At 39.8% G+C, this 121,896-nt stretch overlaps 5 protein-coding genes across 5 annotated transcripts in view; 3 read left to right on the top strand and 2 right to left on the bottom strand.

Annotated features, from left to right (window-relative positions):
- Positions 1-1,527: 1,527 nt before the first annotated feature.
- TRAPPC10 (trafficking protein particle complex subunit 10) lies at positions 1,528-45,462 on the top strand. Its single transcript, XM_054078254.1, has 23 exons — positions 1,528-1,712; positions 10,902-10,983; positions 11,695-11,830; positions 12,932-13,128; positions 14,775-14,970; positions 16,044-16,155; positions 17,187-17,434; positions 19,690-19,836; positions 21,775-21,889; positions 22,987-23,063; positions 26,517-26,608; positions 27,790-27,930; positions 29,897-30,009; positions 31,030-31,544; positions 35,141-35,282; positions 36,381-36,539; positions 37,655-37,884; positions 38,914-39,014; positions 39,472-39,598; positions 40,429-40,599; positions 41,807-41,984; positions 42,379-42,573; positions 43,388-45,462. The coding sequence occupies exons 1-23, from the start codon at positions 1,637-1,639 to the stop codon at positions 43,624-43,626; spliced, it is 3,789 nt and encodes a 1,262-aa protein (XP_053934229.1). The 5' UTR covers positions 1,528-1,636; the 3' UTR covers positions 43,627-45,462.
- An 883-nt stretch (positions 45,463-46,345) lies between these two features.
- On the top strand, positions 46,346-64,003 carry PWP2 (PWP2 small subunit processome component). Its single transcript, XM_054079087.1, has 21 exons — positions 46,346-46,474; positions 46,570-46,682; positions 47,356-47,450; positions 47,814-47,913; positions 48,980-49,123; positions 49,532-49,667; positions 50,193-50,410; positions 51,629-51,772; positions 52,492-52,562; positions 52,665-52,801; positions 53,340-53,488; positions 54,125-54,272; positions 55,399-55,549; positions 55,898-56,078; positions 57,535-57,682; positions 58,820-58,928; positions 59,248-59,313; positions 59,668-59,886; positions 61,294-61,444; positions 62,502-62,576; positions 62,747-64,003. The coding sequence occupies exons 1-21, from the start codon at positions 46,457-46,459 to the stop codon at positions 62,904-62,906; spliced, it is 2,733 nt and encodes a 910-aa protein (XP_053935062.1). The 5' UTR covers positions 46,346-46,456; the 3' UTR covers positions 62,907-64,003.
- A 947-nt stretch (positions 64,004-64,950) lies between these two features.
- GATD3 (glutamine amidotransferase class 1 domain containing 3) lies at positions 64,951-72,672 on the top strand. The gene is made up of 7 exons (XM_054079106.1): positions 64,951-65,090; positions 68,395-68,447; positions 69,201-69,314; positions 69,672-69,791; positions 70,626-70,718; positions 71,027-71,183; positions 71,771-72,672. Exons 1-7 carry the CDS (start codon positions 64,977-64,979, stop codon positions 71,897-71,899), a joined length of 780 nt encoding a protein of 259 aa, XP_053935081.1. The 5' UTR covers positions 64,951-64,976; the 3' UTR covers positions 71,900-72,672.
- Positions 72,673-79,136: 6,464 nt separating this feature from the next.
- LOC128853525 (programmed cell death 1 ligand 1-like) lies at positions 79,137-112,399 on the bottom strand. Its single transcript, XM_054079114.1, has 6 exons — positions 112,295-112,399; positions 88,797-88,880; positions 88,354-88,406; positions 83,381-83,725; positions 82,167-82,202; positions 79,137-79,364 (listed from the first exon to the last, which is right to left on the bottom strand). The coding sequence occupies exons 2-6, from the start codon at positions 88,832-88,834 to the stop codon at positions 79,261-79,263; spliced, it is 576 nt and encodes a 191-aa protein (XP_053935089.1). The 5' UTR covers positions 88,835-88,880; positions 112,295-112,399; the 3' UTR covers positions 79,137-79,260.
- Positions 112,400-121,835: 9,436 nt separating this feature from the next.
- ICOSLG (inducible T cell costimulator ligand) overlaps positions 121,836-121,896 on the bottom strand; it is an 18,922-nt gene continuing 18,861 nt past the window's right edge. The window contains exon 7 of the mRNA XM_054079096.1: positions 121,836-121,896. This exon is cut by the window's right edge and continues 4,349 nt beyond it. The gene's annotated coding sequence lies outside the window, so the exon portion shown is untranslated.

Below are 121,896 nucleotides of genomic sequence, written 5' to 3'. Positions count from 1 at the left end.
GTTTTTTTACCCCTTGTGATAGATGACTTTCAGAATGGTCTCCTGAAACTTATTTACTTATATTCGAGCTAATAAGTCTTAATCTTCCAAGTTTAAGATTCTTGATTGTGAAGAAACTGCAGATAACCACAGTGAATAGTAGATTTATTAAAACCAAATGAAAATGATCTCAGTCTACCATAAAGCAACGGTCAATTTTATGAGTACTGAAGTCTAGTACAACTAATCAGACCCAACAGAATTGTAGTATTTATTATTTCTATACATTTTAAAAACCTACAGTATAAAGCCTTAAACTTTAAAGGCCACATTCACTGGTATACTCCACTGTGCATCGCTTTGGAATGGAAATATGATTGTCCCTCCCTTGTGTGAGCCAGTTTTGCACTAACACGTCATTCAACTTCACTTGCTCACCTGCCTACACTGTGCGCTCTTTTCTGTTCCCTATAATCTTCCCTCTGAGCTCACATTCCATGCACACAATTCCTCACTCTTTCCTCTTCATAGTTCCCATGCTCCAAGAATGCAAACAGCAAATTGTAAGGCCAGCCATCTGTTGCCTAATTCACTACGATCTGCAAAGCCCATCTTCAAGATGTCCTGCAAACAAAACTGCTTGAAGTATTTGAGGTCAGTGGAAAATATGATCCCTAATGCACTTACTCCCATTAAACAAACAGAGTTGTAGGCTCTAACAGCCATAGCAATGACCTAGGCTCTGAAGCATGTGCCAGAGTCCTGTGAGTCTGTTTTGTTTTCCCTACCTGGGCAGAAAAAAGAGCAGTAGCTCTCCATGCTGCTACAAGGGATTATTTGAAGAGCATGAGAAGAGGCTTAAATCCACTTTTGAAAATTGGCAATGCATCTGTCACACATCTCCCCTAGTTTCTTCTAGGCCCAGAACCACCACCTCTTTGTCCTTGGGCACAGGGAGAGCACAGCCTGGCAGGCCCTTCTCACTGCCCCCGTCCACAAAGTCCAACACAGCCTTACAGAAGTCCTGGAATGAATTTTTAACAAGATTCACGTTGTTCAGGCTGGGTATCAGTAAACTAGGCAGGCTGGGGGGACTCTCTTCCACAGTCACCTCAGAGCACCCAGCGGTGAACTGGGCAGACCGGGGGCACTGTTTCCCACACAGTCACCTCAGAGCACCCAGCAATAAACTGGGCAGACTGGGGGGGGCTCTCTCCCACAGTGCCCCCAAAACACCCAGCAGTAAACTGGGCATACACGGGGGGGGCTTCTCTCCCACTGTACCTCAGAGCACCCAGCAGTGAATTGGGCAGACTGGGGGTGCTCTCCCCCCGTTGTTCCGGGGTCGTTAACCCCTGCGCCGCCGCGGCGCGGCGCCCGGCCGGCGTGGCCTCGTCGCTCCCCGGAAGCGGTAATTGCTCAGCCGGTGATCCAGGAAGCGGATGAACTCGCCCGCCCGCCAGCCTTCCCCTCCGGAGCGGCGCTGGGGGTGGGGGGGTGGGGGGGGGAAAGGAAGGGGTCACGCCGGCAGAAGGACCCGAGGCAGAGCGGAGCGGCCCGGCCCGGCCCGACCCCCCCCGGCGCGGGGAGCGGCGTGGTTGTTGTTTCCATGGCGTCGAGCGGGCGGGGGAGCCGGGGCTGAGGACCCCGCCCGCTCATGGACCCCGCCGAGGAGGAGGGCAGGGAGAAGCCCCCTGTGGTCTACACCATGGAGAACAAGCCCATCGTCACCTGTGAGTGCGGGCGGGCGGGAGCGGCGAGCCCGGGGCGGGCGTTAACGGCCGCTCCCTCAGTGCCGGGCGGGCGTTAACGGCCGCTCCCCCGGCTTCCAGGCGGGCGTTAACGGAGGCTTGTGGCGGGGGGCTGCCCGCTGCCCCTCAGCGCTGTCACCGCCAGGGGTGGCCCCGGGGCTGGCCTCGCCGCTGGCTCCTGCCCCGGGCAGAGCAGGGGGCAAATGGGCTTGTTGCTGTGTGTTCCAGGGCTGTAGTAAACAGCAAACCCGAGTGTCGCGCTTACAGGTGCTCGGGGAGAGGGGGTATTCAAATACAACAATAATCTTAAACCCCAGACTTGTTGCCAGCGAGCTCTGTGTAAGAGAAGTCATGGGAAGAAAGGCATCCTCTGTGGGGATATTCCCAATGGTGGATTCCCACTGCCTCTTTAATTTAATCTTTAACTACTGTGCTTTGGAGCCATCTCTGAGACACCTTATTTAACAAACTGTATTGCGTGGTTACAGCAATGGATTAGTTCTTTCAGGTGCCATAAGCAGGCAGACAGGATGTGTGCTTGCTGGTCCTGGTCTAAAGCCATGAGCTTGCACTAGTCCTGGTCTAAAACCATCAGCTCGTGCTGGTCCTGGTCTAAAGCTATCAGCTGCTGTTCTCTTGCAGGAATAGAGGTTGGCACACAAAGTTCGCTTAAAACAAGCACATGAACTACGTTTGCTTTTCTGCTGGCTTCTGCCCTTTGAAGGGCAGGGTTGAAACTTGCGTTTCTTTCTGTGTGTTCCAGAGTTGTAGTAAATAGCAAACCTGTGTCATGCTTACAAGTGCTCGGGGGGGGGGGGGGGGGGGGGGGGGCTATTCAAATGCAACAATAATCTTTAAACCCCAGACTTCTTGCCAGCGAGCTCCATGTAAGAGAAGTCATGGGAAGAAAGGCATCTTCTGTGGGGAGATTTCCTCTGATGTTAGAATTTAATCTTAAACTACTGCACTTTGGATCCATCTCTGAGACACCTTATTTAACAAACTGGATTGCATGGTCGCAGCAATTAATTAGTTCTTTGATGTGCCGGAAGCAGGCAGCCAGGGTGTGCACACACTGGTCCTGGTGAAACCATGGGCTTGCGCTGGTCCTGGTCTAAAATCATCAGCTCCTGTGCTCTTGCAGATACAGAGGTTGGGACACAAAGTTTGCTTAAAACAAGCGCATGAACTACATTTACTTCTCTGCTGGCTTCTGCCTTTTGTAGGGCAGGGTTGAAACTTGGGCTTTTTCTGTGTGTTCCAGGGCTGTAGTAAACAACCAACCTGGATGTTGCGCTTACCGGTGCTGAGGGGGAGATATTAAAATACAACAATAATCTTAAACCCCAGACTTCTTGCCAGTGAGCTCTCTCTAAGAGAAGTCACAGGAAGAAAGGCATTCTCTGTGGGGTGATTCCCAATGGTGGATTCCCACTGACATTAATCTTTACTGCGCTTTGGATCCATCTCTGAGACACCTTATTTAACAAGCCGGATCGTGTGGCTGCAGCTATGAAATAGTTCTTTCAGGTGTCAGAAGCAGGCAGCCAGGATGTGCGCACACTGGTCCTTGTCTAGAACCTTCGGCTCCTGTGCTCTTACAGGTATAGAGGTTGGCACACAAAGTTCACTTAAAGCAAGCCATGAAGAATATGCTGGATTCTGCCCTTTGCAGGGCAAGGGAGAATCAGGCTTGTTTCTCTGTGTTCCAGGGCTGTAGTAAATAACAAACCTGGATGTCATGCTTACAGGTGCTCAGGGGAAGATATTCAAATACAACAATAAATCTTAAACCCTAAACTTCTTGCCAACAAGCTCTGTGTAGTTTTGCACTGGGTAAGAGAAGAAACTGGAAGTAAGACATCCTCTGTGGCGAGGAGACATTCCCCACTGATGTATTTCCACTGGCATTATAACTTAATCTTTAACTATTGCACTTTGGTTTCATTTCTGAGACAGCTTATTTATCACACCAGATCACATGGTTGCAGCAATGAATTAGTTCTTTCAGGTGTCAGAAGCAGGCAGTCCAGATGTGTACATGCTGGTCTTGGTCTAAAACCACGAGCTCCTGTGCTCTTTCTTACTGGTATAGAGGTTGGCACACGAAGTTCACTTAGAGCAAGCATATGAGCTACATCTATAATGCTCTTAATAAAAAAGTAAGGTGAATGAGATCAGCATAGAGGACTCTGCTTTTTTTCTTTTAACAAAGTGTAACCAGTGGCTGTTAGTTCCTAGTCAAGTTCCTGTGTCGATGACATAACTAACTACATATTTGCACTTTGTCAGTAAAACACCGGGAATGCTTTATGTGCCTATGAAGTAGAAACGTTTTACAGGTGTGTCGTGTCTTATTGTGAAGTAAACACCTACTGATGATTAAGGTCTTAGACTGATATTGGTATTTAGAAAAAATATCCCAACTGTAATCTCATATCTATAAAATTATGGAGCTCTGTGTATATATGATGTTTTCTTCAGACTTTTATAAATGTGGCTTCTTTTCTTTCTTACACTTTTTGGATGCAATTCATAAACTGAAGTCAATGGTACCTGTATTGAATCTTCTGTACTCACCTACTTCAAGACTTCTGAAATCCATTTCACTTCAAGTTTAAAATCGGAAAAATGTACATATCTGAAACATCCAAGGGATATAATTGCCTTCCTTCTTGATGTTATGTTCAGGCTGTAGCAAATTGTTTTTCAGATTTGCTGGCTTTATCCTGTATTCAGAATTGGAGAATCTGTATGTTTTGGTGGTGGTGATGATGGTACATGTCAATCCTTACTGTGTGATTTCAGTAGGTAACGTATTTTTCAGCCTGTTGAAGTACATACAGTTTTATGTCAGGCTTGCTTTTTTTGTTGGTAAGTCCAGAAGAGGACTGTGGCCTCTTTATGCAAGGATATTTTCAAAATTCCAAACATCAGATTTCAGTCAAGCCCAATTATCTGATACTGAAAACGGTATTAATTTCATATAGCGAGTGTGTGTACTTTATGGTTGCAAAATGTTTTGGACTTTAAACCATACAGTATAGTAGCAGCGTACTTACAAATCAGATATGAGGTGAACGTTAGTTATCATTTGTATTCCTGGCTCCTGGACTAAAGGAATTATTTCTGGGGCTGTGGGCAAGCATGACAATTGTGTCTTTACCTGTTATGGACTAGAATGGCTTGGTCTGAGACAACGTAATTTGGAAAATAAAGCTAATTGAGCAAAAGTGCTCAATTAGATGACCTCTCTGGCGAATGTGGTAAGGGTAACTTGCTACCATTTTTAAACTAAAACATTGATTTTACTTTAGCTGTGGTAGTTTTCTTTTTCCTCTGTCCAGAGAATTGGAGTACTTAGATAATGTATTTCAAACAAATGCATTCAACAAAAAATACCTACTTGAAGAAAACTCTTCTAAGCATTATATTGCTGCTGATTTATGAGGAGGTGAAGCTTGGTCTTCCAGGAAAATAATTGTTGGCTTGGTATTGGTTTGTTGGAAAACACATTCAAAACAACGGTATTAGAAGCTGTTCAACAAGTACAGTTTATATTTTGTTTTGTGGTTCCAGGCATTTGGAATTGTCTGGGTTAACTGCCCCACCTAGCATGTGCACATGAGGAGAAGATAGACCTGCAGAGAGAGGGTTAGATTTTGATTATATGAAGGTAGGGTAAGGGTTAAGTGAGGTTGTATCTCAGAACATAGATGTTTCCTCTTGCTATGGGGTTGAGATTAAATGCTGTCGGGTAAACACTTATATCATGAAATACTTCTGTTGACACAGGCTTCATTCTTAAGAAGGGAATACTGAAGAGAGAGTTTTGTTTGGAATGAAACTTTCAACACTGTGCATACTAGTGATGTTTTGTAAACAAATGTTTTTATCTACTTGAAATAAATTTGACAGTACTCTGAAAGGAATGCCTCTTCGGTAGAGAGACTTACGGTTTTAAATCTGCGAGTTAGTCTCTATTTTAAGGGTAGTTATTGGCTATATTGGTGCAATCCGGAACTCAGCACTCTATGTCCAGGCTGTGGACTGCAGAATGAAAATTGCTGCTCCCATGTGGCTTGTGTATTTGATGCTGATTGCAAATGCAGTTATCACCACCCTTTTCATATCAGTACTGTAATTTAATAATATTGTCCTCAAGATTTGTGTGTAGATGCAGTAGTTTTCTATTTATGGTATTTGCAATACTTGCAAAACCGGTGTAGTTTTAATAGAGAGTTTAGATTAACAGAATTCAGCTAGGTGAACTGTCTGAACAAAAAATTCAAAACACATTTCATCATAAAAGTACAGAAAAAGTAGTTTATTCATGGAAAGATGCTGTTCCTTTATGTGTTTTCCCCTTTTCTCAAGAAGGTAGCACACTGTTTGGTATTAAATGTTTCTTGTCAGGTAGGACTGAATGCTGTGACAACTCCTTTCCAAATTAGTTTGAATCGCTTTTTTATACTGTCAGTCCTACTGATTTTAAACCCCCTGGGGAGTTGCCCTGTCCAGCTCTGGTTATGCCTGCTCTGGAGCATTACCTTGCAAACTCTCAGTTCAAGTTTGTAGCAATCTATCTTATTGCTAGCAGACCTTGTATGTTTACAAAGTATTTTCAGTCAGCTTCTAGCTTTCTCAGGGCTACAGAAATATATGTTTTAGCATCATTGTTTTTTATTTGAAGAGGCAAGTTGTTTGCATCAGACATCTTGAACTTGCAATGTTGACTTGACATAATCTTTAAGACAAGGGAGATCGCTTTCCTAGGAAACCTAAATAATGTTGCTTCTATGAGACCTATGTGAAACTATAGTTTGAGAAAGTCTTTGGAACTTCATTGTAACGTTCTTACACGTATGTATCAAAAAAATATGCTGATGAAAGAACTTCTGTAGCAGTTTTGCATTTAAATAATTATCTCTGTCTGTCTACATGAAGAGGAAGCTGAAGTCTGAAGACAGTCCTGCTAAGTGAGGTAACTAATAGGTTTTTCAGAGCTTTCCTACCAAGCTGCTTTTGTAATTATCTTCATGCAGTCCTTGACTATTGTTTATCAGTTTGTCGTATATGTTTCTATGTAGTGAGTGTGCATATTTGTTCTCACTGCAAATACTCTGTGTTAGTGCTATGAATTTTATATATAATCTTTGGAGAGAATGGGGTGCATTACTTTCATCTGATCCCTATTAAGAATATGCTGTGATACAGCAAGAGTAAAACCACTGGCAAAATCATTGTAGGCCCAAGAATGGAAAACGTTCTCAATATCAACAAGAGTAGCATGGACAGGACAGAAAAGGTTAATAGAAGTAAAAGGGGAATAGGAAGAATTTTATGTCTTTTTGGAGTGAAAATCAATGCTTGCAGTTAGTAATATTGTCCTGGGACTGGAAGAGCTTGATTCAAGAGGAGTTCTTCTACTAGTAGGTAGATGTAATAAAAAAATGTGCTGATGAGAAGTGGTGTGTAGCCCAAGTGATTTAAATGATTTGCTGCTAGTGACAGCCTTTAAACAATTGTATCCTGTAAATGCATTTTCCCTGTTCTTGAACAGGACTCCCGTCTAAATTGTAAGTCATCACTATCTTATACTTGATCCAATATTATTCTGTACTTAAATATCTGAGTACATATGTCATGTAGAAGCAGCAGCATATTCCTGTTAGTGTTAACACCTGTTGTAGAGATTTAGTAGTGCAGCAGTAAGTAAAGGTGTAAAGCTTTACTAAGAGGATTTTGTTCTTCAAGCTGTCTTGTGTTTTTGTTTTTGTACCTCTTTTTAAAATGAATCTGTGTTGAGGGGAGGAGGATCTTTAAAAAAACTAATAGGAAAAAAACACCAACCTTCCAAAACTTCCAAGTGGATTCACTTATAATAGGCTAATGAATTATAAAAGAAGATTCACAGCAGAACTCTTTGCTGGTAGAAAAAGTAAGTAGGTTCAGAAAGGTTAGCCATGTCAGATATTTGGGCATAAAAGCTGAACAAACCCAAACTAAACTGTAGTTTTGGCACTGAGCTCTTTTAAAGGTATTTGAAGCCTTTCATCTCAGTTGACTGGGTTTGTCATTGGTATCAAAGAAAAATATTTGCCTGCTTTAGTCATCTGACCTCAGGAGTTTTCTTTTTACGCTGCTTGTGTAGTTAGTGAGTTGGAGTAATTTCCTCTAGAGGAAAAAATTAATTGTGGGATGTACAAATACTGCAGTGACAAAGCCTGTAAGCAGCTAAAACATATGGAAAGTGTTAGAAAAAAATAATAGATTTTTAGAGGCTTGAGAGCAGGCATCAATTTAAGAAAAAGTCAGTATTTTATGGTTATTTTGTATCAGTCAGCTGCCTCAAAGAGTGCATGTTCCTCTGCAGAGTCTCCTTACCCTGAGGTGGTCCGCTTCCTCCGCACAGTCCAGTAGCAAGCAGTGAACAATTTAGTGTGCATCTTGTCAGTCTGGTGATCCTTACAAGTCCTTACTATTACCTAGTCTTGGTGTTTTTCGTATGTCAGTGCTGATAACCTCATTTTTGGTGTTTTTTTGCTTGAACTGCTCAAACATGCTGATTCCAGTAGATGCAGGGTATAGCTGAGCAAAATCTGAAAAGTTATAGCCCTTTGGGTATTTGTACTATGTGGTAACAGTGTTTGGTCTGTGTTAAAAAAAAAAGCTGATGTATTTTGCATTGAAGATCCGTTCTCCGTTTTCTTCTAATCCTAGAGGATAGTCTTACATCTGTCATAAAACACATTCATATGTGTACTTTATATGCCCTCAAAACCAATGCAGGAGGAAAAATTGACTGGTTTTAGAATAAATATATCTTTCTTAAGCTGATAATGTGATATGGTTGTCTGGAATAGCAGGGTGCTTAAACATTATCATTTACTAGTTCTTCTGTATTCTGGAATAATCTTTTTTACTGAAGATGCTGTATTCAGAAGTGATTTTTTTGGCATACATTGGATTTTTAGGTGCAGTACAGTAAGAGCACTTTGTTGAGGTAAAAGACATGGTTCATTCTTTCAGTCAGGCTCCTAGCTTCATGGTCTATCATTTTGATGTTGCTAAATCACTAAGCTTTCATTTCCTTTTCTGTAGGCAGCAGAGTTGCAAATCAATAGACTGTTCTCCATGGCCCAGCTCACAGAGGTGGTGTAACCTGGTATAAGACAGCATTAACAACATGACTAATGTTTGCTTCGGTATTTGTTTTAGATATTTGTTTATGGTCTTAAAGAAGATCTGATATGGTACACTTAATTCAGACAGAACAGAGTGCAAGTGAAGAATCAAGAGTGAAGTGCTTGATTAGTAGCTTTCTGGAGACCTAAAGCTAAAACATTACTAGTAGAGTGGGGGTTTTGTTTGTGTTTTGCATTTAACTCTTCTAGGAAATTCTGTCATTGAATAATAGCTATTGTAGTCAGACATCAGAAAAGCTGGTTTTGCTTATTCTGGCATTTAATCAGTCTTTTAATTAAATTTTTTTTAATTGTGTGGTGATAGAATTATGCTAGTGGCTGATAATCAAAATAATACATATGAGAAAATTGGGAAAAGGTGTGTAAACTAGAAAAGGGTTTCCAAGATAAACTAAAGCATGCTCATCTACTGTGGAATTCCTGGCTATGTGCCAGGAAGTGAGATTGCATGGTGAGAAGGAGAAGCAGTGATGTCAGATGCTTCTTCAGCCTTAGCTCCCAATTCCATGGCAAGGTAAGAAGATCTTTCTGTTCAGATTAGGCTGTACAATGGCAGATGACTGTAAAAAGGAAAGAAGTGGAAAACTACTGGGAATTAGCAGAATCGCCTTATATATGTATTAAAATCTTAACTGGAAAATGTAGCTCTTCAGCTCAAGAGCCTGAGAAGTGGCAGGGAGGGAGTAGAGTCTCTGTAGGAGAGAGGAGAATGTAGCCTGCCGAAGATGAGGCAGTAAGGAGGAAGTACAGGGAAGAGAGCAATAGCTGTGATAACTCAGGGCAACATGCAAATAAGAGATTTGATAAGTTTAATGGAACAAGTATGGGCCAGGTCATTCTCCCAAATTTATGGAGTGCAGATGACATAACAGATTTTAGAACTGTGATCAAGTGCAATGGCAAATATATTTTTTTACCTTACTCCCTCCTCATTTGATTGTGTCTGTTTGCCAGAGATCAAATGGCATGTCTTTTGTTTAAGTGTGAGGAAATTCATGACTATTTGGGCACTGTCCGTTGGCTGATATGGTCAGCTGCTCAGTTTGAATTCATACAAGGTCCGACAAAGTACTTTGTTGCAGAGTTTACCATCTCTTTGCTCAAATATGCTGATTTCGATCAGAAGTTGGAAGAACTTACTTTGAGCCTCTCTCTTTCTTTTCCTTGTCTTGTCCTCCCTGCACCTGAAGGAACAGAATTTAAGAATTGATATTCATAGACTGCTAATAGTATCTTTGTTGTATGATGGACTCTACGTTTTGTTCTGTGTTGTATATAAGTGGCTACTCCAATGGTGTTGGCATTTCATGCAGTTATTGAAAGCTGAAGTGATTAAAGCCTAGACACAGATCTGTGTGTTTGTGTAGGGCCAGCTCCAACAGTCCTTTACTGATATTTCTGAAGGCATCCAGAACAGCGTGGTGGGCACGGAGCTGCTTTGAATTAACAGCAGCCCCAAAAAACAGGGAAAGAGGAATCAAACCCAGTAAAGCACAGAACATGTGCTGATGCTCATTTTCTCATGGTAGGCCTAGCTGCAAAACGGATGTGAACCACCACCCAAACCAGTCTTCTGTTTTGTGAAGGCTAAAGTCTTGAGGTTTTAAAATACACTTTGTTTAGCTAGTAACTCCAGCTGAGGAATGGCTTGTTTCATTTTTTGAGTTGGGCCAGCTGTATGGATGATACTTTTTACAGTATATGAATTAGGCAGCTATGTGGAAAGTCATAATAGGAAGTAACAGTATGCGTATCATGTGCCTTGTGAAAGTGTTCTGTTAGGTTGTGAGAGCATGTGGTTTTTTTTTAAAAAAAAAAGTCTAGCTCAGTGCTAGATTCCAGTTTCCAGATAGCAGACAGAATTAAACCTTTTTATTGAAACAACAAACCATTAGTAGCGTAGCTTATTAATCTCTTTTCTGTAATTTGCATATGATAATAGATAAATGCCTTTCACTTTTAGGTGCCGGAGATCAGAATTTGTTTTCGTCCTTATATCCTACACTTTCTCAGCAGCTTCCTAGGGAACCCATGGAATGGAGGAGGTAAACTTATATTTTATTCTCTGATACTGTTTCAGTGTGTGTTTTTAGATGTGGGGGGAAAGTGTGTATTCGTTGTGCTCCAAGAAGCTTTTACTGTAAATTGAGTTGAATATAGTAACTGACTCAGGGGAAGGAGAACATAGGTAATCAAGGTAAATGTGCACTTGAGGATGATCATTGCCACACTTCAGCTATGTTTAACTTTACCTAAAGAAAAGTGGTAATAGTGCTGTGTTTCTCTCTTTTTTTTTTTTTTTGTGGTTTGTGGGTTTATCTTGATGTGTGCTTTGATGTGCTCTGGCATCCACATTGTGAAAGTGACACACTTTCTTCTTAATGATAATCTAGTTCCACATAAGTTCTACGTATATGTGCTTTCCTGCAAAAAGTTTGGTATTGCACACTGTTTTCTGATAGGAAAAAGTATTTTTTGAATTTTCTTATTTGGATTTTGCTACTTTTAGAGGTCCTAGAGATACATAAAATCTTTTAATGAAAATGTCTAGCCCCTGTTCTTGCAAAAAGGAGCGTGTGTCTAATTTCAAATGATACAAAATTTTAGCTAACTTTATACAAACTGAAGTAAGTGTAGTTTGTGAGTTTCCAGTACCTGAGTATTTCAGTTTATTCCTCTTCCCAAAAGTACACATTCAATTTTGTATTCTACTATGTATATCTCATCCACTAATTTAAGTTTTTAACCTTTGGTAGGTCTTACGGCCGTGCTCCGAAGATGATTCATCTAGAATCTAGCTTTGTTCAGTTTAAAGAAGAGCTGCTACCCAAAGAGGGGAATAAGGCTCTTTTGACCTTTCCCTTTCTTCATATTTACTGGACAGAATGTTGTGTGAGTATTAGGAAAACATCGTGAAAAATGGATTACTCTGATTTAAAAATGAAATTGTTTTGAGTTTCTGCATGTGGTCTCCGGTACTTTTCATTTGCTTTTCATGCTTATTTGAACTATTAACTCTATGTTCTGTAAGCATGTGTACCCAATATATTGAAAAGGAGACTCGGTCAGCTCGAGTCCTTTTTACCATACGCAGTATCTCTTTGTAATGTTGCTTGACACTAAGAGAACAGGTTTTTGAATAGCATTTTTTCAGTACTTCGTCACAAAACTGCCCAAGATCTAACAGTGTTACTGCAGTAGCACAGCACGCTTGCTTTATGATACAGAAGTGTGGCTAGATTATTTCAATTATGAATTATCTGTTTACAAGCTTGATGCTGCAGATTTTTTTTTTTAATGTAGTTCATCTTCCATGTGTTGAATATTAGTACATGTTAGCAGCCTAAACTGGGCAAGACTTGGAATGTCTTAATCCTTTTTATCTACAGTTCACTGCTTTTTGGTTGGCCCCTGTTGTGAATTAATTATCCAGTTGAAGGACAAAGGTGACATCTGATCCATGACCACTCAAAAAGTATCCAGAATAGTCTTTAGAATTGTCTGAATTGATCTGTTTAAAACCAGTCCAGAAGCCAAAAAAGTGCCAAACAGCAGACTTCTGTGGCTTTTGGTTTCTATGAAAAACTTTTGAACAGTTTAAGATTTGAGCAGTGTTAGAAGGCACAAATGTCATGCTTCTGTTACTATGTGAAAATAAAACAGCTCAGCTGTGTAATTTCAAATATGTTTTTGTTGTAAAGTTCAAGAATGTGTAAAATAAGAGTTTAAATTATGTTTAAAAATCTAAATTTCAGTAATCTAAATATGATAATATACTGAATAATATCTTATAGTTACTCTTACCCAAATACTAGAAATAAATTCAGTTCAAAGACCAAAACCTTACTATACTTTGCCTCGTTTGATTTCTTTCAGCAAGTGAACTAATTGTCAATATGCTCCTCTGTTTGTCTTTTATTGGAAAAAAAATTTGCTTTATGAAACTGTTGAGAATGACTGTTTGATTTGGTGATTCACCACTTCTCATCCCAGGACACAGAAGTGTACAAAACTACAGTCAAGGATGATATCACAAAGTGGCAGAATGTTCTCAGAGCTCACAACTCAGTGGACTGGCTGATTGTGGTAGTTGAGAGTGATGCCAAGAAAAAGAACAAAACAAATATCCTTCCCCGAACCTCTATAGTAGATAAAATAAGAAATGATTTTTGTAACAAACAAAGTGACAGGTAAGCATTCTTTTCCTTGCAAACATTTTAACCTTTGACTAGTGTGTTGATCTAAAAATTGAACTCCCTATGTAGCAGGTTCATTGCTCATTCAAGGACTTACCTTGATGTCCAGCATTCAAAATGATAGTACCAAAAGACTTACACTTTGCAATAAAGCAATAAAGGGAGAAGTTTATTTTCAGTTCTTCCTGGAGTCGTGGTGGCTTTGAATTGTGTTTCAAAAAACTTTCAAGTATCTCCGCCTGTGTGAGAGAGGTCTAAGGGGAACGGTGTGGGAGTAATCAGTTTTCAGAACTCCAGGACTTTTTGTTTGCTTAGGTGCTTGCAAAAATTTTACGAGAATGATAGGTAGTGGGAGTGAGGTGAGAGGGGAGTATGAAGCCAGTAGGGCTTGTTTTTTACCATTATACTTTCTGCCTTTCTTGTAATCACCTTTCTGCTATGAAATAATTGACTTAAAGACAGTTTCTTCAGATGTTTTATTCTAAGGAAAATAATAATGAATATATGAAAGTTTCTGCTTTCATTAAAGTCAACAAAATACACAAATCTTAGTTTGGAAACAACTTGAATACATGCTGTCTTCCTTATTCTGAAACATTACAGTGAATCTATTATAAATAACGTTTTGTTTCTTTTAACCTTAAGAGTTAACTCTAAATGGGAGATTTTACCCTTAAGATTGAGTGACAAGATGAACATCTGAAGTTTTAAAGGCTATATGAAGGCACTTATTGTACTTTGCTGTGAGCTGAGGGTGGCTGGCAGGTCAGCATGTTATAACACACTGTATGTTGACAGCACTTTCTTTGTGCCCAGGCAGTGTTTGGTATGTTACAGGATTACTTCAAACGTATAGTTTGAACAACTCTGATTCAGTTTGCTTTTGGTTTCTAACTGATTAATTGGCTTGGTTTAATCTTTTTGCCGTAGGACAAGATGACTCTTCTAACCAGAAATGGTGGTTTACTTGGATGAGTGATTTTTCAGCCTTTAGACAAATTGGTAGTTTTGTGAATGTTACTAAACTGTGGTAGAAAAAATGAGGAAGGAAGATTAAAAAAGGCTTATTTATTTGTGAATTAACAGGATCTCTTCCATTATTCCGCCTCTGTCCTGGAGAAAAGCAATGGAAGTTTTAGCACTTAGGACATGTAAAACTGAATCGAGATACTGTAAGAATATAGTAGGAAGGATTATTTTAAGTGACTTAGGAAAAAGACTGACTATATGTAATCTAATGGATCTTGATTTATATCTTTCATAAACCTTGCCAGGAGTAATTACTTTTGTTTATGTAATTGGGATAATGGATCCATTATTTGCTTTAAAAAAAGTAAAGCTTTGTAGTGCTCGTTTTGTGGAAAACGCTTTACTCTTCTCAATAAATGATATTGTATACTTAAACATAGACAGAAAAGTTTTTTAAAAGCCACCAAAAGACAATGAAACAAAAAACCCCTAGACCTTAACATACTCCTCCAAACAAACCAACCCTCAACCTTGTTTTCCTTTGAGTAGTGTTCAATGAAAAACTAAATCCTGTTTGCTTAGAGTCTGTCCGTTATGTGCAGTATTCGACTGTGCATTTGTGTGTGATCATGTTTACCTCCTCAAAAATAATTTTCATCATCTCTTTACAGATGTGTGGTACTTTCTGATCCTTTGAAAGATTCTTCCCGTTCTCAGGAATCTTGGAATGCCTTCCTGACCAAACTCAGGACATTGCTTCTCATGTCTTTTACCAAAAACTTAGGCAAGTTTGAAGATGACATGAGAACTTTAAGAGAGAAAAGGACTGAGCCAGGGTGGAGCTTCTGTGAGTATTTCATGGTCCAGGTAAGAGTCTCTTTCTATAGAAGAAAGTACTTGAGTCCTAGCTTTAATAATGGCTTCTTTTTGTTGCAGTTAGCTTTCTAGTACTTCTAATGTCCTGCTTATTCTTTGAGGGTTGGGGTATTGAAATATGAAGGTGTATAAAAGCAGCATTTTTAGATCTTGTTTGTAGTAGGTTTTTGTTACGTGTCTATACAGAAGCAGAATCTTTTCAGGCTTCTCAGAGTTTTATGAACTGTAACTGAAGCACACAAATTAGATCTGGAAAGTGTTCTAGTAGTTGCTCTTGTTTTTTGGGTAGATGTCCCATTACTGTCCTTGTGCAAAGACACTCAAACTTCTAATTGCGGTTTAATATGAATGTTACTGTGCTTTCTTTGTTTAGGTTATTATCAATACACATGGAGATGATTTTTAGATAAATATCTATTTTGAAATAATCCATATAGAGAATGCCTTCAGTTAAATTTTTTTAATATTTCTAAGTATGTATTTGTTTTAGCTGGTATAAAGAAAAGCAAGAAACTCTAGTTTGGTAGAATTAACAGTACTATTCTACACACCAGTCTGCCTCCTATTCATATCTTCTTTGGCATAATGTTCTACCTCTTGCATATGAGAATTAATTCTCAGACTTTTTCTGCTTAACTCCTTGGCTGTCTTCTCTGTGTACAACTGAACCTGTATTGATACTATGGTTGCTGCCTTCACAGTGTAAACAGAGGAGAAAAAATATCACAATTACAGGAGAAGAGTTTTCAGCTTTTTTTTCTTTTTTAAACTTGAACTTGTAATAGATGTATGAACAATATCTTGTAGTGAGTCAGGATCTGGATACACAGCAGAATTTACTAGCATGGCTATATGACTTAATCTTCCTTTGTGAACCTCCCTGTTTTAGGAAGATATGGTGCATCTGCTAAAATGGCAGGCTTTCATGTATGCATAAATACTGGCAAGGGAAAAATGATGGAGAAAGTGGTTCCTGAAGTTCTGTGTGTGGATGAGGGCAGGCTGTAATACCAGACATGATTAATATCAGTAACATGCTTGTTGTATTGCTTGTGTGTCAAAAGGAAGAACTGGCCTTTGTCTTTGAGATGCTGCAGCAATTTGAAGATGCGCTAGTGCAGTATGATGAACTGGATGCCTTGTTTTCTCAATATGTTGTCAACTTTGGAGCTGGTGGTAAGTGTCTTACACTTAACATTTATTTAACATTTTATTAATTTCTTCACTGTGTTTCTGCTAAAACAACCCAGTGCATTGAGTACCATATGTGTACATGGGAGGAAAAGATGGACATTGCAGTGAAGATGTACTAGGCAGTTGGTGCTCTTGTTGTATGCTGTATGCTCAGGATTACATCATTTATAGTCTATTATTGTTTTTCATCTCTGAGGCTTAGAAGTAATTTTTAATGAAAAGCTACGTTTTGCTCTTATTCAGGGATCATTACAAATGGAGCCCTGAAACTCTGTAATTACCCTAGTATCGACCTGGCTGGAATGCATTTGCTGTTTTCACAACTCACTGCAAATTTACTCGATAAAGAGCTTCCTGGAAAAAATGTTTTCAGTTTTGCCTCAAATTACTGGAGACATTTGGTAATCACTAAAAACCTGGATAGAGATATGTGCTTAATTTGCACTACATACAGTTTAATGTTCTTTTCAAGAAAAATTACTGTACAAGAAGGGTGACTCTAAACTGTTATAATGAACTAAAGGAAATGTTGTTATATAACAGCAGCTTTTAAGCAGGTATGTGTTATGAATCTGGAAGAAATATAATGCAGGAGTGATTGCAGTGAAATAGATTTATCCTGACTCAATTTGATGTTGTACCTGAAAGCTGCAGGCACATCTAGCAATGATGGCTAAGAAAAACTTCTGTAGATAAAGCTTTTTTGTTTTGAACTTCAGGTGGGCTTAATTGCTGAGAAAGAAATAGCAAACTGATTGCCACTATGCTAATAACAAATATACAAATAAGGCAAAATGACTATGGGGTTTAAATGCTGAAAATTAGTTATCAACTTAGCTGTGGAAGTTCTGCTGGTTTTTTTTTGTTTTGTTTTTAAAGTTAAGACTTTAAGTCATTTATCCATATGATAAACTTTAGAAAGAATCAGCCAGCTCACAACCTCTGGAGAGAGGAAGAAGAGGCTTTGATAGAAAGCAGTAGTTGATTCTTGGCTATTAACTTTATTTACTTAGATGGTGCAAACTGGCTGACATTTTTTTGCCAGCCAGTGAGGAGCTGGAATGGTTTGATTCTCCGAAAACCAATAGACATGGAAAAGAGAGAGCTAATTCAGAACCAAGAAGCTACTCTACTGGACTTGCGTAGTTACCTGTTTTCTCGCCAGTGCACATTATTAATCTTCCTGCAAAGGCCGTGGGAGGTTTCCCAGCGAGCATTGGAACTTCTTCACAACTGCGTGCAAGAACTCAAGCTACTAGAAGTGAGTCAGTGTAATCTATTCCATTATGTAAATGATTTTATGTAATGAAGTCAGTGACCAGAATACAGTAAACACTGGCTGTGCGTTTTCAGAATGATGCTATAGTAACAGATTGTAACAGTGCTACAGTTGACTATTTCATCATGAGGATGTTTTTGTAAAGAAATTTGGAGATTACATCCAAACCTGAATTTAGTTAAACTGTTCTAGTCTTCAACTGGAAAGTTAACGTCTTAAGATGGAAAGTATTTTGTCTCCTTTCCTGGATTTCTTGCCAGTCTCTTGAAGTATAGTTCCCATCATTTAAATCTCTTAAAAGTGATATATTGAAGAAAATAAGGCAGAGTTGTTAATAGATTGATATGCAGGCTAGTCGTCTGCAAAAAAGGAGTTTTGAGCTAGAAATGGTATCTACAGTAGGGCTTCTTACTGCCCTGCATGTTAGATGCCGCTTTGATTGCCTTTTGTGGTTCTTACTTTGTAACTGCTTTTGGTGCCCGGTCATCCTCTTCTGTGTTAAACATTAAGCATGTGTCTGTGGGTATCTCATTCAGTGACAGAAGGAAGAGACAGAAACAAATGACGGTGCTCAAAGCGTTTTGTCATATTGCATGTTTCCGTACTTTAAACCTCCTCTTTGCACACTTCAGTTTCTGCTGGTACTATTTAATCCTCTAGAGAGGCTTTGTCAGGGTTGTTGTACACTGATCACACTGTATGGCCACAGATGTCTATGAGTTGAAATATATCTTTAAGAACAGTGTAGTGTACTTCAGAATGTTTCTGGATTTCATCTTGTGACTCATCCAATGCCTTAATCCCGTAGGTGTCTGGTTCTCTGTTAGTTCTCTGTGCTATTATAACTGTAGCTACTAACTTGTCTGTCTGACATTGTGGTAGTAAGTACCATGAATTCCATCTGTTCATCTGCATTTAAAAGCAGAAATCTACTTCAGATACATTGCCAACACCTTCATATATTCTAAAACTACCATGTAGTTCAGATACATAGTTTTTTGGGTTTGTGTTTTGTAGCTTTTTTCCCATTCTAAAATAAATACATCCAGCCTTCAAAATCTCTGAAGGGACTTCCTGCAGTCCCTTTTTTCCTCCGCCCCTAATCTATCCTGTGCCTTCGGTGTTTGGGGCTCTGCTCTGCATCATCTCTTGTTTCTGCTTTTATGTCTTGTTGTGGTGATTCAAACTGAGTGCAGGTGTTCAGGCTGTGAGAGTGTAACACTTACTTGTGCATACATTTTGTTATCCCTGTTGTGATCCTTTTTTTTAATACAGGCAAACCTCTTAACGTGGTTTGACACCACTGAACACATAGTGTAAATCTGAACTACTCTGTTATTATGATCCTTCTCTTCTTGAAAATTCTTTCAGAATTCAGATCTTTATTATTTTTTCAGACGCATTGAGCTTGCATGTTGAAATTCCCTATCACATTAGTCGATTACCTAGTTTGTTATGGATTTCAGCACTTTCATAATCTTTATAGAAGGATTATTTTTGCACTGCTTATGAACAGGACTTTGAGACACCATTGTTGTGATTATATTCCAGATCTTTACTTATGCTCATCTTTGTCTTGGTTCTTGAAATATTCTGGTATCAAACTCTCCGATATCCTGACTGATATTCCCTTCTTGGTCTTCTTTTTTCTTCTTTTTCTTTCTGTGTGGGGTTTTTTTGTTTGATTTTTGTCTTCATTCTTTATTTAATTGTCCATGACAGATGTCTCAATCTTTGATTAACAAACTTCTTGCTGTGAAGGAATCTTAAGATTAATTTCTTTTTTTTTGCAGTTTTTTAAATCTACTATTGTACCTATTTAAATCTATCTATTGTACCTTTAATTTCAGTCCCAGTTAGATTCGATGTCTCCTTTGGAAAATATTAGTATATTCACAGAACTTTTTCTTAACTCTGCTTTCCTTAGTCTCAGTTTCCAAATTTTTGGATTTTTTCCAAGTACTAGTACCTATGAGTCATCTTTTTCTTCTTTTTCATCTTGGTGAATGTATCAAATCTAGTTAATTTAATCACTGTTCAGTTGCTTAGCTGTCCTTGTTTCATGAGCAAATATATATAAATTATTCAGGAAGTAGTGAGAGTTGGCTTGGTTTTTGTGTATTCTTAGAGTAAGCTATTCCAAGAGGCTCTGCTACATTGTACCAAGTGTTTTGCTGAAGTATTTTCTCATCTAACTAATGTTTTTTTCGCAGTTACTTTTACCTGTTCATTTTCAGGTCTCTGTTCCTCCTGGAGCTTTGGATTGTTGGGTATTTTTGAGTTGTTTGGAAGTCTTACAAAGAATAGAGGGCTGCTGCGATAGGGCTCAAATAGATGCTAATGTTTCCCACACAGTTGGCTTATGGAGCTATGCCACTGAGAAGGTGAGCAAATGATGTGTTGTAGTTGTGGTATTGCAATTTTGAAGTAGACCCTTTTTTTCTATGGAACAGATTTTGTGCTTTTTATTGTGGAATATAACATGGGGTTCCGTATATCGAGTCTAGTTTAATTAAGATGTCCAGGTTTATATCCACTTTTTCCACTGTTGTATGAAGCCTGGGAATAACTAGGGTTTGTTCACCTCTTTGTCTGTCTCCTCTCCATCACCATTAGTTTGATAATGACTGGCTAATTAAACTCCAGCATGAACTCGGTCCATGTCAACTGAGAGAAAGAGCATGAATTTTGGTTATCACAGGAGAAGCTGCCCAGGTGTGAATGCATCAACCATTATAAATAGAGAAGACAGCAATCTATGTAGACAGTTCATTATTTCTTCAGTATGCTAGTATGTTAGTAATTAAACCCGTAATTTCACTGAAGATGTTAGGCTTGGTGGCTTGTGAAAGAAGTAAATAAATAACAACAGTTTGAAATCTTTCAGTTACCAGCCCTTACTATAAAGTAAAAGTTGTGCAGTGGCCTTCTAAGTTTGGTCAAGTCCCTTCCCTACTTATGTGAATATGTTTGAAAGTCCAAAATACTCCACTTCTATGAAAGCATTGTTGTCTAAGGTTGCTACTGCTTTACACTGTTGAAAAACAGTTTGGAAAGATGACACGCTCCAGAAACTACTGAAATAGCATAATGTGATCTTTGTGGATGTTTTTGGAAGACCAGCGTAAGCTCATTCTCTTGTTTGTATAGCCTGTAGAATATTTTCCTGTTTGTTTTAATTGTAGTTTGTTCATAATTCAGTAAACTTCAGAATTGTCTAACTGACTCTAGGAGGTCCTTGTCTTATTACAAAAGCGTAAAAAGACAATTTCACCTCAAAGAGCTTTTTTTTTTTTTTTTTCCTTTTTAAATAAGGAGAGTGGGTGTCAGAATAAAGGAACCGAAGAACTGTTTAAAGTAGTGATGAGTGCATCGGATTGCTCTTATGATCTTTGCATATCTTCTGGAAGGTGTATTTCTAGACTGGAAACATTCCTCCCATTCAGAGCTCTTTTAACACAAAGAGTAAAGGAAAAATTGTAAAATAATGCGTATCAATACAGTGAAGCAGACTGAATGAAAGAAACTTAGCAACTAGTGACAAAATTAAGTGAAATTTAAAAAAAAAATAAAGTTGATGGCAAGCCCCATTTTATATGGTGTGTTGTAATATGACAAGCTGAGGCCCTTTTTTCTTTGGTTGGCTTACCTTTGTAGTTGATTGAGTTATATTGAATGAATTAACCAAATATCCAACAGAACTGAACTTCAGGACAGTATCCTCTGACTTCCGTGTGTCAAGCGTACCAGCTGCTGTCTAGAAGGGATTTTATGGTGGTCGTGTGGCACTGTTTTAACACTCTAAGCTATGCAATCATCTCTTTTTTAAAAAGATTTTCACCTGAATACTATACTTGAATTTGCAAGCTTGTCTAGTCAGTGTATTGGAGACTGCCTGCGTTTCTTGATCACATAGTTTTCAAAAGTACAGATGCAGTTGCTAGGAATTATTTTTGGAGGTTACTGCCGAATATTTCAAGCTATGTCCATACTTGTATGCAAAACTAGAAGGATTTATTTCATCAGGTGTAATGCACATAGGGGCATGTGTATACGCATGTGTTCCAATGTTATTTGAGTCAGTAACTTATGTGCCACTTATTTCTTAAAAAAATTAATTTCTACTCTAAGAATAACATTACTTTTTAAAGATTCTCTATTTTTTTTTCATGAAGCGACTTTAATACAGATCCTATAAGCAGTATAATATGACAACAATGGAAATAACTTTAATTATAGGAATGATGTAATATAACAAAAAGAAAAGAGTCTATATTGTATTTTGTAGCATACTGAAAACAAGCATCTGTTTTCTCTTACAGTTAAAATCTCTGGGTTATCTGTGTGGACTTGTGTCAGAAAAGGGACCCAATTCAGAAGACCTTAACAGAACTGTCGATCTGTTGGCAGGGTTGGGAGCAGAACGCCCTGAAACAGGTATTATGAGGAATGTAATGCAATCTTTCTAATAACTGACATCTTAAATATGTAGCATATAAATACATCAGTCACAATAATTTCCAGGTATCCCTCCACATATGTGAACATTGCTAGAGCTCTGTTATCTCTTACCGAGTTCTTTTAATGTGTGTCTAGTACTTTAAATTATCAGCATATTTACTTACTGTTGCAAGCATAGTTTTTCTCATTAAAGCTGCATTTATCAGCATCTAGGTAAATAGTCTTGAACAGTACTGGTTTTGAATAAAGTTTTTTAATACTTTCAGACAAGTATTAAAAATAAAATTATTTGAAAAATGAAACAGAGCATCCTTGATCTGATGCAAATAGATAACCTGCCACTGAAGCTACAAAGTGATATTATTTGAGTGGCTGAACAATCAAATTTATTTATTGCTGGTGGATTTTATCACTCACAAAGGTATTTCTGATGGGAAGATTTCAGATGTTAAATATGTTAAAGTAATTAGTATCTTTGAAGCATTAGCTGACAGGCTGACACTTTGCTTGCTCTTGCAGGTATGATAATGTATGATTCTTAATTCAGTTCTGTGGTGCCTGTTGCATTTATGGTGCCTGGACTATTCAGAAAAAAAATTGATCTTGTTAGCCATTTTCCTATGAAGTGCATTGTTTGAGGTAGTAAAATGTCTTCAAATTACAGTAGGCTTATGTCATACTGATTTATAAATCCAGCAGTGTGGGGAGTTGTGGAAATAATACTCCTGCCACAGTATGGCATTTAAGTACGATTGTGTGTGTTTCTACATTGAATAACTGTTATAAAATACTGTGTGAAGAAGTTAGTAAGTTACTGTTTTGCTGCTTGCCTTTACCCTGCTACCCTGAAAATCACTCACATGCATGCATACGCAGAGTTGTGAAACAGCCTTTCAGATCTTAATTTAAAGCCTGGCGTAGAAATTTGTGATCTGTCTCTAAGTGTTAGTGACATTTCCCACATAAAATTAGTTTTAATATTTCTCTCCACTTTCTACAGCAGGAAAAAGATGCTGGGGTGTTATTCAAGTAGGAATGTATTTGTGATACCTTGTTCTGCTTTTTTTCTAAAGCCAATGCATTACAGAGCCCTTATAAGAAACTTAAAGAGGCCTTATCATCTGTAGAAGCCTTTGAAAAACACTACTTAGTAAGTATGAGTTTGGATTTTTTATATTATTTTTGGGTGTTTATGTTAAAGATCGAATAGGAACAAAATTATCAAACCCAAGAAGATAATGTTGAGACCATAAATCTATTTTTGTGGTTTTGTATCAAAGGTTATTACTTGCACACTGAATGCTACGAGGCTGATTTATTTTACAACTGGAACTCTGTATGGATTCCACGTTTTGAACATTTGGATTAACTTTAATATTAAAGTTATGGGTTAGAGGTTATTATCTATAAGTATATACACTTACTTAGTAAAAAATTCTGCAGTCCTCAGTACAGGAAGGACATGGATCTGTTTGAGTGATTCCAGAGGAGGGCCACGAAGATGGTCAGAGGGCTGGAGGGCCACCCAAGAGAGGACAGGCTGAGAGTTGGGCTTGTTCAGCCTAGAGAAGAGAAGGCTCCAGAGAGACCTTCTAGCGGCCTTCTGGTGCTTGAAGGGGCTACAGGAAAGGTGGAGAGGGACTCTATCTGAGAGTGCAGTGAAAGGATGAGGGATAACAGTTTGAAGATGAAAGAGAGCAGATTTAGATTAGATATTAGGAAGACATTTTATCCTGTGAGGGTAGTGAGGCACTGGCACAGGTTGCCCAGAGAAGCTGTGGATGTCCCATCCCTGGAGGTGTTTAAGGTCAGGTTGGATGAGGCTTTGAGCAACCTGACCTAGTGGGATGTGGGGTTGGAACTGGTGATCTTGAAAATCCCATCCAGCCCAAACCATTCCATGAACCTATGAGCCAAAAAAAGCCAGAGTAATGGCTATCATATTCTCTGATTCCAAACTCAGAATTAATTGGGTCTTCCTCAGAAGAATATTGATGTGAATTCAGCTTATTTTTGAATGATTTAGACTTGCATCTTGCAATAGGTGTTAAGTGGTATAAGTTACAGTGTTGAGTTCTTTATATAAACTGTGGGACATCTGAAGATAATACAGTTGCAGCTGGCACAAACGGAAATAATGGAATTCTCATTGTGCTATCGTGACAGCTCCCTTATCAAGGAGCCTTTGTAATGATCTTATGATTATTTTTATAAAAGATTGTTAAAGGAAAAATGCTTCTGACTTTCACAAGGATATGCTTGGTTTTGGGGGGATTGGTTGAGTTAGGGGAAAATTGGGTGTTTTTTATAAATCTGAAAACTAGATGGTAGTTATTTTTCCAAAGTTGTTATTGAAAGAAAAATTCTTGAAAGACTTTTGTCTCAAGATGCCATCTTTAATTTTTATGTTTAATTTCTTAATAAGACTAGTTGGATGGCTGGACCAAAACTAAAATCTTCAGCACTGCTAGCTGCTTTTACGTCTTCAGTTCCAACTTGCACCTGAAGATCTCTGCTAAAATCAGCAGTATCTTCATAAATACAAGAAACTAAGTGGGATCTGCAGAGTTTTCCAATGAAAGTCTTGCCATTGCTGTTTGTATTTCTGACTGTACTTTTATGCAACAGAAATTCAGATATCAGATACACTATAAAAGACAGTTTTCTAAGTAGTTGTCACATAAATACTATTTATATATACACACCCGTATTTTAGCCATGTATTCAGTGGAGAAGAACATAGAAGTAATTAAAATGTCCAGACACAGCAAAGATAATTTATTTGCCTTACAAATTTTAATGAGTCTGGAAAGTAAAATGCAGCTTTTAAAACATGTTGAAAGCAAGAAATGTTGAGCTTTTATTACCAGAAAAGGCTTTGTTCTCATTGAGTGGTTAGTCTCGTGCAATAACTTCAGAATCTTTTGTAAGTGTGTCAGATCTTCTACAAGCATGTTGTCTTGTACTTTAATTTGAGGGGAATGTAGCTTTTTATTTGTATTTATAGGTGGTGTCTAAGACCTTTCTGGTTTTACTATCTGTTAAACATTGGTCACTTAGTCTTTTGTAGGGTTTTGTTGAAAATTCTTAAATAAGAAGTGATTTTTCCAGGCTTTCCATAAGATACATAAAAAGCTGCCTAAGAAAAGCTTTCTTTAGTTCATTTCCCTGCCCTGTAGGAATAGATGCTTTCTGACAGATACTCTGCAGAATATTTAGGCAGTTGGAAGCCCCTACGCAATTTGTTTGGAAAGCTGAGTAGTTCTTAAGACACTAAGTGAAACAGGGTGAGCTTCTGTGGAAGGTTGCTGACAGTCAGAAGAGGCTGTGGGTTTGTAAATATGATGTGAAATGTTTTTATGTATCTGGCCAGAGATTATTATGTACTTGAGAGAAAAAGTGTAGTGGTGGTATATAGTGTGTGTTCTAACTGCTGATTGTGTAAGAAAAATTTGATGCTGTTATTAAAACTTAGGGCAAGGTAAGGAAAATGTTGTGTAGACAATGTGGCTGCACTGGAAGTTAAGCTTGAAGATAACTGAGAAACTTCAGTTTGGGATTGCATTGCTTCAAGCAAAATTCTTTTATGGCACACTTGTGAAAAGGGTCTGTAGCGCAAATCTTATGAGCAGCAGCTGAGGGAACTGGAGTTGTTTAGCCTGGAGAAGAGGAGGCTGAGGGGAGACCGTATCACTGTCTACAACTGCCTGAAAGGAGGTTGTAGTGAGATGTATGCTGATCTCCCAAGTAACAAGTGATAGGAGGAGAGGAAATGGCCTCGAGTTGTGTGAGGGGAGGACAAGATTGGATATTAGGAAACATTTCTTTTCAGTAAAGAGTGGTGAAGCATTGCAAGAAGCTGCCCAAGGAAGTGGTGGAGTCGCCATCCCTGGAGGCGTTTGAAAAACGTGTAGATGTGGCACTTTGAGACATGCTTTAGTGGCACGGTGACGGTGGGCTGATGGTTGGATTTGATGATCTTGGAGGTTTTTTCCAACCTTTATGATTCCATGAAAAACTTATTCTGATTGTAACTTTACACTTTCTGCTTAACTGTATGTTTATATACTGCAAACTTTTGTATACTTAATTATATATGATGTACTATGTTCTGTATGTGTTTTTGAAGTTATTAGTTGTGAGTCTCTGGGGCAAGCTCTAATTTTGTTCTAAATACATTACGCTGTCGTGTATCCTGGAATGACGGACTACACAATCCTGCAATGATAGTCTAATGGGATATAGTCACTGAGAAATAGATGCTTTCAAAAAAATACAGGAGGATTCAAGTGTAATGAAGTTCTTAAAGCTGCATCTCATCTATTGTTTTGGTGTGTTTGAGTTGTCTCATCTATTTTTAATAATTTTTTTCATCTGCTATGTATAACGCAGATATGGGATCATGACCAATTGTAGAAGAATTGAAGATGACCTGTTGCAAACTGCTCTGTATTGTGTGCTGGGGCAAGGAGAAATCTAAAGAGTACCTCATTCTGGTCATTTTGTTGCAGTAACTGAATTATTGCGTTTGTGTGAAATACCATATAGATACTAATATATATATTTTTATAAAGCTTACAATAGTTTCTTTTCTTTTAAACAGGATCTGTCCCATGCCACCATTGAAATGTACACTAATATTGGAAGAATTCGCTCAGCTAACCTTGTGGGGAAGGACTTGGCAGAGTTTTACATGTAAATGAATGTTTAAAATGTGTTAAATGCATTACCCTTGAAAAGTTTGAATATAATCCTTGAGGAAATTACGCTTTATTTAAAAAAGATTTTAAAAAACTAATTTAAAACATGTAAATGTACCCTAAGTTTCAGTCTGTTTTACAACAAACAAAAGCAAAACCACCAGGAATCTCTTTATATCGAACTATAATTCATGATTTAGTGACTTTACTTCTAACTGTCCTATATTTTTTAGCTTGATCCTCTCTTCTCTTAGGGAGAAAAGGATAATGGGCTGTGGGAAGGGAAGAGGTGGCTTTACTTTTACTCTAGCCTGGTTTGTAACAGTTTCTGACTTGTTTCAAAGTCTATAGTATTCATAACTACATATGTGTATATAAATGCCTAAGAAAAGCCAGAAAACATGTACTTTGGAGAGTAATCAGTTTCATGTTTGAAGTTATGATTGCAAAATGGTTGTTTCCTCCCCTGTGAACCTTACAGTGATTTTATTCCTAATTTCCAAGTATGGAGTTTTTTTGTTTATCCCTGCTGTTGTATTCCGCTGAAGGAACCTCCTGCATTGTTTTTCTATTTCATTTTATTTTTCCTATTTAGAAGAATTTGGGAGTCCTAAGTGTTTTTTGGGGAAAACATTTTTGGGCCTGCTTTTCACCTGTTTTCACTAAAGCAATCTGATCTTCTAACCGCAACAAATTCTCATAAATTAACTTAATTTTTTATCTGAGAGAATAATATTAGGCTTAAAGACTATCATGGAACCGCTGTGTAGCGATAAAATAATATTTTCATTGAAGCATTTCGCTGCTATAATGAAAATTTCCTTTAAAATTGTTGAGTGAGCATGTTTTTAGTTAAGTGTCAGAAGCTTGAAATGGCTTTTTTTGCATTTGTTGGAGGTAGCTTCACCTCACTTGCTCTGACTTGGGATAAATCTGTAAATGAAGTAATTTCCTGACACTTAATTGCAGTTCTGCTTGCTTAAGTGAATCACATAAAGAAAAGCCAGTATGTTGATCTGTTACCAGGAAAATTAATAGCATAATGGTTGACTGCATCCTGTTCTGCATTCATATGCAGTGTTCCTCTCCCATCACCACTGTTTGAAAATGTGTAGAGAGTTTTCATGGCTGCAAAGGTTCGTATATCACTGTGTACTCATTTCTTTATTCTTAAAGGAGGAAGAAAGGTCCACAGAAGGCAGAAGTCTATCTTCAAGGAGCACTGAAAACTTACCTTGCTGAGGGCTGGGCATTGCTCGTCACACATACCAGAAAACAGCTAGCTGAATGTCAGAAACACCTTGGGCAAATAGAAAAGTATCCTCTAAAAGGCAGAGCCAAAAAAATCAAGATTGGAGAAAATGATACTGTTGATTATTTTTCTGATGGAGCTCTAACTTTTATTTAAAGTAGAGACTGACAAACATCAGACAGCTGAGTTATTTCTTGTTTCCATTGTGGCTGCTCTTTTGGGGACGGTTGGGTTATTTAGTTTTTAAGTTTTATTCTTTTAACATCTGGTTAATTTAAAACATTTTGCCTGTGGTTTACTCTCTTTATTTTAAATATGTTTAGGCTCTAGAGAGTGGTGCAACATGGACTGTGTGAAGTTTGTCATTAGATCAGCAGATACTATAGAGTTTTTTTACAATTCTGTTTGTACTTCATCATTATTGAAGTTATTATGTGGTACTGTTTTTTTCATTTGATTAATATGGCCTTATAGTGTCTTCCTATATTATGGAGGTTAATTTCTGGGCTTTCTTTCTCTAACTGTTACCAATATTTTCCTTTATCTGACTTGGCAAGGACTTTTCTGGCATTTGTAATGCTGACTTTTTCCAAAAGTTAAAACAGAGGCTTGGAAGATGAAAATCTTGTGGCTTTGGTGTGGTGTTTTAATATTTTTTGCTATTATTTATTTTTTATTTCTGGCTTTGATCTCTCCTTCCTAGGGGAGGTGGGGGTTATTTGCTATCAAGTTATAGAAAAGCTCAGTCTTTAATGTGTGAATGAAATCTTCTCTGTAAATGCTGCATAAACACTAAGTAATATTTTGACAGAATCATTTGCCCCAGTCCCAATGTTTGACGGGCTTCAAATTCTTCACTTGTGTTATTTTCACTTGTTGTCTCTATCTGCTACAGCTGTATCTGTTTAAATATTAAATCTGTGTTACAGTACTGTTGCTGCTTTCAAGATGAGAGGTGTGTGGCAGGGAAAAAGCCTTAGATGTTTCGTTCTATTCGTTTTGGCATTAGAAACGAAGCAATTTGAATTCTGCTGTTCATTTTAGCCTTTTATATTGTTGCCTAAATTTGGTAGATAATTAAAGTAACTTCGTTCTAATCTGAACTGTGGTGCTGTGTGCAGGATGTTATTATATTTTATAGTAAAATGGCACACTTCCATTATTTTTTGCTGTTTTGGCGGAAAGGTACTGTTTTAATTGGTCCTGTATTTATAAATGGAATTCCTCTAGGAGTTCCAAACTGGAATGGTCGGCTAAACAGAGTACTTTCTGCAGCACAGTTCTTGTGAAAATTGCTGGGAAAGACAGGTTTTTTTGGGGTTTTTTGAATGATCTTTCTAGCATTTTTAAAGTTGTTGGGATTTTGGTTTGGGTTTGTGTTTGTGATTTTTATTCTTTGTCCAAGAAGCTCATATTTTAGTCTCTATGTGGCAGTGCTAGAAATCTTACTGTAGTTGAAAATCAATTGAGCTAAATTCAAATTTGTAGTGTATTTTTTGTTTTGTTCTTTTTTTGTTGTTTTGTTTGTTTTTTCTTTTAGAACTAGACTTAGACATTGTAAATATAGGCCTCCTTTGAAAATTCTTACATCGCTTTTAAGCACTCCTAATTTTTTCCTTCAGTGCAAATGCTTTTAAAGAATGTGAGCTAGTAATACTGCACTCTTAGCTAAATACTTAAATAAGGTATTTAGTTCTAATGTTGGGCAGTATAATCCGACACACTGGGTCTTTAAATTACATGCTGCATTTATCATCAAATAATGAATTTTCTATGCTCACTAATCTGTTTAGATGGGGAAGATTGCACAGGTTAATAACAGATGATATTTTAGTAGGTCTGCTAAAAGTAGCAATTCTGCAGTATTCTCAGATGATAGTTCCATTGTTTCTCTTCTAATGGAAGAGCGTGGTGGTGATAAAGGCAGATCTTGCATTAAAAGATTAGAAAACTGGTACTTGAACTGTCTCATTTCCAGTCAGATTTCTGAATGTTGTAGATTTCTACCTCGTGTTTCCTTAACTTTGTTAGTTATCTTCAAACAAGCAGCCTGTTAGCTGGTGATATTCACTTAACAGAAGATGAACGCAAAAGGTTTTGCCAAGAAATACTAGATTTTGCCAATCAGCAGGCAGAGAACCAAGGTAAGTCAGGTTCTTTACCTGCTCTGGCCTGATCCTTCCCTAAAAGTAGACTGGAAAGCTTTTTGTGATTGGTTTCATTACCTTGTCTGTAACTTCCAAACCAACATGGTTCTTGTCATCTCCAAAACACTTATAAAACTTATGCAATAATTAAGAATAGTCAAAGATAAAGGGGTAATTAACATTTTCATCCTGAATACAGGAAAGTGTCTGTTCTCCTTCTCTGCTTTCACAGCTCAATTTATTTTATGTTGGTTTTTTTTCCAAATCCTAACTTACCTTTGTCTCTGTATTGTGATGTGCAGATGGCAGCTCTGTGATGACACTTCTTTTGATGTTAGATTTGTTACCATCCACTTCCAGCTTATTGTTTCAACCATCTCTTCTTATTATTCTTCCTGCTTACCATGTCCCTAGATATTATAATATATGATATATAATTCAAGTTCATACAGAACACTTCCTGTGGATCTGAAGATTGTTCATTTTTATGCAGTAGTTTTTCTTGATGAATGAATGTACCATATATAATATGTTATTTTAGATTTCTCAATTAAGTTTTGGTACTGCCTCCGTGTTTGGTTTTGGAATCTAGAGAAGAGAATGAAAAACCCTTGCTTGGTAAAGCTGATGGATCAAGGCACGGGTCCAGTGATTAATTAAACTTGTACTTGCTTTTAATTTGGGAAGTTTGTCATTTGTGCTACCATGTTTGTGTGGAACACTTTATGTAGTACTGATATGTTAAACTTCTGCTTAGGTGCTGTCTCCTAGTTTAGTTGTCTTTAAGCACTAAAATTGTAGTAGATGTAACTGTTAGAAAACAAATCTCGTTTTATTTAAGTCTCATTTCTATGCAGATAAAACTAAAATACGGAAGTGTTATTTTGTTGTGTGTGTGAAAGAATTAATTGTGAAAAGTTATTGTTTAATCCTAGGGGTTACATTTTTGAGAGAAAAGATTTGCTGATCTCCAGCAGCACTACAGAAGAGTAAAATCCCTGTTTTTTGTCTTTCCAGGTCAAAAGGTTATATTGCCTATGCATTCCTTTGCGCAGCTGAAAACTCTACATTTTGACCCTCCAAATGCTGTTGTCCATGTGGGTGGAAAGTTATCTATTGAGTTGACTTTGCTGAGCCAAATGCCCATCCCTGTCCAAGTGGATCAGGTTGCCATACATGTTCACTTCAGCATTGAAAAAAATAGTTACAGAAAAACAGCTGAGTGGCTTACTAAGCACAAAACTTCCAACGGTGTTATCAACTTTCCAAATGAAGTTTCAGGCTTTCCTTTGTCAAGAAACAACTTGCCAGCGCTGGAGCTATATGAAATGTATGAACGGAGTCCCTCAGATAACTCTTTGAATACAGCAGGAATTATCTGCAAAAATGTGCACATGCTACTACGAAGGCAAGAGAGCAGCAGTTCACTGGATATAACTTCAGGGGTGACGTTAGAAGATGGGGCTCATGTGTTGAAATGCAACAACATAATACTGGAACCAGGGGTCAATAAATTAACGTTCAATACTCAGGTATGTCTTTATAGTTGAGAGGTTGTAGCACTCATGAAAGGAGAACCGAAAGCACTGGTTGAGAAAGAGCATAGTGCTGTCAAGTGGTACCTGTATTGCTTCCTGTTACAGCTTGGTTGATGCCATTCCCCTTGTGGCTTTCTTTGCGTTGTTCTAGACCATCCTTTCCATTGAAAAAAGGCTGTTGTGTTTGTGCCAAAATGTATAGGTGACTCTCTTTGCAGTCATTTGAGTCAGTCTTCCAAAACTTACTTTATAACATCTTAGTTATTGCTGCCAAAAATTGAACTGATAAATTCATATACAAGGTCATGTACTGCTCATGAAATCTGCCTTTGCTGTTGAGCTCGTAGAGAATAATATTTCATAATTCTGATGGGAATGCATTTTCTAGCCCTTAGTAAGTGACTGTGTGGTTCAGTTTGGTTGGTAGCCTTTTCTTCACTGTGGAAGGTGGTACAATGTTTTTTCACTTGATGGATGTAGTAAACCTACTTGCAAGCAGTATGACGAAGTTAAGCCCTGCTTCAAATACTTGAATTTAAAATATGTCAGAATTAAAATTGCCCCTATTATTGGTCTTAATTGCATAAGGAATGAGATGACAAGAGCATGAGGATTCTCTGCTACAGGAAAACTAAATTTGTGTGTCCTGCTTCTGACATATAGTATTATATATGAAACTTCCTCAGTTCCCTTCTTACACGTGCACTCTAATTCAGATGAATACTTGAAGTAATTTTTTCTTCCCTCACATTCTTCCCCCAGTAGGCTCCCAGTAGTTGCTGAAATATTTAAGGACAGTAGTGCTCATCACTTCTGTTTACATTGCATTCCTACTAGGTGCATTGTAACTGGAAATCAGCAAGCCTTGAGTATCAATCTCAGTGCCTGGTTGTGGCATTAGAGTTTTGATTTGTTTGTGGGTTGGGTTTTTTGCTTGTTCGTTGTTTTTAAACTGCTGCTGCTCGTTCTGTGGCCTTTTACTTCACTGATGTGTGGTTTGTTTGCTTGTTTTAATGAAATGGAGGAAGGCATTTACCTGCTGTCTTAGTCCTAGGAAGTGAAATGCCAAGCATTTGCAAAAGCGAGGCTTTACCATCTGTTAGGAATTCCAGGAGTAGGATCTTCTGGCCTGAATTATCATGTTGTTCTGTTCTTTGGGTTTTCTTTAAATATTTTTCTAGCTCCCTCCCCACCTCTGTAACCTTTCATAGGGAAGTACTTAGTAGAGTTCGGTGCTACAGTAATGAACATCAGTGTAGGGAAAACTTGAGTGAGAAGATGTTAAATCCAGTGTAGTAGCTGCATGATTAACATGAGATGGTGCATAATGAGGAAAACAGCAGGTTTCTCATAGTTGCTTAATTTTCTGAGCATTATCCAGCCCCTGTATTGCAAAGAGAATGAATGCTGTGAAGAGACATAGTATTTTGTAGTCACGTGTGGTATATAGGTCTACTAGCTTTGATATTTTCTGATTGGTTTAAGTTAGCTTTGGTCGCTTTTTAAACTAATCTTGATATAAGAATCTATGTATCGGCTTTTGATGACTAAAAATTGATAGCTAGACAAAGCTGGCCAGGTTTCTTTAGCATTTTTAGCATATTTTAAATGTTCCATACCTGAGACTTTAACTTTTTCCCTTTTTTTTTTTTTTTAATTATTAATTTCTGTCTTGTTATAGAACTTTCTGTAGAGGGAAGCTTTCTGTAGGCTTAGCTATTATGCCTTTGCATTCCTCCAGTGCTAGCGCAAAAAGTACTAGAGAGATGTGCTTGGCACGTGTGCACATGCACATTGTGGAACCTATGTGGATAGCAGGTATCTCAAGATGGAAGTTGAGTTCAAGTCCCTGATGGTGCAGTGTGAAATGGCAGTAATGTCATTTGAACTACCTACTGATATAATTTTTAGGTTTCTTATTTTTTCAAATATTTGGGACAAGTTAATGGGATTTGGAGATGTCAGAGATCTTGATGTCTGCAAATTTTTTTTGTAAAATAAATTAATATGTATGTAGAACTGGATTTCAGGTGAAGGAGCCTTACTAGAAGCAAGCTGTTAGAGACTGTTCTGAGCAGTCATTTTGGCTTAGTGGGATCAGGGTGCAATCTAAAACCACGGAAAAAAGTATACAGATGAAAAGCTTTGCATGGAAAGACTGCTCAGTGTGAATCCTGCTTATGGTTTGAACAACTGTATAAAGGTGACTTATCTGTCCTTAAAGGGAAAATCTGAAAATATTATTATTTTTGATAGCGTATTACTCTCTAACATGATGAAAGCTTCTCTAGATTTGAGCTGCAGTATTCACAAAATATTTACTAAAAATCCATTATCACTGTAGTAGCATTCTGTGTCACCTCTACTAGATTACATAGGTGACCAGAGGACAGAAACTGCTGACAACTTCTGAATTTTCTTACAGTAATGCTTAATTGCAGTATTTTAAGAGAAAGAGGAATGACTGTGCTTCTAAAATGCAGAGGGAGTTTGATTCTTTCTTTAGATCTTAGACTGATGACTTGCATTGTTTACGCTGATAGCGATCTTTCAGTGTATTTTTTCAAGCTTTAAAAGGGATCAGAAAGCATTATCTAAATACCAATAGACCAATCTTCTACCCCACATTGAGGTTTAAATTATGTATGTATTATGAAAAACTCACTCATGCTTTTCTGTTTATAAAGTGTTCAAGAGATAAAATTTAGTGACTTTAATGTCAAAATGCATAATACTGAATTTTAGTCAGCATTTGCTTTGGAAATCTGTGTAAGTGAAGTTTGAATGTTAAGGTGCTACAGCTTTTCTCCATAACTTCTAATGTTTTCTTTAGATTTAATTATACCCAAAATTAATATTTATGTATTACTCTTGGTAAAATGACACATTGGAAACAGAAAGCATTTCCCATTCCCTAGCAGTAATAGCTAAGAGCAGATAGAATAAAGAATTAATACACTAGCAGATATTTCAAATTTGCTTTTTATAATGTTATTTGAAGAACATCAAGAATCCTATTATTCAGGGTAAGGGAAAAGTTTAAAATTAAGTGTGTAGATATTATTTTTTTTTGTAAGCACACAGGGTGTGGTGTGGGCAGCGTGTGAAGTCGATACCTTGAGCTGAAAGTTGTGCTTTGTGTAAACGTTGTAGAATTTTATGAATGTTAGACAAATAAGCACATTGTTGCTTACTAAATATCATTTCAGTATTTAATAAATTTATATTTATTTTATATTTTAATGTATGTGGCACCTGGGGGTGGGAGGGCCAACAAACAAGACAAAAATCACCCAAAAATAATGGCTTGACAGCATAGCTACTCTTTTAGTTATTCTGCTTATTGGTACTTGTTACTTATAATGTTTTTCTCTTGAATCAACCAGGACTCTAGAGCTTCTGTCTTAATGGGGCAGAAGGTGTTCCTTTGTGAAGATCTTGTCACTTACTCAGAGATCAAGTCTGTCATTTTAATTTACAAATGCAAACTATGTGATAAAAATGAGCTGAGAAATTTTGCACTTTAGTAGAGGCTTTGAGTTTAGTAGAGGTCCTGAGCTGAAAAATCCATTAAAATGTTTTCTTCAAAGGCCAAAGAACCTGGGACGTACACACTCAGGCAACTGTGCACTTCAGTGGGAAAAGTACAGTTTGTCCTTCTTCATATTTACCCAATTGTGCAGTACGATGTGTATTCTCAGGAGCCTCAGCTAAAAGTGGAACCGATGACTGGTAGGTACAATTAATATGCTGAAGTTGCTTTGATGATTTCTGTTGTCTCTCATGAGATTAGATAAAATGTTTTCTGGTTTAAATACTACTCAGATTTTTTTTACATTACTCTTAATTTTCAGTCTAAAATAAATTCTCACTTTTCAAATTATCCATCAAGTGTGCTCTGTCAATGATAGCTTGTTTTCAGCAACTAATTCCAGTGCTTGGCTCTGAAATGTGTAGTGTTGCTTCTGAACATGAATTTGAACATGTATTTTCACTTAAATGTCAGGTATAATTTGAGCCACTACACTGATTAGGAAAAGTAAATATTTAATTTGTAATTGACTGAGCTCCGTATTAGTTAGTTCTGTGATGCTGCAGTCCTTTTTGGTATTTACTAGGCATGTGCAAGAACTGGGATTCTCTGCTAGAGGTAATAACAAACTTATTAAAATCTAATACTGAATAAGTCCATTGTTTTTACAGACAGCTGAACATTACTTGTAGAGTTTAATTACTAAAGTTCGAAAATGGAAGTTAATAGTGATTTTGTTTTCAGGCAGTTGAGGCAGTTGAGGAGTTAATATGCATTTAGTGCTGTCTTTGCAGTTATAGGGGTTGCAGTCGGCCAAAGGAAGGACAGGCATATTGGGCATTAGTCAAATAAGCTGCCCGTATGAAACCGATGAGTCTGTGTGTGTACTGGCATTCTTGTTATTGTGATTATGTAAATGACTAGATCTAAAGTGAAAAAATATAAAGCTGTCTACAACCTAGAGAACTCAACAAAAAGCTTAGTAAATTCTTAGGGATTGTTGTGTTTCACTGAACTCTTTGCTGCCAGATTTACATGATATGTGAGCCAGGAACATAATCTAAGCCATCCGAGGAACAATGGTTTTGGTCAGTCAATTTGAAACAACCGGTTTCTCCACAACGATGTATCTGAGCTAGATTTAATGTGTTGAATAGCACCAAACCTTCACACTTCTTAGTCACCTTAATATGTGTGACAAGTTGTCTGGGAATATTGTTAACAAGCCTTAGCAGGGCATTGTGACCATCAGCTAAGGAGTACTGGAATGTCTTGACAATTTCTGCTTTCTTTTTCAGATAGTCTTTTGGCTGGCATTCCCCAGAAGGTAAAATTCACAGTGACTACCGGTCACTACACCATGAAGAATGGGGATACATTGCAGCTCAGTAATGCAGATGCCATGCCTATTCTGTACCATCTGGAGAGCAAGGCAGTCATCTATTCTAACACCAGGGGTAAACATTGAAGTTAAAATTAATATTCTTTAAATGGCTGAAAAAACAGTAATCCTGATGCAAACCTGTACTTACAGTATTAAGAACACTGATGCTGTCTTTTTCAATAGTCATTACTAAGAACAATTCTAGGGACTTACAACTGAGTACTTCAGTGCAAGAAGGGCCTTAAACTTTTACCTTCAAAGTAGTCGTATGAACTTTTCAGCAAACGTACATCTGGACAACTTTTACTTTCAGTGATGAAATTCAGCAGGCGTGGTGAAGCTGCTGCTGAGCTGGGTATCTGTCATGATTTCCAAGTGAATCACAGTGATCTTTTATTATTCTGTGGGCTCTATTTTAACTAGACCATTTTTATTGTGAAGTAGTTGTAAGTGGGTTTTTACGTAATGCTTTATGTAAATGGAGCAGGATGATATCCTGTTTCTTCCTTTTCCAAGCATAAGTACTGCATAGTCTCCTTGGTTGCTCCAACACAAGCAACTTCTATATATAAATGGGAAGAACAGTCTGAACAGACTTGATGAAATTAAGATTAAAATAGAGAATACAGAGGCACCCAATGTGTAGGATTTTGTAGACAGATGATAAATAGTTACTCAGAATGCTGATGCATGTGTGTTCAATAAGTTGCAAGTTTGCATGAAGTGAAATTAGGACAATAAGGAGGTGTAGGACATTGTAAAAACTTCAGTAGGTATCATATGAAGGTCTAAAGTAGCTCTTCAGCTAATTTTAAGCTTGTTATCAAATTGTTCTCTTTTTTTTTTCTTGAATATTGGAAGAGACTGTTAGATGGAATTTGATGGTTCCCTTCCTGCAGTTTAAGAAGGATAGAGTGTTACTATGGGAAGATGTGAACAGCAGTGGTATTTAAGATGTGCGGATTATAGCTCATTTGAAGAGGTTACTATGGAGTTATATAACATGGTTTCTTGTTGCTGGTTTTGCAGACATGGAAATGGCAAGGCACCATGTATTTTTCTATGACACTTAGCTTTTTAATCTTGTTTCATTATGTAGTTGCAGATTGAAGTGAAAATTTGGAAGGGGTGGATGGGTTTTTAAATTTACTTTCCCCCCTTCCCCTCCTCCATTCTACATGACTACAGAAAAGATCTCAGAATCGTCATTGAGAATTCAGTCTTCTGAGAAGATCACAAGCATCAGTTTGCCAGTGGCTCCTGCATATCACGTGATTGAGTTTGAACTAGAAGTCATGTATTTGCCATCAGCCACAGAATCTGCAGCAGAGAAAGAAACTACTACAAATAAAGAAGTTCACAGTAAAAACAAAGAGAAGCAGAAACAGGACAACTGTATGGCTACTGTTGACCAAAAAGTAAGATGTAATTTAACGTTTTTATTATGAAATCTATTTGATCACAGGAACACCTCACAAAATAGAAGTGGTGGTGATGTGGGGAAACAACCTGCTTGTACTGAACTTATTTTCCCTTAAAGGATGTGCATGCAAAAATCATAGCACATGTTATAGATGTAAAGAAAGCATAAATATAAGCAGAAATATACACTGTGTTTACTCTATTGCCAACTGTTCCACTGGCTAGCAACTTTTCCTCTTATTTTCATTATGAAGGGTGAATAAAATAAGTAGTATGGAAAGATGCTCTACAGCTGACAGCAAAATGACCTTGAAACCATCACCTTTTACAGTTTTACTCCTTGTTAAAATTAACCAAGTGTGCTGCCATGTATCCTTGTGTGTGAAAAGTTGGTTAAAATGGAATAGCTGTAGACCAGCATTGCTAAAATGTGATGTGAAGAAAGATTTTTTTTTTTTTTTCTCCCTCCGTATAAAGATATTTTGTTAAATATACATGCTATACAATTGGAAGAATGGCAGCATTCACTTCAGGAGAAATTCTTCAGCTAAGTGTACTGCCTCAATGAAGTTCAAGGAAATATACATTAGATAAGCTTTAAAAATATTGTATTTAATATATTAAAGTGTTATAAAAGCATTTCAGTAATAGATTTTATAGCAATTTAGTTGACATTGACCTTTTACCAGATTATTGTCCTAACATGCTATTGGTATTGCTAGTGTCCTTTTATCTTTTCTTTCTTGTATTCCCTTCCTTTATTTCCAGTCTTTGGAATTGGGACTGTCAGTCTGTTAGGAAAATCTTATTCAAGATTTCATATCGTGCTGACAGGAAAACAAAAACCGAGTATTTCATCACATTAGTTTTTGAGATACTGTCTTTTTTTGTTTTCTTCTTCCCTTTCTGGATGCATTAGATGCAGACACTTGCCGAGAAAAGTTTTGTGTAGAAATAAGAAGAAAAGCAAAATCACTATGCCAAAGACCATTATGGATAAGAATTTTGTTCCCTTTTTCCTTTAGGTAACCATTGATTGTCCTTGGTCGATTTACTCCACTATTATTGCATTAACATTCTGCATACCTTTTAATGCCAAGCATTCCTTATTGTCAGCTGGCAAACGGTAATGTACTCATTAAGTATTTATTGTTTGTTTCTTCTTACAAAATATGGAGCTGGAGTTTCCTAAGTAATATTTATAGCAGACCTTTTTTGTTTTTTTTTTTTAAATAGAACTTTTTTTATCTTACACAGCTTCCTACTGGAAGCTTGTGTGTTTTCTCTAGTGTTCCTTCAAAACAATGAAACATCTGTGGTTTCAATAATCTTGGAAATAAGACCACAAGATAAACTTGGACTAGACTATTTCTGTGTAGTTATTTGGTTTTGTTTAATATGAAAGAGAACTTTTTACAGCCTTGTTTTTACAGATTCATAAGTATTGAGGCAAAAATTGAAAGAAACAAGGACCTGCCTTTCTGGTTTTTCTTGTGCTGTGCTCTTTTAAAAAAATACTTTAGACATATACTCTTTCAGTACAACTGCTCAGCTTTTGTTGAAGAAACTGTCATGTTTTTCAGGAAATATGTGCAAGTCTGTGTACAGAATTTGTCAGATCTCTGTTTCCAGCTTTCAGACAACAGCCTAAAAAATTCTGCTGACTCTTCAGACTTGCAACTGGTACCTCTGAACCCTGAGTCTCAACAGGTAAATATTCACTTGGTGGTTTATGAGGTTGTTGACAGGACAGCTAGATGAATGTTCTTGCTAGGAAAATTATTAGCAATTCTGCACATAGTTTTTGTAGTAAGTAAGGCTGGTAGCTGATGTTAGCTCAGGCCTTTGTAGTCCTCTGAGCAACTTTGATGCTCAAAGATGCTTTAGAAGGCATTTACGCCCATAGATCTCATATTAAATTCTAAAACTTGCAAAGATTATTTAATGAATTTTCAAACTTGTCCATTTGCCTCATGCAAAGCATTGCATACCTGCTTGAACAGTAGCTGTACGAATGAAATGTTTAATGTTTAATTTGTTGATCTTACAACTGATGGTTTGTCTGTAGGTTTTAGGAGAAAAATCACGTGGAGACTGGTTTTTCAATTAAATACAGCTGTAAACTAGTTAACCTGCAAAACAGTCCCATTGAAGTTTCTTTCAGCCTTGTCCGACCATGATATTAGATTGGTCTTTCTTGGTGCCTAAGAAAAGTATATAAAGACATTATTAATATCTTTATTAAATTTGACTTTTGAATAAGATATTTTCCACTTGTACTCGAGTGTGAAGTGTTCCCTTCTGAAACATTGATTCTGACAGTGAAATTTATCCCTTCTTTTAATTGGATGTGCATTGTTAAAAAAATTGACTATTGGTTATTTTCGTTGCATATTTTTCCCTTATGATTTATTTAACACTAAGCAGATAATTTGTTTTTATGCACTATATTAGTGGCAGAACAGACAAACATATGTATGTGCATTTCCACTTTTGTTTCAGAGGAAGGAAGGAACTAATACTATGACATTCTTTTTCAGGTCATATATAGTAATCAATCAATATTCTTTGTATGGGAACTGAAGTGGACAAAAGAGCTTCCTCTCTCCTTGCAGTGCCTGTTTTCAGTCAGCTTTTGTCCAGCTACCTCTGAAGAACAGTCTTTTACTCTGAAGCCGTTCACTTATGAATTCCAAGTGGAAAATTTTTTTGTAAGTACTCTTGTTCAGGTAGTGTATGTTAACCAAATGTGATTTCCTAATACATGGAAAGGGAAGGTTAAGAAATATATTACAAAACCTTCTGTTTACATAATTAATTGATACCTACTTAGAGATATTGGAAAGCCACTTTGTTGAACAATAGAACTAAAGCCTGATATGATATAGTGGAATAATATACTTGCCACTGGAATGGGGCAGAGGTGGGGTGAACATGACACTGGGGCAAGTGTCCTTAATTTTGTTTTGGTTTCTTTTCCTGTGTTTTTGCCTTCCTGGGATTGTGCCATGGAGACTGTCCTTGGATTACTGATCTGCTTTTTCTCTGCTGCCTTAAGACTGCGCTCTCCAAAGCAAATTGCAATTTCAAAAAAATCTTTGCTGTTGAAAGCATTTGAGTTGTTTCTTGTAGTACTTGAGATAAGCTCCTCTAATGAAATATTTAGGGTTTTTTAGGCCATTATCTTAAACGTTTTCTTCTTTCCCTTTATGGACAAATGTTTTTTTCCTTTGATCAGCTAGGAAGCTTATAGGCTAGATATAACTTCCTGTTCAAGGAATTCGATCAACACTAATTAATCTCATTTCTAAACTCAGCCTAGTGTTACCCTCTTTGATGCTTTTTAATTATTTGTTTACCTACTGGCACATAACTAAGCATTTGTTGGCACCTGTATAAGCATTTTATGGAGTTTTTAAAGAGAACTAACTGCGTTACACAGTATGTGTGTGTGTGTGTTTGATAGAAATTTAGTTTTGTAGTATTTAAAATTTAGTTCTTTGATAATGTGGACACCGTTACTCTGGGGACTGTGGTGGTAAAAGTGATGAAGTAGTTCTCCTATAATAATCAGAATTTGAGGAATGTGTCTGGAATTGATGAGGCAAGAAACTAATAAAATTTTGTTTAAATACTAATAAGATGGCATGCTCGCTGATAGTACAAAAAATGCAGTAAATCAAATTTGGGTTGATTACTTTTTCAAACTAAGCAAGACAATAAAGTGAATGTAACTTATAACTGAATCTTGCATTAGAAAGATTTAGTAGGATGTGGATGTCAGATGTGTGTGTCAAATGATGTAGATGTCATATGTGCGTGTCAAATGTTTGTGCCGTATCCATTGTCCAATTCAGTTTAAACACAAGTAAAATGCCACTTTTTTTCTTGATAACAGCACTGTTTTCTTCCTAACAGACATTGTATCATGTGAAAACTGAAATTTTTCCACCGTTGGGGGCAGAGTATTGTAAAACAGGCTCACTCTGCTCTTTAGAGGTGTCAATCACCCGACTTGTTGACCTCTCAGAGGTTGACAGGGATGAAGCATTAACAGAATCAGAAGGATATTGTACAACAAAGCTTATGTATGAAGGTAAGAATATATTTCTTAAGCGTCGTGACAAAACTCTGCAGTATTATTGTCTTGATAATGACATCTGCCAGATCTTCTATGGCATATGTTTTGCATTGCTCGGTAACGCAGTTTTCATTTTGCTAGACTGATAATGTTTTTATTTTTTCCTCATTAATCTGTCTTCAAGTGGAATATAAATGCTGTTCATACTAGATGGATACTTGGTTGAGGCTCATCTATAGTTCCTTTTGTGTAGGGCTGTTTTCTTACCTTGCGCAGCTCTCCACACATAGATGCTGGTGGGCTTTTAGGTCTTGCTGAAATACTGATTTTAAAAGTGTTCCAAAACTGTACTGAGGCTTCTCCATTTTTCAGAAAAGATATTTATAGTGTTTGCTCTTTATTCTTGCAGTTGTTGACAACAGTAGTAACTGGGCAGTCTGTGGAAAAAGTTCTGGAATGATATCTATGCCTGTAGCCGCTCAAGCAACTCACAAAGTCCACATGGAAGTTATGCCGTTGTTTGCTGGATATCTACCTTTTCCTGATGTCAAATTGTTTAAATACCTCCCTCACCATTCTGCTCACTCCATGCAACTCGATGCTGGTAAAGCTGTCTTGACTACATGGCTACTTACAGAAATGATTCTGCTTCTCCTGTGTCCTTGTGTAAAGAGAAAAGCAAGGCGACGAAGTATATTGGCCCAGTACTCATAAGTGTCTTTGTTACTTACCTTCACTCAGGGTTCCGATTTGAACTGTACAAATCTTGCTCTAATGGGAACTTTGAATTCAGATTGCAGCCTTACTCTGTGAGGAGGAAAAATAAATTATGCATTGTTTTCTTATATATCCTTTAAAGATCATTGTGTAAACACCAGATTCATAATCAAGTGAAAACTATTTGATAACCCTCTAATCCTGTGGTTTCGTTGTCTGTAAACTGCACATCTACTGTGTCTTCATTAGCTTTGAGTTTTTGTCCCAGTTTTTGAAAGGATTAAGTATGAAATAAAAACTGCTTAAAATTTGTGCCATATAAAGCAAATTAAATGAAGATTTTAGATTACCACAGCCACCTAGAGTATTTATCTGTACTGTTGAGTAGTCCTAGAGCTGTAGTGAGAATTCACTCGTACAAGCAACTTACCGTTTGTCAGCAGAGCTCCAGGAATTGCCAGTATGCACCCTTCTAGCCTGTGACAAATGTGAGGTAATGCTACCTAAATTTTCCTTAGAAACCAATATCATTCACTCTGTTACATCTGCTGCTGGCCAAAACTGTGCACAGATTGTTACCTTAGCAGAGATGATCAATAACTGTTAACATGTGGTAATTTGACTGTGCATCTGAGCTCTGAAATAATTTTTAATTTGTCTAATCACTCCATGGACTAAAACTGGGTTTTTGTTTTAAACAGATAGCTGGATTGAAAATGATAACCTGTCTGTGGACAAGAACGTGGATGATCAAACTGACAGCAGCAGCATAAGGAGCAGAGGTAGCTTGCATTCTGCTGCTAGTGGGGAACACAAAGGTTTGCCGATGCCCCGTCTGCAATCCTTTTCATCTGGTCAGGTCTTCAACTGCAGCACGGGTATGCAAGTACTTGTCATTCCCAGCAAGGATGACCATGTTCTGGAAGTCAATATTATGTGACAACTCGGTATGGAAACAAGGAAAACAAAACCCCTTAGAAACTGGATACGAAAGCACTTTAAAGGATTATGACCTAATTAGTCTTTGTTGTAACATTCTAACTCTAAGGAGACCTATGGCACTCAACATGTACCAGCCATGGAAGCACCAGACAATTGTATCAATTTAAATGTACAGTGAAGCTTGTGTCAGCTAGTTTATATTGCCACTTTAGTATGTTTTGTGTAAGCTATGGGGGTTTTCTCCCTTAGGTCACATCCTGCATCACAACACAGGGCAACAAAAAAGAAAAAAAATCCAAATATTTGGACCACTTTATTTTTGTCTGGCAGCTCAGAGATTTGTTTCATGCTTCCTACATATTTTAGAATTTAGGGTTGGATTAAATAATTATCCAAATCTTGGATTTTTATATAATAATTTACAGTCTTTTCCACACGTGCCAGAAACACAACAAAGCATATAACAACACATTCACTGGTGTAATAGTTGCTTTTCTGTTTTTTTGTTTTGGTTTTGTTTTTTGTTTTGTTTGTCTGTTGTATCATCGTTAATTCCTGCCATTGCAGTTTTGTATTAAACTTCCATCATTTGCATACTTAGATGCATGGAAGAGTTACTGCTATAAACAACCTTAACTGAACAAAATTCCTTAATTTTTTGAGGCTTTCTCCTTCACAGAGTAGACACTGTGATGTCACATATTATATGATTTTTTGGGGGTGGGGGTTGGGTCATCCTCTTGCATAGTTCTTACCAAAGAAAGATATTGATAGAATTTAATAATAAATTATTTGGCTCATTGAGTTCCCAGATTAATTTCTTTTATTACCATTTCTAAGTGGCTTGGTTTGCTGTCCCCAATTTTTAAATTGGGGTAAAAATTTCAATATGATGTGATACTTGAACAGTCAACCTTTCATCATAAAGGCTTAGTGTAATTGTTACTGATTAGAGGCCAGACTTCGGCATTCATGATGGAAGAAAAGAGGTTGGTTTGATATAGGAAAGCTTGCAGATGTAGAATAATTGTGAAGCAAAGTTAAACCATGTAACTTAAAGAATTTCATTATTTATATCTGAAATGTAAATACAAAAAAATGTAAAAAAAAAGTGTAATTTTTGTGAATGTTGCAAATCCACCTGTGACTGGAAAAATTACAACTTCTAATGTCCTGCTTCTGATATTGAAATGTGTGCATTTAATGTGAGAATGACCTTTTCTGCTTGCAGATCTGTAATGGTGCGTTGTCACAGACTCCACAGAGGAAAACTGTCCCGTATCAAATACTTGTCAGTAAAGCTAAAGTGAGGAACTACTCATTAGACAAGTTCATTGTTGTTTATTTTTTTCTAAACTCAGGTTCTGCTAAATTCTTGAGGGGAAGGGAAAACCAAGCTCTCCTTCCAAAAAGAGTCGCTATTAAGTTGAAAAATGAATAGGCACCCTGCACTGGTCTAAACATTTTTTAAATTATTGTTATTTTTTATTTAAAAAAAACCAATATCCCTAAATAGATGTATAAAGTAGACCCGCTAGCTAAAAATGTTCTTGTTATGCATCTTCTTTCTGTGAAGGAATGCCCTTTCTCTGTGGAAATCATCCCATTTTATTCTGGATAAAACCCAAAGCATCATTTAGTGTGAGTGGCTGCTGGGATACTTTGACTGGAAAAGGTAACGAGTTTAGTGACTTTGACATTGCAGGTATTACGATTAATTCCATTTTCATGGTTTGCTATTAAATCATTTTTCACATCATTCTGTAATATACTGTTAGATTAAACACATTGTACTAAGATTGATTAATGAAATTGTAAGCATTACAGTTCTAAATATACATGTTTTAAAAAGAAATCAGCTTGTCTGCTGCTCTGTGACTTCTCCCATTCCTTTTGTTTGAAGGAGCGACCGTTTCATGTTTCAGCCAAACCTACTTTAACAGATGTTTTCTGAACAGATTTAGGACATTGGTGTAAATCACAGAATGCCAGGTTGGAAGGGACCTCAAGGATCATCTCACAAACCTTTTTAGGTGATCCATAGTTTAAATGAAATGCCCAGCACCCTGTCAAGCTGAGCCTTTAAAGTGTCCCGCTTCCCTGGGGAGCCGATTCCAATGTTCTCATGGGGAAAAATTTTCTTCTGGAATGCAATCGGAATCTCCCCAGGAGCAACTTCTACCGGTTACCCCTCGCCTTTCCATGTGACTCCTGGTAAAAAGGGAGTCTCCATCCTCTTGGCCGACAGCCTTCACGTACCGCTCCACGGTGATACGGTCTCCCCCAAGCCTTCTCCTCTCCAGGCCAAACAACACACCACTTCTCCCAGCCTTCCTTCCTACGGCAGGTTTCCCTTCCCTTTACTGTGGAGAGGGAACCCCGCCTGGCCGCGACGCTGCATTCGTTCCTGCCCCGCAGCCGCACGGACGGCGCCTCCCGCTGGGGCTTCCGAGGGAGGGACGCCGGTAACGTCCCTCCGGTAGCGCCAGCTCCGCGCCGGCAGCAGCCGCTCCGCCCTCCGCCCCGACCCCAGCGGCGGCTCCGCCCCCAGGACCGGCAGCTCCAGCCCCCCGGCGGGGGAGCAGTGGCCCCACCTGCCGCCCCGCCCCCGCATAGGCTCCGTCCCCCCGCAGCAACGTCTCCGCCCACCGCCCCAGCAGTGGCTCCTCCCCCACGCAGAGGCCCCGCCCACTGCCTCTGCCCCAGCAGCGGTTCAACCCCTCGCCCCGCCTCCTCTGCGTGCGCATGCGTGGAGGCGCGGCGCGACCGCCCCTGCCCCGCGTGCCGGCCCTGTCTACGAGCGCCGCTCGCGTGTGGCCGCCGCCGCCATGAAGTTCGCGTACCGGGTGAGTGCCCGGCACGGCGGGCCCTGCTACTCCCTCCCCCTGCCTCCCCCTCTCCCTGCCCCTCTAACCCGGCGTGTGCTTCCCTCCCGCCGCAGTTCTCCGGGCTGCTGGGAACCGTTTACCGCCGCGGGAACCTCAGCTTCACCCGCGACGGCAGCTCCCTGGTCAGCCCCGTGGGCAACAGGATCTCCGTCTTCGACCTGAAAAAGTAAGTGAGACCCCGGGGCCGGGAGCGGTTACTGCGGCAAAAAGTGCGATAGCCGTGACTTAAGCTAAAGCGGAGTGAAGTTTCAGCTCAGTAATAGTATTTTTTGAAAGTTAGATAGAATATCCCTCTGAGAGCACGATTTCTTTCAGTGTTTCCAGACACTGCTCGTTCTCAGGAGAGATCACACCCTGAGCACAGTGTGATCTGTGCTGAGCAGAGGTGCCTCCTGCCGTCTTCTCTGTCTGTAGCCTCTCCCCATCCCCAAGGCAGGGTCAGAGCTGGCTCCAAACCAGCAGGAGCCTTGACTGCTGTGAAGCTCATCATCCCATTAAAATGAGCCCTCGGGAAGTCACGGAACGCGCACAGGATCTCTGGGAGGATTTTTCCGTGTGCGTGGGCAATACACGCTGCCCGAGCTCTTGTCTCCCTGCCCAGGACCGATGGGGATCGCTCCCTCATGTTGCCTTGCCCTGACAGAGAATGCTCGCTTCCTAAAGCTCCAAAACGAGTCCTAGAGAGTTTTTGCCAGCATTTTCGCTATAACAGCACCTTCCCATCTGCCTCACCATCCTTCTGCAGGTTTCACTCTGCCAGCCCCTGCCGGTGGGTGGGTGGAGAGCCACAGATGAATACATCTTTGTATTCATTCTACTGTTTTATCTTTTTCTTCCAGTAATAAGTGTGAGACTTACCCATTGGCTACACGGCTTAATATTGTCTGCGTGGGGCTCTCACCAGATGGAAGTCTTGCCATACTAATTGACGAAGGTACTTTCATAAAGGAGACAGTTGTTTAATAAAAGAATGAAATAAACTGAAGAGGAAAGTCTGTATTGCTCAATATTCAACTTTAGTACAAATTAGAAGTGCTTATCTTTAAAAGTTATGTTAGAATATCAGGGTAAAGTGTCTTTATTGACAGAATTTTAATAGAACTTATTTACAGAATTTAGAAAGTGACTTGTAATCTTCATTGTATTTTCTTTCTTAATAATAGTAAGCAAGCTGCCTTGAAAAGTTTGAGGATGCAATTCCCCACCTGCTTTTAAGGAAAGAAACTAAGCTTGCTAGGTTTATGGTTTCTTTGGAAATTGCATTATTTCCATGATCCTTCTTTTTCTGCCCTTACAGAGGGAGCTGCGTTGCTTGTCAGTTTGATTGGTAAATGTGTGATACATCGCTTTTATTTTCACAAGCCAGTTCACAGTGTCAGCTTTTCCCCTGATGGCAAGTAAGTAAAATGTGCATGCTTTGGAACAAAACAATAGAAAGTACCCCATAAACTAGCTCTAATTATTAAGATATTCTGACCGCTCTGGGGATGATACTTATTGATTAATGTAGGAGAAATTTTGAGCTGATCATAGTCACTTTATTTGTAAAGTTGAGTGGGCAAAGAAAGAGGAAAGCAAAGCCTTGGAAACAGCTATTATAGCTGGAAAGTTGCCTGACACAGATATTGTCTGTCTGTGGTAGAACTCTTGGAACCACAGAAGATTTTCTGTGAGTTGTAACTGTTCCTAAGTATTGTAGGTAAAATAAAAAAGCCCACGCGATGGACAGTCAGTGCTGCAAAGGTGCATGATAGCACTCTAGCGGTGTGCTTTTGCTGCTGACTTGGATTAGTCTAAGACCACTGCTCTTCTGAATGAGACAGTTCTCTGAATTGAGTGATTTTCACATCCTTTGTGTTTTAACTGCATGGTCACAGGTACAAAGTGTGGTGACATAAATGTTAGAAGTGTCAGAAGGGTGGGAGGAAAAGGTGTGGAGCTCCCCTTTTGGCAGCATTCCTCAGTTGGATTGACCTAAAGTGATTGCGACTGAGTTCTTGTTTGAAAGTTGGAGTCACAGTTCTGTGTTAGGGAATTACAACAACAATTGCACCAGATTAGAAGATATATGTAACAGGGATGCAGATGTTTTGTGTTTGTGAAAGTGAACGATGTATGGTGTTGAAGAGGGGTTGAAATGGGATAGCGTGTTTTGAATGTTTGAAGTTTTCCTTCCTTTGTAAGAATTAAGAGAATACATATTTCATTTTTCAACTTAAGTGATTTTTACTGAAGATTCTCTGTCTTGTAATTACTGAGATATGCCTGTATTCATGAAGTTGGATAGTATCAATCTACAAATGATTTTTTTGTTTCTAATTTGGAAACCATCCATATTTATTGGTTCAGTAATGCAAAAAACTTTTTAACATTGTTTTGTTGTTTTGTATTGCAGACCATACTGAACAATTGTTTGCTTTAACAGCTTTCTGTACAGTTATGCTTTTTTCTCCTCTATGTCAGGAAATTTGTGATTACAAAAGACAACGTAGCTCTTATGTATCATGCTCCTGGAAAGAAACGAGAATTTAATGCATTTGTTCTGGACAAAACTTACTATGGTCCCTATGATGAAACAACTTGTATCGACTGGACTGATGATTCCAAGTGAGTCGTTCAACTAAAGCACTGCCTACCTGCTTACATCGTTAATTCTCTGCTCTGAAGAATTGTACTAGTTCTAAAAATTTTTTTGTCTCTTCTTTTTTCATGCTATTTTGAGTTAAAAAAAGTTATAATTAGGAAGAATAGAAAGTATAAGATCTGCATGTATTAGAGATCAACAGTGCATTCATACTTGAAAATAGTTATTCGTAAAAGGAACATATGAATGTGAGCATGGTTTTGAATGTATTTAATCCTATCTACCTTTGCTAGAGTTGTCAGCCTCAGTTTACAGCTCTGTTGTCTGTAAAATTACTTTTCAAGTAGTGACTGGTGTCTTCTTGTTTAGAATGTTCTCCACCCAATGAAGAGTTTTGCTGATAAGTGTTCATATTGCCTTTTCTTCTGTAGATGTTTTGCAGTGGGGAGCAAGGACATGTCTACATGGGTGTTTGGAGCGGAACGATGGGCAAACTTGATCTACTACTCACTTGGAGGGCATAAGGATGTAATAGTAGCCTGCTTCTTTGAAGAGAACAGTCTAGACGTATGTATAAGCACACAGCATTCTTGAATTTTAACATTAAAAGGTTTGATGCACAATCTTATTTTTAGGTGAGGGTGCTGACTGTTTAGTTAATATCTCTGAATATAGAAAATACTGAAGTAATATGTCTCTCAACTCCTTGGCCGTGGTTGGGACTTTACAGTTCTGTGAACATTTGAAAATGTAAACTTTAGAAGGATAGGAAATTATTTGAAATTGCTCCCCCAGAAAAGTTATGAATTTAAATATAAAATATTAATTAGTTGTTAATGCCAACTGAAAATCAGATTGCTTTCAGTCTTTTAGAAAAACATCAGAGCAGGTAGAGTAAATTACCAGTTCTTAGGGCAAGTGAACCTTCCAGATGAAAGTGTCTTGAATTCTAGAGGACTAAGTAGTATATTATCCTAATAACAGAGACCAGACTTGCTTAACCCTTCCACAATTCTAGACTGATATCACGACTGCAGGGTACAAAACATAGGTATTGCATCATGATCATATGTTCATGTGTTTGTATTCTAGCTGTACACAGTTAGCCAGGATGCAGCTCTCTGTGTGTGGCAGTGTGATACAGAGCTCGATGGTTTGAAGCCCATGCCTCCTAAAGATGTAGCTAGTGAAAATAATGCAGAAAAAGATGAAGAGCTTCTTGAAGAGCCAAAAGGTGAAGAAATTCGTGGAAAAGCCAATCCAAGTGAAAAAGAGTCTAGAAATAAGGTTAAATATTCACGTGTTGCAAAGTAAGTGATTTTCAGTTTTCCAGAGATAAGAGTTTTTATGGGGATTTACTTTATTGGGGTTTTTTTCACCATTTATCACTCATTCAGAGCAGTACAAACTCTGCCCAGGGTTTAGTAAGTTACTATAGATGCCATTTTAAGTAGTTTTGGTAGAATGCCTGTTTGTCTTAGCTTGACTGTATGAAGGTTGTTTCCCTTCACTTTCAGAATGTCCTACAAGTCAGTGTAATTTTAATAATATAAGAAATACTGACTTATGGTGTATGTTTTAGTGTTTGAAACTCAGACAAGTCTAAGGAGATGATTGGTACAATATCCTCTAAGTACAGAGACTTTCAGCTCTTGCTAGAGAGATTGGATGACTTCAAGAGGTCACAGCAATGTTTGGTAAAGATTGCTCATCAGCCTCTTTGCTAAACTACTTGGAGAGACGCCTTCCTGCCTGATCTCCCTAGCTGTCCACATCAAAGGAGAAGTGCCTTACAAAGAATAATCTGGTTTTAAGATGCTTGAAGCATTTGGCTTTGCTTTGGATAGTGTTCATAGGCGATCTCTTTGGTTAGTGAAGTGAGGAAGAAGTGGGATGCATGTAGGGACCAATGGGAACACCTGACATCAGGTTTTCTCGGTTTCTGTGACTGTAAAGGAAGTATAAAGAGAGTACCCTACAGCAACCCAGGTTGGAATTAGGGGAACGTCACTTCTGAACTGAAGGAATTTGGAGTATACAACTGTTGTATAATATCCAGATATGGAACTTACCTATTTAGTTCCAGTAAAGGCTATAGCTACAAAGAAACTGAGGAAACCACCTTCACCAGGTGTATAATATTTATGAATATTGCTTCGGTTCCTTTCTCTTTAAGAGAACTCATATATAGAAGGATAACCAGTGAATTCATGAGTCACTTACTGACCTTAGATGATCAAAAGGATGCAATTCTGCTGAGGTTAACATTTGGTCTCTTTCATTGCATGTAATCAAGTGTCACTTCTGATGATCAGATCACCGTAGCAGCTGTAAACATTGAAGAAAAGAAAGGAAAAGAATTGGCTTTCACTAGCTGTATAAAGTACATGTATTTAGCAATTCCTGGAGCTACTGATTTTTAGTTTTATTGTGGGATACCTTGATCAAAATACTTGACTTATAATGAAATACAGCTATAATAGCATACTTTCATGTTGTTTGCTTTTTTCTTATTTCTTTGATACCAGGTATTTTTTCAATAAAGAGGGAGATTTTAATAACCTGACATCTGCAGCTTATCACAAGAAAACTCATCTTTTAGTCACTGGTTTTGCTTCTGGAATCTTTCACCTCCATGAACTTCCAGATTTCAATCTGATCCATTCATTGAGGTGAGTTATGGGATTGTGGTTTTTTTTGTTTGGTTTTGTGCATGTGGAACTTTTTTGGAGTGAAGGGTGTTTTTTATTTTTTGAGAGCACACCATGTTTAGTAGTGCAGGATGAATAATCAGAGCACAAAAATCTTAAACATGAGTATCTGTTTAGATTTGTAGTTTCTGGAAAGAGAGAACCGTAGACTTAAAACACCACACAACTCCGTCCCATAGCTTATTGTGCACAAGTGAGATCTGAATGTGTAGCTCCTGAGTAGTTAGTTGTTGTCCATAGATTTCTTTAATGGTTTGGACTTCATATCATCAGTTTCCTTGTAGGAAATAAAGATAGTATTTGAAAAAAAAGTTCAGCATGTGTAAAATTATTTGTAGATTGTCTCTAAGTTGAAAAAATAGAACTGTAGTTCTTTTCCATTGCTGCGTGATGCTGGCTAAAGAATGCATAATTTCCCTGTGCAAAGAGTTGTTTTTTCTTGAGTGTGAGGAGTTTTACTATGTACTAGCAAGTATGTCTTTGGGATATAGATACTCTTATCGTCATTCCAAATAAGGCAGTATTGTCTGCCTGAAGTTTTTGACGTGACAGTGATGCAGAAATTCAGTAAAGTAAGCGAAGCACCTGCTTGAACAGAGGAAAGAAACTCTAGATTTGAAGTTCTGTTACATGAGACATGCAAACACAAATTCGTTTATTGCATAATTTTCGTATTTCAGTATTTCAGACCAAAGGATAGCTTCTATTTCTATCAACTGTACTGGTGACTGGATAGCTTTTGGATGTTCAGGTTTGTAAATTGTTTTGATCTGTGTGTGTTTTTGTGGCTTGCATTTGCAGAGCCTCATAGTTGTATTCATAATTCTGGTTAATTCTTTTCATGTGTTTATAGGTTTGGGTCAGCTCCTGGTGTGGGAATGGCAAAGCGAGTCCTATGTGCTGAAGCAGCAGGGACATTTCAACAGCATGGTTTCGTTAGCATATTCTCCAGATGGACAGTACATAGTGACTGGAGGGGAGGATGGGAAAGTAAGTGGTGCAGTGTCACTGAAACTTTCCTTGAAAATTAGAATCATAGAATAGTTTGGGTTGGAAGGGACCGTAAAGATCATCCAGTTCCAACCTCCCTGTCATGGGCAGGGACACCTCCCACCAAATCCGGCTGCTCAAAGCCCCGTCCAACTTGGCCTTGAACACCTCCAGGGATGGGGCAGCCACAGCTTCTCTGGGCAGTCTGTGCCAGTGCCTTACCACTCTCCATGTGTCTAGTCTAAATCTGCCCCTCCAGTTTACAGCTATTAGCTTGGTTTTATTTTTTTTTTTGTCTGTCTCCATTTAGATTTTCATGTTGTATGTATGGCTTCAGTGTTTTAATGATAAGCTGTGCTCCTGTTTCTCACCTGCACAGAATTCGTTACTGGTAGTACTGAAAGTCCTTTATGCTATTGCAGAGTTTTAGGACTAACTTTTTTCTACTCTTCCTTATGTTGTAAGGGAAAGCCTTCCCCTAACATTGTCTCTGAAATGATGGTGAAGGTGCTAAGAAGGCTTTTCTTGTCTCTTGCAGGTGAAAGTGTGGAACACCTCAAGCAGTTTTTGTTTTGTCACTTTTACAGAACATAACAGTGGCGTAACTGCTGTAACTTTTACTTCCACTGGCTATGTCATTTTGAGTGCTTCTCTAGATGGAACAGTGCGTGCATTTGATCTACACAGGTAACTCTATAAAAGCTTGTGTGTCTCATTTAGTATTCTGCTTTCACCCCTGAAAACACAGCAAACTGTTGATTGCTTGTTTCAAGTTGACGCTTCCCAAATGTGAGTTCTACTTTATTGATTTTTGGTTCAGGGTTTCATTCAGATTTAGATAGTTATTAGGAATCCTGTCACTTCACCAGTTCCTGTGAAGTAAATTCTGGAAGAACTTTTCCAGAGAAGCTGGAAATCTAGCAAGATCATTGTCTGGCTCTACTATTCCAATGGGGAGAATGTTCTGTCTAACAGAATGTTTCCTGTACTTTCAGTGATTGAGCCATTATAATACAACTGTTTACAGAACTGGCTGCGTAAACAAGCCTCTGTTTTCCAAAGAATGAACATAAGCTGTGTAATAGAAGAAAGCTCTTCTGTTCGTGTATTTTTGGCTGTTACTTCTGCGGAGTTAATAATACCTATTTTGAATCTTGGAATCATGCTGAGGCATTGTATTTGATTTTATACAAAAAATGTTTTTTCTTAAGTAGCTTAAAAGACTTCACAAGTATGAAATTAAATCCTTTTAAATACCTTCATAAAACACATGTTTAAATTGACCTAAAATATTCTCGTAATTTATTTTCACATTTACAACAGATACCGCAATTTCCGCACCTTTACATCTCCACGACCAACTCAGTTCTCTTGTTTAGCTGTGGACTCCAGTGGTGAGATTGTGTCAGCTGGTTCCCAGGATTCCTTTGAAATATTCATCTGGTCAATGCAGAGTGGAAGGCTGCTGGATGTAAGGACCCACAGTGTTGGAGGGCTTGAATGTAACACTAATATAGATTGTGATGATACTAAGTAACTTTAGGATTAGTTGGAGGGTTTTAATACAAAATGAAGTGTTTTGTTGAATTTAAGCTACACTATTTTAAGCTGAGCAATTTTTTTATTCATTGCATGGAGGCTACACTGGATTTGTGTGAGAAATAGTTTCTGTAGTTTTTGAGTAATGAGCTTTTTCTGGCTGATGCTAACACATGGGCTTGAGAGTCTCCTCTGTTAGTTGTTCAGAGATGTTCTTATCTACATACTTTCTGCAGATAAAGAAGAAATTGTAGATGCTGCCCTAAGATTGATACAGAGTTCTTAGACAGTTTTGCTGGAGCAGTGCAGAGGCATGATTTGTTGTGTAGAAGATTTTTATTGTGTAGGCCAATTGTCCCAATTAAGTTAAATCCCTACTGTCTCACTGCTAGTTTGAAATGTATTCTCTTGCAAGTGGATATAAGAAGGGAGAGACAATACTTCTGAGCAAGTGAAGCTCACTTTGTGTTTTCAGTTCTTAAGCATTATGTACCTCTTGTACGAGTAGGTGAACTCAGTGATTCATGTATTTAATTTGGTATAGCTGTTGCATACGGATCACTAATAGTAGCTCATATACTTGAGTGGATCTCCAGAGTTTTGAGATTAGTTTCTTTCCTTGATTCCTTTTGAAAGGTGTAGGAATTCCCTGCTGTAAAAATGTGTATTATTCACAGTTATTATTAATGTTTTTTTCTTAAATATTTTGAGCTGCAGGACATACTGAATGCTTAGAGCAATGACTTGCATTTTCACAGTTGGTCTGATTGTTCTGATTAGAGGAGGGACGGACAAAGTGCACTGTATTCCCAAGTCATGGTCTCCAAAGAGACTATATGTAAGAGTGGCTGGCACTTCTGTGATTTTTTTCTTTAACTTCTGAAAATAAAAAGTTGAGAATCTTTGCTACGTATCGTGCTACATATGCAAAAGTGAACTCAGGCATGTGTGGACAAGTTAGGCATGGTTTTGTTGTTATGTTTAGATACTGAATGCAGACTGCGTGTATTCCAGTTTCTTTCACCTAATTCCGTTTTACCTTTTCTTCTTTTACTTAGATCTTATCAGGCCATGAGGGCCCCATCAGCAGTTTGTCCTTTAACCCAACAAAGTGTGTTCTAGCTAGTGCCTCTTGGGATAAAACTGTAAAGTTATGGGATATGTTAGACAGCTGGAGAACTAAGGAGACGCTAATATTGAACTCAGACGGTAATTTTTATTTCATCTTATATCAAATATATAAATACTACCAAAAATATTTCAAGAATGACAGAACATGTGAAACAGAGAGTCACTCATTCTTGGTAATGAAAACCAAAAATTGAGATAGTTCTCTGTAGTACTTTGTTAACAGTGCAAGAAATAATTTTCTATTTAATACTAGCTTTATCTTTGTAATTAGCTTAAAATTTGTAGGTTGTCCAAGTAAAATGTGCAGTCATACTTCTTACTCTTAAGCTTTTTATGGTAGTTGAGATAAGATCCTAGAAAAATACAGGGTATTTTCTTTTAAAAACATCTGACTGCATTTTTAACTGTTAATTAAATTCTTTGCAGTTCTTGTTGTTGCTTTCCGTCCTGATGGAAAGGAGCTTGCAGTTGCTGCTTTGAATGGACAGATAACATTTTGGGATCATGAAAATGCAGTGCAGACTGGCTCAATTGAGGGAAGACATGATCTTCAGATGGGCAGAAAGGAGCTTGATAAAATTACTGCGAAACAAGCGGCCAAGGGAAAGTAAGTAAATGCGCTTGCTGTGAAAAGAGGGTGCCACGATGGCATTTGCTTCTGAATTGTTTCTTTCCGTTTGTTTTTTATGTGAAGATTTCAGAGTGCTGTCCAAATATTTTGGTTCTGATGTTGAATTTTAAGACTGCCTGGCTTGACATCTGCATGGATTCTTTTTGTCTTTTGCTGTGACCAATGTCTTTCTGAGCATCTGTTGTTGTTCGTCCATTATAAATGTGGCTTGGAGCATAGAATCATGGAATGGGTTGGGTTGGAAAGGACCTTAAAGAACATCCAGTTCCAACCTCCCTGTCATGGGCAGGGACACCTCCCACCAGGTTGCTCAAACCCCTGTCCAACCTGGCCTTGAACACTTTTAGGGATGGGGCATTCACAACTTCTCTGGGCAAGCAGTGCCAGTGCCTCACCCACCCTCATTAGGAAGAAATTCTTCATGATGTCTAATCTAAATTTTCCCCACTCCAATTTAAAGCCATTCTCCCTTGTCCTATCACTACACGCCTTTGTAAAAATTCTCTCCCAAGCTTTCCTGTAGCCCTCTTTAAGTACTGGAAGGGCACTGTAAGGTGTCCCTGCAGCCTTCTCCACGTTGAACAACCCAACTCTCTCAGCCTGTCCTCCTATATGGGAGGTGCTCCAACCCTCTGGTCATCTTTGTGGCCCCCCTCTGGACTTGCTTTAACAGATCCATATCCTTCCTGAGCTGAGGAATCCAGAACTGAACGCAGTACTCCAGGTGGAGTCTCGTGACCACATGATATTAAGCATCTCATGAGAAGTAGTTCATTGGACAACTGTTGTAGATATTTGAGTGGATATCTTGTTATGTAGATGTAGCTACTAGTGTGTAGAAGCTGTTAAATTAAAAGAAAAAAACTAAATACACTGTGGGTTTATTAAACATCACTAATGCATGTGAAGTGATGTTTAAAGAGAAGTTGAATTAGTATACTGTCAAAAAGCATAACATAGAAGTAACGTGTTTCATTCTCTTTTGCCCTTGAGCCTCTCTTATTTCTTCAAGTTGCTCCCCTTTAAAACAAAATGAAAGAAGAAATAACTTTTTTTTGGGGGAAAAAAGTATGTTTTTGGTGATGAGCTCTCAACTGTTTTTAAAACATGCCATGATATTTGTTTTTCTCTAGCTCTTCTGACTGTTCTTGGTGTGCTGTGTAGGGTGTAGTCAAGAGCTCATTCATTGAGCTGTGACTCAGAATCAGAAGTACGGAAGTACTTCAAAAAGCTGTTAGGTTCTAAATTGTTTGTGATTCGTAGTAAAGCACTAAGTATTTGTTTGTGGTAAACATTTTTGTGTATTAAGTACATCCTGTGTGAATGAACACCTCATCTATCTCTGTGGTGTGGTCTGTGTCTTCACACCGTACCCTGTCTTTTAGTTTGGATGTGGCAGTGAAATTAACTACTTTCTCTATTTCTTTTCTAGGTCTTTTACTACTCTGTGTTACTCGGCAGATGGTCAGTCTATTTTGGCAGGTGGATTGTCAAAATTTGTCTGTATATATAACATCAAGGAACAGATTCTTATGAAAAAATTCGAAATCTCATGCAACTTTTCTTTAGATGCAATGGAGGTATGTGATCCCAGGAGTCAGTTTTTCTCATTTCCTCTCCTGACCCCCAAGACTTTGGTTTTGGTATAACATCTCATTTAAGTGGGATTCATGAATGTTCTGTTAAGCATGGTTTCATTTTCCTGGTTTTGTGCAGGAGAGGGATAAGGAAATACTACTCATAAAACAAAATTAATTCCTAATATTCAGCTAAGTAAAGTCTTGCCAGATTGCAATGTGTCTGTATTGAATGAACCGACCTCTTAGGCGTAGTTAGACCATTTGGCACTTAATGTAAAATTGAAGAGCGTATATGAAAATTTAAATTATCAGTATTTTGTACTAAGCTAACTTCCCCTGGGTGTCAGTTCCTTGTGTTAGCAGAGAAATGAAGGATTCTATTGTGGGCACAGAAGAACGTTACTGACCTTAACAAACTTGAATTCTGAATATTGCCAAATGCAAGATTAAGTTTGTTTTAAAAGTAAACAGAATGATGACAAGCATCAGAAGGAATAACGCCTAGTAACCCTTCTAACATTCCTTTACCTGGAAAAATGATGATTGTTCCAGTGTTCATACCAGCCTATGTTTGACGTGGTTCCAAATATATTTCGTTGAGGACAGTGGTTTGTGAAGCAGCCTTCATTCCTCTGCTGCCCTCTTTTGTGCTACTGTAGCTCAACACATGGCTTAAAAGGATACTAAGAGTGAGCTAGCTGGAAAAGAATCCTGGGTTTTAAAAACTGGGGTTGGAGAGGTCCTTAAACCATCATTTGCATAGCTCTTTTGCTCCTAAGGCCTTACATTGGCACAGTGCGGTTATGGAACCTGAAGGGGAAGGAAGAGTAGGGCTGTATCTGAGAAAATAGTACATCTCTTAAGTATAACAACAATATAATAATGCGAAAATGCAGTCCAAACTGAGTTCTGCTTTTCTGAGGTCTTAAGGCTGAAGCAGCCCGATTCTTACCTGCAGTCAGACACTGTTGCCCTCTATAGCAAAATTGTCAGTTTTCTCCATTATTTTGGAGATACCCTTGGAAGAAAATGCACAGAAGTACTATCACTAGCTAACTCCTGAATATTATGGAGAATTTAATAGAGGTGTTTATGAGGAGATTCAGTTCAATTAATGGAATTTATATGTTTTTCTAGGAGTACTTAGATCGGAGAAAAATGACGGAATTTGGCAGCATGGCTCTAATTGATGAAGGAGCTGGAGGTGAAGATGGTGTTGCCATTCCTCTTCCTGGAGTAAAAAGAGGTGTGGCTTCTGGCTTTGCTGTCTTGATGCTAGTTTTATATGGATCAAAACCTTTGATGTAAAGTCAACGCTAGATAAGGAGGTCTCCTGTGTATGGAACCCAGCAGTCCTGATTTCATTTTCAAAGAGCAAAATCTGTCCTATCACTTATTTTAGCTGTAAGATCTCTTGGACGTGGACTGTCCCTTACTTATCCTGTCTAACTCTGCCAGGTTTTGGCATGTTTCTCATTATTTTTCAGCATAATGGTAACAGTGTAGTTAGAATTGATAGCCAGACTCTGAACTTCTGGTAAATCACTTCTTAACTTCTCCTTTAGGTGACATGAGTTACCGACACTTTAAACCAGAAATAAGAGTGACTTGCCTGCAATTCTCTCCTACAGGTGAGTATTGACAATTTATGTAGGGTTTTTTTTCCATATAATACAAGCAAAAGAGTAAAGCATTGGAGGAGTAAGGAATTACAAATGCCTTGGATATGGTCTCTCCGGGTGTTACACAGTGCTGCTAGGTTTGTAGTCTAGTTTCCTGTGCAGTGGATAATTAGGAAACAGTGCTGGCTGATAGTGATGTACATTTTTTTACTTTGTCGTTGCGGACAGGTCCATCAACGATTCATGGTTGTCAGTCTTATCCACTTCTTGTAAGCAATGAAGAGCCATCTGTTTATCATTAATCTTCTGTTTCCACCCTAGAAAACCCAGATTTGTTCTGAAATACTGTTACTTCTGTTCTAGGACGAAGCTGGGCAGCCACTACCACAGAGGGTCTTCTTATCTATTCACTGGATGCTGGGCTAATTTTTGATCCTTTTGAGCTGGATATTGATATCACACCCAGCAATATACGCAAAACACTGCGTCAGAAGGAATACACTGTGGCTATTGTTATGGCTTTCAAGCTGAATGAAAAGAGATTAATTCAGGAGGTCATAGAGTCTGTACCTAGCAATGAAGGTAAGTGGATCTTCCTTGAAATGTAGCTGTTAGCAGAGATGTGTAAGCCAAATAAGTTAAAGTGTAAAGGGAAGAGTTTAGCTTGGGGCGAAGGTGGCAGAGTTGTAACACTGATATTTCAGGACTTTTTACTGTATCTGAGGACTAAAAAGGAAGGGATGGTCTTTTGTAAAAAAAATAGACTCTGAGGTGTTAGTTTATATTTTAATTTTGCTGCATGCTCATCTAGTGACGTTTCAACATGGAATTTGGTCAGGTCTGGATATGCAGATAAAATTTTTGGATGTCAGTTCTCAGAAGTAGCTGATGCTAAGAGGGGCACAGCCAGTTTAACAGTTAGTTCTACTTAACCTCATAACTTCATTAACAGTTCCATCATAGTAACTCTAAAGTATATTTTCGTACCTTTACCGCAGTGGTGTCGTCCCAGTAAAAAGTATTTATTTCCTTCCAGTGTTTCACATGTAACAAATAAAAATTGCTCTGGTCAAAACATGTTCGAGTCTTGCAAGCCATCCACTTTGTAAGATTTTCTTACCCTATTCCCTAGGTAGCAAACCTGATAATTATGCATGTCAGGGTAAATCACCTTTTGCATACCTGTGTTTGCCTAATGGTGTTTGTCTCTGTCCGGAAAAACTTAATTCTCTTTTACTGAAATTAACCAAAACTCCATTTACACAGGCAACCACTGGATAAGTAGGGAGGTGCCAAAATCTCAGAAGCAGAGGATGAGGCTTGGAAATTTCAGGCATTGTAATCCACTGTTAACAGAATGAATGTGTGCCTGTTTCTTTAAAAGCGGAAAACTTTTTTTCACTGTCGAGTGTTACATAGGCCAGTTGAGGTGGCTGCAGAGAACAGGAGTAGGTTATTTTTGAGAGAAGTTTATATATAATGAGGTTATCATATTTACATGTGAGATTATTTGAATGCTTAGAAGTCGTGCTTCTTTGTGCTGTGCAGTGGTTAACAGCATTCAGGCACTTCTGTGAGTAGGCAACTTTGCTGTCCTTTATTACCTCTGATTATTATGCCTGACTTGTTACACTGAATACAGAAATTTCTATGAAGTCAGTAGAAATAAGACTTCAATAAAGACTAGTTACACTGAAAGGACTGAAGGAAAGATGGTGGGCAGAGTTTTCTGGTAGGAGGAAGAACTTGGGGAGGAGAGGGGAGTTAGGTTCGTACTTTTAAATGCAGTAGTGATTGGAAGGCCTAAAGAGGAAAGACTTGCCTCATGAGAGACTGGTACTGTACTTTGAAATACAATATTAAATATAAAATAGTTGCCAAGATGATGCCTTCCTCTCTTTCCCAATGTGCTTTACTATGGTCTCTTTCGTGCTATTCAGAGTAGTAATTAAACTATGATATCTATGGGCATTTTTTCTTTTTGCACAGTTGACGTCGTCTGCACATCACTTCCAGACCTGTATGTGGAGAAAGTATTAGAGTTCCTGGCCTCTGCTTTTGAGACATCTTGTCATTTAGAGTTCTATCTTATTTGGGCTCATAAGTTACTCATGCTGCACGGGCAGAAACTGAAAACAAGGTGAAATCTTGTGAAAATCAAAAAGCTGAGAAGCATTTTAAAATACCTGTCAGTTTGAGGTTTTTAATTAAGTTACATTCTAGATAGATGCATATACAGCAATTAAAACTGCATTATTTACATTTATCACACGTACATTTAATAAATCTTACTTAAATATTTACATTTATTCATAAAATTTACATGTTAATTTAATAAAACTAACATGATAAAATTGGAATGCATTGTAGGAATTGTAAGGGTAAATTGCAAAAACGTTTTTCATATATAACAGGTAAAATGGCATGGCTTGCTTATCCTATAAATGTACAATTCTTAGAGAGAGAATTTTGGCAGTGGTTTTTAAAACCAATTAGGTATATTAAATATAACTGAGAGATAAAGTGCGGGTACTGACTACATTTTGTAGACTTAGCTTGTGAATAGAGCATGCACTTTTTAGCTTGTTAGTATTCTGCTTTCCTACCTAGTTCTTTACACGTGCCTGCCATGTGAACTATATTCATCCCACGCATTGTATTGAGTTTATAAACTTCTGGGAACAAAAATAGGCAAATTTACAAATCTAAAACAGACTAAGTGAGAGGTGTTTTGAGAGGAAGTCTTGCAGGTTAAACCAATAGTGTGCTGTATGGCTATTTCCTTACTTCAGCGTGGGTATTGATGTTCTAGTTGTGACTAGAAATGAATGGAACAAATTTTCTCCTTTTGTTGCTGATAAAGTAGAAGAGGACAACTTCAACTCATCCTTGTTCAGAAAGTATTGTAGTAGCAGGAGGGAACTGTCATCATTGCACCAAGCAGCATTAGTTCATCAAGCTGCAGTTTGACATTCGAAATAAAATATTCTCTGGCAGTAATATTTACTTGTATTGAGTATAATCATTGAGGGCAGAGTCAAAAGCAAAAGGTTTTTGTTTATTTAGTGTTATCCTAAAATGTTCATGTTTAAAAGTTAACATGTATGCTTGTTAAAATTTTGAGACTATAGAAAAGTTCTAGATTACCATATGCAAATACAAAGTGTGCTGCAAGTTACATGTTTTCTGTGTTCAAGGTCAGTGAAGCTGCTCCCTGTGATTCAGTTCCTTCAGAAAAGCATTCAACGTCATTTTGAAGATGTTTCCAAACTGTATGTATTGTTACATTTAAAAGTTTAAATCAAAACCCTGCACAAAAGTGTGCAGTAATTTGAGGGATGATAGTGTGGTATTAGAACTTTGGAGACCATCTTTTAGAGATGTTCCTACTGTAAGAAAAAATGAAATCTTGTTTGTAACATCTTGCTATTTATTTTTACAGTTGTGAATGGAATATCTACAATATTAAATATGCATTGGCCATTTCACAGCAGCGAGGCATGAAACGTCTGGCAGAAGAAACATCAGTAGATGAAGACGACTTGGATTCTGACAGCGATTATCTTATGCAAGAAGTTCATAAAGACAATCTTAGTTCCTAGTTACTCTTCGTGGGAGGGAGAAAACCTAAGCAAAGTAATTCTATGCAGTGGTATTCACTGAGAATGAGTGGCCCTCATAGTGGCATATTTTAACTCTTTTTAATAACATGGATGGAGTTACATGTGAGTTATAGAAGTGGGGGGGGTAAATGTAGTCTAGACAAAGAACCATCCATGGTGTATTTGGTGTACCCTTTGGCCCTAAGAGCTTGACAGCATTGTTTTCTTGACTAATTTCTTTCTTTTTTATATTTTTCCTGATTTCAAGTAAGAAAAAATGTTTTCTTGTTAGAACTATGACTGGAAGAATTGTGTTCTGTATTAAAAATGCATTGTACATAGACTGAGTATTTTGAGTTATTTGTAATGCAGTCATGTCATACTTCATGATGGACCTTTTTTTATCCTTTTTTAAATCATTCTTAGTTGGAGGTCTACATATTGTTCTTAACTTGTTTTAAACATTGTTTGAATATGTACATATTACTGGAATATTATTAGGAGTAAGTGGACCCATTATTTTTAGTTCTGTAGCTTCCAAGCCTGATGAAGTTTCAATAATGAGGATAAATTATATACTCATAGCAGTGAATATGGGAGAAAAATCACTGTGCTATGTAACTTCTGCGAATTTTTAATTAATTAATCTCGGACACTGTAGGAAGTATTTGTTTGGAAACTGCCAACTCAATCTAACTTAAACTGTAAGGTAAAATGTTAAAAATGTTTCTTTTTCTAGTGAAAGCCCTTTTCTGGCTTGTTCTTTTAAAAAGTTTTTATTAACATATGAACGTCAGGAACTTTGGGTTTCCTTGCTTTTTGAATTGGCATGAGAATTGTTTAATAACAGCAGGGAGGTCCTGAACACAAAAGCTATACTCATGGTTGTGATGCTTTCAAGCCACATGTTGAAAGGGCTTTGTTAATGAAGATAACTGCAGATATTAGTAACGAGCCAGAATTGATTTTTTTTTTACAGTGTATTCTGTTGTTTTGGGTTTGCTTTCTGATATGAATATTAAAAACTGTTGAATTAAAAACCAAGTCTAAATTATACAGCAGACACACAGTCAGTTTGTAGAATTTCAGTGTACAAAAGAAAGATGCACTTGCTACTTAAATAAAACATAGCAAAGTGATTTGTTTTTCTTACAGTAAAATGTTTAAAAAATATCCCCAGTTGCTGTTGCTCCCTTGCCTCCCAGCATTTTTGTGGTCATGCCAATGTTTCAGGGTCTCAGAGGTGTGAAGGAGGAGCTGGGCTGGAGCGATGCTTACAGAAGATGCTCTGTGGTGCTGTGTTGGAATTGCTTGTCATTCTCTACCACTCTGCTTCCTCCTACCAGCATAAAAAGTAGGCTTTCTTCCTTAAGTGGAAGGTGTCTGCAAACTTAGTGAGGCAGCACTCGATCCCTCATCCAAATCATTGGTAAAGATATTAAACAGGACCAGCCCGAACACTGTTCCGCCAGCAGCCCAGGAGTGAACCCAGCTGTTGAGCTGCCTCCCCCCAACCCCTTCGGTAACACCATCACTATGAGCATCACCACCTCCTTCCTGCTGGAAAGCATAATGCAGGTTAAATATCTTCCTGTGCACTGCCAGCATCCTCCTCCTTCCCCTCATTTACACTATAAATTATTTCAAGTTTGGCTCTTTCTGACTCAACTCTAGACTGGTAACAACTACAAAGAAGCTAATTTTGACACATTTCCCACTCCTGATCTGGCTTCCTCTAAGGTTACTCAATTCTAAACAGCTTCATCCCCTCAATTCCAGCTTCTCCCAAGGTGGGATTCCCAGCTGCTGTGGACATAGGGTGAGCCTGTCCTCAGGCTGGTGCCACGCTGAACCCTCCCGGCAACACCACCACCAGGAGCACCAGCACCACCAGCAGCCCCACCACCAGTACCAGCCCCACGAGCACCCACAGGGGGCGCCGCTCCTCCTCGCCCGTAGGGGGCGCTGCTACTCCCCTCCCGCAGGGCGGTGCCGTTCCTCCTCGCCCGTAGGGGGCGCTGCTCTTCCCCCGTCGGCTCCGCCCCGCCCCGCCGCTCGCGCGCCGCCGCCATGCTGACTGCCCGCGCGCTGTCCGTGCGGTTCGCGCTGCGCTGGGCAGCACCCGCCCGCCCGGCCGCCCTGCACTGCTCCGCGCGGCGGCCCCACCCCGCCCGCGTGGCCGTGGTGAGGGGGGGTCCGGGAGGGAGCGCCCCACAGCCCTGAGGGGGGGGCGCCATTGGGATGGGGTGCAGGGGGCGGTGCTCGGCTCTCTGGGGGTCGGTTTGGAGCTTTAGGACGCGAGCATCGGGGCAGGGCGACGCGAGGGAGAGATCCTCATCGGTCCTGGGCAGCGAGACAAGAGCTCGGACAGTGTGTATTGCCCACGCACACGGATAAATCCTCCCAGAGATCTTGTGCGCGTTCCGTGACTTCCCGAGGGCTCATTTTAATGGGATGTTGAGCTTCACAGCAGTCAAAGCTCCTGCTGGTTTGGAGCTTTGGAGCCAGCTCTGACCCCGCCTTGGGGATGGGGAGAGGCACCTCTGCTCAGCACAGATCACATTGCACAGGGCAATATCGTCTCCAGAGACTGAGCAGTGTCTGGAAACTGAAAGAACCCGTGCTCTCAGAGGGACATTCTATCTAACTTTCAAAAAAAATACTATTACTGACCTGAAACTTGACTCCACTTTGGCTTAAATCAAAGATATTCTGCTTTTTGTAATAATAACTGCTTCTGGTATCGGTGCTGGTGGTGGTGCTGGGAGAGTTCATTGTGGCACCAGCCCAAGGAGAGAGAGGCTCATCCGGTGCCTGCAGCAGCTTGGAAGCCGTGGGAGAAGTTGGAATTGAGAAGGTGGAGCTGTTTAGAATTGAGGTACCTTAGAGGAAGCCAGACGAGGTAGAAATTAGCTTCTTTGTAGTTGTTACCAGCCTGGAGTTGGGTTGTAGAGAGCTGAACTTGAAATAATTTATAGTTTGATTGAGGGGGAGAAGGAGGATGCTGGCAATGCACAGGGAAATATTTAACCTGTGTTAAACTTTCCTGCAAGAAGGAGGAAGGAGGTAGAGCATGCTAAAAGCACAAAAGAAAGTGAGCTGATGGAGGAGCTGCAGGTTGCCGAAGGAAATTTAGACTGTAGAGAACATTGAACAAGGTCAAGTGCAAGGTCCTACACCTGGGTCAGGGCAGTCCTCGGTTTCAACACAGACTGGGAGACGATGTGATTGAGAGCAGCCCTGCAGAGAAGGGTTTGGGGTGTAATGATGGATGAAAGGCTGTATGTAAGCCTGCAGTGTGCACTCACAAGCTGGAAGGCCAACCATACAATGGGCTGCATCAAGAGAAGTGTGACCAGATTCAGGGAGGTGATTCTGCCACTCTGCTCTGGTGAGACCCCCCCTGGAGTCCTGTGTTGTGTTCTGGAGTCCTCAGCACAGGCAGGACACACAGCTGTTAAGAGTGAGTCCAGAGGAGGGCCACAAAAGTGATCCAAGGGCTGGAGCACCTAACCTACGAAGATAGGCTGAGAGAGTTGGTGGTGAGAAGAGAAGGCTCTGAGGAGACCTCATAGCAACTTTCCGGTACTTCAAGGGGGCCTACAGGAAAGCTGGGGACAGACTCTTTAGCAAGGCCCGTTGTGATGGGACAGGTAATGTTTTTAAGCTAAGGGAGATTTAGACGGGATACAAAGAAGAAATTTTTTACAGTAAGAGTGGTGAAACAGTGGAACAAGTTGCCCAGGGTGGCAGTGGAGGCCCTATCCCTGGGAACATTCAAGGTCAAGTTGAATGGGGCTCTGAGCAACCTGATCTAGTTAAAGATGTCCATGCTTCTGCAGGGGGGTTGGACGATATGGCCTTTAAAGGTCCCTTCCAACCCAAAGCAGTCTGTGGTTCACAAACGGCTACGCAGTTTTGAACCTTAGTGGACAGTTTCTGGAGCTCCAGCTTTGCATAGTCTTCACAGCAAAACATGTAAAGAAATGAGGCAGGAAAACCTGCATGAAGAAATCTTTTTGGGGTAGAGTTGGCTCAGGAATGGACAGAATGCAAGTCCAAATGTCTAAGTGATAACTTACCAGGAATGATGTCATTTTAGCAAAATGCAGCTTTTTAAATAGAGAGTGGAAAGCAAATGTTACTGTTGACATTAGTGACAAATTCCTGACTATGGTTGGAGACAGATTTGTCACCAAATAGATACGCAAATAACAGAAGAGTATAGTTTTTTATTACTTTAGTTTTGGTGAGTTTCAAAAGCATTTTAGAAGCTTTACTTACAGGAGGTAACTTTAGCACAGCTGCTTGTTTAGTCAGTCTGTATTGAATGAAAGATAAAAGTTGGTGAGAAGGTGGCTCTTAAATACGGGAGTAGTAACACTGTAGTTGGGATTAACATGGACAGAAGAGAGCATTCATGGATTTTACTCCTTTGGTGAAGCGGTGGTGGGATGTTGTGCCTGTGGGGGCAGTGGACTGGGTGTTGTGGTCTGAAAGCCCCTTTGAGTTCACAGTTTCAGTTGTTAGTTTCTGTTCATGTGTCAGTGATTAAAAACCCTCAATCTCCTAAAAATGGAGATAAAACCTGGAGGGAAGAGCGAGCAAAGTTGATAAATGGATCTCTTCTTTAATTGGATTTTTTTCTTTCAAAACAAGCAACTGAACAAAAAAAACCCCATAAAAATTCATATATAAACATTCAGGAACTAGGTAATTGGGGTTTTTTGAGGTTTTGTTTTATCCTTACAATTGCTTTTTTCCCTAGGGTTTTTAAGAATTTTTTTTCTTCTTTCTTCTACCTTGTGAAAGACTCTTTCCACCCACACAAGGATAACTGATTGCTTTGCGTTTTTTATTCTCCAGTGTGTATAAACAAACTGAAAGTAATATTACTGTGGTAATAAGGAAAAGGATGGCTAATATAGCATAATTGGAATAAAAGTGATTTAGCTGTTGATCTCTGATGTGGATCCTCAGACAAAATACAGCAGCAGGTAAAATAGTTTGTCCTAAGTGCCACCTTGAAGTTCACTTCTGTCCAGCTTCTGTTTGATGTGCATCTGGATGAGAAGTTATTTCACACAGTTATGGACATTTCATAAACAGATGTATGACACTCAGAATGACTCATTTTGTGCACAGTAAAAACATACCTGGGAGTATCATATCAATTAATTAACTCTGGGAATAAATGCAGTAGCCAGTAAAGAAATATTAGTTATTTCTGAGACCTGTCTGTGAGGGATAGCTATAAATAGGAAATGCCAGTTCTGCAGTATGTCAACACCAGTGCCAAATAGTGTGATGTTGAATGGCTTAGTAAAGACCTTGTTGCTAAGTTTGTTTTGTTTTGGGGGAGGAAGGAAGTTCGTTGTTCTTTGTGGGTTGTTTTTTTTTTTTAAAAAAAAACTCTTACACTGTATGTGAAAGATCCTGTTGGAAGTTTTTTATCACCTGAAATACTCTCTTGATTTTCTTACTGCAGGTCCTCTCTGGTTGTGGTGTCTATGATGGCACGGAAATCCATGAGGCCTCGGCGTAAGTTGTGTTATGAAATTGTAGGCTCAAAGAAACCGGCAGTCTGTTGAATTCAGTTTTGCTCTCTCTGGCCATCAAAATTGCCCTGAAGGATGTAGGATGAAGCTTCACAGTTTTCTCACAGCATAAGTGGGAGCTCAGGCTGCGTTCTTGCAGTACTCAGCAATGATCCAAAGGTGCAGCACAGTGCATGTGATGCCAGAGCAGTGAGTTTGAGAGAGACTCTTTTTCCTTCAGAAACAGAAAATCAGAGTTCCAGAGTCAATCTCAAAAGAGAGTTAAGTAAAGACTTCATTTGATAATCAGTTTGAGTTCCTGTTCCAGGGCCTAAATCTACCACTAGATTTGTTAGTACGGAAGTTGAATTATTGACTCTTAGTGTTGATTGCTAAGGGATGTTTCATCTAGACCTAGATTAAATGTGCATGTAGCTATGCTAGTCATGGGACTCTTCCATAATACCTGGGGACTTGGAATGAGAAAGGAAGTTTTTATTGTTCTGTTGTGTGCAGAAGAACACTGAGCAGAGAAACTTTTCTCTAACTTACCTAACCCTGCCTCCAGATCGATTTTCTGTTCTGCTTTGCACTTTGGTGTTACATACAGGGATTTTGCTGCTATGTACTCATATGCTTTGGTGGGATGTGTGTTTCTCCTTTAAAAATCAGGTGGTAGAATATTTGTAGCAAGACGTATGCCCAGGTAAAGCCTCTCTTACAAGTTTTTCAGCACGTTTTATTTTTGTTTTTATAGCATCCTGGTACACCTTAGTCGTGGGGGAGCTGAGGTTCAGATGTATGCTCCAGATGTTCCTCAGATGCATGTCATTGACCACAGTAAAGGACAACCAGCTGAAGCTGAGTCAAGGTAAAGTCTATGTCTAATGTGTTTTCCGTGGGTACTGAGTCTTAGTCTTGGGTATTCAAACATAGCAGCCTGTGACTGCACTTGTAGCACTCTGCTGACTGGCTTTAGTAGCTTTATGGTAGCTGGTATTTTGATTGGAGAGAAAAGATTAAATGAGTTTTTTGGACTTGGTTATATACAATCTCTTAATGTATGTGTTTCCCAGTAGTATTTCAGGAGCATCAGTAGCTTCAGTTTTTGAGTGCCACTGTTCTTCTTGCTTCCCCCCCCCTCCTCTTCCTCTGCCAAAACTTTCTTTATGCTGTTCTGTGTGCACATGCTTAATTCATCTCTGTGGTTTATTTCTGGTTCTTCAAGGAATGTTTTAGTGGAATCTGCAAGGATTGCTCGTGGTAAAATTGCAAGTCTGGCTAAGCTTACTACAGCAGAACATGATGCTGTGATATTCCCTGGTGGATTTGGAGCTGCTAAAAACTTGTGAGTGCCAACTAAGTGTTAGGCTCTTCAACTAAATATTCATAATCAACTATGATTCACGCAATAAAATCAGGAAGCATTAAATGGCCTTATTTACTACATATTTAACCACTGCTTAATAAGGAAAACTCCTTTCAAAGTGTTGGAGTTAAGTTGTGCAGTTGATGATGGTTTCAAGTGGTGATTCTTACTGGCGTTGTTGCATTTCAAATTTGCTGAACAATGTTGGTGAGAATTCTGGAGTTTAGATACTGCGCAAGAAGACCTTCTCCATTCCACTGGTGTGGTGATTTTTTTGGGGCCTGACTGAGGGAAACAAAGGTAAAACTTCAATAGTTTCAGGTGTCCCTAGTGTTATTGCTATTATTAGCGTTATTTCTTTGCGTCTGTGTACTGAAAAGTCCCCTCTTGAATTAGTAATGATTAAGCAACATCCAGCTCAAAAAATAAAGTGGATGTAAGCGTTAGCCATGTGGAATAGTGGTTAGCTTGTTGTTGACCTGGCATTTTGTTGGCTTTTAGAAACTTGAATGTTATTTCCCCTTTCTTCTTATTTTCTTCTTTGAAAACATTGTTGTTCCACTTCTCACTAATCCTAGGAAGCTCATTTTATAATTCTTATTTGTGGATGTTTATATCAAGAACTTTATGACATACCAAAACCTTAGAAGTAAGTTAATTTTTAAAGCATTGATGGTCAACTACATGCTCTTTAAACCACCTTTTAGAAGCTGTTAGGTTTGTGATGACCTTTGAGAGCCAGTCTTAGGGCAGACAGGCATCTTTCTTTGTAGGTTTATACTGAGATGTGCATCAAGTTTCTTGTTGTGGCAGATCTACCTTTGCTGTTGATGGGAAAGATTGCAAGGTGAACAGAGAAGTTGAGCGTGTCTTGAAAGACTTCCACAAAGCAGGCAAACCTATTGGGTACGTATGTTAGTTGGAAGGAATATTTGTTTGATAGCATGAACATGGAGATGATGTCTGTTTTGTTGAAATGTGCAGCTGTTATTGTTGGAACCAGACAAAACATCTTCCATTTTGTGTCAATTGTAAGTATATTTTTCAAGATGCATGTGTGTGTAGGTATTTGTCAGAGAAGCAGCTAAGGAAATGCTGAGTGGAAGTTGTGATGTCTTTCACATTTGTAAGACAATGTTCATGTGAATTTTTTCAATTATGACCAATGAAGAAGTGCTCTTGTAGAATCACTCTTATAATTACTTTTGTTGCAGTCTTTGCTGCATTTCACCAGTGTTGGCAGCAAAAGTTCTCTCTGGTGCTGAAGTAACTGTGGGCCATGAAGAAGAAGAGGGTGGCAAGTGGCCTTATGCCGGGACTGCAGGAGCCATTAAAGAACTGGGAGGAAAGCATTGTGTGAAAGAAGTAACTATATCCTTTCCTGTTAATTCTCATGCTGAGACACAGTTTAGTAATGTGTCGTTATAATAATGAATACATGCACAATCTATAGTTTTCCACTTACAGTTTAGTGGGAATATACAGTGTAGAACAGATAACATGTAGTACAGGGCATGATTAGAAACGTCGTCTTCAGTACACAGCTGTGGAGTAAAAAGTCATCCTCAGATGTTGCCATGGAACTCCCTTTGTCACCCAGGAATGCGGTAAATGCTGAGTGAATTTGACATGAGTTACAATTGGTCAGTTCTCTCTGAGATTTTTTTTCTTTTCCTGAAGGCTAATGCTACAATCAAACAGTACTTAGAGACATTTTATTCACAGTCAGTAAATTTCATAGGTTTTCTTGTGTTTCTGAGCGTTCCCACAGATGACTCTTGCAATGTTGGTATCTTGGATTATAGGTTGCAGCTGTCTTTGCAGCTGGATGGTATAATTTGTTTGGAGGTGCTTTTTTGTAGGATAATGGAGTTGTGAGGTTTTGTCAAAGGCGGTTTATTTTGCAGACAGCACCTGCAAGTGACACGTAGGCTGTGTTTTCCTTAACTCTCTTTTACGAAGCTCATGTGGATACAAAAAACAAGGTGGTTACTACCCCAGCGTTTATGTGTGAAACTGAATTGCATCATATCTTCGATGGTATTGGGGCCATGGTAAAGAATGTGCTAAAATTAACTGGCAAATAAGAAAAAAAAAATCAGGAATGTTTAAATTTAGGGTGTAGTATTAAATATAATATGGACCGATGGAAACATTTTCACCTGCTTGTCCTATTCACACTCCAGTGATTGCTGATCCGAAGCTGACTGATTCCCAGCTGTGGGGTTTTCTATGCCTTTTTGGAGAGAGGGGCCTGCAGAAGGGCTTACGGAGTACAAACAGTCTGGCCTGAGACACAGAGCATTTTCTTGAGTGTTTTCAGCTGGAGAGAGCTGTGTGAACTTATTCTGAAAGCAATCCTCCCATTGCACCAGTGTCAAATCATTTCTGTGGGGGGCAAAAAGAGAATAAAGGGCTTTTCAGAAGCAGATGTGTTGTAAGGATGTAGCGGATGCAATGGCAGTGTATCTAGTGGATGAAGAATGGGAGTGGAGAGGAATTCATGAGTGGTTCAGGGTTTATGTGCTCAAGCCTGTATCTGTGAACTAAAATGCAGGATCAGCTGTCGAGGGAATAGACATGTCCCACATCTTAATTTTAGCTTGGTATTAATTAAAAATAGTGGTTTGGTTTTCAATTTTAAAATATCCTGTTTTCGTGAAGGAGCCATTGTGAGTATCTCAGTCAGCAGCAGGATATGTCTAAACTGTCAAAACATTAGTGCTTTGAAAAGTTCATCTGTTGGCCCATTATAGCTAAAAAGTTCTTGAAATGAAGGAGAAAATATCCGCTGATGTGACACAATTTTTGGGTGTAATGTCTATGTTAAAGTAGTTGCCTGGCTAGCAGTGGATGGAAATAGAAGCTCAAATTATCTTTGCTTTCCCTGCTTTCAGGTAATAAAGCTTCCGCCAAAGAAATATTGAATGTCTGGAGTAATGATGTATAAATAAATTAATTTCTCTCTTTGTCTCAGCCTTGTCCCTTCAGTTTTGTTTGATGGCTGCTTCTGCAACTAGTTGATACATTCTAGCAGTTTTCCTCCTTTTCAGTTCTCTTCATGTCTGAGACATTTTTTCCATATAGAATCCAGCAGATACTCCTTCCCCCCTTCCCAAGTTATTTGTCACCTTTTTATTCAGCAGGAAGCAACATTTATAGAAATAAAACAAACAAACAAAATGACACCCCTTACCCTCTATTAAAGTTCCTTTGACATGACAAACATGCTGAAGGGAACCCATATTTTTAAGGAAGAATTGTGTTTTTCATAAATAGAATCCACAAGCCTTAGGTTGGGTTGGAATACCGTGGCTGAACACTTGCTAGGAGTATAGAATTACTTTTATTTTACTGGGGGAAGTAAAGAAGAGAAATGCATTTTGAATATAAGTGGTGTATGTGCTCATCTTGCTCAGTCACTGTTCATGGAGTGTTTTTGCTTCTGGAGCCTCTTACAATATGATTTATTTTTTTGTCACTAAGAATCATGTTAGGATTTAGAAGATCTGAATTCGTACTTCAACGATGGCATTGCTTTCTTGGAGGATTTCGTAGAGGTCTCTTGCGCAGACTGTAAACTCCAGTGTGGGTACAAAGAAATACCCAGAAATCAAGTAATCATCCTAGCAGGCATACTTTGTAAAGTGGATTTTGGAGATAGTCTGTAACTGTTTTGCTTGTGCATCAAATTCTTTAGGCAATTTTCAGTATCAGGTTGGTAAGAAAGAGAATTTAAAATACTGATGCTATGTAATTCAGTGCAAATAAAGCCTTTCCTCCGTAAGCTTTGCTTGAATGTAAATAGCCATTTTAAATACAAATTTTGTATAGAGAGATTTAGCAGATCATGGGAGGTCATTATTCATATAAAATGTGGTGACTTGTAAAACTATGTGCCTTTCATACATCTGCAGGAGTTTTAGAAGAAATTTGGTAACATAAGAAAGTATCGCGAAACAGAGATGGTATTGAAATCCCCAGAACAGAGGGAGAGCAGCTGCTGCCTGCGTCAATGGTACCTTCTGCTCTAAGACTGATCTAAATTGAGCCCAACTCTTCTCTTTCCATTAGCATCCCTCACCACAGCAGGTTGTGTATAGATATGTAGGATGTCTCATATCTGCAGTTCCCAGTAAGTGCAGCCATGGTGGCTTAAAGCTTTCTTAGATTCTGAATTTTAGATTCCAGTGTCCTGAGGGAAAAGATGATTTCTTGAAGAAATTGCTAGCATCATGCAGTGACCAGCTGTTGCAAGTTGGTGGGAAGATCATCCAGATGTTGCCTCTTTTTACAGTCCTTTGACGTTCTTGTATCCAGACACCCAAATAGTGAAGACTCCTAATAATTTACTATGTACCTTTCTAAGCAGATGCAGTGGATCCCTGAGCTCGTGGCTTTCAGGTTGAATTGTCAGAGTAGCACGTGGATAGAATCAAGTATGCAAAGTGAGACACTCACATAATTTGGCACAACCCCTCATCTGCTAAATTACAGCAATACTCTAAAATGATGGTCTCAATATCAGCAACTGTTTGAGGGCTAGGGCTGTGAGTTGTAACTAAGGAAACGGCTCCTCCTCGGTGCCTGAAATGTTCTTCAAGGTAGCTGGAGAAAGCGAGCTACCCATATGGTGTGGTCAGTGCTGGAAGCTTGGGCATTTAGTGGAGATGGGGCAAACAGATGTGCCCTCGGCAAATCAAAGACATAATTTTATTTTCAGAAATAATCACCTTTTAAAGTATCTTTTAACTCTTCTTTTTTTCCATCCATCATTCAGAGATAAGGGAGGAAGAATCATGCACCAGAATTGCCTTTCATTTTTGTAATTCTCTCTAATTTCACAGTATGGTGCTGAGTACAAACCTTTGCTACACACATTTTAATTTTTTGTTTATTAATAAAAGACCTTTTAACTTTGCTGGAAGATTTTCATCTTGGCTTTCAGACAGTGTAAATTTGGAGGGAAATTCCATGTGAGTTTAAGAGATTGATGGAGACATTTGTCTGCCAAGATGGGTTTTTCCTTTGCTTCCATAGAGCTGTTTGGAGGTGTGGAGGGTTTTGTTAGTTTCAGCCGAGTAGATGGAAGTTTATGGTTAATATGTTTTGTTAAACACGATCAGAAATAGGAATTGTAAAAAATGTGTATTCTTCAGGCTTCCACAAGGAGGCATGTGGTAGCTGGCTTATGAATCCTGCCATTTTTCATCTTCAGAAAGCATTTAAGAACTGAATTGCAATAAATGCCTCTCCTGCTTGTGTTGGTTCTCTAGTGATATGGTGAGGTTAACCTGTGGGGTGCAGTTTTTACCTCTCAGTTGTGTTTCTGCCTGCTGCATTTTTCCCCTCATTGATGTTTACACACAAACCCCATTTTACAGAATGTTTCTCTGCAGATTTTTGTGGTGTTCACAAATTGGGCAGTGGTGATTTTTTCTTTGAAAAGCAGAAATGAGAGTTAAGTATGGAGGTGCACTTTTTGGTTTTTCCCTTCAGTTTGTGGCTATGATAGAGCCCCGTTTAGGGTGAGTAGGAACGCGGTGAGGGGCACCACTGTGTGAGCAATAGTTTGTGCAGGTGGACCCTTAACCCCAGCGCAGTGTTCCATCCAGCTGTTTTTTTTTCTGTGTGACGATGCTATGGTGACAGTTTGGACACATAGAGAGAATCAAACAAATAATGCTTCCTATTTCTTTTGGAGTAGAAAATCAAAGTCCATCATCATGAATACTGTCTTGTTAATAGTCATTTCTTCAACACAGTGACTTCTTATTTATCCCCCTGAAAGTATAATATCAAATACACTTAAGTAAAGCTTTAAAGCCTTCTTGTGGGATAATTGTCTCTAAAACGTGAGGAGAACTGTAGTATAAAGTTGTAAAAGTACACAGTGAGTTTTTGTGGTAGTGTTTTTTTAGATTTTCATTTTGCCTTGTTTTGTTTGTTGTTGTTTTGGTTTTGGTTGGGTTTGTTTTGTTGGTTTTTTTTTTAACAATAATGGTATTATAGCCAAAGTGACCTAAACCTAAAGTTTGTAGGAAGGAACTTTTATCAGGCCAATGATTACCCCTGGAACGAAATGCACTGTTTCTGGAAGAATCTGTGTGTTTACAAGCTAGCAGTATCTTATATATGTGTGTATACAAACATATTTTTTTATTTTTTCAGAGTGGGAGTTTAGATAATCCTCCATCTGCAAATAATTGAGAGCTGCCTGCATTCCAGGGCTTGAGTCCTTTGTTTGAACTGTTTTTCTTCCTCCTTTCTGTGGCTTGAAATGGCTGAGGGGAAGCTTGCCTGTTGTATGGGTGAGCCTTAGCCTTCAGAAGAATTAAGGAACTCATATCTGGTTTTCTTTTCCAAGGTGACTTCAGTGGTGGTCAGAATCTCTGTGGAAAGAGATAGAGAGGGGAAGAGAAGGGTCTAAACTTGGACAATCCCAGATGCTGAAACAGAAGTTGCAGTGAGGATTGCATTACCCATAGCAACATGAGATTTGTGCTGCATTTTTAAAAACAATCACTTTCCATGCTTATTTTCAGTACCCTTTGTTCAACTGCTGATTATCAAGCTATGTAAATGACTGCCTTCAGGCTTAGCTGAAATAATGGTGAAAAATCTGCATTAAATGTATTACATTAATTTCTTGCTGATGATCTATGTGGGCCATTTTCTTCCACATCATATGGAACTGAAGGGAGCTCAGTGGAAAGCATTAACCAGTTAAACTGGCCTCACTTTAAACTACAAGATGAGCAAACTAACCCTGTTTTGTTTCTCACCAGTGTCACTGTCAAACATGAGAAAATAAACTTACAGCTGTTGTTTTGCAAGAATACTTGTACAAGGATCTCTTTAAGAATTTCTTTAATGTGGCAGGTTATCCACCAGTGTTCTTGCAATATGAACCATATAGCTATGGGCCACCAAGGTACTATGAGTGAGAGAAGTGGAGATTTCCTCCTTCTTAGATGTGTGAATTGTTATTTTGCTTCTTAGTTTTCAAACCTATCCCTCTTGTTTGTGATGAAAACAGGAAGAAACAAGTATGTGCTGCTCATGTTCTGCACATTGAGTGAAGTTCAAGACATATGCTTGCTGTTTGTCATCACCTAGGCAAAGAAGGACAAATCAAGGGTTGCTAATCATCCAAACCTTCCCTTGCTCTCTGCCAGGAGAAGAAAATGACAGTTGTATATTACTCTGGGGAATGGAATTAAGTACAGCTCTGGGAAAATAAAATAAACAGGGACATTTAAAACATCCCAAGTGCTGTTGCAAATCTGAGTCATAAAAAATAAGGTTGTAGGCAACATTTAGAGGTCATCCAGTTTTCTTCCCTCCACCCTTTATTCCTTTTGCCTTCATCTGCTCATGTGCTTACTGTGACTCATGCCAGTTTGCACAGGGAGAAACACTTACGAGGGTGAAAGAGGCAGACGACTGAGGGAAGTGGGCATTCCCTGTAGGCACCGGCCAGCACAGTGCCCGCTCTTAAATGTACAGCTGGGCTGTCCCTCTACACATTTCCAGAGCAGTGAGGCTCGGTTCTAGCCCTGCGTGCCCACATAAAGTTATTTAAGTAATCATTTGCTTGCCCAAGAAATTTTTGCAGCTGTTTAGTCATGCAGCTTGCACTTGTGAGTGGAGGTACTCGTGTTGGACGTGTGCTGCAACACCTTTTGAAAAGTGAAGGGCTGCTTAAGTAGCTATTAGATTTCTAGAAGTCATACTGTCCTTGAGATGAGGGCAAGCAGTTCAGACTTGTGGGACTGACAGACCCGTACGACTTCCATCTTTTGGACTTTCTGATTGCACAGGGAGCTTAGCTAGCTGTAGGAACAACACCGTTATAAAGAACTCTTAGAGCCCAAGTGGTTGCTCTCATGAGGTTTATTTTTAGTTTTTAGTCAAGTTTTGTTTTGAAAAATAAATGGAATCTATGACAAACATTTGGAGGGTAGGACACAAAAAGACAATCAAAATATGTACAGTTCTTATACGTAAATCTTTCTGTGAAGAGGGGCCCCAGCTGCTACGCAAAGCTGCTCTGTACCTAGGGTAGCCTAAGTACCAACTGAGTTTCACTGCAGCAGCAGCACAGGCCGTGCATGGGATTTTGTCTCTTCCCCACCATGGGAAAGCGCCCTTCGTTAAGAAAGTCAAAGGTAACTATATCCTTTACCTCAATGGATGCCATTTTAAGCTCTATTTTATTCTGTTACCTTCCTTGCAAAACCAACCCTGAATTTCCTTTGGAAAGAGGTTGGAACTCTTCCAAATCAAAATGACTTTATCTGCATCTTTATGAGTAAATTCCGTCTTCTTGAGGGCTCTGCCAGAAGGAGTGCATTGCAGTCACTCCTGTTCACCGACCTGGATGAATAGTTCTCCAGACACTTCTCAGTTCTGTAACAGGTGGTTGCAGCAGCTCTGGCCTGAAACGAAGCTTCTGCACTTTCTTGATATCGTTGGTATAAAGGATCCTTTCAGTCTTAGTTTTACACAGGACAGCTAGGCTACCTGAGTTGAACATTGCCAGAGCTAAACTCTTTTAGTTTGCATAGGTATCAGTTACAATTGTTCTGACCAGCTTTTAATTGTGATTTTAAAAGTAACAATGTCACAGTAATAATTTCTTATTGCACAGTTCTAGCTTAGCAATCCAGCTTTTGCGCAAAGTTCACATTTACCTTGCTGTGTTTCGTGACAAATAAAGTAAATACTGAATTCAGCCTTCTAAAGCTTTTGGCTTATTTAGAAGTCAATTTTGTAATAATACGTCACTTCCTTCCTCTATGTTGATATTTTATGAACTTCTATCATCTTTCTTGGTTAGCTTCACCCTTCCGCTGAAGAAATACTACATTGCTTGTGGAAAAAACATTGTTACTGATAGCCCATACTGATGGGCTTTCTGGAGTAAAAACAGAAGCTAAAGTTCCACAGCCTCAAGTTTCACAATGTTTCCATCCTTACATTTCACAAAACACAAGCATCTTCCTACTTCCAGTTTTTATCTGACACAGAGGGTAGTTACCCCTTTTCTTCCTTTCAATTCTCTTGAAGGACAGCAGATGAGATCTTTGGCAGAAGATCTCACTAGGGTCAATTATAATGTGACCTTGTAGTTTTCTGAGTCTTTTGTCATGTCATTAAAGCAAAACCACAAAATCCAAAGTAAAAAGTTCATTCTGGCAGCACTAGAACTGGGTTCCAAGAAACAATGAAAAAGCAGACTTGCCACCTCTGACTTTTGCTGCCTTTGGCTTGGTGGAACACCAAAATGCAGGGCGTAAACACCTAATGCTGGGTCTGTTTTCAGCTAAGGGTGTTTCTTCCACATGGCTCTAAAACGGTTCTCACACCAGCTCTACAGAGCTGTTCTGCCCATCAAGGTCCTCTGGTGAGGAAAGCTCCCAAAAGAGAAGGTTGGTTTCTCCAGTTACAAGTGCCAAACCCCTAGTGTGACCAGCAGGTGGAAAGAGAGGGGAAGCATAGCCAGACACGGCGCATCAGCAAGGCTTCTGAAGGAAATCTGACTGTGTCCTGAAAAATTAAAAAAGAGAAAGTCAGCATGTTACTGGTGAGTGGACAAGAAGTATATTTGGAGTTTGTGTGATATATTTCACGTGAGTGCCTCCATGGAAGATTGTTTGTAAAATCATCGGGATTTTGTCTCATTTTCAAAGTTCTCCTCTCCGCATGTGTGCGTACCATCCAGAAAAAAAACTATCAAGATACTGTGACATGTCACTTTTTCTCCTTCATAGAAAAGGTACAGACAGTCAGCAACAATGAAGAGAACTTTCTTTTCTGGATGATTGAGAATACTTGTTTAAATTCCTGATAGAACAACAGCAATTAAAAGAGTATAAATTACATTATTATCATTCTACCCACCCAAGGCCTGAGATTGTGATTAAGAGTCCACAAATAATGGTAAGAGGTATTAAAAAGCTTATGCCACAGGCACTTGGGTGGTAGTGGCGCTGTGTACCACTATTGGTATGTAAGCCCCAGTGTGGACACGGGGCACAGATTACCCTTGCCACAGGTGGTATCTGCAACCTATGCTGGACATCGTACAGAAGTAAAAAGAGATTTCACTGAACCACTGACTTAACCAGTAGAGAAATTTTTCTTAGAAGCATTTATGTCCAAGTCTTTCTCTGGGAGGATCCAGTTGTATATTGTTTTCTACACCACTTCTTAGGCAGTTCCTATTGCTGTGGTATCAGCTTTCAGTATGTTGCTGCAGTTAACTTATCACTAGTAGGGTGCTTCCTCCTCCTCTTCCTAGAAGGAGTATGTGGTAGTAGCATGTAAAGAGCAAGTAAACATCAGGTAGTCACTTTGATATAAATGTAGGCTTATAGCACTCCTGGCCTATTGTGACTCTTCCAGGCCTGGGCAAATGCACTTTTCTCAGAAAAAAATTAAAATAAGTTTTGATTGATCTAGAGGGACTCTTGCAAGAAACCCAGAATGACAGTAAAATTAGGCTCTTTAAAATAATAAGGAAAAAAGTCAGTCCAGCAAATAAGCAAACAGAAACGATGCAGAGGTGAAATAGAAAAAAAAGTTTCTGTTTTACATAAAAATAATAAATATATACCAATCTAGTTATGATGGTTACAAAGTGTGAGAACTATTTCTTTGTTCTCAGCAGGTCATTTAACTTTTCTAAGTCCTTTCCAAAATAACAACTAATATAAAAGAGGTTCTACCTCCCTTTCTTAAGAAATTGCTGAAAATAAAAAAATGGGAGCTATGGCTAATGATTTTCTTCAAAAAGCAGAAGTGATAGTTAAGGATGATTTTCTTTAAAAGAAGTTGACAGCAGGAAATATTTTTTTCCTTTTTTTGCAAAAAATTCTGTTTAAAAAATTTGGCTTTTATTCTTTGCTCCATCTCCAAGCCCCTCAAAATCCAGCAGAACAAGAACCTTCATGTATATAAAGTGTATGATTCAGTTTGTTCTCCTGTAGTAAAGCTGAAACACTCCCCCTTGTCCCAATCACTTTTTCATTTTCAGTGACAATACCTTTTCATGGTAGGAAACAGTTTATGTTGAGAAAAAGTTTTTGACTGAATCAAATGTGCTTTCTACTATCTCCTATAATGACAGTCTGCTTACCTTTTCGTTTTGAGAAACTTCCATTATTAACTGCATTCAGAAGTTTGACTCTTGATAATTTCTTATTTCTCGTGGAAGGTAACAGCTATAGATATTCTAGCTCCTGTTCTCTTTGCTTTTATAATGTTATATTGTGGTGCTGTGTCCCTCATACATGTGATACCATATTGAATTTAACTTCATGTTCTTTAAAGACCTTTCGGACAGCTTTAGGAGCTATTTTAAGTCTAAAAAGGATATTTCCTTTAATTTTTCAAGTTGTTTATTGCTCATGAAGTACAGAGCTGATTTTTTCTATGTGGTCATGGGATGAAACACTGAAACATTTATTTTCCTTAGTTTCTATTTGATTTTATTGCTGCTTAATCTGGCTGTAACCTAATGCATTGTATTGTGGCTGAACTTATTATGTTAACTGTAATGTAATTGTTGTTGTGTAATGGATTATATCTTTCAGGAACAGTGGGATACAAATTGCAGCTATTGATTTTTGCATGGCAAAATGTTACAGGTTTGATAGCAGTTTAAGGTTTTGTAGAGCTAATACGAATGATTTGGTTTATGAGCAGGATTTTTGCAGGAGAATTTACTAACAAGGAGATGAAAAGCCTTTCTGTATTGCATTCACTCCAGAAGTGTTTACAAACACCCTTAACATAGTTACTTCTCCGTAATGATTAAACCTAGACATTAACATCTGCACTGTACTTCCTAATTGCCTTTGGATGAGATCTACCTTAATTTTCCCAGAACACCTTATGTAGAGTTATTAATCATGCATTTTTAGAATGTTTATTACCTTATTTCCCCAAAAGGACTCACCTCCAAATCTCTTATCTGGTAGTTCATTCATACTAAGGTAATTTACAAAGGCCTTAACTCCCAGAACCAAATGGCTTTCATGTTGCTTGTTTTTAATTGTTTTTTATGATGCTCATAATGGTGAGTAGCTTTATGGATTAGTGACCACTGACACTTCAGTGTTCTTCTTTCTGTGGTCTAGGTCTGTCTTAGTGGTGGAGGTATTTTTCCCTCTCTGGGATGGCTATATTTTACTAGACTTAGTGTGTCTAGTCTCTTAGTAAAAGAGAACAAGTACCATACAGCTGTTGGAATTTCTTTATGCAGCATATTTTAGCAGTCTTCCAAATTCAAGTTAAAGCATTGAACAATCACTTAGACCCTCATCAGTTTAAGCAGTATTGCCTTACCAGAAGGGGAAGGTGCTTTCTCAGTGCTAGATGGAGCTGGAAAAAGACACAATAATCAATTATTTGTTTAAGCAAGAATAAAAAGAATACTAATAATTGATCTAAGGGTTGGTGTTTTTTTTCTGAGAAAGAATACATTTGTTAAACAAACTGAAAGTTTAAGTATGATCACAGAATTAAGTCAGAGTAAAAGATACTTTGCTGCTCTCAAAAATGAGATGATGAAAACATTTTGATTCTGCATTTTCAGAGCATTTTTTTTTCATTTTGACAGCTGGAAACCAGTTCGGTTTGAAGTTTTCTGGACCAATGCATTTCCCTTTACATTTCAAAAATGTTTTTTTTCTTGTGAAAATGATGTGCATTAAACCAAAAGATTTTAAAGCGTTTATGTTACTTGAAAATAACGTTTTTTAAGCCAAAATAATTGCGTGTTGACCATAATGAAAGTTTCCATGTGATTTATTCAGTCAAGAACTTAAAAAATATTTGCTTTGACCTATATCCCCCTTTTTCAATTTCATTTTTCAGTTGGGCGACTGTTCATACTCAATGACCCATCATTCCATCGGCCATGCTTGTAGGTAATCCAAACATGTTTGCTCAGTTGTTTGGCATTATTCAAGCATGTGCTGTAGTCTCACTTATTTTTCTAAGGAAGAATAATAATTCTTTTTGCAAGTGTCCAGCCTTTCCACCAGATCCAGATCTTCCAGCTGCAAGGGAAAGGTAATTAGCAACTGCCTGTCTTTCATCTGAAATGGCATATGGCCTGGGCTTTGAACCAGTTGCCAGAGTTGAAACTAATCCTGCTTCACAGACCCTAGTGCAAGCAATGAAATAAACTCTCCCATTCCTCTAGGAGAAAGTGGATCCAGGACTGTACAAAATTATAAATGGCCAAACACTTAAAAGTTGGGGAAACTTTCTTATTCATTAATGTCTCTGGCAAAGGGAGTGGGAAGAGGCAGGCATCTTGCTATCAGAAGTCCTGCTGCTTCTGTGGATGTGCTTTGCTGAAGAGTAACAAAGATGCATTTTTTCCCCCTTCTCATTTCTTATTCTTCCCAGAAAAGCAAGGAACAGAGTGAAAGTGAGTGAAGACGTCCTTTAAAAATTTAAGTTGTCCTAATCAATGGCCCTATATAGCTTGTCAGGAAGCAATTCTGCCCTCAACTCCCTCTCTCTCTGAAATAAAAAAAAAAAGGTCCTACCTGATACAATGAGTTTAATTTCTGATTTCTGTGTTTTGATGAGATGATCCCCAGTCTGTTTGTAGATGCAAGTATATACAGCTGCATCCTGTAACTGGACATTGGAGAGCTTTAAGGAAAAGTTGCCATGCTTCATCTGATGCAAAAAAAGACTAGTTCTGCCATGGTAATGTTTGTCCTGGAACTTAAGTGAATCCTGCCCATTGTGAAAAAAGTGCACTAGGACAGATTCTATCTGCCAGTAAAGCATGGATTTGGAAAGGGCCTGTTCTCCAGGAGGGGTGGTGGTGCAGGGCAAAACCACAGTTTCTCCAACAAACGCATGGCATATTGTGTCTGGTTGACCTGAAATAAAAAAACAGACAACTTTCTCAGTGCGCAACAGAGCTGGGCATACCAGGTTACTTATAATTTGCCTTCACTGTATCATCATTATTGTCTCTCTTCCTCCCACTTCTGCCCATGTCCTCCTGCTCTCAGCCAAGCAGGAGGCAATGTGTGCTATGCCAGGACTGAGGGCCCTGGGTGCTCAGTGCCCAGACAGCTGTGCAGCAGGACAGATGTTGCTGTGTGCAAGTTGCCTTCACTTTGTCATTATGGATGCTGCTTGAATTCATCTCCTTAGCTGGTGATTTCCCTCCTGTCTTCTGGGGATCTTCATCTTTGAGATTAGGTGTCAGGTTTGATATTAATTAAATTGTTAGTTCACAAGGGGAGAAGGGGATGCAGAGAGATGAAGACGGGCAGACACGATTAAGCAAGTTTTAGTTTTGTAGGAAGTCTGGCTGAAAAAAGGAGAAGCAGGAAAGGGGTGTTATATCGGCAAGAGAGAAGTCCTGAATGAGTATGTTTTCCCCAGCTCCCATTGCTTACCTACCAGATTGTGGCTCCCAATTTGTAAAAAATGTGATAGAGGCCCCTGTCTCCCTTCTCCTGTGACATCTTGCAAAGAGTCTGACAGAACAGGGCATTTTTCTGCTGATCTGGCTTGGTGCGCATGCCCTGTGCCCTGTTGTGGTCTTTGGTATAGTTGCTCTCCCAGTACCCCAGAAAGAAGGTCTGTAATTCCCACTTTAGGTAAATGACTTCTCCAAGGCCTCGGGGAGACACATACTTTGTATAGGTGGCCTGGACACTGTGCAGAGATGTTACCAACCAATTCCAGCACATGCAAAGGACTGGGCTGAGAGTAGCCTGCTGGCGAACAAGGAGGACAGGCAGGGCAGGGCGCCAGATGCAACTCACTCATAGACATAACAATTGTTTTTATAAATACTTCCAAGTTAGCTGAAAGTACACTGACGCTTGCACAAGCTCTGGAGTCTGCTGCTATCATGCAGGAAAACTCTTCCTAGATCATGGTGTTATGTTTTCTAGGGGAGGACTGGGTAATGCAAGAAGGTTTCTATGCATTTATAAATTATAGACAACTAGGTATTTTCAGCACAAAATGTGGGCTTACATTGACTCTTTGACCAAACCTGTTTAATAAAATGATTTTATAAATTAAAAAGCAGATGAATTAATTTGGATGGAAAGCTCATCCCCAGCAGAGAGCAGAACAAAAGCAGCATGGGTCTGCAACTGTGCCAAGAAGAAAAGCTGAAATTCACTGTGAAACAACTCAATCTGTTTTCATGGCCAACGTTCTGTGAAGCATAAGAGGTAAGTGATCAGACTAAATATAGAAATAAATGTTGTCGGTCACGTTGTGGTGACATTCCTGTGTTCTAGGCCTGCACCAGCTGTGTGCATATATTAGGCTAAAGACCAAAGAGAATCCCAGTTCCCCATTAAAATCACTAACATCAGTCAAGGCTCAGATTTTTACAGGCTTGGGCCTCTGTTTCCAAATTAATCAGCATTTGGTTTGAGGCTCGTTTGGTGTTACATTATATCCGCCCAGACAGGCATGAAAGCTGAAGGGGAAGTTTAATTCTGAAAGCTAAATTCAAGCTTAAGTGTCTTTGATCGTTATCACCAAATATCTGCTTTCCTCAGGTTTTCAGATTTTTTCAGCTGAAAAATCTCAGTCCACTTTTGCCCAACAATATAAAGTTTTAGCTGAAAATACATCTCTATTTCTGATTGTCAGTGGAAGGAAGCTCCACTTATTGTGTGAGGAGCTCATCCCTTTTCAGACTGCATCAATCACTGACCAAGTTTTGCTTCTTAAGGGGAACCTGAATTACAACAGTATCCAAACAATGGTCTTATTTTATTTCCAGTAAAGCCTGGCCTCCACTGCATTGTACCTGTGCTGCCATGGCATGTATGACCCTACACTCTGCAGGGAGACTGCCTCAGCCCTGCAGCTGGTGACATACCCAAGCCATTAGCCATTAGCTGTACCCAGCACACCTAGAAGGACACCACCACCCAGAGGAAGGGCAGGGAATGGAGGGAGCTGCATGAGACCCATCCCTGATCTGTTTGGGTCTGGGGAGCTGAGTAGAACTGTGCTCAGCAGAGTCTTTCTGAGGCAAGACTGCATCTGAAAGCAAATTGTGGTTATGTCTGACCGTGGTTAACTAACCACAGCATAGAGATTAGTGTGCCTGAGGCTGCTACACGTGTTTTGTAGTGAGTCTCCAGAAGAGCTTTCTGATGGGAAGAGTCCTGTCCAGAGGATACCATTAAGAGAGAGCATGGTTGCAATGTATGATGTTGCACATGGATGAAGAAAAAATAATCCTGAAATCAACAAAACTTGTCGCTCTATTCAGAAAAATGGACAATAAGGATTTGCTTGATGAACGAAAGGAGAAAGAGTGTTGGTCCTGTCTCAGGATTGCTGTCACTTGTAAATTTGATAATGATTTTAGAAGTGCATCTATTTGCTTTTCAGCTTTTTATTCTCTTTCTAAAGATGAAGTGGTGCCCTGCATATCTGAGCCCAGCGTAACAGTTCCTTCCTGCACAATATGGTGTACAAACCTTGTAACACTTGTGATGACTCCATAAAAACCCACCCTATCTCATGCTGCTTTCAGCTGGTAAAATCAGCACAGCAGAAGGCAAAAACCAAAAAGGAGGCACTGCTGAAGTTGCCTGGAACAAGAACAGGTGAATGAAATCTGACTGTAACAAGCTATTTAACAAAGCCTACAACTGCATGAGGTCTTTTGTAGATGGGAAGGATGGAGTCTAGGTACAAGCCAAATAAGTGCCTTTATGAAAGCCAGCCTTGGGAAGAAGAGTAAAGCTATGCTGAAGACTTGTGATGTTGTGCTTCTTGCTGAGGCTATTTACTGATGCATCAAGGGGTGTGGAAGCTGATAGCTCCCTGGTTAGAAGGCTGAAGCACAGCGAGCAGTGGAGATGGTGGCAGCTGATGTTGGGGTATGCAAATACTGCTCCTCTGATCTACCTGGTAAGCTTTGCACATGGAAGATGCAGTTCTTTACCTTAGAAAAAATGCATGGGGGTACACAGCTTTCACTTGCAGGTGTAAGACTCAAATGAAAAGTGAGATGAGTTTATTTTGTGGGTTTTTTTTTGTTTTTAAATTGTTTTAAATATTTCCCAAACATTTAATATTATTAAGGTGAAGTTGAGTCTGCAAACTTAATGGACATATAAGGTTCCTATTATGAGAAAACACCGCTGCTTCAGTATCCGAAGCATGATGTAAGGAACCAGTTAGAGACTGGGCTTTTTTTGTTCCCTCCTTCCTCCCCTTGGAGTTGATTAGGGTAATAATCTTTGTTTATGATTTATTTATTGCTTATACTGGAGGAATCTGGGATGCCAGTAGGTGATCTAGAGTTTATGCCTTGTCGGAAAGGGCTTGGAAGAGGACGGGTCTTGAGTGTATCTCAAGTTCGCTGTGGTGATACTAGCACAGTTCTGATAGCAGACAAAGTAGCATAATAGTGGAAGTAATAGGTGAAACAGAAAAATGTTCCAGTGTTAGAAACAAGGCAACAGGGAATTTCTTATGTTTCTGAGTACTTATGAGGTCAAACTGAAATGCATTACACTGACAAGAGTGTGATTGCTTCCAGGCTCATTTCTTACCTACCTGTAAAAGTATTTTGGGATGGGTAGGGAGCTGTTTGCAATACTAGTTACTCACTCAGAAATGCTGAACTTGAATTCCCTTGTTTTAGGGAGAGAGGTGGAAAGAGAGCCAAAGAGTTGTCACCTAAATGGCTCTGCATGCTTGCAGGTGCAGTCAGCTACTGAAAGAGTGCATCTGGAGTCGCAATAGACTTTTCACACTGTTCTGTGGAGAAGCCTGAAATTTTTCCCTAAAAAATCAGTTGTGCTTCCAGAAGAGAGTAAGAGACTAGTTCCAGATAAAGTGTAACCTCCTGAACCATGCCTGGTGAAAGTGAAGCTTTTCTTGTCTTGACCACACACAGGTCTTAGTTTTGCTGAATTTAATCTTCAGACAAAGAAATTACAAGGAGTTGCCTGTGCAGCTTGTAGAACCCCCTCTCACCAGCTCATACTAATGTGTCCCTTTCCTAGGGAAGATCAGACCTAACTGCATAATATCAGAAACTCGGCTCTGCTAGAACTTGGCCGAGCATATACAACGATTCAGGGAGAGAGACTGCTGCTGGGCTCCAGTCCTTTCACATACCTGCTTATGCCTGTAGTGAGCTCAGCAACTTAAAGAATTTAAATACAAAACCAGATGCAAAACAGTTGAGGGTTGTGAAGGATGTGATTCAAAGTCATCCTTAATGTTATGGCAATAGTAAGGTAATTTTAAAGTTGTGGGCAGGATGAACTTTATAGGTACTTATTTGTGGGCCTGAAACACCTTGACACCACTTATTTCAGATATAGAGGTTTATCTGAAGGTTATTACTTGCACTTGCAGACCTTGGATTGTGATGGAATATATTCAACGCAAAGCATGTATTTCTTTTGTTTTGCTCCAAGATGTTCAGTTTGCAGTTTGTGTATTCACATATAAATATTTCTACAAACTCCTAGATGTGCAATTATACCATATTTACCTCTGGGTAGAGATGCAAACAGTAAGCAGGCAACCATCCAGAGAGCAGTCTCCCTAATAAAGTGAAAGAGAGAAATGCCAAATGCTTTGTTACAGTGCTAGAGCAGAGATCAAAGACCTTTTCTCTGGCATAATTTATGCCCTGTTACACAACTCCCACATATGAAGAGAATTTGGATACGAAGCTGGGTGTGTTTAGAAACTCTATTTGGCATGGATTGTGTCTCCTGCCTGTAGATCTGAGGTTTCTCAATGATTAAGTGGATGAGGCTTCAGGCGCAAACACTGGACCCATGCTTCCTGCTTGTGTTTTCACGTGGACAAAGTTAATTGTGTATACGTAGCCCTCATTTGCTCTTGAGATCGCTTTCTGTTGGTAATTAAGTGGAATTCCCTTTCCCCCAGATTTCAGCTGCTTTGCAACACAAGAAAAGTGTAGCTTACCATTTCATTTTTGTGCCTTCCCAGATCTTGGGAATCATCCCCTGTTGCGAGCTTCACCAGCCACTCCAGCTGCTACTTCTGTCTCTGCAAAAGCAAGAGAGTGAAAGGCTCTTAATTTTTGTTGCCATAAGCATTTCTCCAGAATGGGATAGGTTATTGACTAATAATTCATTTGCTGTAGTTCAGTCTGTTTTTCACCCTGTGTGTATAATAAACACAGGGTATTATAACATATGTACTTTATATAATACAGAGAGTGTATGCAACAGAGTGCATTTACACTCTGAATACGCTCTTACAATATGCAGAGCATATTTATTTTGAGAGGTAGGCTTGTACAAGTTGTGCACTGACTAGCCCTGAGCTAAGCTTTCGACTCAGTGAAGGGATTCGTGTTCTATAGCCAGCTGAGATCAAAGAAGGTGGGGAAATCTAGTGGGTATTGTATTTATCAAGAAGTGTAGGTGCCATCTCTCAGACTACCAAATACCACCCAAGCTGCCTATCTACCAACAGAATACCTACAGCTAATAAGCATAAGATGAAAAAGCTGTTTCAAAGAGCTGCTGCTTTGAGGAGGATATTAAATCGAGTACTGTCTCAAAGAGGAAAAAACAAAGAGGTTGTGTGTAGAATGTGGGTTTTGGCCTTTCTCTCCCTGTCCTCATAGCATCCTGTAGGTTAAGGAGTACAAATATCAGAGAGATTGTTCTTCCCTGATGTGCTCCAGAGGTAATACTGACAGCGGAAATAGTGGTTTAGTCAAAGTCCTCTTCTCTTCTCACTGAGGCAGCTCTGTCTCGGGAAGGTGCTGGTGCTGTTCTCCTGCCTGTTGCTCCTGGTGCAGTGGTGCTTCCTGGGCTGACCAAGCCCCAAAAGCTGGATTTCTGTGTTTCTCCTTCTCTCCTCATTGCCAAGCCCTGGATATGCTTCATTTACCAGCCCCTTCCTGACACTTAGGCTAAGGCATATGCAATCTTTGTCTTCTTTGACATTAAAACCAGGGTGTCCTGCATTTTTTTGATTAACTTCTCCCATGGTTGCCTCCCTCCCTGTTGTAGTGGTTATTGTTTCAAGCAAGGGTATAAATTTATGCAAAGAGAGCTTGTTCCAAGTTTCGTTTCTGCGTGCCTTTTGTAAATGCTGTTGAACAGATGGCCACTCTTATCTGCCTGATTATTTCTTTGTGGTGCCCAATGCAGTTTATCCTTCCTCTCTGCTTTGTACAGTTGTTCCACTCCATACTAGGCTGCTCCGCAAAAATACCAGGACAAAGCTTATTTCATACACTGGCCTGGCACCAGTACAATAACGAGGTGGATCAGGAGGGACCAGGGCTCTACACCAACTTGCTGATGGGCCGCAGTGAGGCCTTTTGCCAGAATGAAAGAGGGAAGCGTAGCAGCTGATGCTCTGCACCCACACTCTGTAGTGTAGTGGTGCTGCGGCCATGCCCACTCCCGCCATAGGTGAAGAAGGGCATTATCCCTCCCTGTGCAGAAACGGCTCAAAATCTGGTAGATGCCTGGATGTGTGTAAAGGTGCAATAGCAGCAGATGGGAATGACCCAAAAGTCAGAGCTCTTAGGAATGATGCCATTCTTCTGAAGAGTCAGTCATTTTCTAACAGTTTGGATTCTGACTCAAGAACCGTATGATGATGCCCGTGTTTGCACCTTTGGCTTTGTCTGGCTCTCTCCCAGAGTCACTGTGGGGTGTCTGGTTCTCACAAAAGGCCATAATGAAAATCTGGGACCGGGGAAGCGGAATCAGACCGAGATCCCAAATTGCATGTGAATGCTGAGTGCTCTTGTCATCCACGTGCTTTTGTTACTTCCCTACTGAACTTTAAACTTGCACATAAAGGAGGAACAAAGGAGGTTTTCTTTTAGGGAGCTGCATCTAACTGCAGAGATACTTCAGAAATGACTAGCTGGAGCACCTAGCCCTTAATTTAGCTTATACCAATGCCCTTTGTTCAGTTGAAGTAACATTTCTTTCTGGATTGAGCTGACTGCTTGGAACAAAAGTGTTCATACTGAGCTTCCAGAAAGATTGATCTTGGTACACTAAAGGGAGATCAGTTCCTGTCTGTGCAGTTCGGCTGGTGTAAGATGTTTTGCTCACCATGTGGATCAGCATTTAAAATAATTAGTTTCAATTGGGTATTTAACTTTTTTTTTCCCTTTTTTTTTTTTTTGAATGCTGGCTTAAATGAAAAGGAAGTTGAGGAACTAACAATTTTTTTACTTTGTAATTTTTTTTCAAATTTAGAAGTTGATCCATTTGCTCTTAATTTTAATCTGACAAAGGAATTATTTAGGACTTATTTTTCAGAGGTTAAAACATTTAACTAGGTAAGGCTGTACAGTGAAGAATCACTGAAAAATTAAAATACTAACTTATAACTTTTTAACACAGTAACCTACCTGAAATAATTAAGGCATACGATGTAATTAAAGTTTATGATTAAATTGTGAAACTCTGAACTTCTTAGCAATGTCTCTAACCTTTTTGTCATGTGTGTGAGGCCATTTACTGAACATGGTAACTCAGCCTGCAATAAAATTAAATTGATCAAGTAGACAAGTAACCAGATGTTTCCCATTGCAGGAATTTGTGTCCCGAAGTAAAATGATTCAAGTTGCATCTTTCTAATGCAGGAGGGATGGGAGTGAGAAAAATGTCTAAATGCTCCTGTTGAAGGCTTTACACTCTTGGAGCACTAAAAGTCTGCCTTAAAAGTAAGTTAAGAAAATGGCATATTCTATAAGTGCTCTGTTAACCTTGGAAATAGTGTTGCTGTGGTGTACTAAGGATGTTGCCCTGTGAAGAGCTCTGCAGGTCAGGAATCTGGGAACTGAATACAGAGACAAGGATGGTGAGAGGTTGTTACGTGATGATGAGTTGAAGCAGGGTGCTGGGCAGGGAGGGAGATCCTGAGCTGGAACCCTTTTGACATGGAGTAGGTGACTCTGTGTGGTTACTGTCAAGTGTGACACTGGTTAAAAAGCTGTTGTGAACTAAGTGGACGTGACAATTTGGATTCTATTTTGAAGGGAGGATTGATCTGCTTCCCAGCTTTTCCACTTGTTTTGCTAACCTCCGATACTGGCTGAGTAATGTAGGTAAAGCAGCTGAGCACTGAATGAATGGTGATACAAGATGGAACTGGCACCAGCTGGAGAATTGCACTAGTAGTTCAGAAAGGATTAGGCAAAAATCACCTAGCCTAGGAATGAAGGCTATTACCACGAAGGAGACTGCCCATTATGCACCTGGCAAAGCTTTGTAGCTTAGTCACTGACAGTTTCTTCAAGTGTGTTTTCCCTGTTCCCCCTTCTCCCTCCACTGTATGCCTTCGTCTTTGAGAACAGATTTATGCTAGCTGACTGTTCCTGAGGCTTGTAGGAGGACGAGGAGACCTTTCTCCCCAACTTTGTGAAATCTTGACAGCACCCTGAGCACAGAAATGTCATCTTACTATTCTTATCCACATTGATGTGACTTTCTCTCATTTCTTTAAATGATTTCTGCTCATGTAACCATGTAGTCCTTTTACCTTTAAATAAAAGCTAATAGTTAGTAGAAAGCTAATTAGTGAGTTTGCAATGGGAAATTGCAGTCTGACTTCTTAGAGAAAGTTCGTGTGATGCAACAGTCTACTGAAACTGGGTAATTGCTTCTGATCTTATCTGAGAGCAACTTGTAAGCAAACAGAGGCATCATTTAGAGACCTGTTGGGACATGCTGGCATGTATCCAAAAATGACAGCAGCTTTCTATTTTAGGGTTTTAGCTTTTGTAATAAATTACTCTAGTTTGAAAATGATCTTCTAGATGTTTGTGAGCGGCAGCAGGCAGTGTTTCTGTATCTAACCGTGTGATTCACACACTTGGGTCAAGTCTGTGGGAAGTAGTGTCCTCTGCCTTCTGGGGGAATGCTTGGAGCTTAAGGCTGTAAAACATCCTGTGGTGGCAGCCAAGTCTCAGATTGGGATCGTTATCTTCAGGTGCACTGTAGCAAACTTCATGCACTTATGAGTGTGGCTGATCTTGTTGTCACGTTTGTTTTAGCATAGTTTATAGCTGTTTAAAACTCCCTGAACTTGACCTTATCTGCTGTGCACTGAAGAGTTGTGAATTCTGCCCATGCTTCCTCTCTTCCCTCCCTGTGCTCCAGTCACACCGCCTATACTGGGGAGGTGGCTGTGCTGGCTTTGGGCTTGGTTACGTTTCCCCATGCTGCTGGAATTTCCCATTGCTTATTTAAGGCTTATCATGGGACACAGTTGGGCTCTGGAGACCGAAAGATTGTTATTAAATGCATGTCTAATCTGAAAAGTTATTCTTTCTCAGGGATGAAGAATGAATCAGAGATGGTCCATAACTTGCTCCCAGCAGAAGGCTATACACCATACAGAGTACTGCAACAAAAGCTTGCACACGTTCCCCTGGCTTTGAATAAAGAGTTTTGGTAAGGATGAGTTTATTCATGCGTATAGAAATAAAATGTGTGGGGTAAACAGAAATCACAGTTTATATAGTAGTTGCCACACTGGAAGGACAGGATGTCATCCAGAGAGACCTGGACAGACTGGAGAAGTGGCCCTGTGAGAACCTCATGAGGTTCAACAAGGCCAAGTGCAAGGTTCTACGCCTGGGTCGGGACAATCCCCCTTTTCAGTACACGATGGGGGATGACATGATTGAGAGCAGCCCTGCAGAGAAGGACTTGGAGGTGCTGGTTGATGAGAAGCTCAACATGAGCCGGCAATGTGTGCTCACAGCCCAGAAGGCCAAACATTTCCTGGGCCGCATAAAAAGAAGCATGGCCAGTAGGTCGAGGAAAGTGATTCTGCCCCTCTATTCCTCTAATGTGAGACCTCATATGGAGTACTGTGCCCAGTTCTGGAATCGTCAACGTAAGAAGGATATGGAGCTGTTGGGATGGGTCCAGAGAAGGGCTACAAAGATGATGAGAGGGCTGGAGCACCTTCCATATGATGACATGCTAAGAGAGTTGGGCTTGTTCAGCCTGGAGAAGAGAAGGCTCTGAGGAGATCTTGCAGCAACCTTCCAGTACCTGAAAGGGGCTACAAGAAAGCTGGGGAGGGACTATTCGTAAGGGCTTGTGGTGATAGGATGAGGGGCAATGGGTATAAACTGGAGAGGGGCAGATTTAGACTGGGCATTAGGAAGAATTTCTTCACCATGAGAGTGGTGAGACACTGGAACAGGTTGCCAAGGGAAGTTGTGGATGTCCCATCCTTGGAAGTGTTCAAGGCCAGGGTTGGATGGGGCCTTGGGCAGCCTGATCTAGTGGGATGTCCCTGACTATGGCCGGGGGGTTGGAACTGGATGATCTTTAAGGTCTCTTCCAACCCAAACTATTCTATGATCCTATAACTGATCAGAGTTTCCAGGATTCAAACTTGCAAATGCCTGTCAAAGGTTTTGGAGAAACAGAGCAAAACTCAGGATGTGTCTGACTAAAACCAGAGTGTGTAAGAGCTAGCACACTTGATAAACTAGAATGCTCCTCAAGTTGGAATTTATTCTTGATTTCAGAATAACCTTTCTATTAGCTCTCAGAATAAATTGAAGTTGTTTGTGGCTTTGCAAAATGGGAAGGATTTGCGTGGCTCAGAGGACTGATACTAAATGTGGCGTGTTTCATTTCAAGTTTTGGAAGGAAGGAAGCATGTTCTTGTACACAAGTGAGCGGAATTCAACGCTGATGAAATAATGCTACTGTCTTATGGGTAGCTAGTGGTTTCATGTTGTTTAGTCTGACTGAATTCTCAGGCAATCAAGATCCATGCCATCCTTACTACCAGCTGTCATTTCTGACTAATTTTGTATCCGTCATCTACTTGATTTGCTGGAGTAAAGGTCCATCCAGGGACTAGAAATGATGTCTGTACAGAGCTCCCAGAGGGATGTTTTGTCACTGCTGCCTGTGGGGTCTGTGTTAGGCAATCTTGTATGGCAACTGTCTGTAGTTTTCAGCTGGGGGCTCTCATCCCATTTTCTTAAAACATGCTTTGTCCTCTATGTAATAGCTTCTGTGCTAGATTTAGCTGTTACATTTCTCAAGAGAACCCCACAGCTGTGTAGAGTGGCAGGGAAATGCCTCTCATCTGCTTTGTTTCTGTGGGAAAGGATCTTGACCTAGGGAGACTTCTGCTCTCTGAATCCCTACCAAGTGTCCACAGCCCTCTCTATCCCTGTCTTGCACATTGTAAGTCCTGCTGTGCTACTGGGTGCTGCAGATACGATGTTATCTAGGTGGAAGTTCAGGAAGCACAGCCTAAGTAGCAGCATCCCACACGTTTCTTGGCCTTGTGCTTACTGGGCGAGACTTATTCCCTGTGACTAGTAGAGTGTGGTAGTCTCATGGCCTTTTATGAAATTTCTGAAGAGTAACCAAAAATTCATTGTTCCTTTTTTTAACATCTATCTGACGGCTCTCCCAAAAGTTCCTCTTTTTCTTAATTCCTTTTTGCTCTTCTGAGAGTTTCCACTGCTCTTCATCTGCCTGTCCCAACAAAATGGTTTTTTTTCTCTTGATGAATAAATTCTTTTCAAGAATAAAGACCTGTTCTTTCAAGAGATTGCAGATACACAAAAAAGGCATAGTTGTGTGTGTTTTTTGGTTTGCCTTCTAGAATACTGTAGCCTTGAAGTAGCTCACAAGTGACTGTGAAAAAAGAGGCAAGAGTTCCTTTAGCTGGAGAAATATTGTGTATTTTTTTTCTGATTTTGGTGGCAGTTTGTCTGAATATCTGCTTCTAGTGGTCTCTAGCTGACATTTTGTTTTACTGATGTTTAAAGATAGAGGTATTGTAGAGTAGAATGTTAACATGGAAAGAGGGACTTAAACCACAGTGAATAATGAAAAATTTGTTTGCTTTGGTGTGTGTGTGTGTGTTTTTGTTTTTTTTTTTCCTTTGGCAGCTGCTCAAACTGACCCTTAAATTAATGGCATTACCTGGTTCTGGAGCACTTTGTTCAACAGCCAGACAGCCGAGTTGATGCTAAGATTCACTTACGTGAGGACTGTTGATGTCATGATTAAATGATGTCAGTAAAAATGTTTGGATCAATACAATGCTGACCAATACTAATATTTCTAAAGGAGATGATCTTAAGCTAGTTGTGAAAATGAGACCTGTTTTTGAAGAGAGAGATGATCTTGTTTGGGTCACTAATACCACTTCAGAGTAGAGAGCTCAACTTCTAGGCAAGTGGCTTTTAGAGAATGCCTACTTATTGCCATAACGTCTAAAAAGTTTAGTCAGCCCTCTTACTGCTGGTGAGTGTGTATGAGGTTTCAAGTTCTTGCTGGCCATAGACTGAGGAGAAACTTTTATATATTGGGGTAGGAAACAAACAAGGTATAGGCAAGAAGAACCAAAATGGATTTAAATACATGGGAAGTTCTTGCATGCTATGGATGTAGTAGACAGGTATTTCACCTTGCTCTTCTATGCCTGTCTCGTGGCCTTTCCCTCCTACTGCAGTTATGATTTGCTTTAAGAGGTTTTTTGTGCAATATAGATTAGAGATTTCCTATGCAAAATAATTATTTCTCATTGGAGGACTGGACTGACAAATGCTGCTGTTCATCTGCTACTTGTAGAAGCATCCCTACAATGAAATATTTCTGCCTAGATTAAATATCTGCAAAGAATTTGCAGCTCCATCATTTAATGGGCTAAGCTTGTACCTGCTTTGGAAATCTCATGATCATTTGAACCCTTCCTTTGTTACTAAGCCCCTGCAGGGGGGCAGACTCACTGACACATATGCAGTTACACATATAGAAAGCTGGTTCAGGCTTCTTGGAAAAACAGGCTCACGAGAGTATGCCTGCTAGAAATCCCAGAAAGGACAGAGCACAGGCTAGTGGTCGGCAAAGAGATTAGGTGACATGAGGTGCTGCCTCCTGCTATGGAGGCATGGGCATTGCAGGAGCAACAGCTGTCTCGTCCTTCTCGGCCCCAGCCAGCCACCAGCCCTTTGGTTCAGCAGGGCTCTCTGTGATTTGATGGAGAGCATGTTTTGCTGTGCCTCAAGCTGAGCCCGCTGTCCTGCAGATGGTGAAGCAGACATATAGTCTGATGTTGGCTCTCTGTCTAGAACCTACGTTACCTCAGCAGTCTTTGATTTCTTCAGCTGCTTACAGCTGGTAAGTCTCTAAAAGTTCATAGAATAATTTAGGTTCAAAAAGACATTTAAGACTGAGTCCAACCGTAAACTTAGCACTGCTGAGTCCATCACTAAACCATGTCCCTAAGCACTACATCTACATGTCTTTTAAGTACCTTCGGAGTGGTGACTCAAACACTTCTGTGGGCAGCCTGGTCCTGTGCTTGGCAACCCTTTCAGTGAAGTGATTTTTCCTAATATCCAGTCTAAACCTCCCCTGGCACAACTCAAGGCCATTTCCTCTCACCTTGTTGCTTGCTGCTTGGGAGAAGAGACCAACACCTGCCTCACTGCAACTTCCTTTCAGGTACTTGTAGAGAACAATAGGTCTCCCCTCAGACTCCTTTTCTCCAGGCTAAAGAACCCCAGTCCCCTCAGGCACTCTTTGGAGGACTTGTTCTTCAGCCCCTTCACCTGCTTTGTTGCCCTCCTCTGGACACGCTCCAGCAGCAAAATGCCTTTCTTGTAGAGAGGGGCCCAAAACTGAACACAGGATCTGAGGTGCGTCCTCACCAGTGCTGAGTACAGGGGGATGATCACACCTGTAGTCCTGATGGCCATGCTATTTCTGATCCAAGCCAGGATGGTGTTGGCCTTCTGGTCCACCTGCACACATTGGGCTCATTCACAATCACGAATGTGATTCTTTTTGTCTTTTTTCTTTATCTCATCTGTACAGTGTCTGACAGAGTGTAGTTGAAGGGCCATAAAACTCGAAGAGGGTGTACCTCAACAATAATTGAGTTACTTTGTGTTCAGTGAGAACAGTATTGAGCTATTTATGTTGTGAAGCTCCAATGCAGAAAAAAATAATCTCTTTTTTTAAACAAACTCTCGGCAGTTAGTGTAATAATTTCATAAACATTTGTGGTGATGGGTTTAGCTGTGTCTTTCTCTATATATTATCCATGTTACAAGTCTGGTTTTTTTTATCTCTTCAGTCAGCAGTTGTCTTTCACAGCAAGCCAGTATTATAAAACCCCCGCAGAAAATGTCATCAGTCCAAAGAAGGAAAGAGGAAAACTCCCTCCCTTTGAACTTTTAAATTCAAATTGTAGGATAAAGCCTGGTCACAAGGGAGAGGAAGAAAGGGAAATTCCCGGGGACTTTCCTAGGAAGCAGAAGGGAAACTATTTCAGGATCAAGAAACTGCTTTGAGCTGATGGGATAGTCAATTAAGTCTTTATTACTTTTGTTCAATGCCTTGTCTAGGAGCAAGTATAATGTACTAACAACAGAGAATTTCCATTATCCAAAATTACTTTCCTGTTATATATTGTGAGAGCAGAGAAAATCCTGGCCTGCGGACGCTTATTTTTGTTGCCAACTGTTGCCAGCAACAGGCTCAAGGACTGCTTGTTGCTTTGCTGTATTAAGTCCTCTCTACTCTTAGATATTTTTAATTCACATATTGTAGAAACTGCCTTTCTTCAAGACAAAATGATGGTGCTAGTGATACGTATACATAATTCCACTAAGATAGAATAGTCAGTTTATTTTTTCTCTATATGACCTGTTACTAGATGATACATCTCTCTGACATGTAACTTTACAATCAATCGGATCCCTATTTTCTGACAAGTGAGAAAGGAAGAAAGTTGTAGAGCAGATGAAGTTCAGAAAGTAGTCATTATTGTCTGCTAGGAAGGTATTAAGTACTCTTCAGCAAAGTGGTGAGCCTCACAGGTAAATGAAGCTAATTAGTAGCCAGCACTGTTGTAGTTGCTGCGTTGGACATGGAAGCACTGGGAATGGTGATCTTTGGATGCCAGGGTGAGAGGCGAAAAAGAAAGTGAGGTGAACAAAGGTTAGTGTGATTTGTCTTTACTCTTCCCCAGAGAGTGATGTTAACTTGTGACTGAACTGATTGAGCCTTGTGCCAGGTACCTCAATAGGGGTTTGTATACCTAAAAGAGAAATTCTACAGCAATGGCTCCTCTGACCAAGAGGAACCACCTGAATAAAATTCTGAGATTTTCTGATAAGCTAAAAAATGTAACTTGTAGAACATGTTTATAAGAAAGCAACTGTTCATTGTGAAGTCTTATAGTCCTGGAACAAATCTGGAACAGATCAATGGTATTAACTCACTGATATCAGAGCTGCTGAGCTGAAAGCAGCTAGTCTCTGCCTGAGCTGGTCCTTCTGGAAGTATTGTTCTGTTAAAGCAAAAGTGAAGGTTTCTGGGTTTTATTTGTGGTTTTTCTTTTATTGGTTGCAAACGGACCTCTGCAGCTTGTAAGACATTTTTTGGGGGGAGGGAGGAACTGATTAGAGAACATCTTCCCCTGAAAGTAATTCACGGTATGTACCCAGTACACCACCTGTGTCCTAGCAAAAGATTTTGGATACTCCTGCATTATCTGGTGGCACCTTTTCTTCCCTTTTTTCAAGGGGAAAAAAAAGTGCAGTGAATGTGAATAACTGAGAAAAGGAAGAGCTATTCCCTTCTGCAGGAGCCAGTCTTGGTCTTATTCATAGCTACCCAGTGAAAAGTATGAAGTGATCATGGAATATACTGTGCTAGTAAAAAGATTAAATCCAAGTGGTTCAAGGATTCAAATCAGTGACAAAAATAAGGCTGACAGTTGCCAAATATTGCAGACTTGAACCCATCCCCCTCCTCCCAATGGAATTGCCTTCTCAACTCCTGATTTTTGAAAATACTTACAAAGCTGAAGCCTACACAGTCTTAAACTTAAGCTGCTCTAGTATCGGAGCAGAAAGTTTCTGGCTGTGCGGCTGTGTTGCAAGCACAAGGATGTTAGTGTCCAATTAACTTCTGTCAATTAGAGGACACAAATAGGATCCTAAATGGGGAGGCCCTAAAAGCACCTGTAAGCACTTCATGCTTGTTTTGCTAAGCTGTAAGTAATTGTTCCAAACGAAGAACAGTCATACATAAAGTTAATGGGATGTTTGTACAGTATACAGCGTAGAATTGTCTCGAGATCCTCAAGTTGTTTTGCCCAGGAGTTGGAGGACTGTAGGCTATTGATTTGGCAGCTGAAGTAGATGTAATTATTGTCTGAAGGAAATATCTTGAACAATTAACTTATATAAGCAGGAAAAAGAACTAGTGGGGATCATAAGGCACTTTCTGCAGGCCCTGTATTCTGGAATGTTTCTCAGTTTCCTTAAGACTTTCAGATTTTTTGTTAATGCTAGGTTCAGATCTAGATCAGAAAAATCATTTTACAAATGGAAGCCCCTATCTCTCAGGCACTGTAATCATGATTGCATCTTGTCTCATTCTTGTCCCACTAGCAAAAGGGCTTTTTCTGTTGCCCGTGCAAGAGCATGGCCTTTTTTACCCCCATCTGTAATCGTGAGCACACAGGGAGGTGCTGGCTTCTTTTCAAAATAGCAGGCTTGCAGTTTGGAAGTGGAAAAAGCAACTCCTTTCCTTCAAACTGCTCTGAAAGACCACTCGCGTTTGCTTTCTATAGATGTGTTTCTATTCAAAACCACGGCACAAGAAAGAGTTGGCATCCTCACCCATACCCTTCTCTGTCAAGAGTACCCTCTTCTTCCCATGGCCATGTGTGTGCAATTAATTTTCACACTTTGTCTACTCTGTCCTTTAAGTACATGTGGGGAACCTACTGCAAGTTATTTAGTTATTGTTAGCTGTGCACATGTCTTGGTAGCGGGAGGGATGTGTGTTTTTGTTTTCCTCTTTCTGTGATGGTTCAGTGTCTTGACTTTTCTGTTGGAGACTTCAACAAAGTTTCTTGGGAATAATTTTTAGTTAGGGTTTTACTTGGCTGAAGTGTTGTTCTTCCGGAACGGGAAGATGATTCTCAGCTTGGTTTGAGATTTGTTTATTTTTTAAAAAAAATCCAAAGAGACCTCCTTGTATTCCTTGTCTGCCTCTTCTCGCAGTGGTCTACTTTGCAGTAGAAGAGTCTCTTTTCCTTGGAAGAAAGCAGAGGAATTGTGTAAGATGGACACCACAATTTCTTATGCTGTCATATTTCTTACTGCAATGTCTTTCTATGACTTCATTTTCCTTTTACAAATCGCTGGCAACCTTGCAAGTTCATCTTCACAGGACACTGATATCTTCTTATTCCCCTTTTCCTCCTTTAATGTTCTGCCCATAAGGTCTCTAGTTCTTTACTTATGCTCTAACATGTTTTGAACTGATAATGGTTTAGACTTCATGCACTGGTAGAAAATTGTCTCCTTTTCTCAAAGGGACCTTACTTCAGTGACAGCCATGTAATGATTTCACCAGTCGTTGTGCTTAATATAATATAGAAGACCATAACACTTTTCATTTGAAAGCAGGACATAGCTGAGAGTAAGCCAGAGAATTAATATCTGAAAGCAACCAGATGGTGTCAAGCTTATGAATGCTACACAAATGTATTTTATTGTAATAACATCTGATGGTTATTTGGTAGTGGACAATAGGGTCATCCTGAGTGTTGTGGTGGAGGTCACTTTAGATACGGCCATGGGCCCAAACAAAGTACCTTACCAAGGAGTCACTGGATCAGCTTTGTACAACTCTGCTATAAAAGCAGCTTACTGGCTAGGTAGGCAGGCTACACCTACACTAGGAGAGCAGTGCATGGGTAACTGCCGTCATCTTTTTTTTTCTGTAACCAAGAGTCCACCAAACTTAACCTTTCCCAGTGTCAGAGATGCTGAACAGAACTTTTTTATGTTTATGCCATTTTAAGCATGTTGGCAAGCAATGACTTGAAAAGAAAGAGCAGCAGCTTGTGCAAAACCACAAGCTTTCATGCTGTGAAAGATCAGCCTGACCTCTCTGCGGTTCAACACTTTCAATATAGGAAACCCCCTGTGAAAGTTTAGGTAAACTTAGTTTTACAGTATATTTTCAACTAGCCCCAAACTGGAAGTTGAAGGTGTGACATGCACATCCCAAATAAGGCTTGCAAATTTATCAGTGCACTGCACTGACCTACAGTTTGGTCTCTAGACCTCACTTTTCCCTGTTGAGGGGGTAAGCTTTGTGAATGGATTAGATTATCAGCCCCAGCAATGATAGGTGTGGTCAAACATCTTTGCAAGCAATTAACTGATCTAAAGCAAAATAGCATGAAATTTTATAGGGATTTAACCCTGTGTGATGGGCATCTGCACTGGTATGGTAGAGGAGGATAGTAGATTGTGGAGAAGCTGTCTCCATCTTCTTACTTTAACTCCTTCTCATCTCTTCTTCCTTCTCTTTTCTCTGTAGTGGCATGCGTGACTGAGCCCTTTTCTTTCCCAAACAGCACCATGTAGCTTCCCTAGTGTGGCTGAGAAGTCTTGACAGTGCTCTAGCTGAAGCACTCCTCACGTGACATCAACCTGCTCCCACCACACACTCTTATCTCTGTTGAATGCCGGCTCTTTCCCTTCCATTGACTGACATCCTGTGGAATGTCTTTTGATGGCATTTCAAATCGGGTTTTTTTTCCCTAGGTAATCTAGGCCCAGCAGCTCCTTCAGCAAGGACTGAACAGGTTGCAGCTCCAGTGGCTATGATCTAGTAGCTCTGGCTCGCTGGAGGAGCTAGTTCAGTCTCTACAGTGCTATAACAAAGATAAAAGCTCTTCTGCACAGTAGCATGTGCCCAAGGCACATCTGTTTTGGCACCCTTTAAGCTCTTGGGTAGAGTTTTGCACAACTGATGAAGCTTTGCATCACCTAGATAACTGCTTTTTGGAAGCCTGGGAATATATGGGTTGGAGCATTGCAGTGATTAGGTCTGTGCCACTGATTTTGGAAATGCTATTAAGTATGTGCGTAGTACAGCAACAAACTGCTAGTTGGGCACATGACGTACCTTGGAGAATAAAGGACACAAAGATGCTCTGAATTGTTACAGCAATATAAAAAAGTCCAAGTGTGTGTAAATGGAAGCTTTTGATAATAATCACCCCACAGCTCTGCATCCTTGGGTATCTTCTCCAAGAAATGTCAGAGAACTAATGTAATTTGGGAGGCCTCCCACAACTGAGCAGATGGTTGTGACTTTCTCTGTTCACATACCCTATAACCGTGAGTTAAACTTCGTGCATCCTAGTTGTGGTAATTCTTATAAGCTGTTTACTCTCAAGCTCTTCTGATAGTCTCTGCTTTGGTGATCTCTTAAGGTGTGTAGTTTACCCAAATCGGAGACAGAGACAAGGTCTTAGCTTTCTGTTGTATCATGCACATTCTGAAAACTGTAAACACAAGCGAATAGCTCTGTTTTCTGTAAGTGACAGCAAGACATGTAAAATATCAGCTGCAGGGATTGTAAGTATTTCTGGATATGTGATATTATTCTTTGCCTTTGGGTTTCAAGAACCAAAACCTCCTATTACTTTTTTTTTAATGACTACTTTCCTTTATTCAATTCTTGCAGAAGATCCATTTAAAAATCATAGGCCAAATATTTTCACGTGGTATTTATCCATGTGCAGACTACAGAGGTAGGACCTTATCTGGGTAGGTTCTATGGCATCTTGTAGTATACTATGGATATCTTGCACGTCTCAGTACTTATGAGTGTTTGCATTTTTGATAGTAAACCCCTTCTAAACTACAATATTATTCAGTGGACAGCTGTTGCTGCTTGAGTAAACAATCAATTTTCTGCTTTGCCATCAGATTTTAGGGAAGTAAACAATTCTAGGGAAATGTCTGAGAGCGCTGTAGCAACTTGATAGATGTAGCAACTGAGTGAGTCTTTGTACTGCAGCTAGGAAGAGATGTGCTCCTTTCCCACAGCTGGGCTGCCTGAATCTTCATCTTCTCTTGCCACTGATGCTTCGCAAAAACCTATCATTTAGAGGTGGCCACAGCCTAAGTGCTGAGTATTTGTGGTAGTGTATGACAAGACTTGGGACCTCAGAAGTAACTAAGCTTGGAGTCAAAACTAGACACAAACTTTTATTTGAAAATAGAGGATTCCTTCTCCCATTTGCAGTTGCTTATTGGTAAAAAGAACTGATGCTTTTAGTGAAAACTTAAGTTAGTTGTTCTTTGATGGGAATGTGGAGATTACCTACTGCTTACCCAAACTACATCTTGTACTTTCGGTTGGGGAAGTGAGGAGAAGAGTGTTTAACGGGAGTTGCACAACCTACTGCATACGAGGGTCTCACAGGAAAAGGTATATAGATGTTCTCGGATAAGAAAGTACAAAGGGTTAATTGATTAGATATTGCATTGTAACTAGTTAACTGGCAGCTTCCAAACATCTTGAGGACTCGTAATGCAGGTAAGCAAAATATTTTGGTTGCATCTCTAGAGCACGATTAAAAGGCATTAAGCATTACAGCTGCTCTTTTTTTTTCAGACAAATGCCTGAGAATTGTAATGAAACAAGTTCTTTTCCCTTCCGTTGCTGGCATGTTTGTGGAGGGATAACTAGCAGTTATTATATATGATTGGTAGTGTGCTTTAACTGATAGCTGTTAAATAAAGTAGAAGCTTGTGGGTTAAACACAAGGGAGAAAAAGTTTGTAGAAATCACTCAAACTATGTAAACTATGGCCTAGTTTTGAAGCACTTCCTCTGAGCACTCATAGAAATCTTCTCAAGATGTTAGCATGCTGATCTCATGCTTTGAGAACCTCAGAGCTCGAGTTGGCACTTCTAGGTCTGTTTATTTAGAGGACTGAACTAAGAGTGCTACATGTTGGCCTTCCGTTATACTATACTCAAGTTGTAAACAGTCATTTGGGAGATGATGTTGAAGTGGCAGCTGGAGAAGGACAGTGAACTCCTTAGAGCAGCTCTGAAGTGGAACACAGAGGTTTTAGGAACTGAAGAAACCCTATTTCTCAGCAGTTGTTCATTGGAGGCCTGAGGATTAGCTTCACAACCCCCAAGCTCTGGAACCACTCAAGATGAAATACTTGCCCTGGTCTAAGGAGAGTAAGTCACGGGATGTCTCTGATCTGCACCTTGCTGGTAGTGAGCTGATGGGTGGTCTTATCCACAACTTCTGTTACCTCAGCTGTGCCCTATTTCTTACAAGCACTCTACCCCAAATCTCCTGTACATGAGCTGAAAATTCAAGGAGGATTGGAGCTGAAGTAGCATGTTTATCCCCCCTGGAGATGACCCTTGATACAAGGACTATTTCTGGGTGGAAACCTGTTTATGCCTTTCTCACCACAGAAGAAAAGTAAGGGAAAATAGGAACTGAGACAGGAAAAGTGAATTTTAATCCAGGCTATCCAAACTTAGATCCTTCTAGCCCTTCTGAGGTATGGAACAGATCTGTAGTTGGGGTGAGGTAGGGACATACTGCCAACCATGTCAAGCCAGCCCTGACTTATATCAGCCTATGCAAGTCGCTTTGCATCTGAGTCAAGATGTCCATCTTCACCTGTGAAAGCTGTATTCAGGAGACACCTGTATATTAATACAGTGGCCCCATATCATGACTGCCATGAAACCTGCAGCTGTAGTGAGGTACTCTAAGGATAATATTGTATGGAGGATAATCTTGGAGGACAGAAGGTTCCCATGAGGATATTCAAAGATCCCCTAGCCAGACCTGCCATACAACCCTGCTAGCTCTTTAATTTGGTATTTTGGTTTCGGTTTGGGAGTATTAAGGCTTCATCCAGTCTGTAGTGTAGCCCGGTGCTATGCTCTGTAAGGCGCTTGTGCTCTCCTTGGCCTTAGCGGAGCCTAACTGTGCACAAAAGCTGTTTGTGGAGTGGGTTTCCCCAGAGAGTCCCATTTCTTGGGAGGATGACATTGCTGTAGCACAAATGAAAGGACTCTTTCTGCTTCATTCCTCTGTGAGCAGTGAGGAAATGGAGGAGCAGGTAGTAAAATGAGTGTTATAAGATGTTGCCACAGAGGAAATGCTGACTGCTGACTCTCCAGCCTGGCACAGCTAATTCCCAGCCTGTCTCACAGAGAAGGCCTTTTAAGGGAAACCTTTTAACTTTAAAGTTTTTACAATTTTTTTTTCTCTCTCTCTCCCAGAAGAGGACTTGGAAGATAGAGGAGATGCAGCAAAACACGGGTGCCCCAGGGAGCTCTTATTCCCATCCTCTCAACTGCACATTTTTGCAGTCTTTCCTATCAAGAAAGATTCCTTCCTCATCTCAAATAAAAATATCACTCTCTAAAAGAATATAATTTTTTCTCTAGGAGACAGTAGAAGCTCTAATAGCTTCTGCTCTTTAGATCCTATAGATCCTGGGCATCTTCCTTTCCACCCAGAAGTCCTAATTGTGTATTTCTGGTGGATGAGTGGGAGTAATCTGAATGTTAGGCAGGTTCCTTCATCATAGCTGTTTGAGATATGTCCTTCTCTGGATAGTAAACTGCATTTGGGTAAAAGGAAATTGTTACCTTTCAGGAGGTAAGAGTTCATGGCAGCTGCAAGAGACAGTAACTGCAAGATAACTGTTTTGGGTGCAGTTCGGTGTTGTTTGCAGTTAGTTTGCTGTAATGAGGAGGAAAAATATGATGCTAGCTCCTCCAAAGCTGAGTAGCAAGAACGTGCTGGGTCTGCAGATGTACACAATGGTCAATTTATGTGCATGCAAAAATGCAGAAGGCAAAATGCAGCAACTGCCTATAGACCTCGTAAATGTACTTAAAAAAAAGCCCAAACAAAACAAGTGCAAGCTGGGCTGCCTCAGCAAGGGAAACATAGGGACTTCTGGCTGCTTTTCCATATCCTGATGTTAGAATAAAATCTTTTCAGAAGTGATGGCAAGGATCTGCTTGGCTCTAACTCAGACAGTGGTAACTGTGGCTCTGGCAATGCTGCTGAGAAAGTAGCTGAAAGCAAGTTTGCTTTTACAAAAAAACTTCTGGTTCAGAACTTATGCATATGGCAGCGTAGAACATATGGAAACTCAGATCTTAGGGAAAGACATCTGGGAAGCCAAAGGTGAGGAGTTTATACTTCAAATGCACTTAGTTTGAGAAATACATTCAGACTCCACAACTGACTGCCTACATTCATAAACTAAGGGGTGAAGAAAATCAAGCAAATAGCACTCTCCTTTCTCTCATTGTGCCTAGTCTTTCCAGCAGCCTTGCAAGGAAATTGCAGGTGAAATAAAATAATGTGGAAAAATGTACAACAATATGTACACAAGGAAGTGTGAGAAGAAAATACTTGCATGCAAAGCTAAGTTGTAGAAATAATTTTCAAAATTAAAAAAAATGGTATTCTCTGGATGAGTAATCTAGTAGTTTTCTCCATCCTTTCTGCTCTTCATTAAAGTTGCATTCTTCAACTACACCAAGCAAAAGCTAAATAAAACCAGTCACCAGCACTCTTCGTTTATAGAACAAAAGTGAATTCAGAGTGAAACTTTGGGAAACTGTAGTAATCAAAACTAAAATATTTGAAACTTATCCTTGCAAATAACACTAAGTCCCATGGTTTCATTTGCTGCAGGTGCTTTCTTTCAGGATGCTCCTGAGTGTTCTTACTGTTGTGTTGCATTAACACCTGCTGGGCTCTGGGTGTGTTGAATAATTCTGATTTCCAGAGATGGTATATTGCTATATGGGTTTTGGTCTTAACTCTTAACGCCTTTGTAGATCTATGAAAATGGCATTTTACTCTCTTGAAGTCTTTCTTATGCCTTGTCCTGTCTAACAGAGCAAGTTACTTGCTGAAAGGGCATATAGTTGAGCCACTTATGCTAAGAGTAAAAGATTTGTTAAAGCAAACCATATACAGGTACCATTTGCTGGGTTTTTTTACCCAAAGCTTAGCAAGGCAGGAGGTTGACAACATGAGTTCTAGGGCTTCCCTCTCTCACACACACACCTGCAAGGAGATGGACACTCTGAGATAGCAGTGGAACTTGAAGTAGCATCTGTTGTCAATGGTGCCGTTAAGTTGTAACTAGAAAAGCTGTGGTGGCTTGGGCTTTTTTGCTGTGCACAAGGGAATGTTTTTCCTGTGGTTGCTTTAAAAGCAAAACTGAAAAGTAGTAACCCACAGATGGGAGATTAAAAAAAAAAAAAAAGTACAGTTTCAAGACAGTTGGCTTTGGGATGTTAGAAAATCTTAACTGAACTTAGAATGCAGTCATACGCCTTGTAAGAAGTTGCATAATTTAACATGCACAAAGTCAAAGCAAATCTTCTGTGCCTAGAAATTGTTTAGCTTGGAGTCCTTGAGGTAGCTATATGTTTATTGCTCTTAAATTGTTTGTGCTGGGGAGGCAATCTGCATTCTTAGGGGCTGATTGGCACATAGAGACCTCTGCAGTTTAAGACTTGCATATTCTAGTCCTTATAGAATAGTCTGTACTTTCCCCAGTTTGTGATATTTCTTTTTTTTTAACTTTCTTTACCCCTCCTCCCTTACTCAGCAGGTATCTTGAAACAGATAATAACTAAGGGGCACATGCTTTCTTCCTTCAGTCTTATTGGGCACCTTCTTGAAGATTCTGTCCTAGTACCAGCATTTTATTTCATTCTGTTATAGGTAACTATAGGGACTAGCATAGGGAAGGGCTAGTCAAAAAGTCTAGTGGCTGGAATCGGATTTTAGAAAAAAGAAAATACAGAGACTATAGAAGGAAAGGCAGCTGACAGAACAATCAAACCTAGAACTAGCTACAGCCATAAAATGGGGATTTCTTTTAGCTGATGCCAAATGTGGCTGTATTTTTATTTGTTCAATGCTCTATGTGAACAGGAAGGAAAACTTAAAAATAAACAACAACACCCCTCCCCAAACCGAAAACAACCCCCCCAGCTTCTCCTTTTGCCTTCCCGCAACAATAAACCCAATTAAAAACCCGAGCCAGTATGAGTTCTGGTATGCCTCTGCTATCCATTATAAATGGTATCATTGCCTCGGGTAAGGGCTGAGCAGCCAAGAATGCCCACGCAGCCCTGTGCTGTGTTGATCCGAGCTCATTTCCCAGGCCAGGAGCAGCAGCATTGCCTGTTAGCACGGTAGGGAGCTACAGTTGGTGACTCCCCATCAGCACAGGAAATTCATGTCAGTGCAACGCTACATGAAGGCAGTGGCGCTTCTCCAGACTCTGTTAGCCCACGCGCCTCTGCACCACACCTTTCCGTGTGGTTAAGAAGTGCCTGAAGGTGCTGAGGTGCTGTTTTAAAGGTGTATATGGGCATATGTGAGTTGAAATCAATGACATGAAGTCCCCGAGGCTCAAGCTGCTTTGAAAAGTGACTGCAGGTATGTTTGCAGTGTATATACGTCACCACGTGCCTCTGGAAAGTCTCAGTGTTCAATAAGATATTTCACTGAGTATATCTTCACATTCATTATGTGCATGTATATATTTAACGAAATGTGGCAGAAAAGTATTTCATCATTCAGAGGATAGTTCATGTTTTTTCCTCTCCTCCCCTCCTTTCTCTCGCCTGTTGAAACAAAGCTCTGTCCATTGACATGTTCCTGCAGGGTCCTGTCACCTGGATTGGAGTGCCACCTTCTATGTGTGTTTAGGAATGCTCAGCTTCTATAGGAGGTGGTTTACTCCTTGCCCTGAGTTGGGAGGGAAGGTTGTAACACATTTCAGAAAAGGAATGTAACTAGGGGTGTAAGAGGCAGAAACCAACACAACTTTTTCAAAGATTTCTTAAATATTGATCTATAACGGGCCCTTATACATCATCTAGTCCACCCCCCCTGCCACAGGCAGGGAAGTGTTCAGCTAGCTCAGGTTGCTCAAGGCCCCATCTGACCTCTCCTTGAACACTTCCAGGGATGGAGCATCTACCACCTCTCTGGGTAGCCTCTGTCAGCGTCTCGCCACCCTCGCCATAAAGAATATCTTTCTTATGTCAATCTAAATCTACCCTCTTTCAGTTTAAAACCATTGCCTCTTGTCTTGTTGCTGCAGTCCCCGGTAAAAAGCCTCTTTGAGTCTTTCTTATAAGACCCCCTTAAGCATTGAAAGGCTGCAATAACATGTCCTGAAGCCTTCTCTGTGATGAATGACCTCAAATCTCAGCCTTTCTTCAGAGATGTTCCATCCCTCTGATCATTTTTGGGGCTCTCCTATGGACCTGCTCCAACAGATCCATGTCTTTCTTGTGCTAGCAGTAAGCTGTAGGTGCCATCTATAATGTCCACCTTAGAGGTGGCTGCACTGTTGTGTGTGTGTGTGGTTGTTTCTTCTTTTTCAAGGAGTAAAATATTCTTCCCCCCACAGAGTGGCAGACAAAATGTCAAGAAGTAGTGTCTGTTTCACCAAAAGATGAGATGCAATATGTCCATCTATGCAATCTTATTTTAGGACTTTCATAATGGTAGACAGTGCATTGAAGACTTTTGGTAGTGTTCAACTTGACAAATGTTTCAGTAGCCTGCTCTGTAGTACAAGAAGAGGGCTTGGACATGAAATTTTCCTACCACCTTTTCTTAGTTTCTAAAAGTAATTCTCTAGAAGCAAAAATCTGTGCCCATCTCTGCCTATCACAGAATCACAAGGTTGGAAAGGACCCATTGGATCATCGAGTCCAACCTAACACTCCATTCCTAACACTCCCTAAACCATGTCCCTCAGCACTTCATCCACCCGTTCCTTAAACACCTCCAGGGAAGGCGACTCGACCACCTCCCTGGGCAGCCTCTGCCAGTACCCAATGACTTACTGTGAAGAATTTTTTTCTGATATCCAACCTGAACCTCCCCTGACGGAGCTTCAGGCCATTCCCTCTTGTCCTGTCCCCTGTCACTTGGGAGAAGAGGCCAGCTCCCTCCTCTCCACAACCTCCTTTCAGGTAGTTGTAGAGAGTAATAAGGTCTCCCCTCAGCCTCCTCTTCTCCAGGCTAAACAACCCCAGCTCTCTCAGCCGCTCCTCATAAGACTTGTTCTCCAGCCCCCTCACCAGCTTTGTTGCTCTTCTCTGGACACGCTCCAGAGCCTCAACAATTGCTAACATTTACAGAGCCTGTTACAATGTAACAGAGCCTTTACATTGCTAACGTTTTTTTTTTTTTTTCAATCAAGTTAAGCACAAAAAACCCAGCAAGCTTTCTGATTTCATGACACCATGTATGGTTTCACTGCTCCCTCAGGATTCAATTTTAGTCAGCTATGGTGAAATTCTTCTCTCAATTTAGTCTTCAAAAGGGCAAAATTGTCTGGCACAAGCTGGCTCTTAAGGGGCCCGAGTTCCAACTTCACACAGAGGTATGAGAAATTTGGCTTTGTAGCATCACTTGCTTTATACTTTTCTGAGGTGACTCTCTTCTACCCTCTCTCTGTATGTTACCTTGGTGAGTACTGTTCCTTCTGAAGAACAGACAAACTATCAAGAATGCAAATAGCTTTTAAAATGGAGAAATTGTTTTAAACACCCTGTTTTATGTACATGCTGAATGTACATCAGTTATTGTGTGTTTTCTTTTATTTTTATTCATCTAATATAAACCTTCCATCAGAATTCAAAGGCAATGAGTTCACCTGAACCCTACTTGTGCAACAGTATTGTGTTATCTTTTTCAAAGTCCACGAAAACAAAGTCATAAATACCATGGTGACTCACATCTTGGGCAAATTCCCTTATGAAGTTCCTTGCCCTCTTTCTTGTCTTTTCACTTTTGCATTTGTTTTCTTCACTAGCTGCAAGCAGAGATCTTGGGTTTTGTGCAGCACTGACTTTGTGAATGCAATGGGACTCCTTGCTTTCTTCCCACAGGGTTTTTTAGCTGCTGTTACACACTGTTAGTTTGTAAATAGTTGACCATTCAGAACATGAAAAGTTACACAGGGCCCTGGTTTTGGTGTGACTATGCCAAATGTCTTGTCTGAGCCTTTTCTCTTACTCAGCTGACATTTTGAGGCAGTAAGTGTGATTATTTATTTTCAGCCCAGTGTTCATCCTCTAAACTTCACTAAATGGGAACACTCAGTTTGGTCACCTCTGTTGGTGTGTCAGTTTAGTGACTAAAGAGAAGAAAAAAACTAAAGAGCAGAAATAAAGGCAAACCTGTACTCAAGGAGTAAATTAGTTGGAGATTTTGGGGTGTCAAGTGAAAGCTGCCTTTTGTTTTACTGGTAGCCTTAGCCTCACTTCTCATTTTGCAGTCTAAACGCAGCCCAGCTGGTAGTCAGTGAAAGCAAAAGGAGTTAGAGCTGAAACATTCTAACTGAGAAACCCCTCAATCTGTGTTTTTCCTCTCCAGCAAGCTGGCACTTCTGACAAAGAAAAAACAAACCAAACCCACGTTGTTTCTTTTTCGTTTTTCCCATGTCCACATTATCCGAAGGTAAAAGACCTTAACCAAAAAGCTGTAGCCCAGACATGCTGCTTTAGCAGTTTTTAGTACAAGACAGAAAACTTGACATCTTACCTACGTGGAATCTCTCTGTATTCTGTCTGAAAGTGCTGAGATTCAAACGAGCTGCTGCAAGGAGCCTCTGTGTTGAATGAGGAAGCGCTGAACCAAGACAGGATGTGAAGCAATGACTCACAGACTGGGGGTGCGTTTCTTTACTAGCTGAGGAATAAAGGGAATTATTGACAGTGCTCACTATAGCTGATGTAAGAACTTGCTATTTACCACTTTACCAGTAGCAGAAGCTCAGGAACATTCAATATTTCACCTTTTTTCTTTCCCCAACCTTTAGCTGCTTATAATAATGCAATGTCCTGGTATTGCAGTCCTTTCTAGGAGGACTATCTGCCTTTTGGTTTCTGTCCCTGTCAAGAAGCATTTCTTTGCATGAATGAGCCACTTGAAGAAGTTCAGAATAAGGATTTTGGTAATGGTTCTGAAACATCTCTTGCCTCATAGCTTAAGCAGGCACTTGAGACTTTGCTTGGTTCTTTCCATTAGGAAAAGAAAATTATTTACAAAAAATAAACAGGTCTCTTCTTACAATTAGTTTGAACTGACATTCGTGTACTTGGTGTCCTATTCGCCTGAACAGAGGCTACTACTTAGTTTCTAAGCACGCTTTTGTAAGCTCTACCTTGTCAAAACTCTGTCTCTTATTTGCTCTGCAGTCAAGCATTGTTTCGTTGTCTCTCCACTTCTCATGCACAGATACTGAGAAATGTTTAACTCTAAGGTTTTCTGCCAGCCATGGTAAAGCTTTTCTTTTTCTCCTTCAGAGAGTTCTTGCTTGTATCTTGCTGACCTGTTGACTTTGGGCGTGGGCGTCTGGCGTGCTTTACTATGTCAATTCATAAAGAAGTTTGTTTTCTTTCAGTGGACGGTTGCTTGCATGGCCATTGCTTCATTGAGGTTTTGTTGCACATTGTTGCATAATTGCACAATTCAGTACTCGCACATCAGAAATGGAAATACATTAGGTGGATTCTGTTCGACTCCCATCTTTAAACTACCAGTTTCTGTGTAGTCTCTCTTGCACTGAATCAAATCATACTGACACCTCCCTTTTATTTTAAGAAGTGTGTATATACACCTGTGTTGAACTTTTTGTTATATAAACAAGCCATAAAAGGCATGCCAGTTGATTTAAAATAATTAGCGTTCCAAACACCATTCTCCTTCATCTCAACTCCTCCTCTGCTTGGGCTAAGCAGAGAGCTAGCTATTTAATCGTGCTGGATGAATTTAAATGATTTAAATTGGTATGTAAAACTTGCACAAAAGAACTGTTTAAATTTTAGAGTAAGTCTGAATTTTATAGTATTAAACTAGGAGTTAAACAAATGAAGAAACGCTAAGAAATCATTTTTCATTCTGTGAGAAAATAAACACCCTGTACTTAATGGTTTGAGAAGTAATATTAATCAGATTCATGGTAATATTTTGACAATACAGTTTGTCACTCAAATGATGCTGTACTGGAATCGCTCATTCTCTCCTGTGATGGTAATGACCCTGAGTATTTCCTGAGGCCCTTCACTTTTGGAAAGCTTTGAATGCCTGATGCAATTTGCATCAGATAAGTGGTAAGAGAGCACAGAAGAAAACACTTCTGAGTTCATAGAAGTTATTCTCTGACACTGAAGCATAAGTGTAGAAGGCTTCTGAAACTAGAATTCCTGATGAAGTACTAAACCCATATAAGGCTGCACTAATGGCACAAGAAACATCTGTTGTGTTTTTCTTTTCCTCGTGCTCTTCTGAAAGCTCATTTCTTGATAGGACACAACTCTTGGAGCTCCTCTTACCTCAAGCAAAAATATTCTGCATGTTAATACAACAGTTAGAATCTGACTCTCAGATGCTGTGTCCAACTCCAAGTAAAACAAAATCACTCCATAACAAAGTTCAAGAATTTGAAGGTGTATCCTTAATGCTTTACAGGAAAATTCCTTCTTTATGTGCTTGGAATGGATCCCTAAGTTTTATTGCTGTTGTTATGGCTATACAATTTGTTTCTGTTCTCTCAAAATCCAGCCGTAACTTTCTCAGAGTCACAGAATGGTTGAGGTTGGAAAGGATCTCTGGAGGTGATCTGGTCCAGCTCCCCTGCTCAAAGAGAGTCACGCACGCCTAATCTTCAGGCAAAGCCTTCTGTGCATGTTTGTGCCCATTGCCTCTGGCCCTGTCACTGGGCATTACTGAAGAGAGACAGTCTTCATCCTCTTTGCACCTTCCCTTAAGGTATTTATATACATTGAGATCTCACCTGAGCTTTCTCTTTTCTAGGCTAAACAATCACAGCTCTCTCAGCCTTTCCTCACAGAAGACACACTGCAGTGTCTTCATAGTCTTTGTGGCCCTTTATTGCACTCCGGTAGATTAATATATCTTTTGTACAGGAGAGCCCAGAACTGGACCCCAGCACTCCAGATATGGCCTCACCAGTGCTGAACATAAGGGAGAGATCACCTCCCTTGATCTTCTGGCAATACTTGGTCTAATGCAGCCCAGGATACCATTGCCACAAGGGCACATTTCTAGCTCATGTTCAATTTATTGCCCAGCAGCACACCCTCAGGGTCCTTTCTGCCAAACTGCTTTCAAGCCAGGTGAATCCCTGCATGTACTGGTGCATGGGGTTGTTCCTCCCCATGTGTGGGGCTTTGTACTTCCCCTTGTTGAACTTCATGAGGTTCCTGTCAGCCAGTTTTTCCGTCCTGTCAAGGTCCCTCTGGATGACAGCGTGACCCTCTCATGTATCAGCTGCACGGTTTTATGTCATTAGCAAACTTTTTGAAAGTATGCTTTGTCCCATCATCCAGATCACTATTGAAGGTCTTGAACAGGACTGGACCCCGTACCAACACCTGGGATATACTGCTAGTTACTGGCCCCCAACTAGATTGTATTACTGATCACTACCTTCCGTGCCAGGCTGTTCAGCCAGGCTGCAATCCACCTCGTTGTCTGCTCATTGAGCCCATACTTCATCAGCTTGTCTATGAGGACTGTTACGGGACAGTGCTAAAAGTCTGGGTAGACAAGGCCCACTGCTCTCCCCTTGACTATTAAAGCCAGTCATTTAATTTTAGAAGTTTCTCAAGTTGCTTACTTACGCTCGGTGGACCCATGCTGACTAGTCCCAATGACTTTCTTGTCCTTTGTGTGCCTGGAAATGATTTCCAAAATTAGCTGCTTTATTGCTTTCCTATAGATCAAGGTGAGGCTGACTGGCCTGTGGTTCCCTGTGTCCTCCTTCTTGCTCCTCTTGAAGTTGGGAATGACATTTGTTCTTCTCACAGCTGCTGTGATAAATCAAAGATTATTGAGCGTGGCCTTGCAATGACATCTGCCAGCTCCCTTAGCACTCATGGGTGTATTCCCTGTCTCATTCTTTTCCACCAAGGATACATCTTTCTTGCTCCCCAGTCTTTGAGACCCAAGATTCTTAAGGGCCAGTCTTGCTAGTAAAGACTGAGGCAAAGAAGGCATTCAGTACTGCAGCCTTTTCCACATCCTGTGTGACCAGGTCCTCTGCCTCCTTCACCAGTGGGACTAAATTTTTCCCTAGTCTATCTTTTCTTTTGTCTCCTATGTACGTATAGAGGCCTTTCTTGTTGCCTTTGACAACCCTGACTGAACCCAGTTCCAGGTGGACTTCTGCTTTCTCTGTGTTTCTTTGTGCTTCGACACTGTCTCTCTATTCCTTCCAGCTTACCCACCCGTGCTTCTACCCTCTGTATATTTTCTTTTTGTGTTTGAGTTTTGCCAGGAGCTCTGTGTACAGCCACCCAGGCCTCTTGGTGGTTTTTTTTCTTATTTTCTACTCACTGGGATTGACTGAACACAAATATGTTGAGACAAGCTACCAAGCCGGCATCAAGTTCTGAGGCTGATTCATGTACTAAAGACCATTGCCTTGGTTTGCAGTCCCTGGGGATGCTCACTTCAGTGTCTGGAGGTGTTGAAATGATCACTAGTTTTTCCATGCTGCTTTTATGTTGTGTAAATGTACTTTCTTTTTTTCTTCTTCCCCCACCCCCGCCAATTTGCTCATAACCTCATAGTTGCTGAAAGGCTTCTTGCAACAGAAGCAGAACACGGGTTCCCTTTCCATAGAACACAGCAGTCTACTTTAGACAACTTTAAAGCTTTGTTACAAAATGCAGTTGCTTACACATCTGCTAATTCAGACTTTACGAGTTGAATGCTTTCCAAAGTCAAAACCAGGCTGTTTTTACCACATATAGGTGAGAGGATGGAAGAAGGCAGGGTTTATATAGTTTATTCTCCAGTACCTGGAATATAAACTTGGATTCAAGTAACTGCTGCTGTAGACTGGGCAAGGGACCTGTGTAATTTCCTTTGGTGCTATGTTAGCATGTTGTAACATTGTGATGTTCCTCTTTTAGTTGTATTTTTCCCTCTGCTTGTGTTTTAAAGTAAGAATGACTTCTGACTCTGCTGTCAGAGTACTACAAAAAAGCGAGTCACACATTTTTGACCGTTACACATCACTAGTCAGTACTGATGACCGTTCCTGGTGTTATCAATAAACTTGAACTTTTGTTTTTCCACCACTCCCCTTTTGTTACCAGATGAACCAAATAATACAAACAGTTTTAATCAGGCTAATTTCAGAAGAAAAGTGCAAACTCTACCTCATTTTTTTTGTGGTTAAGGCAATATAGACCAGCAGTAGCTGCAGCTTGTCATGCTCATCTTCTCTACTTCATTTTGCTAAACCTCATTCATTCTTCAGTCCAGTTGGAAGTAAAATGACTGTTTACACCAGGCAGGTGAACATTTGAGATTTGTGTACTTTATTTTTCATTTTGGATTTGTCTGTAGAATAAGGCTTTCCAGCTTATGAGAAACATTCCCAGTGGTGCCTGGTTTCACTTGTTTCTGCCCACTTGGTCTGTTCATGTTACATGGCTAGGACTTTTATCCCGGAATGAGAGCAGATGCAGACATATGAAGAAATAATGAGTGTTTATGCTGGCTTTCAAACAATTTGAGCAGCTGCTGCGGTCCTCTCATGATGCAACTAGAGTAGCAAAAATTGAAGAAGCATGTTCACTTGCAAATGAAGAGGCATCAGACAGCAGTGTTGCTGTCCAAGATGAGAAATGTTCTTTTAAGTTCTGGCAGTAGGAGGAAGTTGGCAAGAAATACACATATATGGATGAGGCCTCATGACCTGAATGTGCAAGCAGAAATGGGAATGAATTTCTCACAGCTTGACTGTGAGAAAAATGAGAGTGAAGCTGATCTTTTTCTCCTTTTGTCAGTCTGATCTCTTAAGTGACAAAGCTTCTAGGATGATCGATTAGCTGCTTGTGCCTCTCTGAGCTAACTTTTCCCCTTTTTTCAAAGTACTCTGAAGTGTGTTGCTGCCTCAGTGTTTAGGATATCAGACACTCAGAAGGGAGGATTCATGCCTTTTCTGCAAAGGTATTAATGTTTGTATTTGCCATAAGGCTTCTGGGTTTTCCTAGGGAACAGCAGCAAGCACTGGGAGACACTGAAAGCTGAAGTTACTCCATGTATCTCTTTCTTCCCAGCACAAGCAAGACATAGAATAGCTCAGTTGTAAGTGATCTGATATGATTGTCTAGTCCAACCACCTTACTACTTCAGGGCTGACTCAAAGTCAAAGCATATTAAGGGCATTGTCCACCTGTCTGTAAAACACTGACAGGCTTGGGGCATTGACCACCTCTCTAGGAAGCTCGTTCTAGTGTTTGACCACCTTCTTATTAAAGAGATGTTTCTTTGTGTCAAATCTGAACCTCTCCCAGAATAACAGTATCTCGAGTTGGAAGGACCTATTAAGTCCAACTCCCTGCTCCTTGCTGGACTACCTAAAACTAAGCCATATGACTAAAAGCTGCCATGACCGCTTCCCTGGGGAGCCTGTTTGCTGGTACAGCTTTGAGCCATTCCCATGTGTCCTTTCACAGGATCTCTGGAGGAAGGGCTCTGCCCCTTCTTCTACGCTTCCCTTCCTCAGGAAGCTGTAGGGAGCAATGAGGTCCCCCCTCATCCTCCTTTTCTCCAAACTAGATAGAACAGCTTAGGCTTGCCTGCCCAGTGAACTGAGCAGGACAGAAGATGAGTTAGCTGAGCAGAGATGCCTGCCCTTGCTGTAGCAAGGGGAGCCTGGTTGCTGCTTGGTAGATCCTTGTGGTAAGTAAACTATCATCACAGGTTTGCCTCTGTCCTCGGTTATATATTGACCTTCCCAGCTTTCCTGGTGCTGCCTCGTCTCTCCAGCCCTCTGAGCAACTCGGTGAAAAAGCATTTTGTTGCATTTTGTCTCTCTGTGCTGGACTTCGGCATATCTCAAAGGGCGCAAGTCTCTGATATTTATCTCTTTCTCAGCCATGATCAAGTGCATGTGTTTGGTTTCCCACTCTCTACCCTGGAAGAGGAGCTGCCAGGTGTGTTCCTGTGGTTCATGTTATAGGCTGCTTTCCAGGAAGGCTATCAACTCTGCTTTCCTCTAAATCTGTCTTCTGCCCTGCCCGGTAATCTAAATTGTCATGCCAACCTTAAGACCTGTTTGCCATCTGCGCATTGTGCAACTGTTGAAAACTACAGCGGCCAGAGTGTTTCCTGAGCATTGCTTCCTTTGTGCAAGACAGGGCTAAGTGAATCATAATGCTTTTCTTAAGGCATGCAGATTCCTCTTTGATCCTTGTGACAGCTTGGTTCAAACCCTCTCTAAAGGAGGGATGTCTACCAGCATTGACTGAACCATTAGCGTACATTGAGACAAAATGTCCTGGTTTAGCTCTTTCCTCAGTGCATGTCCTGCTTTCCTGGAAACTGTAGCGGCAATGGGAACTCTCCCTTCCTCTGCAGGGTACTCCAGTCCTGGGGGCAAAGGAACTTACATTTTTGATCTTGATGAACCTTGAGCTTTGCTGAATATAGTACTGCAGCTCCAGGTACTCCTGATGTTTTTTTTTGCATTGGGCTTTTTTGGTTCTGGAAGCTTATACTCTGTAAATGCTAGTAGCAATTAAAGTGCTCATTCTACAGATGCTCCCTGCAGTCCTTTACCCCTCACCTGTCAGAAATCAGTCTAATAGTGGGAAAATTGTTTAGGTTGTCAACAGCTGCTGTGCTGTGATTGCCCAGAGGCCCTTATAGCCCAATACCATCTCTGTAGCTGTGACCCATGTAAGAGAGCAGGATAAGCAGAGACTTTGTGATTGGGGAAGCGCATAGCAGTAACTCTCCAGATATCTCCCTGGCCTTCATCTAGAAACAAGGTATTGATTTTTTTTTGTTTGTTTTTTTGTTTTAGCTAAGTATCATAAGTGGAAGCGCATTTTTTTCCTGGTGTGAAAGTTCAGGGAGGCTCTAATAACTGCCCATGTAATTAAGTTGCTGGTGTTGTGTCGACCTGTGGGGCACAGCATCTCAAGAAGGCAAACCAAGTATGTGCTATCTTGGTGGTAAGCAGTGACACTTTGACGTGTTGGGGCGGGGAATGGGGGCAAGACAGGATACCAATCTTTCCTCCCTGAAAGGGAAATAGTCTGAATGAAAGCACTGACGTTGAGATTGTGTTTGCATTCGGTGTTGGCAGTCCTTCCACAAAGACAAAGATGAGCATTCATTATGGGAGCCACATGCTTTCTCACTCATCTCTTTGCAAAATCTGACTTGCATTTGGCATGCTGCTCCATTGCATTTTTATATTGGATCAAAAATGGAGCATGCTGCTCCATTGTGCTCACTTCTGTGCAATTACACTGACTGCTTGCATAAAGTTTCCAGCTAGCAGAGATACGTTAGACAATTAGATATTTACAGGCTGAGTGCTCTGTCCCATACCAGCATCTAGGTATGCAATAATTAAGACTATAGGATGCTTTGTAAAATGTGTAATGAGCCAATGTACGCGAGTGCTGGGCTGTAAAGCCAGACCTTCACAGGAGGATAGGGTTCATTTCCAGCTTCAAAGCAAACTTCTTTCCTGGCATCTGTCTAGGTGCATAAGTTCAGTGGTTTCCTCCTAGGTTTCTGGAGCAGCGTTGCCTAGGGACTAAACCAAACCAAAACTCCTTTCCTCCCCTGCCCTCCAACGCCACCCCAAAGCCTTCTGAAAAGTATGCAGGTAGGGGCACACATCTGTGCCTGGAATCCCACACAGCTGGGGGGTGCTTAAGCCTGAGAACCTGTGACCTCAGGATATTAAACCCAGTTTTAATTAAAAAAACTGGTTCTTGCCAGCATATTTATTTGGCATGTAGATTACCTGCTACGGTTTCCTAAGACTTGAAGGGCTACCAATGCAGTAAATGTAGCCACAGAAAATGGTGGATTTCTTTTGCCAAGTTTTCTGTTTCTGAGGAACTGTTTGTTTAGAAATAATTTGCCATCCAGATATGTTGTGATGGAATAGGAATTGCTCAGAAGTGAAGCTAAGATGCATTATAGAAAGCCTGTCAGCAGTTGCTGCATTGCCAAAACCACTAATGAAAGGCATTAGCTCACTGTGTGCATGCCTGGTAGGTTTTGTTGTTGATAGTTCCAGCCAGTCAGAGCATACGCTTGTTAATAGGAGCTCTTCTAAAGGGCTACTTTTTAAAAAAAAACGGAAAAGAAGGAAAAAATTCTTACACAGAGCCTCATCTCCAGAGGCCTTGTGAAGTGTTGCTGGGCTCGAACAGATTAAAACATTTTAATTCTTTTTCATTTTCTTTTCCTGCTCTCAGCTGGACAAAACTGTTCCATGAGAAATACCTTGCAGGCAGCTGTACGCCTCATGATAATCATGAAAAATTCAACTTTAAATACATAAGCAAAATAATCTGAACTTAAACAGGTGTGTAGAGTTTAGTGGGTTTTTGTTTGTTTTTTTAATTTATCCTTTTGCTTTTTCCTGCTCGAAGTTATTATTCCTTAATGCTGAGCTGTGCCCTGACGTGCCAGGACTCCTGATGGGGGTGCCTGCCTGCTGGGCAGAGACTTGGAACGGCAGCTTAGCCTGCCTGAGGATCCCTGGAGACTCATCTGTCTCCACCAGCCACTTCTTCCGCTTCTCTAGTCTTTCAGTTTCTGTGTGCGCTCCTTGAGTGAGCTGATGCCAGGAGTCCAGACTTTCCCAGGGTGCTGGCTCCCTGCCTCGGTCAATGAATTGCACTGGAAAAAACAGTTATTATCTGGCCAGCCCTGTTGCCTCGTTCAGCAGGTCAGGAACCAACAAAGAGCTGGATTTTTTTCATGATTCTGATAAGAGGATTCAATAAAGTATCTCAAATGAGAGAGCAGCCTTCTGTGCTGCACAGAGTGCCAGAGAGATATAGAAGTATGAGCATATGTACAGAAAACCAAGGAAAGGGCTTTAAAAGACCAAGTTTATGATAGGAGTTTTGATACTTTGCTGACACAGAGTTTAGCGTCACTGGTAGTTTATCAAACTGATCTGATCTGATCAATATGATTTCCAGTAAGGTCATAAAGATACCTCATGTTTGCCTTCTGCTATAAAAGCAGCTACTGTGCTTTGGCAATTATTCAGGCATTTTATGCCATTATTTGTTGATCTCTTTTTATTTACTATGACTGCAGTAGTGATGTGTTTAGGAAGTTAT

Source organism: Cuculus canorus, chromosome 1 (assembly GCF_017976375.1).
Source record: "Cuculus canorus isolate bCucCan1 chromosome 1, bCucCan1.pri, whole genome shotgun sequence".
In the NCBI taxonomy this organism is placed as follows: Eukaryota; Metazoa; Chordata; class Aves; order Cuculiformes; family Cuculidae; genus Cuculus; species Cuculus canorus.
The sequence above is the reverse complement of the archived record's forward strand: the minus strand, read 5'-3'. Positions and strand labels throughout refer to the sequence as shown.

What these genes read in the sequence shown, in the direction of transcription:
- TRAPPC10 (XM_054078254.1), top strand. Translation starts at nt 1,637, where the DNA reads ATGGACCCCGCCGAGGAGGAGGGCAGGGAGAAGCCCCCTGTGGTCTAC. An exon ending in TTATTGTCAGCTGGCAAACG is followed by an intron (nt 39,015 to 39,471) that starts GTAATGTACTCA and finishes CATGTTTTTCAG; the next exon opens with GAAATATGTGCAAGTCTGTG. An exon ending in CTCCATGCAACTCGATGCTG is followed by an intron (nt 42,574 to 43,387) that starts GTAAAGCTGTCT and finishes TGTTTTAAACAG; the next exon opens with ATAGCTGGATTGAAAATGAT.
- PWP2 (XM_054079087.1), top strand. An exon ending in CCTGCAATTCTCTCCTACAG is followed by an intron (nt 59,314 to 59,667) that starts GTGAGTATTGAC and finishes CTTCTGTTCTAG; the next exon opens with GACGAAGCTGGGCAGCCACT. An exon ending in GTCTGTACCTAGCAATGAAG is followed by an intron (nt 59,887 to 61,293) that starts GTAAGTGGATCT and finishes CTTTTTGCACAG; the next exon opens with TTGACGTCGTCTGCACATCA.
- GATD3 (XM_054079106.1), top strand. Translation starts at nt 64,977, where the DNA reads ATGCTGACTGCCCGCGCGCTGTCCGTGCGGTTCGCGCTGCGCTGGGCA. An exon ending in TTTGGAGCTGCTAAAAACTT is followed by an intron (nt 69,792 to 70,625) that starts GTGAGTGCCAAC and finishes TTGTTGTGGCAG; the next exon opens with ATCTACCTTTGCTGTTGATG. An exon ending in AAAGCAGGCAAACCTATTGG is followed by an intron (nt 70,719 to 71,026) that starts GTACGTATGTTA and finishes CTTTTGTTGCAG; the next exon opens with TCTTTGCTGCATTTCACCAG.
- LOC128853525 (XM_054079114.1), bottom strand. Translation starts at nt 88,834, where the DNA reads ATGATTCCCAAGATCTGGGAAGGCACAAAAATGAAATG. An exon ending in GTTTGCATCTCTACCCAGAG is followed by an intron (nt 83,726 to 88,353) that starts GTAAATATGGTA and finishes TTTTTATTTCAG; the next exon opens with GTCAACCAGACACAATATGC. An exon ending in AATTAAACTCATTGTATCAG is followed by an intron (nt 82,203 to 83,380) that starts GTAGGACCTTTT and finishes GTCTTTTTCCAG; the next exon opens with CTCCATCTAGCACTGAGAAA.